This window comes from Apteryx rowi, unplaced genomic scaffold (assembly GCF_003343035.1).
Source record: "Apteryx rowi isolate R43461 unplaced genomic scaffold, aptRow1 scaffold_7, whole genome shotgun sequence".
NCBI classification, from domain to species: Eukaryota; Metazoa; Chordata; class Aves; order Apterygiformes; family Apterygidae; genus Apteryx; species Apteryx rowi.
Genome location: NW_020450982.1, coordinates 577,123 through 711,401, shown reverse-complemented (window position 1 = coordinate 711,401; position 134,279 = coordinate 577,123). Strand labels below are relative to the sequence as shown.

The window sequence follows — 134,279 nt, the reverse complement described above, 5'->3', positions numbered from 1 at the left end:
ATCTCTTGTTTATAGGGCTCATGCCTCACCACTTTGGGGTGGAGCTCATATTCAATTGACCTCAAAATGGCTAAGGTATTTGAGATTTGGCCTTTCCTGCAAAGATGACCAGTGCTCATAAACAACAGTCTGTTGAGGCATCTCTAATGTTTGAGAGTTGGTCAGTACAGACATTATCAGAATAAGTTCTGAAAGGTAGACATAGCAGAAGAAGGTTGCATTTCTTCAGATGAAACATCAAGCTGTTTTCTGTCCGTGCTTCCTCCTCCACACCTGGCAAATCTCCTGGGTTCCTTAAGTGTCATTCCTCAAGAAGTTGGCAGCCTCTATGATCTCTTATGCATGGTGTCCATTTCTGTGTTTGTCCCTGTGACCATCAGACCTGTAGAGGGAAATGTTAGGTGCTGTCAAAGAGTTTTCATGTTTTTCTCAGACTGTAACCTGTGGGATGGGAAGTGTCAGCTGAGAATTCCACAGATAACAAACTAGCTTTGCTCTCACTGAGAGGTTAGATATCTTTCAATATTCTTAGTCTCTAAATCAGAGATAAGAATATAAGAGCCCCAATCAGACTGTCCATTTTAACCTGCAAGGTTAACCAGCATGGCTTCAACTATGGTATTTGTTGACTGCAGGTGCCTAAAACAAAGTTTCAKCTGGGTTGGTGAGAGCCCCACTTGAACCATTTGTGGTCCATTTTGTAATTTCTTACATTAAATTTACAGGAATTCTCAGCAAATCATTATCTAGGTCTGTTTATAAAATGTTTAACAAAGCTGCAAAAGAGATTAACTGGGCTTAGAAAAAGTAGTGYCTCTTAGTATTTAAATTTGTATTTWAGTTAGCTCCTCAGGARTSTTTGATAATGGCATCCTTACTGAAACTTCAGGTCTAAGTGTTGGTACTATTCTTATTTGGTTGTTACGGATTGTGGATATAAAGTGATTTGTGCTCATGRATTCCCCCCGCCTTTCATTTAAGCTACCATGTGTACCCTGCCTGTAGAAATAATTCTGGGATCATTGGATTCTCCATTACTGTAACAACACAAGCAACCAAAAATAAGTAAGTCTTATTAATTTAAGAATGGTTTGGCTTCTAGTGTTTCCAGCTGGGGACTTTGAGGTTCAGAGCTGGCATGTGCAGACCTGCACATACCTGGACTGGATATTTGTTACAGGAATTCTCAGAATGTRTTTAATCAATTAGCTGAACTATTTAAGATTCCTTGTTCTTACAGTGCTTGTGTTTACAACTACAGCTATTTATTATACAACTCTTGGAAACTTGTGTTTATCTGTCAGTCTTAGAAGAGAAAATAATTTTACACAGTTCTTTAAAATCTCTGCTGCATATACTCTGTCATGTTTTGTAATGTTAATRTTACACAGACTGTTAGCATCTTTCCTTTTTATTCCTTTTTGTAAACAGGTGCTCTTTTTTTCCCCAAGTCCATTACCCTTAAAAATTTTTTTGTTTCTCTTTGTTTGTTAAGAGTCTGATATTGACAATAAAGAACAGGTCTGTGAGAACAACACAACTTCCCAAAATATCTATTTTGAAATTATTAAACTATTGATTTTTTTTTTTTCAAACTGTTTTTTTTAGCACTGTTAGTGACTTTGCATGATGCTTTTTGGGTGRTGATACTTCTGTCTGGTTTGAAGACTGCTACTGTTTCATAGAAGAGGTTTGCARTTTCACACAACCGTCTTTAAAGGAAGAGCAGAAGTTAAACATGCCAGCTTCAATATCTTTCTCATTCAGCTCACAGTGATATGATTAAAAATACCGTGTGGACAAAGTGGCTTTATTGGATATTGCCTTTAAGCAAGGGAGTATGTATTTATCAGAGAAAGATGCTCCAAAAGAACTACAGAAGACAACTGAGAGGGGTAGGAAAGCCAGGCACAGGCATAGAAGTGGTAGTACAGTAATTGCAATCTAGAGATAAAGGTTTTTGGTCAGGTGTTGCCTGAAAGAGGCTTAGAACTGTGAGAATTTTCCCTCTGCTAACTGAAAGAACACAGAAGACCCCAGGTTTGATATAGGAGARTTTTGAATCTGAAAGGTAAATGCATTGTCTCTAGTTTCCTTTCTTCTTTTCTTCTTTTGTCATCTTTCAGTTCTGAATTTGTTGACAAGAAAATAGAAGAATTTCTTTTGCACTTTGAGGAAAAAATGAAGCTTTTAACTGAAGATACATTCCATGCTCAGGTAATCAGAAAGAAGCAACCTAGAACACCTCCAAGGAATGACGGTGTTCCTYTTTGATTTATTGAAAAACAAAGCAGGCAGCCTGCTTGGAGAGGAAGAAAGAAAAGTGATACTGTTTCTGTTCCTACTTTTGTTTTGGGACTTCAGCTGGAGAACRGAAGAACATTTTTTGAGACTTGCCCCATAACTGAGCAGAGGATACTTAGATTTTTCTCTTRTGGATTTTAATGCTGTTTTTCCTACAGTGCAGGGCAGTACTGGATTCAGGGGGTATGTTCAGCTTGTTCAGGTGTCTCAATAGATGTCAGTGAATCAGAACTTAAGACAGTTGCCCCAGCTACAGATACCATTCATTGCAGTAAACATTACTACTGATTGATTTTAATACATTTGACCAGCAGCCTAAGTTAAYTGAACTCTAATCATACTTCTTTTCTAGGGTTCTTGGCTTTCCTGTAAGAGTATTAATAAAAGTGTATTTTTACAGGTCAATTCTCTGATCAATATTAAAGAATGTGAAGATTCTTCTCTTGGTGAAGAAGTGGATAGAAATTGGAATGAAGTGATGAGTCAGCAGTATCTTTTTGACAGGCTTGCCTGCGAGGTAGAGTTTAATTTGAAATTAACTCACTCGCATTCTTGTATTTTACTAGCCCTTTAGATTTAAAATACACAATGAAATCCTGATCCATTAAARTTGGAGATAACTTCCTACTGGCTTCAGAGGGGCCATTATGTTATCTGAATAAATATGCTTTTTGAATAGAAACCATAATATTATTTCAACAAATGGCTGAAACAAACCAAAATGATTACCCACGTGTTATAAAGAATAAGCATCTAAACTAATCTTTYGAGTGAGTCTTTCAGGTTTTGAAGGCATTGTCCAGTATTTTTCAAAGTGAATAGTGGCTATAATTCAGATCTATTTCACAGAATTTGGGGAAACTCAATTTAGTTYCACTTGCTAAGCACTGGCTAGTAGTTCTGTCAGAGACTGCTGCTGTCAGAGCTTACCATTTAGCTATTAGGCTCATATTTGGTGCTGGAGTTCATAAATTTGAAAACATAAGGCTTGTAAAGATGTTTAAAGTGGTCCTTAATGCTAGCAATCAGATTGCTTTTAAAATACCAGTGCAGTATTTGGGAACTCATAAAATGTGCTTTTGTGGTTTTAGATTGAAGCATTAAAATCATTTACCAAAGCAGACCTGGTTGAATGGTTCCAAACTCTCAGAGGAAGTTACAGAAAGATACTCAGTATACATGTAAGTAAATCTGTAGTCAGTACTATGTTAGAATATTTTCCTTTACATCTTTCCTRAAATGAATTAATAATGTGACTTTCATAATTAAATTCCAAGACCTCACCTTTTCTTCTTACCCATGTCCTGGGACTTAAGCATTTTTAAAATGGACTCCTATGAAAAAAAGTTCAAAATTTTAAATTCTGAAACGTAACAGTTGAATGCTGCAATTAAAAATATCACTTGCACTGGATGTCAGTCTCTGAACTCCCACTGCTACTTAAAACCATAACTTAAGAACTCTGAAAGTTGCAGAAAATGTATGAAATTCTGTAGCAGTTTTTATCCCTGTAGTTTTCAAGAGTGGGAATAGTCTCATCAGCTTGAGCCATCTAAATGTTAGACGTGAATTAAGCTGCTTCTGTCATAAGTGGGGAGAGACYCATCCAGAGGCAACTACTTCCATTTTCAGACAGGGAAGATGAAGCACTACCTGAAAGTATTGTCTATTGACTAGAAAGGGAGCCTAGACTACTAATTTAGAATTCTGAGTCCTAATGAATTCAACTCATAATGTTTTGCTAAACTGACTTATAAAATATGTTTAAAGCTTAGTTTGGATTTTTTACCATCCACTTCTTACTGTTTTTCTGGCCTTTGAATTTCCAGGTGGTTGGATATGGTGAGCAAGAACAGGACTCGGAGTTTGCAGCTGTCTTAGATGTTCAGCGTTCACTGCTTGGTGAACTCCCTCAGCTTACTTTCTTACCCCCTTCTTCTTATATGAAAAATACTGCTTTCATCAGGCACATCAGCGATTTCACATTAAGCCTGAACCTTCTCCCTTACCATAAGATATTAAAATGAGTTTTAGCTCCTCTTCTGCACGCTGAAGTCTTGTTTAAGTAATTTGCAATTTGAGAACATTCCAAATTATTTAGATTCAATAATGGAATTTGTATTATCAGTGAATTTGGGTAAGTTCATTCTTCATTATTATAAAGATTAAGGAACAGAGGCATGAAAGGTGTGTAATTGTCCAGTATGGCTCCACATGGAACCAGAACTGCTTTTGAGATGCATGAACTGTTTGTTCATATAGACAATATGTCTGATTAACTTCAGTTATTGTAAAGTATTTTTAACACAGTTTCTATGTGTTCTGTAGCAAAATAAGACAGAATGATTAAGGAAAAAAAAAAGCAAATATGAGAAATTATTCATCTGATCATCAGAACTGTCATACTAGATCAGACTAACTTCATCTACCCCATCTCATTTCTGAGAGCCAGTAATGGGTGCTTAGGAAAGAGTTCAAGAACRGTGAATATATGGAGTAATCCTTGCCTGCTATGTGCCTAGCTTTCAGCTTTTTAGTTTAGATGCTTTGTGAGCCAGAAGGTGCATCTGAAACACTGTGCTTCATAACCRCAGACAGACCTGTACTTTTTGAATTTGAGTTACTGACTAAAAATTAATTTACAGTTAACCCTCACAAGATATTGTTGCAGTGGGCTCCACAGTTTGTTTATTCATTCTGTGAAAAGTGTTTTCTCTAACRTATTTTGAACCTGCTACCTGAATAAATATTACTGCATGCCTCCAAGTTCTTGTATTGTGAGGAATGGCAAATAATTATTCTCTAGTGCTTTCTTTGCACATTAATGATTTTAAGTGTATGTCCTGTATAGCCTCTCAGTTGTCTTTTTCTGAGTTGAAGCCTGGAAAAATGTAAAAAGTCTCTAGATCATCCTTGTTGCCTTTCTCAGTATCTTTTCTAGTTGCATTAGGCTTTTTATGAGATGGGAAGATCAAAGTTGCATGCAAAATTAAAAAACTTGTTCACCATCGGTTTCCTATACAGGAACATCATAATAGATGCTGTTGACCTCACCTACTCTTTATTGGGCTTTCAGCTTCTGATGTGTTTGAAAAAAATTTTATTATTAACTTTTCTCACCACTTTTATTACCTTTGATGCTTTTATTAACAAAGTAATACAAAGTCAGTTCATGAGGGTCAGGCTTTTAAATGTGTACAAATTTCAGACCTTGCTAATGCATAAGAAGCTATAAAAGATAATTGAATGTAAATTTCCAATATATTCTGTCAGTTTTTCATTACTTCTGGAAGTCTAAAACTTGACTTAGCCTTTGTAAGAAAATTGCTGTCATCAAAACTCRTATCTATACATTACTTTCCAAGTATTGCTTATCTTCTAAGCATTATTGCAAGGTTATCTTTGTTTAGATCTTATTTATGCCTGTGCCTTATTAGCAAACTATCTAGATTCAGGGATTTTTCTTAAATGTTTGGTCATAAGGCTTTCCATTGTTCTTTAGGTGTAATGGCTTAAATTAAATGAATGTATATGCTTTCAGCTTAGTCCCAGTGTGTGAATATATGCATAAAAGTAAATTGCTACAGTTGGAACTAATTAATTTCTTGACTGGCAGACTCAGCAGATWAAAACCCTGAACTGGGTCATTTAAAATATCTTTGTTATTTGGCCTCAGTTACTTGGCCAAGCACTGCAACTGTAACCTCTACTCTTCCACCTAAATTTGCAGCCTTTAGACTAGGGCTACAGAAATGAACCCAGGTGTAGACAAGGAAAATATTTACCAAGTTGGCCTTCTATATTTGCTGTAATCCCGTATAATCCATCCATTTAACTAGGTTAGGATCTGTCAAAATATCTGGGAGGCTTGCTTCTTACATTATCAGAACTTCTAGCCCATTTATGAATATGGCTGCCTTGTCACGATTGAAAAGATCACAATGGTTTCCTTAATAGTGAGAAAACCCTACCAAGTAGCAGCATGTAGTCCCTTAAAATGGTCTCCTAGTGATGTACACAGTGAAATTTGAATGTGAATGAGTGCTGCAAATAATTTGAAAAAGGTTTATTTTATTTTTTTAAATCATTTTCATGCTCATTTGTTTCTGTGAGGCATAGTTAGAGATCAGTTGCAGTTACAGGTTAGCTGTACTAAGCTGTAAGATCTAAGAACATAGCCTTAACTATTGCTTAGGGTGTGGGTTTTTTATTTATTTATTTATTTTTCCTGGGGGATGCTACCACCAGCTGTCTTTAAAAAAAAAAAAAAAAAAATCTAATTTCATCACGCTGCAGTATATGGCCTCACTTCTGGGGAAGTCGTTGTGAGGTAATGAGGTAATATCTGTTGTAGTCCTGAAGCTAACTGAGGACTGTGTTTGACTGTGGCTGCTACTGTGAAATCAAAGCCACAAGTTCATGTTTAGCTGTGTAACGCCTGGTTCAGTACAACCCGCATCTTGACTGGGGAGCCTGTGTCTGTAGCTCTACAAGTAAAATGAAATGCTGTAGCTCAGTGGTCTGTTCATCTCCTACTGACCAAGGAGCAACAAGCCTGGTAAACTATTTGCTAGGTAGCTCTCTGTCACTCCTGTGTTGAAGAATGTCAAATCCCATTTTCTGTTACAGGGACTTGAAAATATTTACTTAAAGACACAGGTCTGCATATTTTTGTCCTGTAACTAGGAAGGCCAATGTATGCCTACCCTCCAGCTCCTCCCCCACTGTAGCAAATTAGGGCTTATGCTCTTTCTTTATGTGCAAGAGCTCAGTCCTGCCTCTAGCCCTGGACAGGCTGGCACAGAATTTGAGAGCTCTGGTTCACCCCAGATTTACCATATTTCACTTCATTGTGTGATGGCAGTCTTTGCTAGGACATGCTTGCTACCAGCCTGCAGACGATTCTCAGCGGCAGGGAATGCTCTGAGGTCCATTTCTCCTGCAGTGTGGACCAGGTGCATCTCCACAGCTTGAGTCTGATTAATATTGGCTTACTGTGTTGACTGTTGCCTTTTCCTCAACTAGGTCCCCTGGTAAACAGCTTACCAGTCTGCAGCAGGAATGGCTGGTGCTTTCCTCAAGCTGACCGAGAAGTTCCTTGGTAAATGACCCAAGTTCCATGGTGAGGCTTAGATGTTGTGTGAAGGACCCTCTTAAYGCCATCTTTAGAAACTTGGCACCCTGTATATTGCAATGCTTCTCTAGTAGTGATCACCTCCACCAGCAGCTTCTTTTCAGTATATTTGGGATGGGTCCTTTTTTCTTCACAAACTTGATTCAGCGTTACACCTTAASCAGCCAGCAATGTGCTTGTTTCCCCCACTCCCTCCTGCCCAAACGCCTTGTAGTCTTTCTGTAAAAGTCTTGATGTCAAAAGAACTGTCTTTTTCTGTTAACGAGCCCTGTCCTTTCAGAAAGAAAACCTCAGACTTAGTAGACTGGCTAGCTGATAGAACYATGGAAATATGATCATTTGCAAGTTATTTCAGGAACACACAGCTGCAAAGCTGGAGCCCCAATTTTGTCATCCGGATAATCCACAACAAACTCAAGCACTGCTGAAAGCAACTCTGTTAAGCTGTCACCTGGTACTTTATCCATGCCTTCATCAACCAGTATGCGGTTCCCAGGGCATCCAAGGTCAGTGCAAACTCTTAGAGTGCTCCTGCAATACTGCTAGAGCTGGTTTTGAATAAAGGCCAGCAGGACTTGCAAAGTGCATGTGCGTGCGTGCGTGTGTGTGTGTGTGTGTGTGTGTGTGTGTGTGTGTTTTGAGCTGGCCACAGGCCACCCAGTATGGTAATGTGCAAATGGATTATGATGAATCTAAAAGGTGCATCTACTTAAGAGTTGAAGGAGTTATGCATTCTACATATAAATTCACTTTCTCTGTTGCCATGTTTTTCCCTTTGAATTGCTCTAAGACTGAGACCCTCCCATTAGGAGACAACTGAAATTGGTGCTGGGTATGCTCCACTGTAACATACCAGCCATGAAAGAGTATGCTGTCTATATATTTTTGCACATGTACACACACACACACCCACACACCCCCCCCTGCAAAGACAAAAGGTAGCTGGTGTCATGACCATATTATATGTGCACCAACAGTCTAAAGGTATATATGAATTATCAGCCTTACTAGATTATTTAGTGSTATTGCTTCTGCTTCCCTTCACCTTTTTTTCTTTCTGGAGCCTTTGTAAGATGGAGCATTGTTGAGCAGAATCTTGGAGTGAGTCAACTTGCAGTGAAAAAAACCTGCAATAATCCATGCTTGTAGCCACCTTCTCGAAGGGAAGGAAGTAAAATAGGAAGCCAAATTTAAAGCTATTTCAAAAGTTAAAGTAAAGGACTGATTTGACAGAGAGCAAACCTAGTGTGAGGAAATGAGCACATATGGCAGAAATCTAATGTAAACAATTTACACACATTATATAAACACTAAGGAAATTTATATGCATAAGTATAGTTGTACTGCATCTTAATGAAGGTAGTCAGCACAGTATTACTCTGGATTATCTCATAAAGTACAGTTACTATGTGTAAAAGTGTTTTTTTTTTTTTTTCTTTTTTAAGTTGATATATAATTCTATTGCTAATACACTGTAAGGTTGAAAAAAGAAACCTGAAAAAAATACCTGCTGTTATAGCAGATATATCTCAAAGGCTCAGATAGGTTTGGGATTCTTTTCTGAGCCTCTGCCATTCCCCAGCCCCCTGTCCCCCCAGTCAGTGTTTTTGTGCCACGATATTACTTTGCTATGATATTTAACCAAAATGGAGAAATATTTTAAAATAAGACAAACTTAGTTAAACAGAAAAAAACAAACCACTAGCAGTACATAAATTCTTATTAGTTTCATAATAACTATTTTCATCTGAAAGGTCTTCACTACTTGCCTGTGTTCGTTTGGGGAGGAAAAAAATGACTGAAAGTTAATAAATACACCACTTCAAAAGGCATCATAACACAAACCATTTAAAGGTTGTATAGTCTGTTGTCTTCAGTGCTCCAATTCATCATGCTGCTGTGACTATATTCTGCAAAATTCCTGGGGTAGGAAAAAAGAATGCCCTTTTGAGGCACATTTTGGTGTTCTTGGTTTTCAAGAGGTACGTAATCAATGGATATTAGTGTTTAAGGCCAATTTATTGCACTGGCTAATGACTGAATTTAAGTTATGCAGTAGACTTCCCACAAAGACAGACCAAAGAGGACGTACAGCAATAACTAAAAGTAAGTCTTGTAAACATTTGACTGCATGCTCAAGCTTCTCACCRCTCTGGGAAAGGCAGTTCTGGGGAAGAAGTTCATATAAGATCCACCCCTACTGTCCATTTCAGGAGATGCTGCCAGTTATCCATCCTCTGTTCATAATATCCTTGTTTCTCATCTATGATTTTATTTTTACAAGAGACAGGGAAGAGGGAGTTAGCTAACTGCACTGTTATTACTTGACTTGCTAAAGATTACRTTGCTCATGGTCTCCAACTTAAGCTACCATTGTACTGTCTAGTAAATTAGATCACTTTTTGGCTTAATTTCCATAGAAGAGCTGGCTTGTTAGTCTGTAAGAAAAGTTAAGACTACCTGCTGTGATTCCAGGAATAGCAGTGCACCTGTTCTTTTTGTGGGTGACAAAAGGGGGCATATTTGGTTGAAACATGTTTTTCAGCATCAGTAAATGTGGTTTACCAAAAGCTGTTTAAAAGAAATTGAGTAGTTTGCAACTAGTGCTCAAATAAAATAATATGTCATAGTTAGGGTTAAAAGTGGCACCATTTTGTAGTATGTGCCATGTCATTTTGAGACAAAAATGTTCTCACAGTGGGTAAGGACCAATGTAATTACACCGCTGGAGTTTTTACTTGCTTATTCCTTTTAGTTACATCACAGCTATAATTGTTTAGCACAGATAAATATAATGAAACAGGCACTATTGCTCATAGGTTTTTATCATCTTCAAAACACAAGTGGCAGAGGAAGATGATTCAGAACAAATTGGTCTGTCCATGTGCATGTAGAATAGGAAGTATTTCAGTGTTGCCATTGTGAAGCTGCAGATGCTGAATACAGATTGAAACTGTAAAGAGAGCAGCAAACTTACTTATACAGTAACGCTCCCAAGTCCTGCTTTGGCTTTGGACAACTAAGAGCTAAGGAAACCCAAAATATGATACAGTACTAGCTCTAGGACAGCATTTAAGTACTATAAAGTAATTAGTTCAGGAGGCCCAGATAAAAAAATTTAATCTTTCTATAGAAACAGTGCACTGTTTTACAAATGTATTCATTTGGTTTTCAGTAATTCTTATTTATGTAAGTAAGTACAGCAAATGTTACATAGAGCAGATCCCTCCCTCGCCCCTCCCTGGTCCTTTTATCCATAACATAAAAACTGAAACACAAAAGGCACCAAGCAAGAACGTACTCTAACAGAACTTCAATATGACAAGACAGAGATCAGAAATGATTACAGTGTTAAATATCATCCTAACAATCTGAACCATTATTTAAAATAATTAATTTCTTAAAAAACAAATTTGGTGTTTGACTTTTCAGTAGTTATAAATCTGTAAAGTTTGAAATCAACACTGCACATTGAATTCATTTACAATGGTTTGAAAAAAACTGCAACCTTTTATACATGATTTTTTTTACAGGGGTGTGTGTGTGTGCGTGCGTGTATCTTTAAAAAAGTATCAAAACTGTAGAACTTTCAAATATATTTACATTCTTCTGTTAGTTACAGTGTTATCACATACAGCCTTTTCTCAGTTTTTTTCTTCATGCACACAGTGCATGGATTTGTAGAAACAGAGCTTCATACCTTAAAACAATAATTGGTATCTCAATAATTTTTTCACTGCCTTAAAATCTAAAATTTGAATAGAAGGATGCTTGATTACTTATCTATTGCCTATATAGGCCATGGAGTGAATATTTTGAGGGTATGTATTATTACCATAATGCATACTATATAGCTCTTTAGACACTTTGTTCCTTTTCTTAGTCAAGAATCATTACAGTGTGAATTTTTCCTTTAAAAAAAGATCATCTCCAGGCTGAATTGCTTGTATTTACTTGAATATGAAAGCTTAGACTGATGTAAGCTTTCCCTAGCTTTTTGTAAAGGTCTAGGACCCCACATGAAGGAGGTGCTGGTCCTTCATGCAGTGGTAAGTGTATATACTTCCCATAGACTTTACTTTGATTCTAATGGTCCCTGAATCCAAGCTTTATTTCCTTTATCAGTGATTTTGGATTGGGATCTTTGACATGCAGATGTGCAATACCACAGAACTGGGATCTTCAGTACACTAGCAGAGGTGCCTGGGAATTTTATCTCATAGAATGAAATAAGAACAAACAGTGGGTTTTCCACAATGTGCAGAGGCAGCTTGCCCAGCCACATAGTCACTCYGTGCTCACAGCAGCTAGCCAGGACACAGAGAGTGACAGAAAGCAGTGCTGGAAATCGGTGAGCCTCTGCTGGATGGACTAGGTGAAAAAACACTAATTTGGAGATGGCCTCACTTTTGTGACTAGCTGTCTGGAAAAAAAGTAGGAGAGCATGAAGCTGGCCTTCAAGGAGAAGGAATTGCACCTGCTGATAAAGAGATGCAATGGTTTTAATAGTGAAAAACAGGGAGCTTGTTGAACCTGAACACAAARCTTAACTAGTGTCCTCTATTCCAGTGCACAGTCCTTGAACACTCTCTGGAGGACTGAAAGGAACCAGGCAGTAGTTGTGTAGAAAAGGAAAACCTGTATGGCAAAAGAGATGTCATTCTGTATTTTTCCCTCCTAAATCAGTATCTCTGAATCACAAAAATAGCACAAACATTACATTCCTTAACAGAAGGAGACCGTAACAAGCTCTGCCAATAAATGAGTACATGTAAGAATTCCCTGACTCCCTGCTGCTGCAGAAACAGATAGGATTATGTAAACTATTTTGATCTTTATTATGTTTTGTTCCCTCTAATTATATCTGGAGAAATAATGCATAGTTTGGACACCTTTGTTACCTTGGGAGAGAATGGTTTAACAGCAYTGTGTTGCTGAGGACTGGCAGGAGAAACAGTTTGGGAACAATAGGGAAAAGGCATTTATCATGCATGTATCAAATGCGTTCACCTTTGTTCTTCCTGTGGATTTTTTTCAGATAGCCTTATCAACACCCTTTGAATTCCAGGAATCAGCTATGAATTGGTCCGTTAACCTCCTTGCCTAGTGCTCTGTTGTATGTCAGATCTGCTATGAGGCAAGTTTCTCCATTYGTATTCATTTGTAAGATACTTGCTGAGCTTCAATGAATTTCATGTATGGTGAATTGAGACACTCAATAGCATCTCCTAAATYTGGACTCTTCAGTAAGAATAGGGGGAAAAGGGCCAGTAGGAAAGGAATCAACTTTTGTTACTGTGTCATTCCGCCCCCCCCCGATGAGCCATATGAGAATGCTCACTTTGGGTGTATGAAAGTATATGACTGAATCTTTGTTTCTACTAACTCTAAGCTAATTTAAGAGAGGTGTGAGATTCCCACTGGGGAAAAGCATTTAGATTTACATCTAAAAAACAAGCAAACAAAATACCCTAAACCAAATTTGTGCCAAGCTGTAAAAAGCAACAAAACAAAAAATGGGCACTGTAGGAGTTTCTCCTCACTGAAATGCTGTAAGCAATAGCTCTTCAACTATAAAAGCATTGCGGAGGAATGTGGAAGACTGGAAAATGTAAAAGCAACCCCTAGAAGACAGCTTTGAAAACCAGAGTTCTGTTTGTTACRGGAGTGCTTCATTCACCAGCTATCCCACAGTACAGCTGTTCCTTACTTAGTGTCTTTAGATTTCAAAGCAAATTATTCAAACATCCTGTAGAAATTCAATTATCCCTAATTTCAATAAACTTAGGCTAGTAGTTTTAAAATATATGTATATATTTATATATATGTATATATTTATATGCCTATATATCTATCCAGCCTAGATAGATATAGACACAGATAATCTATGCACAGCAAGCCAAACATACAAAAAATAAATACTCTCACCCCTCTACTATATTTACAGAACAGATCTTATAATCCAGATTTTGTTAATAAATATTTCTAAACTGCCTGTACAGAATTTCTTTTACTTATGTTGATGGATAGCCACAAAGCATATTCAACATATTTACAAACTATCTATAAATATAGTCTTAAAATAAAGCAATAGCTACTGAACCTTCAGCCTGGCTGGTTATGTACATTGAGTTAGTAGCCCAGCAGTTGCTTATTCACTATCACAAATGGGTAGTGCAACAAGTTAAAATGTGTATAAAAGATTATACATACAAAACTCTCACATCCTTTGGATGTTTGCAGTTCATTATAACTTTGTGGTTACCCTTCAGCAACATAAATAATGATTAAAAAGAAAAAGTGGGTTCTGTGATCCAAAGCAAATTTGTTCAGTGCATTCTGTGCGGAGCAGCAACTTCATCCTCATGGCAACCCGTCATCTTCTAGGCTTAATGCTACACGCTGTGGAGGAAGAAAAACATATTTGAGAATAAATTTTAAAACTTGTGAATTTTGATGGCATTACAACCAACTTATGATGCTGTTGCTAAATTTATTTTCTGTTTAAAAAAACCCAACTCATTGCTGTCTCTAGTGTAATGGGGACAGAAATYCATTTTAAGCACTGATTTTTTTCCCCCAAACGGGGCAACTAACTCAAACTTTCCAACACGTCTTTAGTAACACTTCACTTGTCTGTTACACAGATAAAGTTTCTTATCAGGTATGACACCTTCTCCAGGATGATCTTTAGTAGGGTTTTCACATAATACAGGACATTATCTAAAGTGCTTGCCCTCCTATAGAAACTCTGTTGCCTTCATTCACTCCGGGATCTATGTGCTCTCTTCTAAAAATACACAGCAGTTACTATTGCCAAATGCTTCATCTCACCAGGGCTACTTCTTAGAGGGAGGCTTCCTTAGAGACAGGCCGCTGCATCATAGAACAGGTTCTCCTTCTTGTGGCAGGCTCTGGTGCATACATGGGACTTGCTATCAAAATGAGTGTTTACTTTTTATAATGCTTCATCTTGTCAACCTTAACTCCTTACAGAATCTCACTCACTCCTCCCTGTGGGGGATATGGCTCTTACTTGCACTGTTATATTATAATGGAAACATGATTTCTCCCTGGATTGTAGAGAAATCCAAGTTATCCTTAAAATAGTCTAGGAACGTGGTAGCAATCTAAGCACAGTAACATGGAATCCAGTAGAGGATAAGAAACCAGCTGTCACATATTGAGCTCTTGAGATAGCTAGCTTTACACTTGCTAGCGTACTAGGTATATTGATTAGGACAATTATTCKTCATTTACACATGATACCATACTATATAGACCACTATATTCTAAGACAACAACATGAGCTGCATACAAGTTAGGCTTCTGCCTACTCAAAGATTGTAAAGTGCTATTTTTTTTGTAATTATATTGCAAATAACCAATGATGTAATCAGCTGAAAATAATTATCTGTCTTAACTCTCAACAAAATTATTCTTCTCCTTCAGCTGTTTCCTCAGGTACTTACTGCTGGATAGACGTGTCCAATTTGGGCAGTCCGCCCAATATGGATTTCATCTTCATCTTCCTCTTCTGTTGTCTTCCTATACACTGGATTATCAAAGTTCATGCTTTTAGTGTTCTTCCGTTTCCAGTTTCTCCAGATGAGGTATCCCCCCATGCACAGCAAGCCAATGACCACTGAGGAAAGGGGAGAGAGAAAATGCTATTAGGCAGCTATGGCAGGGGCGGGCAGGAATCCGAGTGTATATTCCCCTGTAGATGTCTGTGCTTGTACAATTTTCTCAAAGCCAGACTACTGTGCCCCATTTCAGCAGTTTCTGTACTCTTCCCCACCCCCAACCTAGAAAATCAGAAGAGTATATTTACAGTAACATTGCRGTATAATTTTCCTTCAAAGTTTAAATCAAATCAACTTACCAACAGGAATGACAATTCCAATAACAGCTGCTGTCACAGTTGAATCAAAGCCTTGACCGTTATTTGCATCTGTAATTACAGAAGTAATTCTGATCATAGAAATCATTTCCTGTGTTTATAACCATGGGTAAAGAATGCTTAATGTTAGTAACTACGTTGTTCTGCCCATCAGGAAGTTTTGTAAAAAAAATAATCAGGAAGAAGGATAAAAAACAAAGTATGTACACACAAGTCTGGAATAAACTGAACTGTCTCTGCCTAGGAAGCAAAACCAGCCAAAGATTCAGTGTGTGGAAGCTTCAGTTACAGACTGGCCATAAAGTGCTATTACACAAGCAGGATTACAAACTAGACACTGGGAGATTGTGGTCAGTTAAGGGAAGTGCTCAGTACAGTATTATCAGATAGAGAAGCTCTAGCCAAAAATGAATAAATGACTATATTTGTGCCTGCAATTTTCAAGCACAAAAAAGGAGGTAAGTTTTAAAAAACTTCATATTTCCATGCAAGTACTGGGGGGACTATAGATAGCGCTCTTAAAAGTCCACAGTAGAAAACCTTCTAGTACTGACACAACCAGTGATTTATTGAGTTGGCAGAAGAAGAACATAGTTCAAAGCTGTCTGCACAGCTTTTTGTTTAATTTTTATTTTTTATTTACAGGTAAGGAGTTAGTCAACACATATATCACTGGTTGCTGCAATCTGCCTCAGCCTGCAAGAACCACCTTAAAACTCAACTTGGTATTGTACTTACCAGAGAAAACTAATAATAATAACAATAACAATAATAATAATAAACTATTTATGTTTAAAGTTATATACTTCAAAGTGTTTTTTCTGTGCTCTTATGAGCACAGACACTATTTGTTTGTGCCAAAATATCAGGAATTCAGAGAAGGAGAACTAACTGTAGTTTGTCTTACAAGACACCAATTCATGGAACTTAAAAGGTAATTTATCCTTTTAAATAATTCCTGGTGGCAGGTAGGTGTACTGTATAGTTATTTACCTAATAATAAGCCAGACTATTTYAAACATGGACAACTATAGCATCTGGCTTCCATGACTTATTAAAAAGTTAATTATTGCATTTGAAAGGAAATTTGCACAAAGAAAACTTATGAGAATAAAGTTTAGAAACCAAAATATGCTACAGAGTGCACTACATCCCTATTACCTCAAATAGGCACCCTGCTCAAAAATGAGATTATAGATGGTTTATTTTTGCTTTCTAGATGCAATGGAAACTGCCTACTCTGCTCAGTGAAATGTTAGGAAAAACTAATGTTTTATTCTATTATTGTATTTAGAGCAATCTAAATCTGTTTGAGGTCTTGACTGACAGTCTTGAAGAAGAAACTCTTCTCTCTGGACTAAAATTGGTTTTGGAAAAGCAGTTCAGCTTTTCTGCTTTGCCTTGACAGCAGGAGGATTACCTATTAGCACTGAGATGGTAGGTTGCTATTTCATTACTTACTCATTATTTAGGGAGAACATTAGAAGAGCCTATTAGTGCTCTCTGTTGAGATACTTTTGTGATAGATTTGTAGTGCAAAACTTCATCAAACATATGTCATGGATGACACCACATTAACTTGCAGAGCACAACCAAGTAAAGCAGATGCAGCTTCACTTGGGCTGCAGGAACGCCAAATGTCCAGCAGGGCTAAAGCTGAACCGGAGGCATCTTTCATCCAGGACTGGCACTGGATCAGAATGATATTTAGTTAAACAAATGATTAAAATAGGTGAAGCAGCTGTAGAATCTTCCATATTAGGGTATGCAGTGCTAAAATCGGCACTAAAGCTGGACTGAACTGGTAGTATCAGGCATATGGGAAGATTAGTATGAATTCTCAGGGCCTCGTCAATAGAGTCAGCTTTTCATGTGTAGGATAAGAGCCTGATAGGAGTTCCTCAACATCCACAGCAACTGGAATCACATCAGCCATTGCAACAGAGGCGCTTGCATAAAGAACATCTGATTTTTCCCTCTACATGACAGGATGTCCATACATCTAACCTGTCTACAGCTCAGTTAGGTGAGATCTCTCATCAGTGCATAGATTTTTGTGATAATGTAAATCTAGAAAAAGAAAAGAGGAACCTGATTCTCTTACAGTGCTGTGATAAATTGCTGTTTCCAGTGGTCATCTCAGAGTCTATTAGGATGGATGTGGTTGGAGGTAAATGAAAACTTGGGATAGTAATAGCAGCTTCTGATACGGTTTTGGGGGCGACTTCAGTGGTGTTGCTGGCCCTGCCAATTACAGTTGCAATAGCCGTGGTAGAAGTAGTGGCAGTACGAGATGCTGTGGTTGTAGAAACCAGTAGAGTAGTTGAAGTAGCTGGAAGATCTGAAAAGCAAGAACAACCATGAAATCTGGTAAAAGTAAGTACACAAAGCAAATCGCAAATGGTAATATAAATCTGGAGAGGACTGTGATGTTTAGTGGTCAGAAACAGAAACCGAATTCCAATTCTATTTGCCAGGTAGTCAGACTACCTATAGTTCTCTACCTACATCTACAGAAATTATTTCCTGAACTCAGGCTTAATTTATTAATAGTTATAAAGGACTCTGAATGGAAGGTAGTTAAGACAGTTCAAAACCTTACTATTTTTGAGCAGGTACTGAATTTGCACCTGAGACCTATTTGCATGTTAGGGAAAAATTACATTGTAAACACTATTCCCTTCAAGGTGGTATCAGCAATGATTGTGGCCTCTAAAGATCCAGTATCTATACAGCACTAATGTGGCAAATTTTAATGATTTACTCAGCATTCACATTTTCAGTACTGGGCCTCATCTCTTTTTTCCTCTTCATGCTGTATCTTTTTCTGGTTAGGCTTTCCAGAATACTTAAGTTTTCAATAAAGAAGACCACAATGCTGTGTTCAGAAGCCAGGAAGTATGTGGTTTACAAAAGCTATTTACAAAATGTGCTGTAAATACGGTTTTGTTTGAATGGTGCAACACTGAGTGGTTATATTTACCTTTGTAGCATTTTTTCATGTCAGGACCCAGCCACATGTTGTCAGGACAGGCACATGTATACTTGGGAGAATGAGGAGAGATCTGAGGTGCAGGCAGACACAAATACTCACAGCCTCCGTTTGGTTGGGGGCTGAGCTCACAGGAATCTGGAGCTGTTCAAGGATGGGAGAAAAGATAAGTTATTTTTCTAATTATTTATTTGTTGTTTTTGGCAAAGAAACATCAGCTTCTTTAACAAGCCTTTCTTCCACTCCCTACCTCAATTAATCTGTCTGCTTAATCATCTTTACAGTTTGGAGTACAGTGAAACCTAACACACCTACTTTAAAAACTGTAAAGAGAGATTAGCAGATAAAAGTTTAAAAGGCCTTGCGGGGCTCCATTTGCCTTTTTGATCAAAGGTACTCATTTAGAAGCTAATGGTCCAAATACAACACAGTAAAGATGGTATTTGAATGACTTGTTGATGACTATTAATAATAATTTAGAACATTCACAGACTGTTTGCTGATGCTGCTGAAGCAGGAGAGCATCCTTCATCCAGCTGTACGTTCCCTCACAAGTAACAGCAGCTAGAGACAGGCCTTTTTTTTTTTCTTTGAACTTTTCTCATGCTGAATTTCACATARGGAGCCAATTTCTGCCCCAAGATATCTATTGTTTTTAGGCATTTTCTTCAGGCAATCTCGCCAGATTCTCTCTGCTGCATCAGGAGGTATAACTACGGTATGTGTTGCCTGATGTATACAGTCTTTATTTTAAGAAGTTCAGGTAACAAATGCCGTGAAAATGTGATGGCCAGGGCTTCAGGGCTGGCGGTAGGATCCCAGAGGGAACCAGGTAACTTTCCCAGGTTGCTAGGCTACGCTGAAGTCAGTGCCTCTTCATCGTCACTGCTATTGTTGCTGAAGCTAGGAGGTGAATGCCATTACGCATATGCTTACCTTGCTGCAATTATAGTTGCAGTACAGCCAAAATATATAATGAATGGCAAGCATCAGAGAGATGAGAGTAACTCCCTGTTATCAAAGATGCTAATTAAACAGCTATTAACAAGTTGGATACTTTTCAATAAATGCTGCTGCTGAATTAATTATGCAGGAACTTCAAACATCAGGCACTGATTTCACATTATTACTTGTGCTTTCTCTCTCATCAAGAACCATCAGGAGGCACTTCATTTACTAGCTCAAATAACTGTGATTTAGGGACATGAGATCCCAAGGACATGTCTTACCTTTGGGCTGCTTTAATTCATGAAATACCACAATATCATGAGGATTATTGAGATTTTCTGCTAAGACAGAGATGTCCAAGCCATTCAGCCTATTTGCACTGAAGATTGCTTCATTCTCCAGGTCAGTCCAAAACACTCTGTCCTGTAAGGAAATGCATAGGATTTCTGATCTGACTGTGCTCAAATCCGGTTCAAGTTGTATTAAACTCCAGTGTTCAGGAAGTCAATGCATTGCTGTTCCTATCTAGGGACACCTATTGGTTTATGCTGCTTCTGTCTGGAGCTTCCTTTTTTTTTTTTTTTGTTCTTTTGAACACTGTAATTTCTAATGTTTAGAAGTACAGCAGTCCTAGCTCAGTAATTCTGAGTAGTTATGGGACTGAGAAGAGGAAGCAGAGATTTGCTTAAATGTAGAAGAGTTACATCCATTCTGTTTCTGAATGTTTTTTTTAAAACAAACAGGGTGGATCATGAACAGAACCAAAGGGGTTTGCTAGAAACTTTGGTTATCTTTGCTGATTTTCTCCTTTCCAAAGATATGACCTGGATTAGACAGATATCTGTGAAGAGGCCAGCACTGAGAGCTCAGCTGGAAGATTGTTATGTTTTCTCTTTTTTTCTCTTTTGTATTAATATCTTTTGTGGAGAGTCCTATGATTGGCGATACAAAAAAAATGGTCAAGGAGGTATACAGGAACTGCAGTTGTCAAAGAGTGTTTAGTTGCTCAGTCAGGATTTAGCTATGTATGCTGCTTTCGGTAAGGAAAGCCACACTGCTGGAGCACATTATCAAGAGCTTATGCAAAAGGATTGTCTGTTATTCTAGCTGGCCATTCTGACAAGGAAGATAAATAACACAAGAGATCCTTCCAAACACTACTGATGCAGGATAAAACTAAAAAGCAGCAGTGTCTTGTGCAAATCTGTGCCCCAAATCAGATGCCTAGATATATACATTGTGTGGGAGGAGTCAGGATTTTAAGGAAGAAGTTTTGCCGAGTCAAAAGCCAACCTAGTTAAGTGAAGTAAAGAGAAAGGAAAGGAGGCTTTGACATACACCTTGAAAGTGAGCTAACCAGATCGCACTCTCTGCTACAGTTTACCTAGAAAGAGGTGCCAAAGGTCAAACTTTTGTTTCCATGATCATTTAGATATTCACAGAAAGGGGCTTAGCTACAGGAGAGATCAGGCTGCACTGCTCCAAGCAATCCACTGTAGGCAATCCTTTACCAGGATGGGGAAGGGCTGGATGTCTCTCTGCTTCCACCCAGGTAAAGCTGGGATTTGAACTAGGTCTCCTGCACACCTGGAGAACTCCAGAGATAGGAGGGGGAATGCACAGTTTTGAACATATGCTTTAGATCTTAAGTATGAGATACAAATTGCAAGAAGGCCACTAGCCTTGAGCCCTGCCACTCCATAGCTTTGTATAAACCTAACACAGAAATGTGGATGCCTACTTATGTGGTGATTTCTGTAGATGTCAGCAGGTTCTGGTTTTTCACTGCTGACTTTGAGGATCTGAACTGTACTATTTAATTAATTACTGCATTGCTCTTAGTCAGGCTATAGTGTGACACTGAATGTTACACCATACAGAGTATACCGAATCTACAAGCGTAACTGAGTTTTCAGTGGGATGTACTCAAGTAGGAGTTAGAAGCCTAAAGCCTTTGTGAAAACAGGCTTATGTGTTTGTAGGATCAGAGCTGTAATTTTTGGAAAGAGAAGTTTCTCTGAGGTGTAGCAGGGTATACATGGCATAACTGGAGCAGTTCAGCCTGAAAGAGAATTATCTGATGTTGTTTAAACTAGGTGAACCAATAACACCTTTTTTAATACCAAGTCCCCAACCTCAGCACTGCACTGGTGCACAGTGACTGCAGAGGGAGCCCTGTGAGTGCTTTACTGGTAGAGATACGCTCAACTGAAGCCTGCAGACTCCTAAGAGACTGGTGAAAATGTTTCTAAGGATACTTCTGCAGGTGCTGCAGTGGCCACAGGGACAATGGGAACAATCAGCCTGCAAGGCCAACAAATGAAGATTTAACGGGCCTCCCCTGAGGATTCTCCTGGCACCAGAAAATGCAACAGATATGCAAACATGGTGTGAAACATAAAGCTGCTGAGAGCAGCAAAAGGCTTGACTGCAGGCTGAGAGGCTGCTCTGGGCCCATGCATCTCCCCTCAAAGTCTGACTTCTCAAAAGACATGGGATTTTGCAGAGTCAGTCAGTGAATAGCTGTCCCACCTGCTTATCACAGTAAGTGGCTTCTCCTTTCCCTTGCCAACAGTTTTGGCCTTTGCATGGACAGTTGACTCAATTGAAATCAAGGGAAGCCCATCAGAGTTTTTCAGTTATGCGGGAGGTGTTACTATGGGCACCACCTGCCCTCACTGATTCACTGGCACTGCATTAAGAGCATGAGATGCGGCACTGCTCCTGATGAGGGCTCTGGAAAACAATTTTTCCTGCTGAACCCAACCAGGTTAATCGGTTTCTATAGCAGCGACCGCCCTCACTGAGCTTTCTGTGCTATGCAAAAGGCAGAGCTTTCAATCAAGAAGAGCTTTGAGACCTCTTGCAGTCTCCAGTCTGTTCTGCATCCGTTCTTGACTCTTACCTCAAACACCGCTAAGCCGAAAGGATGGCTCAGATCATCAACAGAAGAGATGAGAACTTTTCTGTTGCTGCCATTGAAATCAATGCAGGACAGTGAATGCAATTTGGAGTCTACCCAGTAGAGACGCTGATTCAGCAAATCTGAGAAGTGAAACACAATGAAGCAAAATTACACACAGCTACGGCTACTCTTTTCTCTTGCCCAGCATGTTTTTCCTGCTGGCAGCATGACTAATCTCTTTATTATTGGGCCTTCTTTTCTTTTTTTTTTTTTTAAAAAAAACTAGTTCTGATTTTGATTCTGTGCCCAGATATGCTGGGATAAAACCCTGTAAATAAGATTAAAAAGGAGGAACATTCTGTTGTGTGTGTGGGGAATGCCTGACTGACAGCCCTGTACAATGAGGTTCTTTTGTTACCAGGAGGAGCAGGCCAGCAGCAGTGTGGGCTTCCCAGATCACTCTATCAATGCCCCTCACTGAGTGAGAAGCCTCGTCACTCTGGGGGCTATTCAGTCCTTGGCCTCTTGCTGGAGAACAACTGTGATTTAAATGAAACACCTCTCTGAAGGAGCTGTGAGATTTACACATTTTCAGTGATGAAGACTCCTGGGTTCCAGAAATCCTTCCTGCGCTGCTGGCCAGGGGGACACAGGTGATGGGAACACTCCTCCAACAAAGCCAGATTTTGGGGAGGGTATAGGTAAAAGGAGGAAGGTGGGATTCAAGGTTATTTAGAATATTATGAACAGAGTTTCTCTTGCTGGAGCAAATTCACTCATTTTGGATGAGATTCATTAAACTGAATGCAAGTGGATGAGTGCCAAAATACCACAAATTCTATAATTAAACAAGCCATTAATTAATTTCTTAATTACTGAAGGATAACATTATTAGTTTACAACAGTAGCCGTTTGACACTGCGCTATGGTAGCAGCATTTCTTCTACATCCTTGTTATGGCCAGAATTTTGTAATATAAAGCTAAGCAGAGAACCTTGCATCTGAATGGCAGCAAGCACACACGTGGCTGTAACTCCAGACCAGGCAGTCCCCTACTGTCCTGTGGGTGCAAGGAAACCTCCTTTCCACTCCTGCCACTCAGTACTGCAGTTGGGAACGACCGCAGCCCTCTGTGTGCCAGCAGGAAGCGGGATATGGGCTGAGATAGCTTCCATCTCCGCTGCCCCCATCCAGAGCGGCTGGGCGAGCTGGCCCATGGGGAATGGGATCCACATGATGTGTCTTTCTGCTTGATGTACCATAAATTAGTCCAAAGTAGTACCCTGATATTGCCTCCTAGACAGGTCCAGAGATGCTAGTACCAAGGACCTTGTGATACCTCCCAGACTTCCAAAGGTTGTTGCAGCTCTGCATCCTCCTCAAAGCCATCACTCTCCCTTAAGGCCCACCTAAAAGCAACTCCATCCTTGCTTCTGCAACTAAATCACTCATGTCACTGAGCAGTGAGTGACAGAATATTTCCTGGATTTTTGAGTGCAGATGCCTTTGCACCATTTACAGTTTTTCTGTGCAACAATAAAATTAAACTGACAACAGCCACAAATGGATTCTGTAGCTCTAACCCTGGTACTTACCAAGTGTGATGCCATTAGGCCACTCAATGTTGTCAGTCACCAGCACTTGCCGCCCCACACCATTCAGGCCTGCTTTCTCAATCTTAGCTTTGTCTCCCCAATCAGACCAATACATGAACCTGAAAGAGCCAGACACAAGAAATCAGGAAATCAGACCCAAGGGTAAGAAATCTGTGTTACTAATCTGATTAGGAGGTGCAGTGCACTCTGCTCAATACTGTAAAGCCCCTCAGCCACTTCAGTTTGCTCTGAAGTGTGCCTAGCGAAGTCACCATGCTCCTGATGCATATACTGCCCACTGGTTGCTCTGCCACAAACCCTGCACCAGAGTGCAAAATCTCACCTTAGGATTCTTATCCAAACTATCTCCTGATATCTCCGCTAGATCTCTGGACTTCACTTATCCACCCAAGCAGAACATATTCCTGTCAGACTACTTGAGTCCCCAGCATAACTTGTGTGCCTGGAGCAGCTGACATGTGACCTACATTATTTTCAGGATTTTTTTCACTGCAGAGGCCTTGCAAAGAAACACTTGAAATATCTCAGCAGTCCCGCTTTAATGGATCTAATCATCTAATTAAGATAAGGGCATCTGTAAGCCTTGATGAGATGAGAACCATCTTCGAATCTGTAAGAGGCAGAAGAGGACTGGAAAGTCTCTGCTGGACAAGGGACTGTTTGGGGTTTTCACACCTACCTCCGCGTGGGATCAACAGCAATGGCTCTTGGCTCACTGAGGTCACTGCTGAAAAGTGTCCTCCTCCTGCTTCCATCTGCAGTGGCRACCGAGATAGTCTTGTTTCCTGAATCCGTCCAGTAGATATTCTTATGAACCCAGTCTATTGCGAGTCCCTCAGGAGAGTTCAGCTGGCTGTCTATCAAAATCACCTGCTCAGCTGTGTCGCTCGCTTTGTCTATGTAGGCACTGCAAAGACAAGACTTGTCACTGGACTGACACAGGCCCAGAGAGGGCCATGAAGAGGCGCACAGAGACGGACCTTGGAGACAGCTGAACGCTGGGCAGAACCATTCCAGCCCCATGGAGAGAAAGTGCACACATGGCAGCATGATGAACACAGAAACCTGTACGGCTGCATGTTGTATTCTTCCACTGCTTTCTCCTACAATTTGTTCATATTTCCCTCTGTTTGGATGGCAGGGATTTGCAGGACAAGGAACTGTCATTTTAATTTTCTGTCTGCTTCCTGCTGTAACTGCATAATTCAGCAAAACTTTTAACTTAGGGCACCTAACTTCAATAGTGTCAATTTAGGGAATTTATGGACATTAGAAGTATAATCTCCTGTGCTCTGCTGAACAGAGTTGAACTTAACATGCAGATAAATGTGTTTAAATGTGTTGCAGAATTAGGACCTGTGTAATTAATTCTGATTTAGCAAAGGAACTCGTGGAACTGTAATGATTTGGCATGTGCTCTCTTGTTAGATACAAAGAAAGTATACACTAAAATCAGTAGCAGGCTCAAAAATCTTTCAAAATGCTAATGAAAGGCAGCAAACTCCACATGCATGTTCTATAAATAACTCTGTATTGCTCCTACAAGCAAACAGGCTGATTCTACTCTATTGCACCTGCACCAATATCAATTACTTTCAGTGAACTGGAGTTATTCTGAGTCTGCATCCGTGTTTCTAAGAGCTTAGTCTGGCTCTTAGAATAATTTAGTACATCTTTAAAAAGTTAGAAAATAACAGAAAGATCTTTTTCTCCCTGAACGATTGAAACTCCAAGCTGACTTACATCTCCCGTTCCCTGGCTAGCCTGCCTTTGGTCAGGGAATGAGAAGCTAAGTTTTTTTGGAGCTGAGCTCTCAAGCATCAGTTGAGAGACTTGGAAATAAATGTCTCCAAGCAAAAAGCATTGGTGTTGTGGCACGGTTTGCAGCTCAGGCTGGAACAGCTAAGCAGATTAACAGTAGGATGCCACATCTTCAGAGGATGCAGGTGTTACAAGGAGTGGTTTTGGTGAGCTAGAAGGTGCTACGTTTCTCTCTGCCCCAACACCAAATGAACGGTATCATCAGAGGCTTCTGCAGGGTGTCCAGTGATGTTCTCAAGCCTTTGCTATTTCAGTATGACGAGCACCACATGTTCTGCGTACACAATTCCAGCTCAGCTGAATCTTCCCCAGTGAAATAGCCATTTTTCACACTTCCTGTGCAACACTGCAGTGAGCTGCTGCATCGCACCCTGACCACGACTTGTTACACTGGTGGGGAAGCTGAGAGGGGCTCATGGGGCTTTCAGAACAAGAATGCGGAAATACAGAGGTGACATCTCACTTCTCCCAGTAACTAAATATTGTAAAATATCTTCTGACACCCCTGGGGACACCTCCTCAATGGGAGAGGGACTGGAATGAGAAGTGAGATAAATATTAAGAAAGATGGAATCTCTTCTCAGCAATTATTTCCTGTACCACAGTTTGTGCCTTGCAATAGCCTCTCATAATTATGGACTGCTGTTGCCTGCAGGTGGAGTCCTGTTCTCTGCTGGAGGGACATGATGGCCTTTCATTTAGAAATGTTTCATATTAGTGATATCTTAAACAGGAATATTAGTTAAGAAATGATCCAGAGTCCCAGAAAAGCTGGGACTTAAAACAAAGCTAACAAAAGCAGGAGGGAGAAAGATGAAAATCCTGCTGTTTGGGGAAAAAAAAAAAGGTTTGGTATAGCCAAGCTCAGGGTATGAACAGTGTTCTGGGTGCCCCAGCCCCAGGACATTTGCAGAGAGCTGCAGAAGGAGCAGTGTGTCTTGAATAATTCTTTGCATATGAATACGTAGCTCCTACCTGCCCTAGCTGTCCCTACAGTATCAGACACAGTGAAAACAGCCACCTTTCTTCTGAACCATCTCCCCATTTTTATTGCTCCCCAGGGCTGCTCAGCGTACCTGGCTAGCTACTTGAGTGCTTAATACTCAGCACAGATCGGGCAGGTTTCCCTGCCAACAGCATGGGAGCTGCTACAGCCTGCAGAAAGCCTGACTTGGCTCCTATGCACTGAAACCAATCAGCCTTTCCCTGATCATTAGCTAAAATCCACAACACATCGCTGTAGAAGCTGCAATAGGGTGCCATAGCTATGCAAATCAGAATATACATAGAGGATTTTCAGCACATAAATTAAATGCATTTTTTGATAGACAATACTGTGGTGGATGCCATGAAAAAAGGCTGAAGAAGGAGGGAGAAAGAGAAATCCAGAATATGGAAAGTGGTCAAGTGCTGTGAATTTAAACCCAGGTCTACCAGAGACTGCAGTGGTCAACTAGTGCCTGTGTTGCAACTTCCTTTCTCGCACTGTTTGCCTCCTTTGTGCTTTCAGATGCTAAGTCCTGTGTGGCTTCTTGTCCAGCAAGCCCACATCACAGCGTGGCTGCAGTCTCCCATAGCATCACTTAGCAATATTATGATACAGTAAATGAAAGCCTACATGTAGTTGTACAAATGCAGCAGGATCTACGACTGATGAAAGGTCTTCCTGTATTATCAAGTCAGTAACTGCACAAGCCCAATTTCTGTATCAATTTCTGAAAAGCTGACGAAGTCTGGGCCACAATAGGCAGTCAAGTAAGGGAAGAAAAGCCCTCAGGTTCCCTGTGTTCACTGCACTCTGCAATGTTCGCTGCAGATTGTCCTTGTGGGGCAGGGACTGAACCACATCTTTGGAAAGGTACCAAAATACATGCCCTCCCTTGGCCCTTACCTGTAGATTTTTCGGTAAAACAAATCACACCAATATATTCTGTTTGTTGCCACCTCCACGTCCAGTGCCACTACGTTTTTCAGCATGGGAATGATGCGAGAGTAGTCCCTTTTCACCAGGTCTATCTTACGGACTTCATGGCGATTGGTGAAGATCAGGTACGGACTCTTGCCTATCACAGAAAATAAGTGCATTTGTCATTTTAGCAGCTGATCTAAGGGCTTGATTGAGCTTGCATTCCCCAAACAAAACCAAAGTGACCAACAGTCAGTCACTGACGGTTCTGCTTTGTGAGGAAGCTTTGCACCGCACCAGAAGCAACTGTCAATGGCTTCCAGAAGCAGAGCTGTTACACAGGGACACAGGGGGCTGCAGCACCTCTGTCACTCACTGGACACACATCAGCTCTCAGTCTGCCTGTTCTGCTACTAACCACAAGCAAAACTCTGGGAAATATCCTCACCTTCAATTCTATGTTTCAGATACAAAATAAAGGAGCCATTTTTGGTGACTCGTAACCAGACAGGGAAGACGCAGTCCTTTGGGCTGCCTGGAGGTGAGATAGTGCCACACTGAATCCAACAACGCAAGACAGGTTGCCGGAGGCATTTTTGACCATCATGTATACGCAGACTTCACACTGTCCACCTGCGCCTTGGGCTCACCCAGTTCATGTCTCTTCTCTGTGGGGCCGGAGCCTCCAGCCTGGGTGCCGGCGATACTGCTATTGCAGCTGTGACCTCAGGTTAGCCCAGGCCAGAGTCTCTCAAGAAGCATAAAATTGACTTGAATTTGCCAAAAGACAGGAGAGCAGGAAGCACAACAACCCAATGGTTAGTTTGCTCAGAAGACCACGACCAGCACCTCAGCTTCCTCAGTTATTCACAATGGGCCCCATGGAGACCAGTTGCCCACTCTAGGAGACACGCACCCATGTCTCTGGGCTCAGACCAAGAGGTGCACATCCTGCGAGCAGCACAGCATGCAGTGATTCTCTATGTTCTTAAGCATCACTAAAATAAGCTGCGAGTCAAACAGCTAAAGATTTTGTTGGCTGGTTATGCACCACCCCACTGGAAGTATGGACAAGATGGGAGACTCAAGATGACCTTATTGGGTTAGACTAGTTTGTCTCCAACGAGTAGAAGATCCTAAGGAAGAGAATGCTTTCACTAGGAAGGACAAAAGGGGACTGAGGAACCTGATTTTGGAAGGGAAGAGCTGGGACAAGGTTCTAGCTCTGAAATAGGTGGCTCTCAGGCACAACAGAGTTTTCCAATCAACGAGCTGACGAGTGTCTCTGGATTTGGGTCAGTCCCAGCTCACTGCAGACTGTGACTAATGGACTTTAAGAGGACAGCAGGACATTGTACGTACCATACAGAACCTGGGAAAAGAGAGGACATCTGGATGCGCAGGATAACGCGAGGGGCAATTCTACACTGCAGGTAATTCACCCCTCCCCAAGAGATCCACAGTTCCCTTGAAACAAACCTTCATCATGGCTAATGCTTAATCTTGCACAGTTCAATTTTCCAACCCTCTGATGCAAACATAAATTTTTGCAATAAGCTAAGCAAAAGTCTGGTGTTCATGTTGGTATTTATGTAGGTGGCTGGGGTGGGGAAGAGGTGACTAACCCGCCACATTTTAATTGGGTTGTTTTCTTCTTTTTAATACTACTACTGCTAAATGTTTTTGCTGCACTGTTTTTAATAACACCTGTCAAGAGACCTTCTTTTCTAGTTTCAGCTTCAAACACCCAGCTAGTGACTGCAATCTTGCTCTGCACACTGTTAAAATATTCTGATCTGCGTGATCAGTAGTTCTTGCCTAGAGACGCATCTGCTATCACTGCAGCAGTTCAGCGCAGCTTGAAATGAATGTCTTCACTTGCTAGTTTCCTTTCGTCTCCACTCCCCCAGCCTCAGCCCTGCAAGCACATCTTCTTATCAGAGTTGTGATGTTGAGCAGGCAGCGCTTAAGGGCCTGTGGAGTTGTCTTACCTACAGCTTTGCAGTTCTTGGACAGGGTGTCCATCTCGTATCCCTCGTAGCACTCGCATTTGTAGTCCCCCTTGTAATTAATGCAGATCTGGCTACAAGCGTCTGGATTCTCACATTCATCTATGTCTGAAAGGAGTGTTTGAAACCCATCAATAACTTGAAATCAAACCATCTGTGATGGAGCAATGCTGGAGTGACTATAATCAGTCTCTGTATGGTAAAACACAGGGAACTGCTGTTTGCATGTAAATTACCTCCACACGTTTTTTTATCCAGAAGCTTGTATCCGGGAGGGCATTCACATTCATAACCAATCTTCAAGTCTTTACATATGTGTGAGCAACCACCGTTGTTCATAGAGCATTCATTCATACCTGGAAGAGGTATACAGATTAAAATGAGGGGTTTTAATCATAAGACTGAATAAAATTAAGAGAGGTCGAGGTCCTCAGAAATTTCCCCACAGCTACCAGCTTTTGGTGGCCAGGAGCTGGCCACATAGAGCATATGAGTGACTTTGCAGGTRGGAAGCCACCACCATATCTTTCTTGCTTCTTTTTTTCCCTCAAACCGACACTGTAGGATCATCTGTATTAAAAGCTAGTGGCTAAGTGAGCAGGGAGCCCTGGGGATATCACATATGTAAATCTCCACATCTCAGCCCATCTGAGGGCTGCTGCTTTGAGTACGTTCTGCCAGATGTGAGGGACTTTCAAGGGACTGAAGGACTCTCTCCAGGAAGCTCCTCCTTCCCCGTGCACTCGTTCATGTTGACTTTTCTGAACAGTCTCCTTGAGCTTTAATAATGCATGCTTGGGGAGTCCCGTTTCCCAGGGGCCCCTATTTTGAAACACTGCACTACTTTCCTAGCTAGCTCCAAGGAATGATACGTGTGCCAGTTCCTGAAACCCCCAAAGTACAGTCCATCAGAGACACTCCATTAACACTGAGATATACAGTCCTCCCACAAACACTGCCCACACTGCAGTCTCTGCTGGCAGCCTGCATCAGCCCAAGCATGCAAGTTATGGAGTTACAGCCCCCACCCTGTCCCAGGTCCCTGCCTAATCCAAGGCTGCCTCTCTGATCCCACTGAAACGAAGAACAGACTAAATGGGTCCCTGTAACTACAACTGAATGAGAAGCTGAGGAAGGCTGGCATGAAAGGTTGTTATTTCTGTCAGAAACAACATTTCTTGTTGTTGTAATTAATCTACCCAGGGTGAGGAGAAGGTCCTCCCCCTAAGTAGGGCTGCAGAATAGAAGCTGTGGGATTTCAGGGATAGAGGCTCACTGGAACAAGCAAAACTGATTTGCTTCAATCCTTAATGCAATTTAAAGCCAAATTTTTCATTTGTCTTTTACTTCTTGCCTCCTTGCACACTGCAGGTGAGCAGTACGGCAGAGCCCTTAAACTGGTATTCTTGGAAGAAAATGAAAACAACCACAAGCCAATTAAAGTCAGTAAGACCAGGAAAATATTGTGCCAGAAGGAACCCCATCTCATCTGTGGGATGCTTTCACCTTCCTATCAAAGACACAGACATAGATAGCAATACATTATTAATAGAGCAAGTTCACTAGGCTCCAAGAAGCTGTCCACAGAGTCACATTGTGTGGTGTCACTCCTCAGTGATGTTTATTAATGGATATCACCTATTACTGCACTTGCACAGGCCTCTAGCAAATTGGGTCATAAACATGCACACCCACACACTGCAAAATACTACCAAAGGCTGTTTCAACTAACAAGCAAACCCTCATTTGGATGATTCCCCTGGTTTCAGAGGTGCTTTGCGGAATGGATTTAGAGACAGTGAATCAAGTGCTGCAGTTCTCAGCACGCACTGAGCAGAAGGCCAGGCGGAGAGCAGCCTGCCGGGCAGCTGCAGCCCATCTCCCAGGCTTCAGCAACATGCTCACTGCACACCTAAGATAAGTCAAGCGATGGCCTGCTTTCTGCAGGGCCTTTCCGGGGAATCTTGGAGGGCACTACAGGGTCTAGCACGCAGCCAGCCAGATACACCGAGATGAGGAGCGTGTCCTGCATCTCCTGGCCGCTGCGTGGCTGTGCTTTACATTCACGGCAACGCGCATCATTTCGGCAGCCTTAAAGCAACATTTCTTTTGGGGGCTGTTCTCCTTTCAGCTTCCTAATTCAAATGACACTTCACTGCCAGCCTGGGATCGCAGCGAGTCAGCCACGGCACCAAGCCCAAGCGTGCTGCTCCGTCTCCTGAGACCTGCTGGGCCGCCAGCTCCACTGGGGGACCTCCACAGACAGACAAGCTGCAGCACCCACTCAGAAAGACAGGGAGATGCGGATTAGTGCGGAAGAAAGCAAGGGCGTACTGAAAGCACAAGGCAAGCGCATCCTCCCTGGCATGCACACGCACCACTTGGATACAGAGGACAGCCTGACAGTTCCTCCTGAACGTGAGGAATTATATGTATGTACGGGCACTGCGCTCTACGCTACTGGTACTCCATGGAGGCACGGGAYGGGAGAAGCCTGCGTGAGGCTGGGCTACCCTCAGTGCCCAGTGAGGGGTGAACAGGGGTGAAGTGCCTGTCACTGGCTGCCCCAGGCAGGGCGGCCCAGCACTTTGGGGGCTGCTGACTCTGCCAGGCAGATGCAGACCAGGCGGGTGCCCACGGCTTGGTCACTCGTGGTAGCCCAGAGTCCGGCAGGACACTGCAGAGCGACCTGCTCTCATTCCTAAGGAAGTGGCAACCATGTGTAAAACCTAGAAACAGCCCAAGTCCTCTCTCAGTGGTCACTGCCGCTCACTGGGTTTTCACCTTCAAAGCATGTTCCCAGTGCCAAGTCACCTTTATGATGTTATCCTCATCTTCAATTCAGGGACAATTTAGGCAGTGAGGCTAAACGAACTGGTCCATGCTGTAGGGGACACCAGTGCCCGTGGGGAGGGGGGATTCCTGGCTCCTGTGCTGCGCTCAGCTCAAACACCCCTCCAAGAGTAAAAGCTAAGCTGAGAAGGGCACGGTTCAAGCTTGCAGATGGATCAGACTCGGCCACTAATTATATTCATGTAAAGGGTGGTGGACTATGCGGAGAGAGCACAGGCAAGGGAGGAGGAGCAGAGTGAGAAATAGCATTAGCAGCTACATGTGGTTACACTCAAAGCTGTGAGTGCCAGATGGAGGAGAGGGGAAGCGGTTACAACAGGAGCAACACGTAGAAGGCAAGTACTGTACCACATTCTTTCAGAGGCTCGTCAGACCAGTCCCTGCAGTCTCTATGGGAATCGCACACTTTGCCTCCGTCAATGCACTCTCCACTCTTACACTGAAACTTGCTGGGACTTTCACATGCTGACTCTGTCGTGTCGGGCAAGAGAGGAAAGCAACTAAGTTAGACGAGGCTCGTGACAACAAAAAGCCTGACATTAAGCTTCAAGAGGGTGTCATTAGCAGAAATGGGATGGGATTAAGCAAATGAACATTAAGCCTGAGTATCATGCAAGGAAATTTCGAGACGTGCAATGTGCCTGGTCAGCGCAACCATCTCTCCCAAGCAGCCCCGCAGCCAGAACGGCTTAAAACTCTCCACGGGAAGCAGCTTGCCTCGGCTAGGAGGGGCAGAGCAGGCCTGTCCCCCTCCCCGTGGCTGGGCAGCTCTTGTGGGCTTGCATGCGCCGCCCATATGTACCTTGGACGCAGCCTGCCTCGTCGCTGTTGTCGGGACAGTCGTGCACCTTGTCGCACTGCTTCGCTCCGTGGATGCAGGTCCCGTCCCCGCACTGGAACTCGTCCGGCCGGCAGGTCACCAGAGCTTTAGAGAGACACCGTTCGAGCGTTAGCCACGTGTGACACCTTTTAGCCATGTGCAACTGGCACAACAGGTACAGGCACGCTCTACCCAGCGAAAGGCTGCAGCCTGTGTGCTAGCAAACAGGCTCCTCATTCCTGGGACATGTTACACGGCTTATTTCTGAGGGGACTGTCTTCCCGATGTTTTCTTAAAATCCCATTAAAGCCGCACACCCCGGAGAGATCTCAGTTCTAGCCTATCCATCTTGCTGAGGGCAGCCTGGGACCACATGATAGAAAATCACCRCCTCTGCATCGCTAGAGGAGGTCAGCACGGATGTTACTACATGGGAGGCAAGAGCTACATGGCAGAATTTCCTTGAAAAATTGACAGACTAGTTCTAATACAGAAATTACTACTTTYAGATAACCCAAGAAGAGCCACAGACATGAAGTGAGCTAACATCAATACTCTAAAATACTGGTATGTACAAAAGCTCAGCATTATCTGTGATAGTATCCCACAGGATGCAGGATCCGGCCTGGGGACTGCTTCACYGGACTGAGTTCTAGTGCATCTACAACCACGGGAGGCCACAGGAGACAGCGAGAGCAGCAACTGGTCCTGGTGGGAGGGGGGAAATCCCGCCTTTAGAAAAATACAGTATTCACAAGAGAAAGGTTTGGAAATAGCACTGCTCCTTGGAGARGAAAGCCATAAACACACTACTCATAAAAAGCTGCAAAGCAAGAAAAAGTCCTAAGCAACAAGCACAGTTAGGGGATCAGTTGTGCCACCACATTTCAGCTAATAATCCCAAACACACATGGGAAACCTCAGTGGGACATCTGGGACAGCAGCTCCAAACTAACCATCTGGGAATTGGGAAAAATGAAGGGAGCGGAGGAAACGAAGCGGCGGTCTAGGAGAACTGTGGCCCACAGACCGGGCAGCGGCTCTGAGAGGCCACGCAGGGAGGCAGAGGCACTTCTCCTCGAACTGCTGCCGCCGTGGCTGGCCTGCTCGGATGAATCGCTGAGGACAGGGCACCCGACTTCCGCCAGGCAATCCTGACCTCCGCCAAGCTAAACCAGGGCCACTCCAAAGCTTCTCCTACCTTTTCCAGCCTAAAATTCCTTTGCTGCGGTTATTTCTTAGCCACCAGGTGACCACCCTCTGGAATGAAAAACAGTTTATTTCACCCTTTCTGTAGCAGCTCCTAAGCGTGGAGACAGCACGGCATCCTCCTCCATTTCTGGCCATAGGGATTAACTTCTCCACCAGTTCCACAYGTGACCAAAGCCCATGGGAGTCCTGTCTTTCCTGGCAAGGGAACAGGTCTGCAGCTTGTCATGTAAATCTGCAGGACACTGGCTACAGATTTGGAAGCAGCTGTTACAAATCCCACTAACTGTGATCAATTGCAGCCTCCAAAGCTCTTCTAGGAAGCAGTTTTAGCTAAATGTTAGAAATAGAAAGATTTCCAAGTCTAAAGCTAACAAAAAGGAAGGAGAACTTTGTAGCAACTGCAAAGACAACATTGCAGGGTGGTATCAGTGAAATCTCAGCAGCTTTATAGCTATCTCCACAGCTCCACAAAGCAAATATGAGACAATTTACTAAAACTCTGCTAAACTAAGAGGCACGCTAAAACAGACGCGCTTTCCATTTGCAAATATTGGGCATAAAGGTGAATCGCTCAAATCTAGCCAATATATTCCAAATTTGAAGTCTGCACCTGTGTTTCTTCTGTCTCTGCATGTTCAAAATGACAGAGGGAGATTCGTACCACACRTTTCATTTGAAATAACTCACTTGGCAGTTTTATGGCAATTTTTTTTTTTGGAAATTGTAAAGGAATCTTAAAGTGCTTTTCAGGTACTAACTTAATATCAAGAAAAGTCCAGTGTTTGCAAGATGCAACAGTCCCATTTTACAGATGCAGAGGCACAGAAGTGTGAGGCCAGGCCTCAGGAGATCTGTTTTCTAGTTGCAACCACTGTTTAATTTCCCTCCTGGATGCCCCAACCTGAATTTTTGAAGGACATTTTTAAAAATGGAATGTCCTTAAAATGTTCTTAAAAAGGACATTTAGAAAAAACAGCCAGTGTTCTCACACAGCTTCCCTGAAATGACTCATTCCCTCCTATTTATCTGCTGTCTTACTGCCTGTTTACCAATTGACACCCTTCATTTCCGCTCTACTCATTCATCTCCCCAAAGCGACTGTAACAAATGACTGATGATGGCCTCATGACACTTTTAAAGCGTTAGCGCCCATCCCTCTATTTTACACAACGCAAAAACCATACGAGCCCCATTTGCAAGAGAAGATGTACTGCTGTTATCTTCAGGTTTAATCAAGCCAAGCCCTGTGGTATTTGTGCCATTCCTGTTGCTAMGGGGATGGAGCAGTGTTGCACATCTGGAGCTCGCTGCACGTCACGCCAATACAGATCTCAAAAAGAGAATTTCCGGGCCAGGAAAAAAAATAATAAAGGTCAATCCCTAAATGCTGCAAGTCCAGCAGGGCTTCCAGGGCTCTCAGATGTCGCTATTTTATTGCAGGTGTGTGCATCCAAGCAACGACGAAGCAACAGCAGTTTTGGTTCCCACACCGGCGACCCGCTGGCTACRTGAGCACGCGGCGCCCCAAGTCCTCTCCTGGCCGGTGCTTCAGAGATCCCTCCCCACCGTTTAAGCAGCAGCAGGGTGACGCTCTGAAACGGCACCAGGCTGAACCGTGGTGTGCAGGGACGCGAAGGAGAGAGCCAGGCACCCTGTGCCCCACGGGCAGCGGCGAGCTGGCCTCACCGTGGGCAAGTTCAGCGACACTTCGCTGACGAGGGAGCCCGAGTCCCCTGCCCTCCGCTGCCCCTTGCTTCTGCTACCCTGCAGCAGGTCGGCCTGCGGCATCTTTCTCACCGTCGCTTCACCCTGACACGGACGCCAGGAACCAGCCTTGTCTCCTGGCTCCTGTGCCCCGACGCTGCCCGGGGCTGTGCTGAGCGCACCGGCCCTGAAAGCGCTGCCTGCAGCCCCGCCGGCCACGAGCTCGGTGCCGGCTCCGGCGGCACCTCCTTGGAGCTGCGGCAAGAGGCTTCCGGCTTGTCCGTCCCTGCTCCGGGAAGGCAGCAAGAAGCTCCTGGCACCCAGCAGCCAAACGCGCTCCCTAACCAAACCCAGTGGCCTGCTCTGCTCTCGTGCCTCTTCCTACGATCCTCAGCTGCTCCTTCCCTCGCTTGCAGAGCCGTAGCGGCTCCGGGGTTATCTGCAGCTCATCCTCCTGCCCTCCCGCAGTGCAAGCTGGTGTCCAGGACTCGCTGTTTTCTTCCTCCTCTTGCTAAAAAAACCTCCAAATTTGCACCTGGCACTCTCTGCCCCCGAGAGCCTGACTGCACCTCCTCTTGGGGGGCTCTCCCGCACAGCGGCTCTGAGCTCGCCAGCCTGGATGCAGTGTCATCACGGGTACAAAAAGGCACTGCTGGCCAAAGTTGGATATTTTCTTATGTACTGTTGTAAAAATATCTGGTTTCTGCAGCTGGGTGCTGCCTTCATTCCTTCCCAGAGGTGGTCCAATGTCAGGACTGCTAAATATATACAGCTATGTAAATATTTTATTTTATTTCAATCTTGTGATTATGAATATTTTAACAAAACATTTTGCTCTTTTTTTCTTGTCTCTCCTTCCCCAGATAAGTGACCAGCTCGAACAGTTAAGTGGCTAAAAATGGATGAAACATTCAAAAATACCATGCACACAAGCAACACCATGTTAAATGCATAAAGCCAGCTGAAAAGAAATCCATTATTTATGAGCTCGGTGCCTTTAACAAGCCAAACTCAAAGTGCATTTCAGACTGGATTCTTCAGAGGTGCTGTTCTTGACTGTCTCATTCAGTATGCTCTAACTGCACAGGCAGAAAATTAATTGTTTTTTTTCCTACTGATCATACATTCCCTCTAGCACTGTGGCTTCTAACCTCCAGGCTGCAACCCCACCAAGCAGCCCGAGGGCTTTGAAAACGTTTCCCATTTTCTGTTGCTTTCCTTTCTAGTGAAACGCATCTCCTCAGAAGCACGCTACCACCCAGCAGCTCTTGCAGCCCCCGCCAAATTATCAGGGAAAAGCAGAAAAGGAGCTTGGCATCTATCTGACCCTGCCGGCTGGGCACCCAGCTGGGCCACGCGGGACACAAACTCCTTGCRGGGCCCACAGCTGCTGCACAGACACCTCGCATCGAAGATCTGCCTTAAAACAAAACCCGCGGTGGCCTTCTGGCCGCCCTCCCTGCCGAGGAGACCCCTCGGCCCTGCCGACACTCACGGCAATCCTGCTCATCGGACTTGTCCTTGCAGTCCTCGTCCCCATCGCACTTCCAGTTCAGGTGGATGCACTCGCCGTTGCCGCACTGGAACTCGTGGGCCGCGCAGGTATTGAGGGCCTTGGCGTCGTAGCCGCACTTCTCCACGGACTCGTCCGACTGGTCCTCGCAGTCCGGCTGGTTGTCGCACACCCACAGCTCCGGGATGCACACGCTGTTGTTGCACTGGAACTCGTTGGGGTTGCAGGTCAGAGGGGAGCACTTGCGCTCATCGCTGCCGTCCCCGCAGTCGTTGTCCCCGTCGCACACGAAGATGATGGAGATGCACGTCCTGTTGCTGCACTGGAACTCGTTGGGGGAACACGCTGGGGAACGAAAGCAAACAGGTGAGCTGCGAGGTCTCCAGCCACCCCCGCCACTGCGCCAGCGTTAGCACCTGAGCAATGTCCGAGGCAGCATAAAAGCATCTCTGAGCCCAAAATGCTTTGCACAGCGGCCAACAGCCCCGCAAGGAGCGGGTGAAGATGCAACAGTCACCTCCTGGCCAGGGCAGCAGGAGGCAACGGAGCCGGTAAACCAGCCGTTGGCACTGGCGAAGCTTGGAGGCCAGGACGGGCTTCCCCTCCGCCCGCGGTGCGGGGCAGCCCGGGACGGGACGGGGCAGCAGGACCGCGAGAGCTGCGGGCGGGGAAGCAGGGGCTGGTGGTGGCAGCGTGGCGGCAGCGGCCCCACAGCGTCCAGGGCGGCAGGCGCTCGCTCCGCGCTGACATTACCAGCTCCTGCCTCTCACGAGCGCAGAATCAGGTTTCAGGATTTCACAGTGTGCCTGGGTTTGGACATATTAAGTGGGATGTGTAGGGTAAATATTTAGTGAGCTGAGCATCAGTTTAGCTGCAATCTGCCAGGAAGGCCCTTTGCAACACACTGAGTGCCTTCCCTGGAAACCGCTACTCGACATTAACATACAAACGAGACGCTTCCCAGATAGGAGGCCGAGCGGGAGGCTCCTTCCTCGGCAAACCTGCGGACRGCTCCGCCAGGGAAGCCTGCTCCAAGCGAGCTGCCGGGCACCCCGACGGCGTGCAGGGAGTAGCCGCTCTATCTCACCGAGCGAGGGGCAACCTAAACCCTGGAAGAAATTCACTGTGAATATTTTTAATCATCAAGTGATTTTTTTTTAAATATTCTGCTTCAGCAGTCTCAGGCATCTACAGGAAAATTATGGCTTTTATAAATTACATCAAATTAAATAATTGGTCTCGAAGAAAGCTTTTTCTTTTAATTGCACCTGGGAGGGTTTTTTTTTGTCTTCAGCGGCAGAACTACTTGCTGTGGCTTCTGCAGAGCTCCTATGATAAACCACAGATCAGACGACACCATTAGCTGCAACGGGAAGYGCATCTGGAGAGCAGCAGCATCCCTGCGAAGGAGCAGTTATATCCCAGCTTCACAGACAGCAGCAGGAAGCCCGCGGTACCCTCCTGAAATGTTATGCCTGCTCTATACCTGGGAAGGAAACTGTTTATCTCGCAATTAAGAACGTGTTCGCCAGCTCATTAATTCCCTGAGTTACTGCTAGGCTGATGCTTACTTATGTTTTGGCTTCTGAACTCGCTGTGCTCTGTCTGTCAAATCAAGCAGTCTGGAGTTTTGCCACCTACCTTCGGATAAGAACTGTCCCTTGGAGGGGCTAATCTTTCTCCTCTCTGAACAGAGGAGAACTTAGATCAGACAACTAACACCAGGAGGTTAATCCCTCTCATAAGGACCTGGAGTAGGAGCACAGTCAAGCAGAGAAGTGTATAGAAAAAATTTTGCGTGGCAGAACTGAGACCACGAAAATGAAAAGGGCCCCAGTTTGCACCCACTTTCTCCTCCTTTTCTTAAGTGTACATGCTTTTCTATCTGGATCCCGTAACTAGAAGTAAAATGATCTGTTAATCCTACAGATCAGTACACACCTGTATGAACTAATGATTTCTGCAGGTGAGGAATGCTAAGGAACTGCCGAGTGGAAATTTAAGTTAACACCTATAATCTTACCAATCAATTCAAAAAATAAAATGAGAAACAGCAATTTTGCAAGGGATATGTATGGTTTCTGTAACAGATTAAGGCTCAGAGGAAGAAATTGCTTTTCTGGCATTATTCTGATGAATCTCAGAAACAGATCAGTGAGCAAAATTTTGCATAGACTTTTGATCCCTAATTTTTGGGCAAGGCTGTAGTGATTTGCAAGCTCCAAATGTGCATTAATTTCCTTCCCCAGAACCATAATGAGCCCATTCTTCTTTCCTCGTTGTTGTCCTGGTCCCCCCTCCACCGCTCCTTCTGCTTGCACGCGTTTCCCTTTCGCAATCTGCTGCACAGGCAAATTAGCAGTGGATAAACATACGTGTGGGATAGAGACAACGGAAGTCTGCACAAAAGCTCCTCCTCTGTCCTTACAAATCCTAACGCAGGCACAAAAATAGCGAGAATCTCAGTAGAAGACAGAAAATAGAGGTAACTCGGCTTTTGTGACCTCTCAYGAGGACTTTCTCAAGTGAAGCTTGTGAGACAGTAGCTAGAAAATTGCATGGTAATGATCATTTCTTTATAAGAAGTGAATTTAGTGAGATGACAGCACTGGGAACTAGGTGGTCTCCCTCCGCTGAACAAGTGCAGGGGACTCGCTGTTGCTCACTGTCCCATCCCAACACTGCTGTCCTCAGGTGGGGACCAAAAATGGGGCAGCGGCACCAGTGCCRACAGGCGGTCGCCCACGCTGGGACAGGGCTCGAGCAGCCAGGGCAGCTCTTTGCACTCTGGTCTCCCTGCCTGCAGCCGCTGGACACTGCTGGGGTCGACCAGTCCGAAGGGACCGGGCTGCCGCCACTGCGCTGTACCAGCCGCCGGGGTGTCACCGTGGGCACCGCAGCGATCGCGCTGGCAGCCAGGGCCACCGGCAGCCTCCACGCTGCCGAGATCCCTCCTCCTGGTGCCGTCCCCAGCGGGAGCGCACGGTCCCTCTCTGCACAACGCTGCTCCAGGCGCCTCCGGATGAACTCAAGAGATAAAAACGCCCTTTTCCTCGCTTGCAGACCTAATGACCATCTTCAGGCCAGCCATCTACAGCTCCTCCTGGGTCGCACGTGCCTCCAGCAGAGACCTCTGCCTCCGCGTGCGGCTGGCTCTCCTGCTGCCCAGGGGAAGGCAGATACCGCACCGATCCCTCACCCTTCCTTCATCTCCTCTTGCCAGCCAGCGTCCACAGGGCACGCCGGGATAAAGCAGGGTCCGCAGCTCCCAGCCACGCGGGGACTCGCTCGGCACGCAGAGAAGCTGCTTATGCTGCGTCTGCACCTAGGCAGGAGCCAACGTGCTCATGGTCTTTATGTCTCTGCTGCCTGGCCTGGCGCTGGTTTGAAGAACAGTAATAAAGAGCAGCGTTACCAGTTATCTTAGGTAGCAACTGGAGAGATGGGGACRGAGAACTAAAGTCCCAGGGACAGTTTACCTTGCATCTCCGTGCATAAATCTGTCAGGGTTCCTAGGCAGTCCCATCACGACAGCATTTCACTGCCTCCCAAGCACTGAAATAGAAATGCCTTGAACAGTAATTAAATGATCACTGGGGTATTTTGTCTTTGACTTGAGCAATTTGTTTGCATTCTCAGATTTTACTGCCTGCCCTATTATAAGCTTCTTTGCACAAAACAAAGGAAACAAATATTAGTTTGCTTTTCTCAGTGCCAAGAAATTATAAGTGTCATGCTCAGGTGCAAAAAGTACTTCAAATATGAAGTGATCCCAATGGAAATMTTCGGAACGTTTTGTCAAGAAGTGTTTAACCAACAGGCTTCAAAGCAGTAAATAAGCATAATTACAAAAGCAGTTCCGTAGAGTACTGTAAGCCATTAAGATTTTTCACATTTTTAGGGAGCAAAGTATCAAAGCTAAATGACAATGTACATATGCTTTGGCCTATAGACAACATATGCCAGAGGTGCTTTGCATTAATTTCTGCCTTGTACTATACACCGATACCTAACGTAGCACAACGGTCACAATTTTTGCCTCGCAGCCTCCGACTGCAATCTCGTCACATCTCTTACGGAGAGAGGAGTGGAAGCCGCCTTCGGAGAGAGGAAGTAAAGAAAAGGAGAGATATTGTAGATGTGGACTTAGTGTCTAAGTGACGGTGCATTTTTGTCCTGAGCCAGGATTCAACCAGAGGCTTTACTGAGTAGTCTGGTGCAGCGGGGACAATCTCAGCTCAAGCACTGCACCCAAAAATAAAGGTAATTCCATCACATACTTCTCAGGCACGTACTTATAAAGCAAAGCAGACTGCCATAAAGACACAGCACGCTCCAAGAACTGGAAATCCTCCCCCTCCACGACACCTGCATGCAACATTCTTACAAGGGGCATCTCTACAAAGCGTGGGTCTTCAAATCTGGGTAAAAACCTGAAATGGGAAGCAAACAGGACATCCGTCATTAAGAAAAGCTGGGAACGATGTACAATGGACTATAACACTGCTTCCACTGCCAACCTTAATTAAGACCTTCTGGCTTTTCAGTAATAGTCAGGTAGTTAATTTGTCTTTTTCCTCCAAAAAAGTCAGTTCCCCTGGAGATTACATGAGTGGCTTACAGAAAGATAATTATTTGGTAAAATATGTGGTAAAGTGGGTAACGGCAATTACTGATGCTGAAGAGAAGAAAATAAGATAAATTATTACATTGTATGGTTTTCTGACCCCCCCACCCAAAGCAACTCAAAGAAATAGGGCTCAAAATTTCTTGTTTCCTTAACTCCGACAGCGGATTTTTTAAGGAAGGCCAGGGATGACTTGTACCTACTAACATCTGCGCTGGGGAAAGAGGGGTCTGCTGATGATTTACCACCACTTGAACCCCGGCAGGAGAGGCAGGTTGGCTGCAGAAACGCCCCTGAACCACGAGGTTTGGGATCTGAGCCGCAGGAGGCTGCAGCGGCAGACGCCTGAGCTCCACCTGCCCCGGTAGCCTGCCCTGAGAGCGGAGCCAGCCAACGCAGCCACGTGATGAACCTCGGAGCTGGACCGGAATTACGGAGAGGTCGCAGAGTCTGGAGACGCTGAATCAACCTGCAGCTCCCGGGCCAGTTACCAGTGCTGTTATCGCCTTAGATGTATTTAACTAGTATCGACAAGCTATTTGTTTGGCCTGCAGGCAACAGTGTGCTTACCAAATATTTGATATAGCTCTTCGGCCAAACGCCAGCCTTCAAAGCCCAGGCTCGTGCCCAGAAGGACCAGCTTCGCAGGGCAAGCTGCCCTCCAGCAGAGGCAGCGGCAGAGGTGGAGGCAAACCAAGCTGACCTTGAAGCGCCTTGCTCCGAAAAAGCGACAGGTCCCCCACGGAGGGAATAACGCCACCGGATCGCAGGCTCGCTACTAGCAGCGCACGTTGCTATGGTGATTGATACCGAAAAGCCCATACAGGCGACGACTGCAGAAGGCACAGTAATTCCTGACATTGTGCAAATCACTAATGTCGCTGAGGAGCCGTCGCACGCGCTCCGGCAAATTAATATTTGCGTGTGCCGGCTGCCTTTGCCACCCTGCTCCCCTCAAACGCAAACGAGTTATTTTTCCATTCTCTGGAGCAGTATTTGCATAGTATTTGTTAATTATAATGGAGCAACCAGATGCCAAAGCCCCTGCTGATAAATAATAGTTTGTGCGAAAATGTATTTACCGATTTAGAATACGTTTTCCAAGAATCATCTATTCATTCAAAGTGGTTTAATTTTCTGAAAATACAATTAATTATAACCCCACAATTTATGGAGAGAAGCGGCTTACGCATTAAAAGATACGTAAACTCTGAATTTCCTCCTTGTCTTTTCTATTTACGGGCAATAAGGCTGCTCTCTCGCATTTGCAGTCTGCCCTGGTGTATTCCACACTGGGAAAACGTCAAGAAGTTTATCAAAGGGTTCTCCTCATTAAATGACAGCAAATGACATCAAAATGAGAACAAGTGAGACCAGCGTAGAGGGTTTACGGATAAGAAAAAACCAGCTTGGGTGGTAAAAAGGTGGCCATCAGAGCACCGAAGGTTGATACTGTGCAGCTTTCTGCTCAAATCCGAGACACCCCACGGGGATCTTCCGAGATAAAGACCCATCATTGCTCTTTTATATTCTGATTAGAATATAATCAGCTGAATCAAATTGGTGATGCTTTGCATTAGACAAAATTTAAATAGAAAAATAATATATGCCGGGACGCGTTTAACGGGCTTCTTTACTGACTTTGAAAGTCAGAGCCTGTATGGGACATGTTCACTCCTACTCCCTCAGACATGACTTGCTTACTAAAATGGCAATTTTACACATGACACCGATGGGGCAAACCCCCCAGAACCCCCTGAGAACATCCACGAAGCCAACAGCTGCTCTGATATTATCGCGCAGAGGCAGCGGTGGTGAGGAAGCCACGGCCGCAGCGCTCCCAGCGACCAGACCGCAGCAGCACCRAAGAGCGCCCGGGTCCCCGAGGAGCCTTCTCAGAAAGCACATCTGACCGCGCACGCAGACCTCCTGGATGCAGCAGGATTCCCTGCGGCTATGAGGATGGCCTGCACAGACCTTTCTGCATGATCAGAAGTTAATTTTGGCAGCGCAGGGTCTAAATCGTAGCTGCTTTGCCAGGACGAGCCCCGTGCATGGAGCTCACCTACCTGCCATTCGCTCTGGGCTTATCTGCTAATACAGAGACAAGAGTCGTCTCACTGTATTTGTCCATTTTTTCCACTGGTTTCTCATTTCTTTCGCCCAGCTCAGGAAAGGCCTGCATCATAAACTTAAAAGCTATACTTTAGTCACATTAAAACTAGCAAAAGATGGCACAATTTGCTTTTTCTTGGTAAATTTGCAAGCTCCGTTTCTCTCCTAACGTGGAAAGGCAAAATCTTCATATCCAAGCCCATGGTACAGGGTCATGGCATGGACCGGTCAGCTCCTCCTTGCCCACACATTCCCAAGCACTTGTAGGGAAAAAAAAATTCAAATTCTTAGGTAAAAGGCACAGAATCTAAGGCGCAAAGAGACAAACCCAGGGAAAATGGGATTTTCACAAACCCTTCTGCAAAATCTCATCCCCCAGCTTACCCAAGGGTGTSTCTCAGTTCTCTAGAGAGAGGGATCTAAAATGGGTTTGAACAAAGCTGCAACAACACTTAGAAAGACCCTTTTGAAATAAAACAGTTTGCAAGGCAACTAATGTGAAGGGAAAAGTACTTCAAAAAAGGAGTATCCAAGATACAAAAAAATCGGGAAAATCGGCAGAATTCAGTGTAGCCAGATTCGAGGCTCTGAATATAACCACATATGATAGACCAAGTTGACAAATACAAGACCGTGGAGGTAGTTTTGGGAGGGGAAGAGATCAACGGCCTCTTACRGCAACAACTGGTCCTTAATTCTTTTTACTTAGGTGGCTCTAGGGGCACATCCATTTTTTTTGATGTCAACAACGTACCCACGCAACATACCCCCGATACCGCAAAAGAACGGCAATCATTTTTAGATGTCTTCAATTTTCTGCTCAAATGGAAAATCTGAGCACTGAGTGACACTGCAATTAAAAGTGTAAGGGTTATGTGCTAACTGCGCTCAGCTTAATAGTTGGGCGATTGCCATGGCATAAGGATTTGCTTTTTAAGATTTCACTGCTTTGAAACAGAAGGCAGTACTTTGCTGAATTTGGGCAGAGATGATGTATCATTCGCATAATACTTACATGCAATTATTTAAAACTTTCTGGAAAAAAGTGTATTGTATTGTGAGCTAAACCCTCCCAGTTATATTTTATAGAAGAAACAAATCTCTTTGCAAAACATAAGCAAAATTAACCCAAYCATTATATTTTCCTCTGTATGAAAACAGTGTATTTCAGCCATGAAGTTAATTTTTAGATATCATCTTATCATTTATATGTCTTGCAAACAGCTTGCTTTCTTTGCATCGAACGTTACGTGCTCCTCTCTTGTGTAGGGATGCACCGAGTTGGAGCTATCTGATTTTGTCTTCAAACCACACGCTCAGCAAGCCTGTTTAGCCCTGGTTAATGAGTGTAAAGCACGTGCACCCACAGCCACTGGAACTTGTCCTCACACATCTGCCATCGTCACCCGACCGTTGTCACTGACATTCAGCGGGGATTAATATTACTAAACAGATTCCTGCTCTTGGGATGAAGAGGCTCAGAATTATAGCTGCACTCTCATGAAGAAGGCATTTCAGGGACACACAATACAGGCATATCTGGCTCTAAGAGAGACAATTTCTGGGCTGTTTCAACTCCAAGAGCTCTAATTCTTGACAGAGCGACTGCCCAGAGGAGAAACCTTAACTACAGGCCAAATTTTGCCCCTTTGACAGTACGACACGTAAGATGGGAAAGAAGAATCAGAGACAGCTTCCCTGGCTAGAGTCCAGAAAGAGCAGCAGGACACAGCTTTCGTGGGTACGCACATGCGGTCCTGCAAGAGTAGGCTCTGGTTTTGATTAGCTGCAAACGTTTGTAGGAAAATAGTTATTTCATACCATTYTTCCATGATTCTGTGAAAAATCAGCATTTTGGGATGTGCGTGGGTGTGCGTGTGTACATGTTTGCAGCGTGTTCCCCTTGCCTCCACTCCTTTTTCCACCACGTACCTTTAAGAAAACACTGCAAAATACTAAATTCTGAATTGTCTTGTTTTCATTTTGTGCCTTCTTCTCTGTTTTAAAGCATAAATTATTCATGGAACGTACCGGTACAGACAGAAGATCTGAAATGCGGGGATCAGCGCCGTGCGAACGTGCACAGGCTATCGTCAGCCAGGGYTGCTGCTGCGCTGGGCCAGGCACCGGGCGCTCCGGAGAAACGCCATCCGCAGAACGCTGCCTGTGTCTACGCTTTGCTAAACCTGAACTAAAGGGTCAGGATTAGGGAAAATAAAGTCATTTTGCACTGACCTTCTCCAGGTGCAGAGCCCTGACGCAGCTTAGCCCACAGCTTTACGGCTTAATTCCTGACTTAGGCAATGTGTATCTTACCCCTAGCCTTAAATTAATGCAGTATTTTACATTTAATTACAACAAGCATCCAATAGATGAAAAATGAAACTACCTTTATTTTTACTGTAAGAGTGCAATTAAAGATAGCTACCAAGCTTCTTGCTGTTTTGTTTTGATGGAACTTAGGACGAATATGATTATATGGGCTGCAATTTTTCCTAAATAACAATGGGGATTTTTCTGCAATTTCTAGTGCTTTTGAAGGAGCTCTAATACTTTAAGCAGTGATAAAGTGGCAGCTGTACATGATGTTTAATTTCTGAGAGCCAGGGCATAATGCACAAGCATTAATCCCTCCAGCTGTCCAGTAATTAAACCTCACGTAAAACCCAGAGGATATCAGWGCTGKGCTACCTTATCTTATTTGTGAAGGACTTTCATTTGTTAAATCTATAGTCATTTTCTTTCCATTCGAGGGGATAATTGTAGATTCCTCCAGCACAGCAACTGTACTCAAGTTATAGCTATTTTCTTTAAAATGACAGGAATTTGAGGCTAGCCATGCTTCTTTTCACCATGTGCTGAAATAATCATGAATGACGATATTAGATTGAATATTCCCTCTATTTTCRCAAATGCAATACTATGGGCTTTATAGGCTTTAACCCTATTAAAATTGGCTGGGTTCCTCAGGGGAAATATATGGCAAAATCCGATCCTTTGTGCGCGATTTCCCTCTGAAGTGACTGAGGAACAGCACGCCACTGCGCACCTAGCCTGMTAATGAAGGCAAAGAACAGAATTCATTGCTCTGATGAAAGAGCATGTATTAATCAGGCCGCAAAGGAAGATGAAGTTAGTGCTACATTAGCACCAAGCAAAAAGCTCTCRGCCCATTCTGCAGAGACTTGGCACGAGCAGAACTGGTATGGGCAAATCCCCGCAGGTATCTCCTACTGCATCCGGAAGAAAGCGATGCTGAGATGACCTGATGCTCCTCACCGCTACTGGACGATGATTAAAAATGTGGTAAAATTCTTTAGCTGTCAATAAAAAGGTCGGATTTTCCAGCTTGTGTGCGTGCAGGTGGAGGGGCAGTGCAGGGGAAGGTGGCTTTAAACCAGCTTYGTAACTCCCCCGGCGTTAGCTGCCTCATCACCAGGTGGATCTGCTGGCAGGGATCAGACCAGCTTTAAGTCTGCTTTAAGTCATCCCTTGTGCCAGTGGCTCTCAGGTGACATGAGGGCTGTTGTGGATCAGCAGCGCTTTGGAAAGAGCTGGCTCTGAAAGTTTTCTGCTCTTGGACCCGCCAGAAGAGGAACCCTTCACCTGTGAGCACTGCTGCYTATTCAAACACTGCACTAAACCCCTATCTGTATATACAGATCTTTAACTTGCTTAAAGCTCAGTGGGAATGGGAGTCAAGAGAGCAAAGCAAGCCGGCACTCAGCACAAATAGGTGAGAGATGCAAGCACACAAGGGAGAGATGTAAAGCTGCGGGACCCGCGCGGCTCTGAGTCACCGAAGCATGCTCAGGTTCAGAGAGCAGGATGCAAGTGCCAACAGCTTAGTGCCACATAAGCACGGAGTATTTATGGATTTCATAAAATGATGCATATGTTTACACAAATGCCTTTTTGAGAAGGTAAAGCATTGTGTCTGAGGAGAGTAAAAGACAAAACACGCGGAGAGGGGGGAAAAAAAGGCAAAAGAATGCACAAGAACAAACTGGAGACGACCTTGCTGTCACACACAACACTGCTGCAGTTCTCTGCAGGCACAGCAGAAGATGCTCTCCGTAACACGGGTGTTATCTGCAGGGATTCTGGCATCCCTTGGACAACTTGCCGAGATAAGCGTAAGTACGTCCGTTAGCTGCACAGGTTCCCTCGGACAGCTCTGTCTCTGTGCTGGGGTTAAATGGAGTAAAATCACAGCATGGGAGCATACCCTGTTATTCTATCAATGTATTAATAAATACACCATTTCATTGTATCTGACTGTCCAAGGAGGGAAAATTGTACACTTCTGGCTCCTCATCCGCAAGACACAGTTCCCATACTGGGTGCAAAACTGGTCCAGATGAGGACCAGTAACACAACCAGAAGAGATGGGGCCAGAGCCTTGCTCTCTCTCCTGGCGATCCCACGGAGCCCTACCAGGAGGAGCAGCAGCAGCGCGGGTCACGGGGATGCAACGCACCTCTCTGCTGTTAAAGGATGGTAGCGCTTCTGTTCCAAAGCCGTCCGGAAACGCTCCCTGCTCTCCTGAGCAGCTGATGAGACGCTGGTCAGCATCTCCCTTAATGGAGATTTAACAACCTCTGCAGTACCCTCAGTTGTGACGCTTTAATTACAGTCTCTCACATTTAATTTCGCTCTTTTTAATCTCAGTAAATGTGTTCCTAAGCTGGTTCAATCAATTGTGAGAAAGGTTAGGGACACCAGGAGCAGAAAACCTGAACCAGAGAAATCAAAAAAAGGAAGCCAGCACCCCCAGGCCAGCAAGTTCAGCACTGCTTCTTACGTTATTAACTGCTGATATCTGTTTTAGAGAAGCAAACCTGACTTATGACCACAACACACTGAGTAGTGTAAAGACACAGACTACTTCTGCTCCAAAGAACTGAAAATTAACAGGTCTTTTTCTTTTCTTTTTTTTTTTTTTTAATACTCATTTATGTTAAGCAGGCAGATTATCTTCACCTTCAAAAATTGTTTGTGCACTGAAAGGTAGCAGTGGGCTTAAAGTCTACTGCTCAACCTGTTGGAAGTAAATTATTTAGGCAGACAGGTACTTAGCTACATACATGCAAGGACTAATATCTGCAATTAATCCCTGGTGCAATTACAGCCTGTGTGTGGGCACAAATCTGGATCCCTAATCACTAGTGCTTTATCCACGGTAGGCTGAAAAATTCACAGCACAAGGGCTTCCACCGCTTCCTTGGAAGTTTTCCCATAGAGTGAAAATCTCATCATTTTTGCTCCTTTTTCATAAAATCTTTTGTTATGGAAAAAAAGTGCATTACTGTCCATTTATGATGACTGCCAAGTGGTATGATGGGGTGAGCAGCTGGACTCCTTACAAGAATAACTGCTTTCCTAATACTGGCACCAGGTCAGGCCTAACATGCCAGCACAGGCCATCTTACACATCTCTGAGGAAGTTCTTATTTTACTGGATTTCATCTATCAAACTGCTGTTTCTCACTCCAGACATGGCAAACAGGACCCTTATTTCCAATTAATACATGCTTGCTTTCTTACACTCAAGGCTAGCTCTTTATAGGGCTGGATTGGACAGGGGGAGATGAGGAGCTCAAAGGAAATATTTGACATGTCATGCATGGTTTGGGATCATGTATTTCTTTTCAGCTTACCTGCACTCAAAGTTCAGAGTTTGCTAGCTGTGCAGCTGAACCCTTTGTCTAAAGGAAGATGCACAAAGAGATCACGCAAGACTCTGCAAATTCTCCCCCTTCATGAAGGAAAAATGCCCTGGTGTGATGAACCCTATCTCAGATCATGCAGGGTGCCCATCAAGGCAACCAGCAGGTCTCCAAGATGACCAAGAGCAAAGGAGAGGGGGGTAGTACACCAGTCCGTCTTCCATTCGTGCACGATAATGTACCAAGGATGTGGCTGACACAAAGCTCAAAAGAACAACACGCAATTTCTGAACAGCAGCTTTCGCCCTTCCAGCTGACCTTGCCAGTGCCTGCACTGATTATACTGGATACACTTCACAYTGATTCAAAGAGCAATTAGACAATTCGGGGGGGAAAAAAAATCCATCAAGAGTTATTAAACCCAGAGCAGTAACTAAAAAGCAAGTTGCTGGAGCCCAGAAGCATTCACAGGAGGACAGACCATAATACACTTGCCCTATTCTTACATTTTTTTGAATGATATTGATATCGTATCCCTTGTTTTCCTACCGTGCCCCTTCACGCTGCAGCATCCTCCCTTAACTTGGACTGTGAACATTTTGACACAGGGATGGGTTGTTTGCAGAGCCTCAGCCCAACCAGCGCCTTATCGCTAGTGCTGCACATTACAAATGCAGAAATGCAGGCTGAAGCAATGTTTATAAACTTCACATTTAGCCTAAGTTCTTTTGAAGGATTCTTATACTAAGAGGCAGTTATTCCTATCAAGAAATAGGAATAGCTGTCATTAAAACGCGTTTAGAGTATCACATTAGCTCAAAGTAATAGTTTTATTAACACGGATTTAGAAAGGGCTTTGGTTTTTCTCCTGGATGCCTTCACTTGCAATATCTTCAAGTCATCTTCCACTTGTTTATTGCACATGCAAGCTCTCAACTGGAAATTACCCTGAGCACAAATAAAATCCCTTCCAAACATTTATCCAGAAAGATTTGTTACTTACACACACATTTGTTGGCTACGTGAGAGGTGCAGCCTTAGCTATGAAAGGGTGCTCTGCTCCAAGGGGCTGCAGTTGAGTCGATGATGGAGCTACAGTTAAAATGAGAACCGAAAAGCGAGTGTAGGCATAAAGGAAAAAAAAAAAGTTTTGAACCTAGGAACAGACATCTCTTGTTTTGAATCAGCTGCTGAGATAAGAGAAAAGGGATGAAGAAGGATTCTAAATACTGAAGAAATAGGAATGGTAACAGAGTATCAGTGGAGCGGCTTASTGGGGTTTATCAGATTTGGATAAAAGAGAGGATAGTTATCAATCCTCCATGAGCTCTCAGAGTTTGTTTGTCCCCATCCATGAGGAAGACGCCTCAATTTAACAAAACCTTACTGAAAAAGCTCCCACTACAGCCACTCAGCAGTGCCTCCTCCGTTCCCTTCTCCAAGGGAATTTAATGCTGCTGAAAGGTGCCGAGTTGACGGACATCAAAGACCAAAAGCCTCTGACGTTTGCACCTACCCAGTCAAAACAGCACAGTGGAAGCTGAGATCGTGCCCATCGGTGTCTTTCCACCTGGTCTTGGCCAGAGGACTTCCCAGCCCAGGCTCGGACAGAGCGGCGACCCTCAGCAGCCGTGGCCAATTCGTACCCACCRAGGTGGCAGCCTGTGTGCGAACAGCACCTGATCGTCAGGAACTAAATGAAAGCCACTAATTCACTTCACAAGAGCTTCCCAGCAAGCATCAGCAGATGATAATTCATCCTTGGATTAAATTTCCATTTGAAGAACCTGCATGTGCTCTAAAGAAGTGGAAGATAAGCAACGCAAGAGACACTGAAACATCCAGAAGAGAAACACTCAGCTGTTTTAAACCCATTAATAGCATCATTATACTGAAATTATGTTGCATACGGAACATCAATTAATTTTTGGGGCTACCTCAGAGCCTTGGGGAAAAAAAAGTTCAAAGTAAGCAATTTCAAATTTTTATTATAAGTAACAGACTCTGCGAGACAACAACTACTGACACAAGCAGCGACACTGAATTAGCGGAGGCAGCCACCTATGTAAAATTTGTTTTAACTTCACTAACTCATACTGCAAAAAGAACTATTTTTTCACTAGCAATTACAATTCTCTTCTGAACTTACCTCTAATCCAAAGGTGCCTCCTATTCAGTGGAAAAAAAATACATATACTATAGAGAGAACACTAAGATTTTCATACAGATAACAAATAAAACACTTGAAAACTGCCAAAATAACTTGATTAGCTTAAGGGACACAGGACCAGTGGCATAAGAACATCACCAAGTTACCACAACTTAATAATTTATTACTTAGGAGCTGTATGCGCCCACGTGAAGCAGGAGGTACCGCACGGCCTTTGCTTTGCTGCGAACCCAACGGGAACTACCTGGTGCAAGCACAGAGCTCAGCAGGCCCGCAGCAACCTCTGACCGATACCCTGGACTTCTAAGTCATTTCAAGCATGGAAAGGAGATGCTTTGGAAAACGTGTCTAATCCGCAGTTAAGCGAATTAGACCAAGCCCTTCAGAGGTGCAAAGCAGAAGGACAAGAGTCAATGGGCATGAGTTGCAACAAGGAGGATTTCAACCGGGCACAGGAGGAAATGCTTTATAAGGAGTGGCCAAACACTGGAACAGGTTGCTCAGACAGTAAAATCTTTGGTAAGATTATACTTGCTGCGATAAAGCTGACTGCACAGAAATAAATTTATCCACAGTGTTTTACTCAGAACCACCAAATTTTCTCATGAAACCATTTTCATTGCACAGCTTCAGTAAAGCACACATAATGTCGATTAAGTACTAGGTTGTTATCAGAGCTCAAAATGCAGTTGCCAAATGAAGAAACACCAGAGCGTTTCTGTGTTATTATTCAACGATATCCCTAACAATCTAGAAGTAAAAAGAAAACCGCTGATTTCATCTGCAATGACAGTCACACAGAGCAAGAGACAGCTTCTTAAGAGCCTGGAATCACTTGCACAAGAAGAATTTAATAAAGACAAACATAAAGATATAYGAGAACGGGATTAGAAAGATGATTTTACTTCTGCCCAATCCTGTTAAGACTGATACTCCCTAAGTTCTGCTGTTCTGTATAAAGACAAAGCCGGAAAATCAGTTGGGATATCAAAGGGAGCCACAAAAATGAGTCAAGCACTCACTGAAAAGAAAATACTTGACAATAAGAAGCACAAAGAACTAAATATGTTTTAGTTTTATCCACGGAGACAGTCTGAGAAATGACTTGATTGCACAGAGTTGGAGTTTTCAGAGGAAAAACACTATTAGAGAGCTCTCTTATTCAGCAGAGAAGGGCCTGATAAAAGGCAACGACCATTTAGGGACCGAATTTAAAACCGTTACAGTAAATAGCATATCATTGTCTCTTCGGCCAGTCAAGTCAACAAGCTATTTATAAAGAAACGTCCAGGCCTATTTATTACGTCCTCGCAGAAGCTAACCTTAGCCTATAGGGCTATACTCTGCCGGAGGAGGGAGGGGACAGTAAACTGCCGGGCTGTCACAGGGGAGGGTCTGAACATGTTACCTAAGCTCTTATAAAGTCATCTGGGTGCTAACCCTGATACTCGTGCTTCAAACTGACTAGCTATAGTCTACTACAGTAGTAAAAGACTGCTCAGTTCTCCATGCAGTTCACTTTATATTCTCCAGCCAGCTCCAACTGGAGAAGTCTTTTTTTCCCTCTCTTTTGCTAAAATCCACTACTTAGCATTGCAAATGTGGAGTGAATGAATTTTGTTGGCAGGAAAAGTCATCCCTTTACATGCAATTTGTAAAAGTCACTTTAGGACTTTTACAGTGCTCAATGGAGATGTTGCATATGTATTAAAGCATCACTCTAACTCACCAGGAGTGCAACCAGCTTCATCAATACCGCTCTCACAGTCCTTCTGCCCATCACATCTCCAGGACGACGGGATACATTTGTTGCTCAAGTCTCCACAGCTAATTTTTTCAGCTGGACATACTTGCTTGGCTAGAAGAATAAAATAAAAAAAAAAAATGTTTAACATAATTCTAGACATTGCTAACATAGTTTGCACATTTAAAGTTRTTTTAATTTTGCACGGCTCAATCTGCTGACATATTGTGAGGAGACCCCAAGCGAACGATAGTTTTGAGGTGTGACTGCTTAAATCTTCTCCTGTATGAGTGTCCCCAAAAGAGATCACAACACTTTAAAATGTCAGGGTTTCTTTCAACAAAACCCCAGAAACTTAGCTTTTAAAACTCAAAGGAATTCAGTGAAGCAGAGCAGAACTCGGATGGGTGCACGACTTCTCCTGGCCACCACTGCCTGGCAGGCAGGCTCTCGCTTGTGGCCACCTCGGTGACTCTGAGCAGCAGTGAACCCTGCACCGGCCCCGCTGTTCTCAAGCGCTCCGGTGGCCTCCTTGCCCATTCCCACCTTCTCCTCGCCGTCTTCGTGCTGTGAGTCCCCCTGCTTACGCTGACCTGCTGCTGTTACAGCACTAGCACCCTGCRCAGCAGCAGGTTACGCTGGACAAACTGCTCTGCAAATACGACCTCCAAAAAAGTCAGAAAATCGAGTTGCCTGATTTTAGTATGAGGGTTTATTTTGTGTGTTTGGTCTTGTAGGGCAATTTCTAAACTTCTTGCTTTAGGCAGATTATGGTCAGTAAACCCGGGAAAATAAGTGGGAAGCATAAGCATGAACTCACATGTGCTACACAAGCCTAACTGTAACTACCTAGGTTAGAGGTGACTGTAATTTAAGCAAAAATCCTGGTACATGCAAGAATGCAGCTATGAAAAAAAACCTGCCAAATTTATCCGGAAACAAGCAAGCTGTGAAGCTTAATCTCTTCGTACACCTATTTTGCATTGCTAAAATTCCTTTCTTTTTCCTGCAATGAAGTTACTTACTATTCATACTAGTCTGAAGAGCAACATATCTACATTTATTGTGACAAGGCTGCTTGAATGCAGAATGTTCCACAGTTTAAACAATATATTCTTTTGAATGTATAATGTTGCACAGCTTAAACAATATATTCTCCAGTATTCTGGAATCATTATCCAATTGGGTAGATTCGCTTATTAAAAACGCCAATTACTCTTTCTGCAAAAAGTAAACATTGTTTGCAAATAGATTTTTCCTTTGGCGCTAATGATGGTAACATTATATATGGCTGCAGGTCTACTGAAAAGGCAGGAACCTAAATTCTGAATTAAAAATACCTTTTGCACTGCAAAGATTTTTACGCGCAACCAGCCAGCTTCCCAGATGCTGAGCAAGGGAGGACAGAAACGGCGCCTCTCCTTTCCCACCCGCACCCCAAGGCCCTCGAGGGGCCTCTTACAGCCCCAAAGCATCAATTGGCCACTTAGAAAGATGTGTCATCTAATCCCAGGATTTCTCTGGCTTCTCCCCACCTGGAATTGCTATATAAAGCTTTGTTTCTAGAAGCTGTGGGCAACCAATGCATCAAGAGAAATTAGCTCCCGCCACAGACGGACAGTTAATAACATATGTAATGAAGTTTTATAACCCTGGGGCAAGACAGCGCCTTTGCTGAAATTTGCTCGCTGCATGCCTAAATAATATTTATGAATGCTGCACGATCCACAGAGGGGGGAAGAAGCATTCTGCGTAGGCTTTTTAAACATTATTATTAGCAGTAATAAAAATCACCTGGCACCGGGAAGGTGCACGGGAGCTAACACCAGCCCACACAGCAGGGCGCAGCCTCCCCGGGCTGCTGAGATGAAAATAAGGCTTTTTCCCCACAAACACGGCACAGCGGAGCAACGTTGCTGGCTCCGGTTCTCCAGGAGCCGTGGGGGCTTTTGCAACGTGAGCGGCTGTGCCGTCGCAGAGCCCCTCTCCTCCTGCTCGGCCCCGGCCAGGTCGGCATCGAGGTTTGCTCCCCCCTGCTCCAGGACTTCGGTTTTTACCATGACCAAACTTAATGCTCAGAAACGTAAGATAAAAATATCTTTCCTCTTTAGGATTTCTTACTCCCAATGATTTGCCACGCTTCTGCACTTTGAAAGTTCTCCTCCTGTCCGCATTTGCGTGGTGCATTCAAGGGCGAGGTTTGCACCTGACCGCATACTGGGAAAAATGGGAAACTAAAAATAAAAATCAAGGAGACGCTTCTTAATCAGGTTGCCAGTCCACATCCCCAAAACGCGTTCTAGTTCTTCTTGTTCGGACTATTTTGATGGAAAGAAATTCCCTTTCGGTGCCAAGTCGGACCTGCTTTTTCACGCTCATGGTAACTCTCCCTGGAGAACGAAGTGGGTCAAGACACGTGGGAATACTTTCCACACACCTGACTTTGCAGAAGGTGACGTATAATTATATAACGCTGTCATAACCCGGCGTGATCACCGACCGGCAAAAAGGTAATTTACTGCTCACAACTCAAGTGCGGGCATTACTTTTGTTTGGCTGCTGTGGGCAGACGCGTAATAGCTTTGGGAAGATGAAAAGCTTGGCAAGGTATGGACAAAAGGTTCCTATTTATGGCAAGCAATCTCCGCGTTAATCATCTTGCTGACGGAGCAATTACAGACGTTTAGAAAATGTAAATCAAAGCTCGGAGTTGCAGGGAGGCAGCAACGCAAGCTGCTGTTGGCCAAGGTTCACCGGCTCTCCGCGTCCCAGCGGTTTCTGCACCCAAGCGACCACCGCATGGAGGCTGTGAGCTTGGGGAGCACCAACAGGGAACAGGCGGGATCTTGCATAAAACTCAGAGCAAGATTTTGATGAAAATCCTTCTGCATTATTTCAGTAAGCTGCTTTTTCCCCAGAGATGCTGGGGCAGCGCGAGTGGACTCAATGTGGTCACCCATGTCACGAAACCAGCTTTTCGCAAGCGCAACCCAGGCTGATGTTTCTGCACGCTGCTTACACAAACCCAGGCCTTTGGGGCTTACGTGACCAAAATGTTTACTTTCTCCCTTCCTCTTCGCCCACCCAGAAAGGAAAGGGTTAGGGCCGTACGTGACAGTGAGAGCTCCTACCCTGGGTATACTCTGGACCAGTGTAAGCCACAGCAAGGTCTGCCTTTTCAGAACAAATGCCATTAAACAACTCGGTTGAAATGTCAGACACATCAAGACCAATTTATCACAATGAACTGCAAATGCCAGGGATGGACAACAATGGTTTATTTATGAGGAGACAAGAGCAAAGAAGACAAGAAGGTTCCATTTACTCACTACCGCCAATGGCACATTCTTCTTTTTCTTTACACGAGGCTACAAAGTCTTTCACAGAGCCATAGAGCCTAACTGGCGCCCCACTGTTTGCTTCCTCTTGTGCCACTGCTGTGCTTTTCAGGCTCCGGACATCATGTATATTCAAGAAAGCCCAAGAAAACAGAATTGATTTACTTTCAGAAGACCATTTGTCAGGTTCTCACCAAACAGGTACTCCACGAGCATACACAAAATGCAACTAAGCAACTTCTGCTGGTGGGAAACCCACACGGCTTTTCGTCAACAGACTGCACCCATGCAAAGAACGGCCTTTGTGGGAACACATCATCTCACAGGTCTGAGCAGTTTCTCTATCTCTTGAAATATCCCCCCATCTCCTCCCAACCACCCTCCCCTCCCTTTTCCCAGGTTCTCCAGGAAAAAAACCCAAACCGATAACTGAATTTTGCAACAGAGAAAATACTACACTAAAATGGTTTTATTCATTTCTGACATGCCAATAACTTTCTCCTGCAAAACTTCCTATGCTACTTTTTTAATGGACTTTAAAAAGCCTACCTCTCCCCCTCAGTAACAGTTTAGGAGTGTTTTTTGGTTTTTAACAAGGCCCTCTCCTCCTCAGACACTGCCCTTAAATCTTCTTTCGTCATAGTTGGCAGTTCCTGTCCCAGAGCCATACCACGTTCATACAGACCCACGTGCACCTCTGTGCTTCCACCCGAGACGAGGACAGCTGCCAACCGAGCACCTGCTCGGGAAGAGGGAGGGCACCGAAGGGGAGATTGCTTAGAGAAAGTCAGGACTCAGAGTTCCCAACTCCAGAAGATTTATGGTTCAAAACCGCATTTCACTCACAAGTTTGTATATATATGGTAAAAAATATATGCATGTGTATTCCGGACTACACTCTCCACCAACTGACCCCCCGGTGCCCCCAGGCCACGAGCGACATGGGCTTCCACCCCACTCGCCCGCAGGTTTGCGCTGTGGCTCACGGCAGGTTGCTGCTCCCTTAGCTTACTTCACTGAACCCTGCAAGATGCTTCCAGATCTTCTGCTAAGGGTGCTATGTGACCACCTTGTTATACCCGGCTCATCTCCCTTATCCTCTCCCTGTGCCAAGGGAATCCAAACCAAACAGGATCAGATAAGATCCTCATTTACAGCGAGAAGTGCTTGCACGGGGGCAGCAGCACCCGTGATGGATGTGGCCCAGGGRTTCCTCCCGTGCTGATGTACCCGGCCTGCCACGGCTGCACAGGAATGTCCCCGAACCCGCAGCTCGACGGGCTGCCTGCGTCCGCATCGGCATCTTCCCAACGCACAACCAACCTTAAGAACCCATTCCTGGCAATGGTAACCAGAGGATTATTTCCGCAAAGATCAGGATGCTGCAGTCGGCTTTCCCTTCGGTCAGGTCAAGCAAYGCACCCGAGCGTGCGCCTGCGCGATGGCAAGCTTCGCATGGACTTGTACCTTCTACTGAAGTCCGTGCAGCTCTACCCATTAGCAGTATTCGGTTTGCTCACYGTGTTTATACTGCGCCTACGCTTGAAATCACTAAGAAAATAAAGGAGACTTTACATTTCCAGTTGAAAGCAGTCCAGGCCAAAATGAAYGCCATGATTAGTGGCTTATGTGAATTAAGATCACGGCACTGGGAGACTTGGAACGAGACCAAATCAACACCACAACTGACCCCGTTTTTGGCAGGCTCAGCCAGCGAGGCTGATCCAGGCACCCGCTTGCACGGGACGGGACGATCTGAACTGGGACATGCTACAACACCGATTCCCAGAACCGGGAACTTGGACTGCTCCTACCTGACTCTACATTTTGGAGTGCAGAAGTATGCACTTACGTACAATAACCTTTGTGGGAGCATGCAAAGGCAAAGCAGTAGTGAAAATCTATTCTTTCAGCAGAAAAATATAATTAATTTATGGTCATTACCTTTAAACTTTGAACATAAATTACTACAAACGACCCAAAAGACAAAGTAGGAAAGCTACTAAGAAAATATAACCATAAAGATCAAGAAATCATAAGATCGTTAACAGGATTAACAGTTCAAACACCTGATAAAAAGCTAGATTCTGCAGCATGATTTGTTTGATAGCGACTCATGTTCAGAGGTTCCCAGGGGAATGGAAAAGGATTTATACAGACTTAACTCCACTGCACTGAGTAGTACAGCCCCTACTAAGTGCATTCCTGCGTGCTTGTGAGAAAGGCTTCTGTACACAGCACGGGTCAGGAGCCTGCAACGATCATCCAGCTCCCTCCCCACCCGGAGATCGGAGAGATTGGTAAAATAGGCTTAGGGTGCCAAGGCTTCCGCACGTCCGGAACAGATAGCACGTACCTTGCTCTCGCACAGATCATCACATTTGCAATCATCACCTCTGAGATCAGAGCAAAATAAGCAGGAATTCAAAATCTCAAGATTAATCCTGATTATTGAAATACAGACTCACTGTACAGATTAAAAGCAAAATACAGGAAAGGTTTTTACAGGAAAGGCGTGTTTCAAACAAACAGGCACTACAAACAACCTCAGTGAAGGAAGCGATTCGCAGGGTAGGGCCAGTAGCTTTAATAAATGTATTTGTGCACAGCGTAAAGAGCTAAGATATTTCTATATTGGGCTAGGGAAAAAAAAAAAAAGCATCAGGTTTTAGAGTGACAGAAAACCAAGCTTCAGTCAATCATCTCCATGGGTCAGGAAGGGATCCTTTACCAAAGCTCAGAGCTATCCCYGCATATTCGGGGCTGGTTTGTTCCCGAGCCTTTCCCAGAAGTGGGGGATATTGGCACAGCTGAAGGCAACGCGCAGGACAGAGAGGACTAGTGCTCTGGGGCTGCCAGCTCATCATTTTCCTTAGATTCATGATTGCTATGTCTTATTCACCCATTTTAAAATCAAACCCATCAAACTGGGATAAAGAAAGCCGGGAATCAGCCATAGACCATGCTGAGGGTTACCAGAACGGATCCAGCCACTGGTCCACCCCAGCCAGCATCCTGGAGGCCAGTACTAAATCAACCAGCGCATACCCTKGCCGATTGCTCCATTTACTCCCTCACATTAAGTTGCATAAGGATATTACTCCCACCGTGATTTTTAAGAGGAGACTCACCATACAAAAGGTTTTGTTCTGTTTGGGCCTGCAGCCAAGCAGGAGGCAGGGGCGCAGGGGGCAGAAGGGCTGGGTAGCTGCCCCGTCCCGGTGRACCCCAGCACGGTCCCCGTGGAGCCACCGAGTCCTCCTGCCCTTCCCTGCCGCCACGCACCCAGGGCAGACCCGCTCTTCGAGAGGAGCTATCACCTGACTCCCCTTATTGAAGCACTCCAATTTATTTCTCACTATTTAAAATTTTATTTTGGCCTCTCCAATCTCAGGGATCGACTGCTCATGCCCGTAGCTTGGGTGAGGATAGGTGCAGAGGAAAGGGGAGAAGATATTAGTAATAAATACGGTGAAAAAATTAGCCTTCCAAGTAAGAAATGAGAACAGCTGCAGAAGAACCTGTTATGGATGTACCTAAGGCAGCAATGTGCYCTGCTGATCTGGAAAAGTTTACTTACAGTCAACTTTATCAGTTCGCAAATAAATAGACCTGTTAGCAAAAGCCAGCTCTCACCCAGTTTTCTTTAGATACATTCCTAATAGCAAAGCTATTAAACACTCCCTTTTGTGAGAGGCATTCCTCATGTTCAATTTCAGCTAAAAAAATTAAAAAGATTAAAGAAATCCCATAATGAAATGGCTTTGAAATGGTTAGTTAAAATACTTCCCTTTTTCTACCCTGAACATAAAATCTCCTTTAAACTCTACTGTTTTTAAAGCTGGTTTGAAGAGGAACAATTCAGAACATTGTCCTGCACAAAGCTCCTGTCCATTGCTGTCTAGATCAAAAGCCACCCTGTTCATCTATGCACGCRGCGCCAGTTGTAACGCAGGAGGGTCACTTCGGTCTCCTCTCCTCTACACATGAACAGCAATGGGGGTGTTCAGGGGAAAAAAAAAAGGAGAAAAGGAAAAAGAAATTTGCCTTTCCTCTATCCCCGAGGTGGAACTGAGCCCCAGCCTCCTGCACGGCTGAGAGCCGAGCTCCATCCCTCAGCACGGATCCTCCACCTCTGCTCACGTCGCGGGATCCCCCCTGGGGAACCCCAAATCTGGCTGCAGATGGCCTTTAAAATTTATCGGGATCCACCGCATCGCCCCGTGACAATTGATGCACGACGCTTTCGGGGCCGTTGCGATTCAGGCCAGCCTTCGGAGAACAAAATACTCGGAGGCGAGAGCTGACCCAGCGCAGCGGGGGATCGGGGCAGGTCGACGTCCACCGTGCAGGCAGGAGAGAGGAGCGGCAAGGGAGGAGCAGGAGGTGGAAGGTAAAGGTGGCACAAGCTCGGCACGAAGGCACGTTAGCTCATTAACCCCGAGAAACGCAGCTTTTGAAAGGAAAACCTGTCCTCTGCCCTAGATCACCGATTCTGAAACCTTGCGGGCAAACAGGTTTCTGAACCGCTTTCAAACCTTCTCCCACAGCTGACAACCTGATGCAGGGAGCTGCTGAGCGCGGTCCTCGGGGCGAGCGGGGYGCAGAGCAAAGGCGCACAGCTGCCCAGCCACTGCCCTCGCCGCCCTCCACGGACACGTGACTTGCCGCGAGTCTTGCGTCGCCTGTTCGGACACCAGCCTGGCGCTGCCAGCCGCGTGCTAAGGTAGCACCACCTGATTCCCGTTAACTGGGCATCCTATGGGCATGCCAGACCCAGCTCCGAAGCCTTAACTTCAACGTCCCGCAAGGCCTGACCTAGCGGCGGCTGCTGAAAGAGCTGTACAGAAAGGCAAGCAATCAACTACATGCTCCCGATCAACAGTAATGCAGTAATGCTCCTTTCGTTATTCATAGGCTTAAAGACATTGCAGCTTTATTAACATCAACCTTCTTTGCTAAAGGTTTGGTGATAAAATGCTTTAGAGTACAGTACRCAGTAACTCAATCCTAATTCCCTCCGGTGATTTGTCACTCAGCAGTGTGAAAGCATCCTGGAGCAGAATTTTTGCACATATTACCAGACAAGAGACTCATTCACATTTTACTGGATAAAAYGTGCTTCATTATTCTTATTTTACAGATACAAGTGACAGGCTGTTTTCTAGCCTTCTTTCAACTCTGCGGCACTGTGACCCTGAACTGGTAAAAGCTGGTTTCTAGAAATAATTCCTTTCCTTTTTGCTGGCTGTAATCTGGTTTAGCACGAGCCTCCAGCCACGGCACCTTGGTCACTAGTCACCTTCTCAGACAAGGGGCTGAGCACAGGACCAGGAGCTAGGACGACCAATTTCTGGTCTCACCACTGGCTCTTGGTCCCTTCTGTGGTTTTAGGCAAATCGCAAACTCTCAACTTCTCATCCTGTGAGATAAATATGTGAAGATGGTTACTTCCCTGTGTTACCGAGATTATCCTTCTAGYTAAAGTTTCTGCATTTCTTTGGAGTAAAAAGATAGAGAAACACCTCTGCAAGGGTGGCTCTGTTTTCCAGGGTCAGCATGCAGACTGTGGATTTGAAAGCACTGAAGAGATCAAAGTCAGCATCGCTCAGAAGGATGCTGGAAGGAAGCTGTCAGCCAGCTGACTTGGTAAATAAGGCTGGTGGGAACAAGTGGTATGAAAAAAGTTCTAACGATCCTTGCAGTAAGTGGCTGTGCACTGTCCATACCACTGAGCAACCGCATAAGCCAAGAACTATGTGGGGCCAACTTCCATTTCCACTGTTTTCCAGCAAAACCCACCGACTTACACCGAGGTAGCAGGAGAGTACTTAGTCCATAAATTAAGATGTAAAATAATATATATAAACTGGCAGATAACTGATACGTAAACTATACTACCTACATTTTCCTGTGGYAGTTCCTGTCTCTTGCTCTTATCGCTTAAGCAGTAACTAGCAAATTGTCAGATATTCTAGTACTATCCTAAAGATAAGGACAGTTTGATATCTGATGAACTCCTAATGAACATACCGCTAATTGCATAACCTTCCATCAGTACAATAACGCTTCGATTCATCAAGGACATTAAACAGCTTCCCTACTTTAGAGCTTCCTTATAATTAATAATATATTCTTCCCACTTCTAAATATAAACTCTAATGAGCTGCTTTAAAGAATCCAAGCTGTACCTTTCACCATGCACTTTTGATCAAAAGAAAATGAGCCGGAGTTTGCTCAAGCAACGGAAGCTGTCTTTAACCACAAATTGTCTGTCGGCTTCCCAGCGGGCCTAATCTTGAAGGCAAGGTGCCTACCTCGAGCAGGTCTGCCAGCCCCAGAAAGCCCCCGCTTCTATCTAAAACATAGTGTCCTTTTATCGTTGGGGATAGATCGTGCAGATTAGACGTGTATGGAGGTATTCTTCTGCATTAGATAACTGCCGTCGAATTAAGAATAATCAAGTACGGGAACTGTGCCACCAATCCCCCTGCCACTCAGCAAGCTAATACTGTGCCAAAAATCACACCAGTGGCCTCTCTCCTCCACGTGACATGTCCCCTCTCAGAGTTTTCCCTCTGTTTGCCATTCCCTTTTGTTCTCCTGAGGAAAGAAAGATCTCCAAGAATCACAGAGCAGAAGGAGGCTTTCTTGACCCCTGTGATAGACAGCGTCTGTTCTGCTTGTCCTTAATTTGTATGTTGTGTTTCTTAAGGCATTTTTGGACATCTTTAGGTGCTAACTACAAGGAAAAGATTGAGGCAGTCCCACCTGCAGGCTCTGGCTGATGGAGGTCCTGGCACAGTATTTTTTTGATCATCTTTTTACCATCTCTGTGTCACCTGTTCTTCATGTAACCTTTATGCTAGGTCAAATCACGTCACAATAAATGCATAATATCTTATCAATACATATAGTATCTTATTAAAAAGGTAGTGATTCAACCAAGAAACAGCGACAAGTGAGACAACGCCTGTTCTTCCTAATAACATGTTGACATAGATTTCTTTTTTTATTCTTGATGGATGTGTTCCATTATCAGCCTTTCCACGGCTTCATCTAAAACTAAAAACAGCCTGATCAGCACATACTGTTCTTGGAGCTGAACTGTGTATTGCTGTAGCAATTAGGAACTCAAGTCATGGACCACAGACCTATTACAGCAGGTGCTGTACAGTGCTCCATTTAATGTTTTAAATTACCATGAAAATACTAGCTTTTTATTAATTCTCAGAAACTCATGAATGTTCCAAAATCTGTTAAAAAAAAAAAAAAAATCAAACCACAAATCAGCAAACTTACTGGCTGTATCTTTTAACACCTTTCAATGAGAGTTTGCCAGTACTGCTGATTTAAAACCATGCAACTTTAATAGCTGCAGTTTAGTAGTAGGGAAGTTGCTAAATGTGCAAATGTATCTTCCTCCTCCTCTTTCTGAGCAGAAGTTAGAACAAGTCTAAGCATTTCTGCATTTTCTATTACTGAATGCTTACTGTTTTACTCTCTTTGCTTGATATCACACTATACCATTGTCAGAAATGTATTTGTTTTTCATACACTTAAAGAATTCCTTACAATCCTTAACATACCTGGTCATAAATCATGTGTACTTCTCACTTTCCTTATTCAGTGCCCTTATTTTCTAACTATCCTCTTATAGCTAGATTCTAATCATTTAAGCTTTCAATATTTTCTTACGGAAACAAGGTTTATATGAGAAACAAGAATCTATCTCTCCATCCTCTTAATTTTTAAGTGCACTGGCCAAATCAAAGAAAAATAACCAGAAGATAAGAGCTCTCAAAGAGAATTAAGTTCCCGTAAGTTCAGTGAAAATACCTGACTGGGTAGAACACTCTGCCAGAAGAGGAGGCTGCCACATGAGCCCAGCCCACATTAGACAACAAAGAATCCACACGCAGGAGGAAACTTAGAACTTCTCAGCCAGGACAACTTTTCCCRGGGGTCCTTACCTTCTTCGCCCCCAAAAGACAACCAGCCCCAGGACACAAATGAACAGGAAAYCCAGCTTCATTCGTTCTGGTGCTCACAAAGCTGTTTGCTAATCCAGTGACCGAATTATACTTATAGGCAAGAATCAGACCCACACGGCAAGGGGGAAAAGGCCCAGAGAAATGGAGTATAACGCACTGGTTCTCAAGGGCTGGTACRCGATGTCTTAAGGTTTTCAGCAAGAAGATTTCTTTCTAACTTGAGTTAGCTAAAAGAGGTAGAGGTAGAGACAAGGGTCTGATCTTCCCTATATTAGGTAGGGTTGCATTTGGTCTAAATCAAGTAGTTTTTACGACTTTCAAGTTGAAAGTACACCTCATTTCCCATGCAGGTCAGATATAATTTCCTTTCCAGCCACTTAGGGGATTCTGATTTCAGAACTTTAAATAACTTGCTGCCCTCTCAGCGTCCGACCTTTCCCAAACCTGCTCTGACGACGAGACTAAGTTGTCTTTATTTAGGCTTTTCCACCTGACAGCTGCAGGAGAGAAGACAAGGGGCGAGCAAGGAGAAAGCTTCCAGCAGACCGGAGTCTGCAGGAGCTTCACTGAGAGACTCAAAAGAGCTGCTCAGCCCTGCTCAGCACCATGCCAAAGATGAGAGCAGCAAGAAGACACCATCCCCATCTGCTTGTGCCAGGGGCACGGGGTGACGGACACGTGCGCGCACCCCTCCCGGGTGTGCATCTGTGCCACCTTCCCCAACAGAGACAYGTGCAGTCTGCTAATCCGCTCTTACAAGAGGGAAGGATATTCTCYTCTGCCTCACAGTTACCGCCTAGGCCGGGAACTGCCTACACTTCYGATGATGCTGGGCTGGGGTTAACAACGCAGGCTGAGCTGAACCACTGTGCTCCTCAAAATGTAAAGGACATAATCCCTTATGGGCTCCCCAAACAGCAGCTGGAAGTCTGAAAACTGTCTGACTACCTAAAGAACTCTTCTTTCTGTAGCCATATGAGATCGGCAAAATCAAATACCCATTTCTGACCGCTTGAAATAACCCAAACATCCCGACTGACTACGTCCGCAGAAGTGTGCTCATATCGATGTTTAAATGTATGAGTTGATTACACCAGCTTCCTTAAATCAGAATTACTTCCATGTAGGTAACACTGTGAGGCCATGAGAAAGTGTAAGACCAGCCTACGAGTCCCCCCACCACCCAGATTGCAAGCACTATTTTGAAGTAGTGCCTATTTTTACAGAACCAGAGTATACGGAAAATCAAATGCAAGTCAGGCGAGCGTGCTCAGGAACGGGTAGGACGTGCTTCTGTTGACTTCCAGTTTACAGAACAGACYGACTCGGTCTGTCTAGTCTCCGCAGTGTCCAGGCCCAGTTCATCGCACAGTTTTACCTAACACCACACACGCATGACCCAGTGCGCAGGGCTTCCAGGCCTGGTCAATGGCTTTTAAAAGACAGATTTGCACGCCAGTATATCGCATGGGTTGGCATTTGTCACCCACGGCTTCACCACTGTGCACCCAACCATCAGGCTGAAGGACTGCACGCCACCACTCGTCCCTTCTCTCTYGCCCCCAAAGCCCCTCCGCTCTCTACATCCGCCAGGTGGGTTTTGATCTCAGCTCGGAGGCCTCTCATTTAGCGCTCTAAGGATCTCTGGGTCTGGGGAAAGAGGGCGAGCAATTGCAGTACGGAGAAAGTAAGTTAGCGTATTTGCAGGTTTGAACGACCAAAATTTTTCCTTTGGCTCGGTGGGAGCAAAAACGTGTCTTGAAAGGCAGATGCAGCAGCCCCAGTTCTCATAATATTTGATGAGCAGATAGGGATATATTCACTCCTTCTGGGACATGTGTTACACAACAGCTTCCAGGGGAAGCTGTTTTACACTCCCGTGGAAAAAACACTTCTTCTAAGCCAGAAACATAGAAGCGAAATGACAAAATCCAAGTTAAGGGGAAGAATATGTAGAACTGCTGCCAGCCTATGAAAAAGCAAGGACCGTTCCAAGAAACATGAAGTTCCTGGTGTTGCATGACCATTGAACATACCTTTCTCAAGAACGTCACTCCCAGATTCCTATCTTTTACTTCTTTTACATAATTTTGGAGATCTTTCCTCCTTTTAATACGTATTACAGGGATGACTGTTTTATCAAATTATTTAGTTTAAATTGGCCTTTGCTAAGCATCATTCTCTAGCTTCTAGCCATCTCCCTTTGAAACGTTTGCACAGTGGCCGTCTCCCTGGTATTTAGGGATCACCATAACTAGCTCCTTAAATATGTGCAAAGAGAAAAGCACTTTGAGTCACATCTAAACAGAGTCACATCACAGACTGCCTCTTGAAGCCAACCTTAAAAAAAAATGATACGTATTTTATACCGTATTATGAAAATATCATGAGCTCCCATCTCATAAAGAAAGCAAAGTCACAACAGAAAAACTCCTCGCTCATTATTCTGTGGAAGAAAATTGTAATGCAGAGCTAAGACACACACATATAGATATATATATAGAAGCTGGCATGCATGCACAACCACACTACAGTAGCTACTACCAGATAAAACAGAAAATTTTGCACTTTAGGACTCAGAACTATGCCCAAAATTAAGGCCACCACAGGTCTGAGACCACCAATACAGTTTAGCTCTGTTACTTTTTCTGGTTATCCTTTAAAACAATATTTCTGCATTTCAAATAAAACAAAGCATACTCTTTAAACCTGCATAATCTGAAGATGAAAGAAAGGATAGGAAGAACGAACAAAATCCTGCTTTTTCCCCATAATCCTGATGCATAATACTGCTCAATCATTTCTCCTTAAAACTTCACAACCAAGATTACTGGCTCATGGAAAGTAACAAGAAATAGTTCAAAACACACTAACAAGATCCAAATCTGAGAGCACACATGGAACAGATGACACATCCACATGCCCCCCTCCCCACTAGCACCGCAGAACTGAAGCCTGCGGAAGAAACTGCTGTCCAGAAGCCATTAGTTTAGGACACTGAGCTTAGAAGAACCTGCCTACACTTAGGCAGCCAAAAAGGTGCATTTAAAAATCAGCAATTTTTTTCAAAAGTCTTGGTCCAGAGCCTTTAAAGATATTTGCTGTGCATTTCTGAAAGTCTAGGCTTTACTCCTTTCCACCACTTCCTTTTAAATAGTAAATTTAAAAAACCACCTCATTAAGGAGATGTGAAGGAATTGTGAAAGAACAGCTTGAACTTAAAAATTCCCCWTATCCTTAACTTTTACTCAGTTAATAAATAAACTGGCAAGAAATTAGGCCAAGAAGGGCACCAAAGTTAAGAGCTTTTAACCACACAGTAAAATCCAGCCACAATTCATAACCCTGTTATTACCTAGCATCTGTCAAAGAGGAATATTATCTACAGACTGACYCCAGCCACCCAGGATGATATAGTGGCACCAGTGTGAGCAGTTTTGACCACTCTGTTCTGCGGATGGTGGCACYTAGAAACCACTTCACTCAACTACCGTCCCACTGCAAGGCAGCGGCAGAGCCAAAAATCAAGCCCAGGTTTCTGGACTGCCGGTCCTGTGTCTCAACAACTTTCTGGGGCAAGCTCATGCAAGGGCCTGGAGACACACTTACCCATCTCTTCCTTTCCTACCACCACCTTGGTCTGCAACGCAGAAGCAGCKGTGCTCCGCCACTGACCCCAGACTCGCGTTTCTCCCACCTCCTTCTTTCGCCCTCCTACCTCGGCTTCATTCTCCCTCCAAGCAGAGCATCCTCTCTGTAGTTTTTGCTCATGGTCTTTTTCTTCCTCAAATCCACCCTCAATGGCCAATTTTGCCAAATCTATAATAACCTTAATAGAATTATATATCTATGCATATAAATGTAATAATCAAGCCATGCTTGGCCTTAGCTGAGAGACCCTTTGACCCTGTTACTATAATCTTTATTCTACTCTTTCTGTGCTTTCTCTCTTTCATCAGTCTTCTTGCTTCACTTGTGTCAGCTCTGATACAAAACCCACTCAGCCAACCCACACGTAACCACACCAAGGCACTAACCAGTGCTAGAAGGCAGCTGCACMGGCCGGTGCAGACCCCACTGGCTTCAGAAATGCCCTGCTGCAAATGCAATGACTTAACCAGGCACGAAACCGGGAGCACTGCTGCAGGACCCTGGTTTGGTTTATTTTTCTGAAGCACCTCACGCACTTCTTGGTGCTGAAAACAGCACGCAGTTTAACTAGGGTTTGCAAAGTGCTCGGTGGTTTTTGGATACAAGTACAACACAGGGGGGCTGGTAACAGAAAAGCTAAGTGCAAACAGGATTTAAAAACGTGATTTTAAGGCTGACAACATTTCTTTAATCCCTTTAATGCAGCTTAGTTTGCTTGTTTGGCTTGAATATAATGGATCAGGAACTGCTTCTCAGAGTTTCTCATCAGATAAGCAGTTAGGTAATTATGGGACTTTAATTACGCAAAAAGAAAGGAGATTCTGCTATTGTGATCTTCCACAGCATTGCTGTTGCTTATAAACGAACATATTGTGCAAGCCAGGAAGAAGGCATTGACTAAAATAACGAAAAGCCCTGCTAGAACTTAGATGTGTTTTTCCTTTGTGAAAAACAAAATACTGTACCTGACGGGTTGTGGGGTTTGAATTACCTCTACCAAAGCCCACTTTAGTATTTCCTCACAGGTTAATTTAATTAAATCTATTATTACAGGGAGTTATCTTTGCATTTTTACCTGTACTGTATGGAAGCTTAGGGTACTCTGATAAATCCGGAAGATCAGAAAATTTTACCAATGGCATTTTGCCTTCCTCGCCCGCTGCCGCTTCCAGCCGGAGCAACGTGCCGGCCGAGACRCCGCGCACGAGCCGGCAGCACCCAGCCGGTCCTTGCGGCGAGATGCCACTAGTCGCGCTCGCAGGCAGCTCGCAGGCAGAGCGGCTTCTCGGTGCCTGCTTGGAAAAGCGGGAATAGAGTATCRTTAAAAGCCAGGCTCCTGCCTGGCTGGTCATCGCCTCATCTCCAAGCACCTCTGGCACATCAGCGGAGCAGATGTGCTCCGGGGCCACCTCTCCAGACGCTCGATGGGACCACCGAGATGAGGAAGCTCATGCACAAGCCCACGTGGGCACGCTGGCTCCGCTTCTGCTTTCCCGGGCTCACYGTGAAGAGATCGGGCTGCGCACCAGGCTACGCCAAGAGCCCCCGGGCGCGGACGGGAATGAAAACCCGATGTCTTCAGAAGCCTCTCAGCTGTGGCTGGGTCCAGGACGCCCCCGCGGAGTGTTTGAACCTCCGCCGCAGCAGCTGCTCTTTCGTTTTCCCTCTGTCCAGGCTCGTTTTCTTTCTCTCGTTCACAGCGATCGCTACGAGTCTAAGCAAAACCGGAGGAAAAGGCCCCGCAGAACGCTAAGGGGACAGAATCATCCAACGGATAAAGGAGGCGAGCGGCACCGAAACGATGTCCATCTGTCACAGGGATTATGGCTGCAGAAGCGCTTCTGATCGATAGGGAAACTAAAGCCACAAACGTCCCCAGATGAGCAAACGTAATTAAACCTGCCAAGATGAGTGATAGAAATTATAGAAAGAGGAATTACACAGGTCTGCAGGAGATTGCCAGAAATCACTGTAAAACATTTGTTCTTCTTTTTCCTGCTACCTGAAGTCTCCCTTTTTTATTTAAATTAAAAACTTCCCTAAGTATGCTGCGATATTTGTATTTCACCTTGTATTTGCCATTACAGTATGTTCCTCTCTGTTCTGTTAAAGGACTGGACGTACAAAACAGTTTGCAGGACTTCTAAACAATTTCATAGTAAGGGGAAAATCGAGTGCAGTGTTCCACGCCATGTTATGTACCTCCAGTGTCCCCAGCAGCTGAAAGGAAGTCACCCCGCGCCGGGGCTGCTAACGGCCGCATGGCTACGCGGAGGCAGTTGCTGCAGGAAGATGCATGAGCTCATACCTAAAGAAGATGCTGCTTTTTCACAGTGGAGGTGACAACTCTGCTGAGGTGTTAGARGTATCAACAGCTGAATTCCTGCTCAAAGGGACCAAGGGGATATGAAGAACTTAAGGCCAACAAAAAAGRAGGACTCAGTAGACAAACAAAGCCTTAAGGATTTATAAAATGTCCTCATTCTCAAGTGCATTTGTATGTGCAAATGGAAAGAAGTTCTGAAGAGGCTCTGCTGCTATTAAAATAATTGTGTTTCTTATCTCAGAGCCAATATTTCATCTTTTATATGCATACAAAAATCCCCAYCAGTTTGCTTTTTCAGAGGATGGAACAGGCACCTTTTAAGTCTGGCAGCTTAGGTGGCATTTTAATTAAATGTGTTCAGGCCGTTGCACAAGAATAGCGGTGCGTAGACCTGTGGCTGAGAAGAAAAGACTCTCCCCTACCATCTCTGCCTTCACTTCATTACAAATAGCCCCGCTGATTGCAGCAACTCGGCTCCAACTTTGACTCTTGCAACATGTCTAGAGGCAGGAAACGAACCATGAAAGTCTTCACAGAATGTGTGTGTTAATTGCTATTTCTCCATTTTATCTTCCTTAGGGTGCCAATATACCTGATGAAATGCTTGAATGGTGCACCGTTATTTTTTTGTGTATGTGTGTGCGCACGTGTAATTTTACATACATAAATGTGCAYGCAACAGCTAGAAATGAAATCACCGACTTTCAAACATGCTAGACGTGCCTCTCCCTGCACAAAAGCAGCGCGGTTACGTTCACGCTGGATGACCAGTGCTTACCACCTCTACGCCAAAACACAGAACTCAGTCTTCATACAGTAACATGAGTCTTGTACAACAGTAGACTTTGAGCGCTCAAGTGACGTGGGCAAGAGGACTACTCGAGCAACGCAGGCCGGAAAAATGGTGCAATAGCTGGCACGAGCCTATCGTTAGGAGAATGTGCATGCATGTGTGGTCCAAAGTTCATGAGCCAAGTCCCCTGTATTTTAATATAGGGGATCGTTAGCATGTTTTAACACGTCAAAATACAAGACAGAGAGAGGGTGAGCTGAAACCTCTCACTCTGGACACAGTCACTAAAGGCAGTGTCCCTAGAAAGCAGACAAGCAGCGACTGCTCAATTAAACCCCGATTTACGYTGGCAGCAGCTATGCAAGCCCCTAAACGCGCCGGGTGAAGACCCGCACTGCTCTCACGTGGGCAGACGGCCCAGCAGCCACCACGCCGGCGCCCAGAGCTGAATTCRAGTGAAAGCGTTTCGGAGAACTGCAGATCTCCAGGGCCAGGTTTAAGTTACATAAATTATCTACCAAGGCGTGCAGAGCCTGCGGATCAGACCAGTCCTAATCACGAGGAAGCAGGCTGGAGTATCACAAGACCATTATTAAAACTGCAGATAGTTTCAGTGGGAGTTTGTCCTGAACGGGAACATGATCCTAGAACTGTGTAAATGGAGAAAGAGAGGAAAAATGGGGAAAAGAGAAGAAAAAATAACTATTAAGTAAAAGATGGTGGAACTAGGAGTCACAGTTTCTACTGTGGTATATTAAAACCAAACAAACAATAAATCCATTACGGTACTAAAACACAGACACTATTTAAATATGAAAAATGTTAAACAATGCCACTTCCTTTTCACCTCTTCAAATATTTTCCTCACACTGCAATTCACCCATGTAAGAAAGGAAAAACCAGGCAAGGTTCACTTGCTGTGCTCTTAGAGCCTGACACTGCTTCATTCAATTACCAAAATATTTCAATTCTTAAATTATGTTTTGTTTCTGATTCCCAGAAACTATTTCCTCTTCACATCAGCCATGGTAAGTCCACCAACCATGAATTTTTCCACTCGATAAATGAACATGAAATAGATATAAAAAATTAGGTAAATTTGAATTTCAGAAAGCAAGCAGGAAGAGAATGGAAAAAATGAAAGCATTAAGTGAAAACCTGCCTGAATATTTCTGAAAATCTCTTCAGTTTTTACTAGTTCAGTATTTATAGGCTGTTAAATAATTACACATACAAGAGCCTCATATGCTCAACTTTCATTTTCCTGCTCTTCTTTCCTATTGAAATAAATGCAAGATTAATTACAGCCATAAAAAGGCAGCATCAAAACCTTTTATGATCATTCCTGTTTATGAACTGCATGAATGCATTAGACCAATAGGAAAAATATTTAAACGCCAGCATTTAAATCTTTGCAGCAGTCAACTAACAAAAGCTCAGAGTAGATCTGAGGCGTGGGAACACTGCAAATGTCACAGTTGGCAACGTGACRTGAAAAAGTCACTTTCTTGCAAGGTAACATCGCTTAAGGAGAGAACAGCAAAAACGTTAGAAAAGACCCAACGGGTACTTTCTGTTGGTTTCCCTATTGGACTAGAACCTCTAAAAACATGACTTATGGGGTTATAAACACCAACCACCTTCCCTTAAAGGAAAAAATGCTTTGTCAAAGCTTCTTGTGTTCGTCCCCTGTGGCCTTCCGTCCCTTGGGATACCGAGGTCAATTCTGGGTTACTCGCCACGGCTACACTTGGAGGCATTCAGAGAAATTACAGTGATTAAGGAACAAGAAGCACTTGTGAAGAAAGTATATACTAGCTGAGATAAGATGATTAAATCAGGAGTAAAGGTATCTTTACAAGCATTTGAAGAGTTACACATGCTTAGGATGAAAAGGACTTTTAAAAATCTATTACAAGTTACTGCCAGGAGCAATGTGATGAAAATAAAAGGAAATATTTAGGATGGATATACAAAAGCATTTAGGAGTAATACCTGCACACACTGAATGAAATCCCAGAGTCAGTGAGAAAACATCACTCGGGAAATACAGACTGAAGAGCACAAGAGCAAATACAGAGCAGGCAATAAGCCAGAACCCGTAGGGAGCTCCCGGTCTCCCGCCAGGCCACAGCAGGTCTTCTCCATCTCCAAGTCCAGCCTCACCATGAAGCATTTCATGATGCACCCTTTCGGTCTCTTAAAAAAAACCCTTTATTGTGCTACTTAGCTAGCAGACCTAAAGACATAAACCAAATTATTTTCTAAATTGTATTTTTGATGTGGTAGAGCACTGGCAGAGGCTGGTGAATGACGCAAAAACTTTATCCTCATTACAAAATTACATCGTTTCCAATTATTTGACAAAATAATCTGAACTGAGAGATGATGTACGAGGCGAGGTTGAAAGAACTGGGTTTGTTCAGTCTTCGGAGGAGAAGGCTAAAGGAAGATTTTATTACTGCCTTCAACTACAAAATGGGGAAGGACTGAAGAAGATGGAGCCAGACATAGGGACAGGATGCAAGGTGACAGACACACGCTCCAACAAAAGAAGATCTGGCTAGATGTAAGGCATTTTTTCCTCACTAATGAGGGTGGTCAAACACCAGGACAGGGGCCAAGAGAGGTTGTGGGACCTCCACCCTTGGAGTTATTCAAAGCTTGGCTCGATAAGGCCTTCAGCAACCTAAYCTAGGCGGACCCATTCTGAGCACCCGTGTAACCAGATAACCTCCAGCGGTCACTTCTACGACTCCAGGAAAAAATGCCACGTGAGATGTCTCAAGAGATTTGATCACCAGGACAAACCAAAGCTCTTACCGCTAGCACTGCAACCCTGGCGTGGGCATCCGGCAAACCAGGCTGCCGTCTTCCTGCCCGCTTGCAGGGAGGAGCCCTGAACTCCAGAACTGTTCCCAGGCTCTGTGCCTCGTGCTGGATCTGTTCTACGGACGTGGAGGAAATCTGGGCTCTTGGCCTCGGCTGCCGTAATCCAGCAGYGCTCCATATGGGCCACGGCTCTGCTGGGGGACGGCAACGGGGCTGCCGGAGCCGCRGCAGTTGAGCTTGGCAATAGACTGTTAGCACAGCGGGAGCCTTGTAAAACCCGCTGTAAAAATGAACACCTGCGCACCCGACGTTAACATCATCGTATGCAATTCCCTGAACGAGCTGTAACAAATTCATCCAGCAGTGGTGATGAAGCCGGAGGGTCTTTATTTATGTATTCCACTGCACTGACAGTCCTCGTCCCCTGGATCACAATATACACAAACAGACCTGCTTTTAATCATGACTCTTGTTATTAAAAAAAATAAAAATAAAAAAATCTGTTACTGCCTGAGGTCCTAAAACCTGATATCTGACTCTGCCTGGCTGATTTGGCCTAGTTTTCTTTCTTTTTTTCCCCCCTGCTACTTGAAGTTCAATGGCCCGGTGTGCGTGTGTGACACCCCGAATGAGACGTTCCATCATTCTCCTCCAGGAGAAATTCTCCCTGCGCGGGGAACAGTCTATTAAGTCGCCTTGCACAGAAGTGCAATAATGTCACCAAGCTCCGTCAGCCGTGCAGCAGATCRGGATCAAAGACGAGCAATACAGACGCAATTTCCTTTGGGGCGAATGGGGAGCTAGGGGGGAAGGGTACTTTTGGGGATGAGCAGTACCAACAATTACAGAATTTTTGCTTTTGTGCAACTTAATAGAAAGCCAGAACAGAATAACCATTATAAGAGATCAGCATACATAAGAGAAGCACCCAAAGTGCCTAGGACCACAGATAATACACATTAAAAATAAAACTGTCAAGACTAGATACATCTCCCTGAATGACTAGTGACATGTATTTAGAAATAAAAGTATTGCATGAACTGGTACTATATTTCAAACCAGCATTCAGAGTTTTATTTTATATTCCATTTCAATTTAAAAACCTATTTCCAGGACTGCTGCTTATTAAACCTGCCCTATTAAATCATTCCTCTATTACAAGCAGTATGAATTCAGGTCTCCCCTTCTCTTTTTCTTCCTCATAACACCTGACGATACTTTTCTGTATAATAATTTCTGCTCTTAACTAGGAGAGTGTCACATATCTGGTAAGAAATAAGAAGCGGTGAGTTTATGCTGCCTGCACTCCTCTATCTCATTATATATACAATGTCCTAAGGCAAGAGTTTGCCAGCTTAGATTTTCACTTGCTCTATCCCCTTTAATTTGTGTTCCCAACAGTGCTGTTACTGTTTGTTAGTATTTGTTTTTATTTTTCTCTAGAGGATTTTTTTTTAAAGTCACTGATTAAATAATCAAAATAGTTCAGAGGGAAATTTAAAATATCTTTCTTGTAAAAAAGCAGAATGATTCGGTGTCCGCACTGAAACAGCGCTAGGTGGGTCRCATTCATGTTGATAGAGGTCTCGGCAAGCTCAATGAGAAAAATGATTTCCCTTCCCCCTCTCGGCTTCAGGAAGCCAGATTGGAAAATAGCGAGGAATCTTTCCCTATGCATAAGCAAAGCCCCTGCCCAACGGCGATGGCTGCAGCACTGCTCGTGGGTGAGCACTGAGCCAGCCCGGAGTAACGAGAAGCAACTCCGGGGCTCCAGCTCTCCGGTGGGAGAGCCCACGCAGGTCACCAAAGCCCCGTGCTGCTGGCGGAGGTCTGCTGCCATGTCACGCAGCAGCAATTACAAGATTCGCGGGTGTCTGAGCCCGCTCCGAGGTCGAAAATGTTTTCTGCATCTCAGAACGGCTGCTGGCGAGGTACACGGGAGTCGCGGGTGCCTGCCTGATGGAGGCACTGACCGCGCTCCCACTGCCTCCAGATACTCTGCTGTCCTTCCTAATGATTCGTGGGAGCTCCGTGCATACTAACACGCTGGCACGGCGGCGGCGAAATCCGTTCTCGTTCCAGAGCATCCTCCAGCGACGGCTTTTTGCACCTGCTGTAGGCTCGGAGGACGCCCCAGCGGCAGGTGGGCAACAGCAGCGACGGCTCACGCACAACGGGAGGACAAACCTGCAGCTCCCCCCGGTTATTTTCTTGGTGAGACAAACCAGTAAAGTTGCTTTACGTACACGCGGCCAAGCTGTCCAGAGCAGAGCCCTGGCCCAGGCAAGCGCTGAGTCCCAGAGGCTTAGCGGAGGCAAGCGAGGCTGGAATTGGCACAGCCAAGCACCGCATCTTCCCCTTCCCCACCAGGAGCAACAGCTCACCATGGCTAAATGTTATTTCTTTGTTCCACCTCACCCACCATCCGTTTCCTCTCCTTTGTTAAATATGTTCCTCAAAATAACCTTCCTTCTTTAATACTACGTTCCTTCTCCTCCTTCTCCCTCCGCCAGCCTCAATCCACACAGCTTCTTACACTGGGAATTCTGCCCCTTCCGTCCTTTGCTTGGCTGTACCAATTTCTGAGTTAGCGTGGTTTGGCTTCTCCTGATTTAGGTGGCCTTCTGCTTCGATACAAAAGCAAAAAGCAAAACAAACCACCCCCATAACTCACAACAGTCCTAATAATGGCTTCAGAGAGAAGAGATCCAGCCCACAAGATGCCCCCTGAATAGAGCAGCTCATAGAAAAGGGGCAGACACTTCTGTGAAACCTTAATRTAAATTGAGACAAAATAAATTCAGCAGCCAGATAATAGCACTGAAAAACTGACAGATGGCAGAACACTGAGATTTAGTGGTGATGCTTGCACKTTACATGAATAATTCACTTGGACAAACCTATGGATGTGAGAGTATGTTTAGGTTAAGGATCTAGCTTCAAGAAAGATGAAGAAATAAAAGCAGTTTCTTATCTGTAATAATCCCTTTCAAAGCAAAAGTCTGAAAGAACATCTTCACAATCAGCCTGTGCTAGAAATTAATAAACCTTTGACTAGCAACAAAAAGCCGCTACAGGGAGAAGCCCCCATCATCCATGAGTTCAGTGGGACTCATAAAGGATATCCTTACAGCTGCCACCCCCGGAGCCAATATTCAGTGGCTTAAGGAAAATGAAGTTAAAAAAAAAAAAGAAAAAAATGCACAGACAGCAGAAAAGGCCTGGACATCACAGGTCCAACAGAGTCAGGCCAGTCGTGATGCCATCTCCTCTATCCAACATGAGACAGGTCACACTGTCCTAAAGCCTGGGGGTGGGTAACATCCTTAGTGGGGACACTATTAGGTACAAAACCGAGCAATTTCAGAGATCTGGGAAACAGAAAAAGCCAGTAGCAAAGTACTATTTTGGTTTTGGAGGGTTTTACACAAAAATAAGGAACACAAACTATTATCTTTAACCAAGCATTAGAAAGAGGGACATAACATCCCCAACAACCAATCAGAAAGCACAAAATATATTAAAAAAAGCATTACAAAAAGCATTCAGAGAATAAAAAGCCACTTAGCAGTCGGCTAGATGTTGAGAGGAGATGCATTGCTTTGATCACATTCGGAGCTGGAATTGCTCCTAAAATGCAGTCAGCACTATCAGCGCTTTTAACCTCCCCGGCTCGCGTGGGCTATGGACAATGTCCCAACATTGCATTAATCGAGGAATAACCCCGGAACCTGGCAAGGGTGCTGGTAATTACGTGGCCTGTCRGCAAGCAAGTGATTTTATAAAGCAGTTTGATCTTGCCGGAGGTGAGAAATCTCCATTTCCCAACCGGTCCCTTCCCTAGAGAAACGCCGCAGTGCAGACTCCTCCGACGGGCCGTGCTGCATTTCTAAACAGGGAATGAGACAGTTGTAGGGGCCCRCAGGCATTTCTCAACCACAGGGAGAAAGTTCAGCCTTGCTTTCATCAAGGAGAAGGAAAATCGGACTGGAGGGAGGGACCATACAGGAATAAACTCTTCCAGACTGTCCAAGGACACGTTTTGCCTCTCACTAGGTTTTCTGTTTGTCATTACAGCCTTTTCCTTGCCCTTGAATGGCATTTACACATGCAAAGGACTAGACCTTGTAAGTTAAGGGTACAAATGAAAAGCAAAGCAAAACACTCCAGGTTTTTGTTTAATAGCCCACCAGGATTATAACCGCACTTCTGTCTTGAGCAATGGCGGCAGAAAGATCTGCAAACGTGCATGAATTAATCCCACCAGTGGCACGGCGCTTCTGCATGATCAGGTTGATTCTGTTCGATTACAAAGCAGATCTGATCAGCCTTTGAGATGATACACACTTTCACTGGGATATAAAACATCGGGAAAGAAAGTCCTTCCCACGCAAATAAAAAGCCTTATAGCTATTAGCAGTCATAAGATTAAAACTACTTGATCTTCATCTGATTAAGTGTGACCCTCAGATCTGAATAATCCTATAAAGCAAGTATGGCTCCAAAATTCTACTTTTAGATGTTTTGAAGGTTTGAAGGCAAGTTTTTAACTGGTACATACAGGAACATTGGCTTCTCTTGCGAGCTAGCCACAAGTCAGGCATAAGCTTGTATCAAGTCTCCTTTGAACTTCGAGACACAGGTTCTTGCTACTTAAGCATAAAGGCCGATTTCCCTAGAGCAAGAACACAAGCAGGGGAAAAATCAAGGTGAAATGGCTAGAAAAGGAAAGGCAGATGATCAAGGGAAATCGTCAGGGATCTTAGAGCTGCATGCTCTAAACACAGGCTGTCCTGTAGCCTCTGACAAGAGATTCACAGACAGACAGAGACCGCGGCAAATGGAACTGCTTAGTTATTCAGCCCCATCCAGAGACAAACAGAGACTGGAAGCAGCATTAATAAGATGCTTTTTGACTAAGGAGGATGGAGGGTGAAAGACCAACACGTATAGTACATAAATATGCTAATGTAGCTGCTGAAATAATTTTTTCTATAGTCTGTATATGGCTGCACAAACTATTCTATTCATTCCCTGCAAGAGAGAAATGCATTTACCCTTCTTAATTAGGGAGCAAGRTAGAATGGGCTACTAAGCTTAAAAAGAAAAGAAAAGTCCCTTATGTGCCACATTCTGGTGAAATCTGATAAAATACTTCCTCCAGCACTGCTGCTGACCCGTAGGAATATATCTGTGAAGTACATGACCAGAAATTCAATAGAATRGCTTGTATTAGTTCTTGATTTATTCAAGAACAAATCTGCACACTTAAGGAAGTGCACGTACAGAAGTCAGTGTGTTAGCTAGTGTTTTAATTAAAAYATTCCTGGGATTCCCTTGAACTCCACATCAGACACACCTTCACCGTTCCAGAACAACGGGAAGTGGATGCACTTCCTCAAAGAGTGGGGGGGGGGGAGATAAAATGCACTGAATAAACACCAAGCATGTCCTTTTACTTCCTCAATCAATGCGTTTTAAAAAGGTGTTACTTGCAGTGAACATCTGTTATGTTCGCTCTCTGCTTTAGCTGTTTTACGTTGCTGATCTTGCAACTTTTCCTTTTTCTTCATTTGTTCCGCAAGGCAAATAAATAAATAAACAAAATCATTGAGCAATCTCTAACATTGCAAAGTTCCACCATAATGACAGAAATGCTCCGAGCAGCAATGASGACTTTCAAGATGCTACCATGCAAAACGCTGCAAATCTAGCTTTCCAAAAGGCCTGATCCCAGGTGTGCAGATTTCATGGTGCTTGATTCAGACCTTAAATGATTCACAGTGCAGCCCTGTAGACTAGTAAACGTATATTCCAGCAAGCAATGGTGCACCTTGTGGGTAAGGGACTACATAATAGCTTCTGACCCATACACCTGCTTTGGCACTCCTGGCTCTTATGAGTGCTCTCCTTAGTGAGAACCAAGAACCGCGAACCTCTGTGCACCACTGCTGAGCACAACCGACCCCTACAACCAGATAAGCACCCATCTGTAACAGAGCTAGAGGTGGTTTTAATTCTGTTACAGACTGGATAGTGCTGCCTATATCATAGTCTGAAAAAGGGATACCTTTGAAAGTCTGGAAACCATTTGATTTGAATGRCATAAACCTTTTCTGTCTTTAATTTCTATTATAATACAAGCAAAAGCGGAAGGATCATCCTGCACGTGTGGGAAAAACACCTCTGATTTCCTAACAGCCTAGGCTTTGATAAGGCAACCCATCTGAGACACACGTTCTGTACTCACTGCATGCTGCTTCTGATTCATCCGACCCATCAGGACATTCTTCTTCACCATCACATTTCCACCTGGCRGGGATGCAGTGGCCGTTGTCACAAGTGAAATCGGTCTCAGCACAAGTTTTCTTTGCTGCAAGAAGAAGGAAAAAAAAAAGGATATGAATACAAACAGGGCAGAAGACCTTCACTGCATCCAACTCCACTAACAAAAGGACAATCCCAATTGCCCATATCAAGAGAATTCACTTCACATTCGACATCATGACAGAGTCAAACAGGTATTGAAGATGGTTGTTTCTTCTCTCTAAAACATTTATTCTCCCCCCACCCTCCCCCATTATTTAAAACAAATCCACTCTTTTATGTCTTATTCTGGACAGTCAAAAAAAGAGGGAAGTTCTGCATCAAAATAAATATCTAGGGCTTGTACTACAAAAAGTTGCTAYGTATATGAAGCTGAAAGCATGCTGCATGATTTACAGGCACATAAGATAAACTAGTCTCTGCCTTGGAGTACTATAATCTAAGTGATAATGTTTTTATCTATGTAATATATTCATGGCTTCTCGGGTAAATCTGTCACTACAGTAGAYGGTCACAAAGCACTCCTCCAAACACTAAAAATCACTTAATTAAATTTCAACCACTCCAAGCTCTTTGCTTTGCTGGCATTAATCTAGGGCTTGAAAAAGATGCAAGACTGATGAACTCAAGCAACTAACTGGTCTGTTCCTCTGTGCTGGTGGTACGGCACAACCAGTGCCCACAAATCAGCATGTTTCTACTACAGCAGAGAGATACTAACTCCACAGGCAGCCCAGTCAGTCCCGAGCCTCAGTTTCCATGGGGTTAACGACCACTGCTATTTGCAATGGTGTCTTTAGTCATCTTCAAAGTGCAAGACTCTATAACTAACCAGTCGCTACCTGTGCTGGTAATTGATTTATATAGGAAGTTGTAGCATGGAGAAGATTTGTTTCTTCCCCGCAAAGCTGCTCACAACCTAATAGGATCACAGGAAAACTCAGGTTGGAAAGGACCTCAGGAAGCCATCTAGTCCAGCCRCCTGCTCAAAGCAGGTCAGCAATGAGGTCAGACCAGATTACTCAGAGCTTCATCCAGCCTGGTCTTAAAAACCTCCAAGGATGGAGACTGTACAGCCTCCCTGGGCAAGCTGCTCCAGTGCTGTCCCCATGGCGAGCTTAGAGCTTGGTAACTGTTCTCCACCCTAAGCMATGTGCACCCATCATGGCCACCTCAACAGTCCTTCCAGCAAACGTTTTCAAAGACTAAGCACAACAAATCAGCCTCCCTGCTTTGATATTCCTTTTCTTACATGAGCTCCTGACTGTCAGAGGGAGCTGCGCAAAATGTAGGTCACGTGCAGAAAACAAGGGCATGATTGTGTGAGGTTCTGGAGAGATTTACATGTCAGAAATCAAGTATTCATTTTCTAATGCACAAAACATGCAGCTTCCCTTAACAGGCATCCAAAAAGAAAATGCTGCAAAACGTCACTAAGCACAGGTGCAATCTCTCAGGACATACCGCAAGAAGCAAACACACATTTACTCCCCTTCCTTTGTTAAGTGAGCCGGCTTCTGAATAAAATGGATGATTGCCCTTCAGTATTACAGAACCAGAGAGTACAAATTAATACAGAAAGAAAATGTACAGACCATGAGCTTTACAGAAGACCAGTCATATTAAGAATCCAGTCTGATCATCCAAAAACACTGCACACTGTTTACTGGGCAGAGCGGAYCTGCTTCAGCCCCTCTCAGGTGAGAAAGCCCACCCTTGAGGAACCAGCTCTCATGAGTCACTTCCGCAAACGGAGACCAGACTGTCACCTGCAGCAGTTAAGTTAGCAGTGCTGGAGAAATGGCAAAGCATGGCCTAGGGACCAACCGTGGCCAGCAGAGGTCTGCAGGACACAGCCCAGAAATGTCCCTGATGGAGCTGCAATGCTATGGGTCAGCAGCAGAAGACTACCAAAGCAAGGCGAAACACAGCACGCAGGGACTTGTAATCCTAGCGGGCTGCATCTCTCTATCCAAGACGCAGCAGATTTAATCCGATGGATCGAACGCAAGTTGAAGTACAGAACTCTGGTGGGACCTGATGAGGCGTGCCTAGATGAGCAAAACCGGGRCGCTCCTCCACTTGCTGTGGAGCTGGCTAGACAAAATGTCCATAACTGCTATTAGGGGAAGGCGGGGAAGTCCGCAAAAGAAACAAGCGTGTCTTTATCCCAAAAGCAGAGGCCAATACAATACTAGAGACATATATAACTTACTTTTTAAGAACGTATTTAGTTTCACACTAGCTCTCTCAATGTCGTTATGTCTTGTTTTGCATAAGAAAAGTCCTCTCCTTCRACCCATTCCCAAGAGATCCGGACAGCAACACGACTCTTTCCCCACCTCGAATTAAACCGCCCTTATTCCCGTCAACCCAGCGCCGCGATCGCTGTTATTTCCGGGCCGCGGGGAGCGGGCGCACGCGCGCACGGGGTCGCCGCCAGAAGGGAGGGCGGCCGGGCTCCCGCCTGCAGCAGATGGTGCCGCCGATTGCTTTGTTCCCCTGACGCCGCGCAATTAATAGGTTGCTGGGACTCACAAAAAGGGGGCGAAACACAGCGCCGGGTGTCAGTTGAAGGTGTTAACGCGCTCCTCCGGCGCGGCCTTCCTCTTCGCGAGGCGTGGGGGCAACAGCGGCCCACCGGCAGCGGCCCAGGCGCCCTCCCCGCCAGCTCCCACCCAAAGGCCTGAGCTCGGCGCCGGGTAGAGCAGCCAGATAAAAGCGCGTTTGGTCCTTTGTCTGAATCTAAACTGTCGATAATCTCTCAAAGGAGCAGGACTGGGGAGAGRGGAGCCAAACCTTTCCGTGATTGTGATATTCACTTTTACTATTTCTTATTTTTTACTGTTTCTGCTTTTTGCTATTGTTTTATATATTTTATTTGTTATTATTCATTTATTATTATTATTACTCTCCAAAAAAACTAGGGTCAGAGCTCTACAGATTGCCTTAATTAAAATAAACTCTGCTCTGTGTTGCAAACAGCAGCCCAGGTTATTAAAACCAAGAGAAGACTGAAACACTAGCTCATTTCTCACCTATAATACCAGGCTGGTATCACTTTGTTTTCAAGCAGATTCACCTTCTGGCACTCAATTGCTGTGCCTCCRAGCTCACAACACAGGCAGGGAGCAGTTAATTAAAATATCTGCGCTCTATTTTTTTTTCTTCCTTTCTCTTTTTCAAGTCAGATAACCCTTTTCTATTAATCTCCCATGTTACACACCTTTCTTCTATCAATCCTGCATTAAAAATTCATTGAGGTTCACGCCATAAACTGTCAGCGGTGCGTTAAAATGCAAAATAAACACACCCCCACATCCCTTTTGGGCAAGGGGGAGCATGCAGGTTCACGTTATGGTTTCACCGGGCTCTCTCGGAACAGCCGAGCAAATCCAGTCGCTCCCTCGAGATGGGTGTCCTTGGCCGCGGGCAGCTCTGCCGGCCCGTCCCTTGCGAGCAAGCGCAGCGGCCCCGCTGCTTGGGGGCATGCCGCTCCGCCGCCGGGAACGGCGGGCTTCGTCTCCCCCTGCTCCAGAGAGCGGCACCAAAAGAGCCAGGATTTCTTTCGGCCCTTGCTTGGCTTGCCCTTGGTACCTGCTTTTCCTTTCCCGCACCTGCGGCTGGGCAGCTGCACCGGGAAGCCCAGGGAAGGGGCTAAGACGGGCGCTGCTGGGGGCTCAGCCCCGAGGGTAAGTCCTGGTTTGGGCATCTTTCCAAAGGAAAGCTCGGTTTAAGGAAGTCGTTTCCCTTTCTCTGCTCCCGTGAAGAAAGTCAAGAGGCGAAATGAAGGTCTCAGTTGAAAGTAACCAACTATGAACAAAAAATACCCCAATACATACAACATACAACAACTTTGCTTGCTTCACTTGACTTCATTTTACTTCTTGCTGCAGCTCTAGAGGTTTTATGGGACAGGAGCATCTTTACACCTACCCTGTACAAGACACCAGCCCCCCTGTGATTTAATCTCCAATTCATGCCTCTTGCTTTTTCCTGCTGTGCACGTCTGTAATACTATGCAATAGGTCACACTACAGTATTTTAATTTTTTGCTCCTCTTAATTTTCCCAAACCAGCACCAGCTGAAGAACAGTGAACATATTTCTTCTCTGTCATCGACAGTTTGCGAGCAAAATTCTAGCTGTTTAATAGCCATGGTGATGTAAAGGCACATAAAGGTTATTTTTCTGATCACAACTTGCCCATAAGAGGACAGTTAATAAATCTTTTTTTTCCTAACAGAATGAAGTCTTACCTAGTAATAACTCAAAACACAGAATTTTTAGATTAAGGGTTTTGTTCAGACCCTGGGTGGTACGTTCAAACAGAAAAGCAGGCTAATAAGAGCACTCTTGGATGCTAAGGCAAGGAAAGGCAGGTTTCATCTCACGGTGGGAAACTTCAGTGGCAACTTTGATCAGTGACTTATCCGAGTAGCTGACGCAACTCCATGCGAAAAGGAGAAAAGAGACATCGCACGGGTCCGGGAGCTCAGCACCCCCTGCCGCCACCGCTCAGCCCCGAGAGGCGCCAGCGGCAGCTCCAGGCGCACGATTACAGGCCACGCTGTAGTTCTTACGGATCTCAATTAATTCCGTCCAGCAGGGAGCAGGATTCACCCGAGCTGAGTCACGTCCTTGGCCCAACAAGCTGCTACGTGTCCCAAGAGACTGGAGGGTGCTGGGGTCCTTATTCAGCGCCTGGGAGATAGCCCGGACTGACAGCAAACAGGCGGCTCCAGAAAATAATGTGTTTTTTTTTAAATTATTTTTTAATTCCAAAGTTAGGACCACTGCAAGCTTTATAGACAATCCCAAGCGCAGAAAACTCCCAGAGCAGGAGAGTCAGATGTCACCCACTGGTCTGTTGGGGTCGCAGCCCTCCACAACCCCGCGGTCTTGATCCCAAATACTTTGGCCAGGTTATGCACCCAAAGGACGGCTCACTGCTTTCAAGGAGACTTGGAAATCCTAACCTCCATCTCGCTGCCTGACTATTCTTAAGCCCTGCTGCAGAGTAATGTCACATTGACTTTGCAGAAGAGGAAGGCTCTGGCGAGGGTAGGACAACCAGCCCCGGGTGTCCAAATCCTCGGCGCCGGCAAGCCCCGAACCCGGCATTTCGTGGCTGAGAGATGGCCCCAGATACGAGCCGAGGGCTGAACCATCAGGAAATCCTAGCGGCCGCTGACTGTCGGGCCCTTTTCATCTTCAGACAACCAAAGACACCTTGAAGTAACGAAAGGGAATACTTAACCAGTCTGAATCCGGCCACTTTTGCGCCGCCGCCATCTCAGCAGGCAGCTGCGCCGACGGAGCGAGATGAATCAGATCACCTCAAACAGGCGGTTCCCCGACGCGGACCGCGGTCCCTTTGATACGCCACATGAAACGCGTTCAAAAGCGACTTCTCCCCTCGACTGCCTGAGCCAGGCTCCTGAAACAAGGCCCGAGTGACGGCGCTCCGACAGGAGGATTCGGCAATCGGGAAGGTCCTCAAAGACCTTGCGACAGCAGCCCAAACATCAGAGGGCAGCTGCTGACACYGAACTAGCCTCTTGGATCAATTAAATCAAATCAGTTAAAAGGAGAAAAAGAGACGTCACCTGGGATTTTCACTAGTATCAAAGGCATCCAACTTTGTGCCTTTTCAATGGGAATACATATAAGCCCCCGATTTAGAACTATTTAAATAAATTCTCACATTTAACAGTGAGTTTATCTGGGAGGAAAACGGCAGCACCTAATTAACAAGTTAGGGAAAACAAAGAACGCTAAGGCAGTGCTTTGTTCTCATGTATGAAATTAAAGTGACGTTATCAACTAACAAATACCTGGCTGCATCGCTTAACTGACTAAAGTAATCAAGTTAAAACTCTGYGCCTTCTTCTCCCAACCTGTCCTGAGGTTGCTGCTTCCGTTCCAGACTTGAAGAAGGGACTGCATGCTCAAAAGTTTCTCTTTTTCCAAATATACAAGTTGGTCTAACGAATGCATCATTTGCACCTACAAACTGTGCTTCACCAGCAATAAAAGCGGAAATTAAAATGTTCGTTAGCAATCCCAGAAGAGAATCCAAAGGCAAGATGACCACGTGGCCTGGCTTGTCCCTGTGAAGGCATCAGAGGTCTGTATAAAACATGTAACTTGTGCGTGCCAGAACAACCCTCCCGGGAGCTCAAGGGCTGCAGGGGGGGTTCGCAGCTGGGAACAGCCCTGGCAGAGAGCCCGAGCGCTGCCTCGTCTCGGAGGAACGAGCTCCGCACTCCTCCGGGCAAGAGTCCCCTCCAACATCTGCTCCCTCAATTCTTCCTTTAGCTTTAAGATCCACTTGCAAAGCATAAGTGATCTTTTAAACTGTACAAACATAGATTTTTGCAACAATTTTCTTTTGTGACAACTTCAACTGCATTATTTCTCCTCTGTTACAGGTGTATAGAGATATCAAGCGTCCAAAGCCATGGAGGAAATCTGTGGCATAGCCAAGGACCTGACCCACATCTTTCAGCGACATCTACCCRTGCGGTATCTCATGGCCGAGGCAAAATTTCCTCCTTACAGAAGGGAGCAAGCTTTGCTTTGCCATGGAAGCCGAGCGCCTTTCCAGAGCTCCATATTGCTGCAGTCGTGATCTCTTCAAGGGATCTGGTATGCTCTGAATTACCAGTTTGTGTCCAAACATTTCTTTGACTAAAGCTCATCTGCACTGACTTTTACTCACAGAATTGTCAGCTTTGTCTGCCTGGTTTGGGTTTTGGTTTGCTTTGTTTTAACAAGCAGCAAGACGCTCTTGCGAGACACAAGACCTTGGGTGGTGCCTACATATATGTCATTTCACAATGAAGGTCCTTTGCACGTTCCCCAAAAGGCACTTGACGCCATTCTGTCTCGCTGTTTCTGGGAATTAAACCCCAGGGGCCATGTTCCACCCCGACGAAACGTCGCTGAAGTCCATGAATAATTTTGGCCTTAGAGCTCTCCGCGCAAAATTGGACGCAGACGTCGTTATGACATCCTATGGCGTCTTCTTTGTTTTTAATGTAGGTTTTACAATCCTCACCCTAAGTCAGAGTTATGTGCCTCAAGCAGGCGCTAATAAATGTGGTCACAGACCAAGCTAGGAAAATGTTCCCCAACAGAAACATGAAAACTGGGAAAAATTTCCCAGGCTCTGAAACTCTGGAGTGATCACAAGTGTCGGACTTTCTTCAGCGAGGCTGGTACTGTCCTGCAATCCCTGGTGCTTGAAAACTCTTGATACGCTCAAATTATTAATGGCTCTTGTTCTGAATGAGGTTCAACAATTAATGCCCTGATGGAAAAAGTCAGGCTGCCGGAGGACAAAACATACTGAAGGCTATTTCTGCTAAGAACTAGATTAGGGCAGAAAAGCAGAAAAGTTCATTGAAGTTGACAGAACAATTTCAGCTCCCACCTACAAACCTGCATAGACCTTTGTCATATGGGTACCAGTGCAATGGGCTCCCTATATAAATAGCCATTATTTAAGGTTTCTGTCCAATTCGTTTTTTTAATGGATCATTCATTTTTCAACAGGGTGCTGACATAATCTGCAAGATTAGTTGACGGGATGGCAAAGAATACCCCCAAAGCCTGAAGTGCCTATATCTCTTACCAGGTTTTGCTGTCGCATTGCAAGCTTATAATACTGCCGTTTGCAGGGGAGACACTATGTCACACCAGTAGCCTTGCACAGCTTGGACACACCACTGCCTTCTCAGTGCCTGAACTTATCGCCCGTCCTGCAAGGTGACAGTACAGCAAAGCAAATTTCAGCTGAATTTCATGCTGAGTTTGCTGAAACTCCAGGTTGTGAGAGGAAGGAGAATCCAGAGTCCCAAACGCTGTGCAGACTCGCACTTGCTGCGGACCCCCAGCCATGCTCCCACGGTGCAGGCCAGCTGCCGCCCCCAAAATTACCATTTGCCGGTCGGATGGTTTGCAAGAGTCAAGGAGTTGGCCCGGTGCCCTTACTGTCTGCCTTGTCCCACATTGCCATGATACGCTGTCTTAAAATCTGCGCAAGGCATTTTCTGGCAATCTTCAACCCGTGCATTTGCCACATCCATGCTAGCGTTTGCCCTCCCAGAGCTGCTTGTGTGTTTTGCAACCCCAGTCATTCGGGTGACCTGGGCTGGGGCAGCTGGGAAGGAGCAGCAATTTCGCTACCTACCTTTGCCACGGAAAGCAGAGCAGCGGGAGATTATGCACTGGGGTTCCCAAAGATTACAGGCAAAGTCACTTGCGCTGCAACTCAGCTTTAAAACAGATGTAAGAAAAATATATACTGCCTAAGGGCTGTTCTTCAGAACTTGGCCCAGGCCCAAGTTGCATACTGTTACTACAACAGCCTGGAAAAACAGTAATCTGATATTTGCACCTGCAAGCTCTGCATTTGTAAGTGCAATACAACACACGTCTATAACATCTCTACGAGCACGATACATTGCCCAAAACACGTGTTCATTTTTAATAGCTCAGACCCGTAACATAAATAATCCAGATCAAATGACACATTGAAAACCCAGCAGGATTCAAATCTCACAATCCGTAACAGTCCAAGAAAAAATAAGCAAAGGCTCTTCAAGAGTCAGGATCAACAACCTGACAAATCCACTCAAAGACTCAATCCTCTCAGTAGCAAAATGATCCCTCTGTTTGCAGGAAACAAGGAGAGATGACAAGAGAAGAGTAACAGGCTTGCAATAACTGAGAAAATATTACTGGTCTTGTGCCCAACTTTGTGTGGGTGGCCAGTGGGGAAATGCAATGCTGCTCCATGCTCCTGACCAGGGAATTACGGGCGTAGTAACACACCTGATCGTTCTGCTTTGCAGCCAACTGCAGGGGAAATAAAGCAGTTACTTTGGTGCTGCCGCATTTGTTTTCTTTATTAGAAGCTGGCCACATTTTATGACACTTCTATACATGATCCAGTTACTTAAAACTGAATCAATGTTTGCGCCTTCTCTCCTCTCCCTACTCTAATCAATAAGTTGCAAAGTGGAAAATATAAGAAATATTCTGTACTTTTAAAACAAACACTGAAGTCTACTTTCCTGGAAGGCTACAAATGCGAGAATTAAAATTCATAGTGCCTTCCAGGTATCTCGGAAGAATAAAGTGTCAATAGCAATGAACAGAGTAGGGATCATTCAGGATTTTTCTAAAGGCTTCATCCAGCATTTCTGGCTGCTTGCTTAGTTTTATTGTTTGTTTCGTTTTTAGCAAAGTCGTGGTATATTTTGGAGTAAAAACTGTTTTCTAGGATTATATCAAAATGTTCCTCTTTCTGACCTTGCGTTCATTGTCCTGAATTCTTTAACCACTTCAGACACCAGAAATAGAAATGGAAAACCAAAAGTAATAATCGGTATGTCACGGCAGAAAAATTACATGTGACAAAAGTAGCTATATCACAACATACATTACTGGAGGGCATTCTTATGCCATGCCAATAGGAATGGTACAGGAACCCAAATCGAGTTAAGTGGGCAGCAACACAGTAGGAACATCCAAGATGGCAAAAACTTTAGGCCCTGATTCTTAACGATGCTTAGACATTTCAGTGCACTGATGTCTGTGGGCGTTCCTGGTCCACGGACCTGTGAAGGTACCTTTCTCCACAGCTCTGCGCTACCTGCTCTCTGAAGAAGACATGAATTGCATCTGCGACTCCGGATGACTCATTTGCCAGGAATCTTGCTTTTTCAGACCACTGAATCAGAGCTCTGGGAATTGTAAGGGATCGCACACAAAAGCATTTTGAAAACCGTCTCCAAAGCCAGCATCGTTTCAGACTGAACAGCAGGTTCATCCTCGGATCCAAGTCTGTTGCGGCGGAACGGTGCCAAACAACCGTCTATTAGCGTGCTGCCAGGAATCACGAGCGGACGGGCTCCGGCGTTACGTTAAGTGAAGTGGTCAGGTTAAGAGCGAGGCATCGGTCATGCGGCTCCTCCGCTCGAGCACAACCCTCTTCACCAATCATCGTGCGCTGTCAAATCCTTTTGTACGCTGCAATATTAAATACTAGTACCCTGGGGATGTGAAATGAATAGGCACAACATGGAAATTATGATGTATGCCACAATATTCTTTAACCTATTAACAACTATGACCAAGTTCACTTATTCTGGGCTCTCTAATCATCAAGGCAAGAAGACATCAACAGCTACTGTGTCACACTGACACGGCCTTGAAAGGCAAGCGTGGTTCAAAGGTCCACGGCAAACACAAAAAGGCTTTGTCTTCTGATGTGAAGAACAAAGCTACCATGTGGTACAGCATCACACATGCAATTAGTCATGAAAGTTAATACAGGAGAAGCAGATGGTGGAACCAGTGTCAACATTTCTAGTGGGCATGTTTCCCCTTACTCTGGGGGTCCTGCGAAGCAAGGTCGCGGGCGAGCAGTCGGCAGATTGCCGATAATCTGGGCCACACCACGGACCAGCAGTGCCCTTTTAGCCACCCCTCCGAGGTACCTACGTGCTCCCGTCTTCACTGCGACACTTCCCATYGTTCAGACACCTTCTCTCCTCTGCGTCCCCCTCAGGGTGCCACCATCATCCTCATCGCACACAGAGGGAAACTGAGGCAGAGACACACAAAGAGTCTTGACCCTGCTTGCACAGGGAGATGCTGGCACAGAAATGAATTTAAAACACATCTCCTCTGTCCCTGACACTGAGCAGTCTCTTTTTGCTACTGATTTCCTCAGCCAAATGAGTTATTAGATGCTGTACCAATCACTACTACAGCACGCAGCCCTCCAAAATATTTTAAGCATTTACAAAGAGCAAGCGCTCCTCGCTCTCCTCCTCACCCGCCAGCCCTAAGGCTCAGCCAACCCACGGCAGGAACCAAAGACCACGTACTCGCTACCGGCTGCAGCGAACGCACAGAAAACGCAAAGCCCAAACCAGAAGGATCACACAAAGAAATCCACGACCGGCAGCTCCATGATTATTATGGCTTCGAGGCAACAGCATTGCAAAATTCCTCTGCCAGCCTTTAGACAGAGCCTCCTCTGCTGTTATTCTCAAGCACTTCTGCCCAACTCCCTTGCTCAGGACTTCCTGGGCTTCCATGGGTGCTGAGGTGAGGATGGCAGGAGATCTCAGCTCTGTAAATCACTTGATTAAAATCAAATGGACAACCAGTTAGTCTAACTGCACGTACGTTCCAGTCTCTACAGCTGCTCAATCTGATCTTTTTTTTTAAAGCTCCTGGCAACCCATTAATTAAAATGCATTATTTAGAGCTTGCAAGGGGTTGAAACCATGGGATGCAGCTGATGGAATTTATGCAATTACATATAGCCAACCCTAGCGACAACCTCCATTCTTGCTCCTGCACTCCTCTGCTCCCAAATTCTATAGCTTCCTTCCCCACGGCTGGTCCACGCAATGCCATTCAACCTGTTTCTGCGGCGGCCTAATCTGCTGCCATGGAAATGAACGGGAGGCAACAAAGCGACCTTGATTCTCTCGCTGGATATGGAGGAGCAGCAAGGGGATAGCGCAGAAAGGCCACGACAAAAGAAAAACCAGTTTGCCTGCTGCCTCTGAACACAAACAACCCTCCCCCTTTATGCAAGGAGATGTTGATGAATACAGTTTTCCCCTCATTTAGAAAACCAAGACCTTTTAAGCCAAGTATAAGGGGGCTAGGTGGATGGGCCATCTCGTTCGCTCCTACGCAGCAGCCAGTTGCTAGTGGCTCACAGTGAAACATCAGTAACGGGGTGATCCACAGCCAAAAGCAAACCCAAAGGGAGGAACTGACAGTTTAACTTATTTAATAAGCTATTCCCATGCCACTGCTACGGCAGCATCAGCTGCAGACAGATCTTCTCTATATTCAGAAGTGTTTTTTTTGTTTTTTTTTTTAAACTCCATTAATGAGTAGTCACGCTCATCAGCAATTCCCTTGACTTTGTAGGAAGAAAGCATTTTAAAACATATATTAGAAGGTATGACTGACAAGCATAAAAAAGTCTGCTGGGTCTTTGAACTGATTTCCAAAGGTGTTTTATGGGAATAAAGGGAAAATAAAGTTGTATGGAACCGTGAACTTTTTACTGCTTAAGGAGTCCCACATGAACACTGCTGAAAGATCAAGTACCATAAGCCCAAGACATCCACACATATAATCCTCCCAGTGATTACTGCTCCATTTTTTTTTCCCCCACATGCATTTCTCACCTTTTTTTCTTTTTGAGGCCACTGACTTTCCTATGTAAAACCTACAGAAAACATCATTAGTGAGACATAAAAAGGAGAAACCTCTGTGAAAGTAAGCCTCTATCAAAGCCTAACAGCTTTCCTCCAGCTATACAAAAGTGGATTTGGGGCATATTCTCCCAAGGTTCATTCACAAAAGGAAAGAACAGCAAAAGCAGAGTGAGCATTTCTTGCACGACGCAGAAGCAGCTCCGCAGATTTTAGTCCATAATTCCCAAACGCCCAACCTGTCTGCACCATGCCCTCGGCCCGTGTGAAATGGCTCATCTGCTCCGAGGTCGGTGTAGCTACTCCAATTCACGTTAGCTCCAAAAGCCTCCTTCACCATGAGGTATTGCTATAGTGCATTGGCATTATTTTAGTCCAGCTTTAAATGCGCAATAAAATATTTTTTCACCGTAAGCCCAGCAACACAGCAGTTTGTATCAATATCTAGCTCCTGATTAAGTCTTTGTCACTGCAATTTTCCTAAGAACAGTCATGAATGGAGCTATAGGAGATCAATGACCATGAAAATGCCTCCAAGATGACGGTATTGTTATGTTTTCTTGCTTTTCCAGCAGTGCCCATTCTGTATTGGTCCTCCCAGGTGATAAAGCACCAATGCTTTCTATCCTGGGCAGCCAGAATGAGATGCCAGGCACCTTTTAGCAAATAACTCAGTAATACCTTCTCGTTCTGTTCAAAAGGTGAGTTAGTAAAAGCTAGCTTACAGCCTCCATCAGGCTTCAGTAACTTGCTGGGTCCCCCCACACCAAGACCATTAACCCATGTTGCAATTTTAACTCTTCAATGGGAATTTTTTTTTGTAAGTCATCTTTAAGTCTGTTACCACACAAGGTAAAATTAAAAGGTCTCATAACTACCAAGCACCATACAGCCTGCCACCGTCAGCATCGGGACCACTGAGCAATACTGGGATTAAACCTCCCCTCCCCAAATGGTTTCCAGTCACCTAAGGGTTACCAAGACGACTCTAGCCATTAGAATACAAATTACCTTTAGGGTACCACGGTACACCCTGGCGCCTACCAACCTTGCATGCAAATTTCAATCACCGCAATTTAAATGACAACTGTGTAAACAGCAGAAACTATTAAACTATCACAGGAGTCAATGGTACCATAGTCGGGGAAAAATGTTACTGGAGGCAGCAACAAACCAGAGCAAAAGGAGGAGGAGACACACACATAAAAAAAGTTCAGCCCTGTAATTCATGCGTGCCAGGCGCAGAGTTCTCATTCCCTAGGAAACATCACTTTTTTCTTTGACTTCTTCTTGCCCTGGGTATTGACTGTAAACAAGACCTGATGTTGGGGCAAAACTTTACCCCTAAGAAAACTGGGCAGCTTCGGGTGCTGACAGATGCCTGGTAATAAGCAGCACTGGAGCTGTGCCTTTCAATGATTTTATTTCTGCCATCTTCAAAAGAAAAAAAAGAAGAAATATATATTCTTCTGCCTTTGGCGTTGATGCGTAAGGCAATCTTAAAACTCAGAGTATTAAAGAAATGCTTTGGATGCACAGACTGTTCTGCAAAAAAGCTGATAAACCAAGCACAGAGGTAGCTATGTTACTGGCCTGAAAAAAATTAAGTTAGTAAATAGCTTCAGCAAATACAATCACAAGGTTTTAGGCAACGTAACTAGGAATTTTAAAAGCTATGACAGCTCAGAGATTAAAATCCGAGAGCGAGAGGAGGAAAAACAAACCAAAATTGTATTCTGCAGTAAAGCTGAGTAATAAACAGTAATTTTTTTGTCCATGGCACAACATTTTTCACTGAGAAATCCCAAATGCTTTACAGCCACTTTACAAACAACAGTTAGAGCCAGATTTTCAGAAGGAGCCTGGAGGTGCCCTCAAATTCAGGCATCTACTGGGGGTAACCTCACCTAAAGCTCCTCATGACCAGCAAGAGCCGGGACAGCTCTGGATATTGGAAACACAGGCCAAACTTTAGCGCCATCCTCGCACTGCTATCCCATCTCCAAGCAGACGGTCATGAGCTGCATTTTTTGGAAGTGTGCTGAACTGGATCCTTCTTGAGAAGAAACAGTGGGGCAACAGGATGAGAACAACAGAAAGAAGATAAATGAAATTAACTGCTCAGCTACCAGGGCATCAACAGCCAAATAAATTCCTACTTGTTAAGGTAGATATATGGAATAAATAAAATTTATTACTAGGCTTCATATCCTCCAGCAAGACTCTTTAAACAAGACAAGAGGTCTGGACCCTGGGGCACCGCTCTGCAGATCCCATAGACAAACGATACCTAGCTCAGAAGTCCTGCTGTCTGCAGCCCACATAGCTGCTTGGGTACTGCTTAAGTGTTCACACCCCTTTAGTTTTTCTCTTATACTGACACTATCAAGTGCTTGGCTACACAAGACTTCACTGATTAAAATATCAAGTGCAAGCTGCTCAACTGCTGTAGAGAACCAAAAGCAAGGCAACGAGAGTCTGATATCTCAGTTCCACCTTTCCTTTTGATAAAGGGATGTCTACCAAATTAATAGAGTGCAGCTTTTAAGTAAAAATTCTCATTCTCCTGCCAGCTTAAGTTACTGTCCGATAGCCCATATGACCAGGAAAGGGCCTCAGTTAGGGTATGACAATTTGCCCCGTGGGATCCTCGGTGCAGTTACAGTCACTTGAGATGTTGATCATTCATTCCACAGAAGACCTCAGATATGACCTCCCTGTATTAGGCCTCTCCTTGCCCAGCTGGGAGCCATCACTTAAATCGCAGAAGAGATTATTTCAAGATCGAAAGAACTCTCCTCATGGCTGTGCATTTAACAAAAACCTTTTTATGGTATATGAATATTCATAAAAACACTCCAATGCTTTGTTGAGTATACCAAATATGTTGCTGGCTGGCCCCAAGATGCCACAGTCTGCTAATCAGAGAAGGCTCCAAGAGGCCATGACATGTCATCTTCAGAAAATCTTGGATCTTTGTGTCACAGTCATGTCAAAGTCTCCYTACTTCACAGAGACTGAACATCAGTTTTCAGTGAAAATCCAACTTTATGGATGCTCAAGTTGGCAGTAAAAGGAACAGGCTATACTTCCCCAAATTCTGTAAACGCTGGAGCCTTTGCCAGTCACACAAGGAGTCAGAAGAGCAGACAAGCCAGCATGCACGGGCTCACCATGGTGGTAAGGGTGGCTCTGAAAGAAACCTGGGTTTGAATGAGATCTTGGGACAACTTAAGAGGAATATAAAAGAGGGATCTTAACTGCCATCCTGGGCACTAGGAGCATCATCTGGAGGGCAAGTTAGGGCCAGGACAGGGAAGAGACGTACAATGGAGTCTCTCTCTCCCAACACCCCTAATTCTAACGGTAGGTGAGCCGAATAGGCTGCCTCAGGAGGGCCTTTCTTCTGCAAATCCAGCACTAACTCCAGTCTCTGGCTTATCTCATATGAAGCACAGAGGCTAGGAGAGATGCATGAAGGTTTCAGAACAAATTTGCTGAGCAATCCCCCTTTCCTTGATGGCAGTGTTATGATTAAAAAATAATAAAGAACTTCATTTTTTAAAGTGAGATAGAGAACTCCAAATTCCCAAGAGATTACTCCCAACTGTTCATCACAACTGTCAGAAGCTGCCCATCAAGTTGGCAAGCTCTAGCAGAGGCAGGTGCAATTACCATGCAGGGCTTTCAAGGGGCTGAACAATATCTCSATCAGCAGGATATTCTAAACCTGCCAACAGCTCACCATTTTTTCATCTTTTATCAATCTAGCAGCCAACTGGGAGGCTTATAAGCCTCAGAACTTCACTCAGCCTTTCAATCTCATAAGCAACTTGACTGTTCCTTCTCCCCCCCCTCCCCACTTCAAACCTAGTTTTAAGTTTAGCCCCAGCAGCACAGTCTGACCATGTCTCATGCTTTGACTGATCTTCTCACACATGCCCGGTTTCACGACACAGCACACTTCCCAGCACGGCGCAGGCTAAACGGGGAGCTCAGAGCAAGTCAGAGCTCCCGGCCAGACGCAGCCGAGCGCCTGGTCATGCTCTTCRGCGGTTCCTGGGTAGCAGGGTGAAGCGAAATCCCCAAAACTTCCCTGCTACCTAGGGAAACAGGTCCGGGTATCACCCCTGCCTTCAGAAATCAGAAATGCTTTACTGCTGGAGTGACCACCATGGGCTGCTGAGAGCTGGGAGCTCAGCGGCTTTGAGCAGTGACCGATTCTGAAAAGAGGGAAGAGTGTGATGAACAGTAATTCACACTGCGCTCCTTAAGCCTGATGCAACTCCAATGCCAGTAAAACCGTGGCAGGACTTAAACATAGCCATACTTATGCCACCTCTTCAGCAATCATATATGCAGAAACAGCTGCTGAAGACTGGTAGTTCATGACTGAATTCCCAACCTGTAGCTTCTGTAGAGCTTTTTGTAGCTCCTTCTCCCTGAATTACAGGCATTTACAGTTTAAGATTCTGCACATTTTCTCCCTTGCGTGTTCAACAGCCCCAGACCATAAATCAGAAGCCTCTGTAGTTCTGAGCAGAAAACATGCTGTCCTTCAGTAATTAGTGACAGTCCTTCATAAAGTTACTGAAGCACTAAAACCAAAATAAAAAAATAATGGTTTCAGCATTGCCTTGAATAMAATAAAATCTGCTTTAAGAGCATGTCTCATATTCCGGGCAGCCTAGGGTGTGCTGGCAGCTGACACCGAAGTCAAAGCAACCCAGCAACTAAATGTTCAGTGGAAGTTGATGTTGGGACGTAGAAGAAGCCTAACCAGGAGAATCACCTCCTCCCTCCACTAGCGACTCCGCTGCTCCCTGCACAGCCGACTGGCGGCATGACGGAGGCACAACAGAGGCAGGAGGAACCTCAGTTCACGTTCCCTCTGCAAGTCTATACAGGACAACAACACGATGTCCATCACCTCTGCATCAGGGCTTAAGAATGACAATAATTAAATAATTAAAGTGGGAAGATGAAGGAGCACAACGCCCAGCCGGGCTTCCCTGCTCACCAGGCCTTTCCCTGACGGCTGCTGCCTCCTCTGAATGTTTTGGGAGGCAAGAGGGAAGGATTTTTCCTAGAAATCCTGCTTCACACCGTGGGAGGAAGCTGCTGGCACTGCACATGCTCAAGTCAAAGCAACTTCTAACGCGCCAGGAGTCCGACAGGGCCAGTGACATGGTGTTATAAATAAACCCGGCCCTGCTCATACGCCAGCGGCGTGAACGTGACCGACTGCAGTACGAATGGGAACTGATGCACAAAAGCACCAAGGGTTTCTTGCAAACTCGCAAATAAAGGCGAGACTCAGCAGAATCAATTAAAATCCTCATTCTGAAAAATTAAAAGGGCATGAAAAGATCTTCATGCTCCCCCACTATGCAGCAACCACAAGGCGCAGCTGTTCAGGAGGAGAAGCTGTGTGACGTGGTCTATCCCATCCCTTCCTTCACTTCCAAGTGTGCCGTTTCCCAAAAGCAGAAGATGGAAATAAAAGAAAAACAAATCCCTCAGAAAGCCTAAAGCCGTCAAGGCCTGCAGATTCCTACGGTGCTCTAACACAGTTAGAAATAATATTGTTCAAACGACTCAGTCCTGTGGTACTCGGCATTGGGAGGTTCAATCCCAACATCATTAATCAGTAGGTGACTTTGGCAGTTTCAGTCCATATGCACATTTCTCCAACGCCTTCCTCTGGCAAAGGAAAGGGTGGTGGTGCTAGAGGAGCATGGAAAGGRAAGGAGTACATATGCACGCGGGAGGTAACTGCACACTGGCTTTGACGCTCTTCACTTTTCATCCATTTCTCCAGCTGTTATGGACAGCAAAAATCAGAAGATGCTGTTAGTAATCACTGAACAAATATCCCTGGACATTCGTGTTGCAATTTATCATGAAGCGAATTATTAATGGAGGACAGACGTCCAAAAATTAACTGACATCAAACAAGGAGTAGGTGCCATTAGAAAATTTAGAAGACAAAAGTCTCTCCAGCTGGCTGCGCGTTTAAGAGCGCTTGCTCCATCCTTCCCCTCACCCTCCTCTTTTTTTGGCTCAGGCCAAACTGGCTCTGGCAGTTTATTATGAAGYTGTGAACGTTTCACTTTGCTCCTGGGGTCAGCCAGGTCCTGTCGTGCAGTTCAGTTAGCAGGTGAATTTTAAATGGGTCAAAACTGCTAGGAAGACGTTAAAATGAGAATAAGCTGATTGTCCCTGGGAACAGAAAAGAACAGAGGGGACTTGCACAGTATCGGCGTCTCCAGATAACCTCCGTTATGCAACAGAGCTGCCTTGCACTGAATTTTTTCTCTTTCTCCATGGAAGGAACTAAGTCAAGGTTTGTTAACAGAGCAATAGCTGTTTTGCCTTTTGCGTGAAACAGCTGGAAACACCGTGGGACCTGCAGGCTGCACAAAGCACCGCCTGTGGGTCCTCCGCACAAGTCAGACCCCGGCAGGGCTCGCGGCCCCGGCAGCCCCAGGGCACGGTCCCTGCGCGGCTGCTGAGCAGCGAGCAAGGACGAGCTGCAGATCCATGGCTATGGCACATGAGAGCACCAAAGACCAAATCAAGGGCTGCCAACACAGTGGCTCTGTGCTGCACAGCAAAGATTTGTCGGTTTGCCGGCAGTCTCCTGCAGACTAAATTTGACTCTTCCCAACACCCAGGTGCAGTGTGAACCTTGCACAAAGTTATTTTGGGGAGAAAGGGATTTATAAGCCGCCCCTTAGAAGCTCATGCCAATTTTCTTGGAAAACCCTAAGTCCCTTGCTCTCTTGCATTAGCTTGATTCCAACTCAGGTTAAGCACAGGCACAAGCTTTAGATCAAACCTCATCTTCCTCCCCCTAAATCATCCAAGGCCAAATGGAGACGGGTAACTAATCTTCAAAACATAACTGATGATGGCTACTGCCTGCTTAGTGGCTACTGCTCAAGATTATACCATCTTGAGAAGTCCTCACTGACCTAAATCCAGTTCAGAAGACAAAAACTCCCCATTTCCCCAAGTTGTGTTGTGTTTCCAAACATAGCCTGGAAGAGCTCTACCAACAGGTCAGCCTAAATTCATGTAAGCATCAATTGAGATCAAAATGTGGCGCAGCAAGGAGCAGAGCGTTCCTGATGCACGACCCAAACGGTTACCACATTTTTAAGTAGCAGAGCAATGCAAAGTCTGCAATTAGTTCAGCTTCAGGCCTGTCCTTAGAGATTCACCACTACCTAAAAACTAATAATAACATTCAGATCATAAACACACACAAAGTTACAAATCAAAATATTTTTCCCACAGTCAGCAAAAAGCAACTACTCCAATTTGATTCCTTTAGACACAAAATTGTGGAAAATCTGCAGCCTAAGAAATGGTATTTCCATCCCCTCCCCAGTCACCTTCAAAAGTACGTATTGTTCTCCGCTTTGTACAAATTCATTCTTAAACAGGATGCTTATGCCAGTTTTTATTAGTTGTTTGCATTGCTGTTTCTCACAGTGYGGTTTCATAGTACTGTTTGCACACTGCAGCATCCTTCTTCACGCAGGCAGCTAAGGGGCCGTTGGGGCAGTTATAAAAGCTGCTTCCCGCAGGGACCATCCTCCTGCGGAGCAGCCACGCGCCCGGTGCCTCGGCGCTCGYGGACGTCCCCATCGGCTGCTCCGCAGCGCTGGATGACGGCCGACAGGGTGAGGTGCCGTTGCTGCCCCGTTGTGCTTCTATGTGCCATCTACGTTTTGACAACATAATAAATCAAGAGCATCATGTTTAAACGGCGACAGCGCTCTCAACGCCCCCAGGMACCTATATATCACGGACCCTTTTCCAGAATGCGCCCGCTGGTAATTTTACAGATTCAGAAGGTCATAACTTGAACTGCATTTATTTTAATGCTATTCGTATGTTATTAAAGCCTTTTAGGAATCACTCTCTTGCTCCCAGCCCTCCCACAGGGCTGGGCAGCAAGGGCACGCTAAGGACGTATTACATATTCCATGTCAAGGACAACACTTCAAAGTCAAGCACAGAAGAGAGAGATGCTAAATAAAGTAATGCCCGTTATTTCTAATTTTGCTTTAAAATAACCCTTTTTGTTTAAAATTTGTGTGCAACACTGTTCAACACTGGAATCTCTGTCACTTGAGCACATAGAGCCCCTTTATCCAAAAGTTTTAAGATGCTCTCAAAACCTTCCCACACGAATTGTAAGCAGCAGGCAAGAAACCACTCTGCCACCAGCTTCTCATTCAGCTGCTTCTCATCTATTTGTCAGTGGCCGAAGCACTAAACCATCTATGGAGATGGAATAAATCTGCACTCACCTGAAATTTAGAGGGAAAAAAAAAAAAAAAAAAAAAATCGATCCCCAAATAGCCAGTCCTCTTTCCTCTTCCAGCTTTATGTACCAGAGAGCCGACACCTGCCATAGCTTCACACCGCCATGTGAAGGAATATTGATTTTAGCACAAGGAAAAGGGTGAGGAAGACAGAGACACGTAAACAAGCACTTCCTAAACCACTAAATTTTCTTTTTTCCTTTTTTTCTTTTTTTTTTGAAGGCTCCCTTTGAGGACTACTACTAGTTCATTCCTATTAGTCTGTACGATCTAATTCAAAACACAGCAGAAGGCAGCATGGTGAACCAGGTAAGAGTTTAACCAAACTAAAGGTGCTGCCTTTTCAGGCCCTAGGTGGTTTTATCTAAACCCAGCAGTACATAGCTGTTAATGGGCACAAAATGCAGCAAGCTGCAGAAAAGGGCATGGTGACTTTTTGTGTGCAACAGCACTGCATACACCTAAAAAGGGGAACAACCAAGCAGGAGAAGTGATAATACTTACAGAAAAGTTTGAACCTGCCTGCTGGAAATCAGTCTTCTAACACGTGTGTGCTTGCGCACACATACATATGCACGCACACACTCATACACACTTGTTATAACCTTAACTATCCACCCCGAGTTATTTGGAAACTATGCAACTCTTCAGCTGCTACAGCCAGGCATCCAACAGCAATACGCCTTTCTAAGCATCCTCCAGCTCAGACACATTTCCTACCGACATGCTTTTATCTCCCTGTGTTCCAGGATATACGATCTACTGAGGAGCCAATAAACACATATGTGGTTGCTATTTATGATGCTCAAATACTTGTTTCTGCTTACAGATTCAGTGTTATTCAGTACTCCCACCTAGAGTTGAGGTTGAATGGACCAGAAGAACAACATTATGACCAAAGGATGCACCTCTACGATAACAGAGATATCCTCCACCACTCTGCAGTAGGTGTGCACTACTTTGCCTTTTTGCTCAAAATTCACTGAAATGGCTGCGCATAAAACCAGTCAGGACTGAGCACATTGGCATATTCAGTTTTTGTGACACTCTATTTAAAAACTTTGTTGAGGTTTCACTAGTCACACTAGCAGGTCATCCTCTGCAGCATGGAAGGCATGGCCTGATTTTGATCAGTACGAAGGAACAGAGGTGACACATTTACATTTAAAACCTACTTTTTAACAGAGAGAGAACTGCAAGAAGTCTCAGTCTACTGAGCACCAAAGAAATCAGATTTCATTGGAAAACTGGGACAACCCAGGGATGCCGGAGGCTAACGCTTCCTCTAAGAGAAGTTCCTGTTGTGATAATGTCACTTCTTTTCTGAGCATTTTCTCCCCGCTCCTTTAGGTTTGGCACGCACCGAATTTTCCAAAGATTTTTCTACCACACTGTGCTCTTTCCAAAGGAATAGGACTTCACCCTGACCTCATGACAGCACTGGTAATTCACAGATGCACCAGCCCCCTGAGATTTGTATTTGCTGGGACAAGTTAGCTGCCAGCCTCATCTGCAGAGACGCAGCCTATGGAGAGGTTCATACGTTGCTGCCTCTTGCAGAAAGCCATGCTGGCAGATTGTCATCCCCAGGAGCTGCAGCTTGCTGTAAACGATTTTGGATCCAAGTTCCTTTACTTCGTTGTCAACGGCCTAACACGGGTAAGGCCCTGAGGGGAAAGGACAGCCAAGCCCAGTTGTGGCTGTGGGCAGCACTCATGAAAGCAAACAAACAAGCAAGATCTGAAGTTGATTTCAGACCACGTGCTGCATTTTGACCAACCTCTCATCCATTTGAAATTGTGAAAGGGAATTCTGCTTTTCAGAAAGAAAATCTTTCTGACAACAGTGAAGAATTGGGAAGCATCTGGTATGCCTTCCCCTGCCCCAATCTCACGGGAACAGTAGCTACCACTCAGTATCCTGACCTTTTGACTGGATTTTGCTTGAATTATTCTGGTAGGCTCACCCTTTCAACCCATCTTTTGCATTCAGTTCATCTTAATTTATTGCCTATTTCAATAATGTGCTCCTTGGTGACAACAGTCACTTACACAAATCAACATAGCAGCATTTTTTTCATTTGGTTCAGATGCTTTCATATTTACCTGCCATCTGCACAGTATTTTGGAGTAAAATCTCTCACTTCAGATACTCCAGCTCTTACATAATGTTATGTTTCCTTCACATTTGCCTTGTAACATTTGGAAAGTGAAGAAAATAAAACCCTTATGACACCGCTTATTTTACTGTGCTTGGAATAAATAGACCTTATCATCACAGCATGCTGAGCCGCCCTAATGAGAGTCATCATAAACTCACTACGCCGCATGTTGCTGCTCTCTCACAGACCCCTTCCTAAGGGGACAGCTGAGATTTCTCCAAAGCCCAAAAGCTCCAAATCAACTTTATTTCTCGATCTCACTTGAGATGATGATTATCTGAAAAGATTTCCTGGGAACAGCCAACACCAATGGCAAAGTCAAACAATTTTAATTCCAGTCCTTAGAATACTCTCCATGTCTAAGATGTCCATTGAGACCGTTTATTGAAATGTTCCCTCTAACACATGGGATATTCTGAGTAAAAGGTTAATGGACACATTACCAGCAATGATTAGGGCTAGCAGAAATGAGAGATACTTACACTTCCATGTTCTGGTAAGTACTAATACCAGTTATGAATCTTTGCACACTTATAACATACCATGTTCACTGGTCTGTACTTGTAAGTCAGTAAAATTGATCATTAATGGTCTTGTAACATCAAGCCCACATTCATTTCTTTACTGTAGAGAAGGACAGCACAGGATCTAGTTCTAACACTGCAAAATCAATTCCCAACTAAATGAAGGAAATAACCATGTTTCATAGAGATGATCAGACCCCTTATCGATGCATATTGGCTCAAGTGTGGAGCCACTCACTTCCCTCTCCTATCCCCTTGCCACACAGCATATACACCACACACTCGTGCATGGAGTACTGAGTTTCACGATATCATACATGGCAATGAGCAGCTCAATTTCAAATACGACCACAAGAATTTATAATAAATGAAACACAATGAAATTCTGGGTCTGTTAGAGTGAATGTGCATATAGTCTCAGGTTGTACAGTGAAACACACAGAAAGCTAAGTGTCCGGATTTTATTTTATAACCTATCCTTGAACAGCTAAGACTACGTTTGCTCAACAGTGCAGCACCTCAGCACATGAAAATGGCTGAACAAATTTATTCCTAGTGAAACTCCATTGACTTCAGTGAATGTGGCTGTTATGTCTAGATCTCAGACTGGAAGAAGCATGAACAAGTATGAATCCCGTGTTCCAGGCCCAGGCAGCCCGAAGAGTCTCTGCTCCAATCTGGCTCTGATCCTGACAACTTTAACYGAATCACTTAACCTCTCTTCTTGGTTTCCCATCTTTCATGTGGAACGTGAATACTTACTTCACAGCCCTGCTAAAAAAAAAATCCATTATTTAAAGTTTGCACAGTGCTTTGAAGATGAAAAGGGCGATGTTTTGTCGCTAGCACAGCTTCAACAGAAAGTGGTGGTTTATTTTTGCTCAGGAAATCTCTGCCATTAGTTTTGTTTGAAGAGTGTATTTATCTGGAGAAAAATCTCCTTGATATGTATAAGTAGTATTGTATTTAACAACATGCCTGCAAAAAAGATAAAAGGAAACATGGCAYAACAGGAACAGATCCCAGACATTCAATGTTGGCATGACCAGAAAGCTGCATTGTCTCTCCTAAGCACCCTGGAGGTTGAGGAGATCCCTGGAGCGATCCTACGTGTCAGTGACACAGGTCGGAGCCGATAAATGCACTGAATCAAAACTCTGGTGTTCCTAAGCTTCAAGGAAAGCTTGATTTCTGCTTAGTTCCCCTCATTTCATACTGAAGGTAGTAATGTAGTACACCCTGCCCGCAAATTTAGGGCCTAACCTACTATCTAGGGAGAGTTCCCACCTAGATGAGCAGGTCTTACTCCTTAAGTGGGTTGCACTTCATCATCAAAGCTGTGTCATTTTGTATTGCCATACTAGATAAAATGCACTTAGCAGAACATGACTGGTAGGAACTGCTAAGGTTTGCTTTCTTGACTTCTTGCTGGTCCAAGCTCCTGAAGCCATATGCAAGCTGGGGCCTGGGGCAAGGAGGCTTCATCTAGGCTTCATTGCCGTTTCCACACCCTGCCCCACTCATGCTGCACAGACTGCCCAGTCTATGCCACTCTCACAAAATGCGGCTTCAGATGATTTCCTTTTTCTTTCTTTCTTTTTTAAGGGGGTTGTTTTTGTTTTGTTTAATTTTCTGTAGCTGCTGGCATGTGTGAGGACAACAGCATTCCAGTTACAAGTTTTGGAAGCTGGATTCATTCTGTTGCAACGGGTTGCTCAAGGCGCTCTCTACATTTATTCATTTCCTTGGCAGAGTTGCAAGCAGTACGATGTCAGAAGACAAATTACAGAGGCATTTACCCAGTTCTGTGGCTTGTCGTTTGCTATTCAGCCTTGACCGAATTGGCATGATGTACCGAGTGCGCTTCGCTGCTTATGGGACACTTTCCTTGGCACTGTAGAGAAACTCATCATCATATTTTTGGACAAATGCACTGTGCTAAACATCTCTAAATATATTAGACTACAACCCTAGTTGGTGTAAACTAGGGTAGCTTTACAGAAATCAATGGAGCTATTCACATCCACTGCTGCTGAGGATCCAGGCCTTTAATGTTCCGTCAGCTGGAGGATATGAAACCTAAGACAGCACTGCAATAACTCTTCCTTCTTTGCCCCCAAAGATTTTTTCCTCTGTCCCAATAGCCATTTCAGCTGCTGATTTCAACCGTGTTACCTTGAGAGCTTCTTTTAATGCACCAGTTCTTTGAAATGGGCACAGGTTACCTGAGGTATAGGTACATACTTGCATAGTTTGTGAATTAACAGCTAAGCAACATATCCATACAATTTCTGTAGTTAAGAGTGGCAATATTAACTAAAATAAAAAATAAGCAAGTTTCTGCCTTTGGTTGGAAGAATTCAAATACAGTTCAACGATACATGCTACTTGTTTCCGATTAGCAGCTCATTTATCCCGCCTGCATAACCAGCCTGGTCACCTTTACCAGCTGGTTCTCAGGACCTCTACTCTGTCTCGAGTTTGAGAGAGATTCACTGCTAGTAGCCAAAGTGCCTGAGCTTGTTTGTGGACTCACAGCTTTGTAGAAAGATCTTCAAAACGGAACAAAAACCTATTTCTCATGTGTTTAAATTACATATTTAAGAAATGAGACAGTGGAAACGTGTCTGCCCACAAAGGCTCCAATTCTCCTCCCTTGCACACATTTCTGCCCGTTTGTCCTTTCCTGCACAATCATGGCCATTCTGCAGCTATGGCTGGGACAAGCCAGCAAGCACCAGCACAAGGATTTAACTTTCCCTCTCACCAGCGCATCTTGTGCTATGGAGCACAATGACTCTCTAGACAGATCCTATAATTTTAGGATCCAGATCTTTCATCTCCCCRTGCCACACATGGGCATGGAGAACACAAGCCACAATTGTTCTGTCACTTCTGGGGATGGGAAGAGAGGTTTCCTCCTGTCATACTGCTATCGAGCATCTCATAATCCCCAAAGAGCTGTTTGGGCTGTCTAGGAAAGGAAAATCTCTAGCGAAATCCCATCATCTTTAAAAACAGAAGATCAAACACAAGCAAGTGAACTTTGGTCTAGATGCCAGGGTCCCTTCCAGCGCTACGGAGTACTTTTGAGAACCAGACATATGTTTAGGACTCCAACAAGGTACCTAAGTAGAGCCTCAAATGCCACTCGAGAGAAAGGTTTGGGTGAAAACCAAAATAAAAAGAACATTTATGGAGATGTAATAAATCAAATCCAGAAGAGATTGTGGCAGATGCAATTCTACTAATATGAGTTGAGCTATGCTCYGTTGTACCTGCCTTGTGTTCAAACCCAGGCAATGAAATCCTATCAGGCATGCAGTCCTGATGTAAGGAAAAAATATTTTCTCAGATATGCGGCGCACTATCTATTATTCACTTCAAAGCTTTGCCTAATACTCTATAACGTTCTGGAAATTATTCTTTGAACAGTTAAATTCATTAAATGGCTGGAATACTTTCCATTCTTTGCTTACACAAAGAGTTTATTCCGTGGTTTTGCTTTAATGAGTATTTGTATAAGGTATTAAGTTGACTTGTAATAGACAATTTAAAGAAAAAATATATTGACTAAATTATTTAAGTAAGCTAAAGTAGGTTTCTGCATCAAACATGGAAACATAACGCAATTCTGCTTCCCTTCACCACCACTTTGACGGATGATATTAAAATACAACAAGCCTATTATGGAGGAGGAAAAGCCTCACATTAGCACGACACAGTACTGTGGATAAAGGCTTCAAAAATGGCAACACTGCTGGTTCTGGAGGCAAAGATGAAGAGCCTCACCTGCTGATCTTAACGAAAAAAAACAAAAACAAAAACCCAAATCCCACTGCAGTTAGAAAAAGAAGTAATCTAGTCAGGGATTCACAGTGATGCTAATGACCACTGTGTCCTTCTCCTGAGCTGCCGCCCATGCGTGGAAAAGCTCGGAATTAATAATGCTCCCATTACTTTAAAGCCCTCCACAATACCAACCCAGAAACACCTTTAAGTCATACCTATCAGGCAGGGAGAAGACTGAGCTCAGTTTTAATGCTAACTTCTCCTTCCCTGTGGCCTCACCTTCTGTTTCCCCCCAGGGCCCTACTTGCCCGAGGCACTGTGTCCTGTCCCACGGCAGCTCCGTGCTGTCTCGGGGACAGAGATTACCCCCACGACACGTCTGCGCAGAGCCCTGCGCAACAGGGCCCTGTTTTTTCATGACTGTTCCCATGGGGGCCGCCTCCATAAAAATTAATGGTTATTAATAACCAAGAATCTCACAGATTTGTTAGATGCTGTGTGTACGTGTGCAGACAGGCATGTGTGTGCYCAAGAGAAAGAATCCAAGAAGAACATTTCCTGATTTTGTTCTTTGCCGAGACGTAGCCACTGGAGACATTTCTGTTTGGCTGGGCAGCACCAAGACAAAAGATCAAGTAGTGCAAACATGCCAACTCTTTTAAATCTTTTCCCCAATTCTTTTTTCTAATACATGGTGTCATTTTGCACTTAAATGAACCCTAGCAGTGTCATGGAGTCTTTCTGGCAGAAAATGTTTTAAACAAGTCTAAATCACATAATTTGGAAATACTAAAGATGAAGAGGTAGAGAACTGCGCTACTGACTCAGAGCCCAAAATGGTACCAGACTTAGCAAGCCCAAGGAGACCTTAGCAACATGGTGCCAACAGGGATGCTTTTCGACCTACCTAAAGGAAAACAGTTGGAAACCAGACGTATGGAGACACTGAGTCTCTGCCTGACCAAGTCTAACGTCTGGGATACCTTGTCCTCCCATGAAGGAAGCCGGAGAACTAATCCTACTTTCTCAGAAATGGCAGCTGGAAACTCTGCAATGGGAATTACCCTGTTTACTCTCTCATACGATTCATTTTCACACACAAAAATTTGCCTCTGCGCAAACTCCCTTTACGCCAGGGATCTCCCAGTCTTTCAAGGACCATCTACCTTGTCGCTGCCATGAGACAGGGACCAGCACTTCTGTGCCATGCATGTCTACAGGGAGTAACAGCTACAGCTGGCCAGGCTCCCCCCACCAGACTGCATGCATATATCTCAGGCTGCAAGTCTTATTTTCTCATCAGAGTCTATTTTCTTTCAGGCTAAATCCCTCACTATCTCTTCTCCGACTCCTGCCATATGCAAGTGTCAGAGGGTCAGATATAAAACAGCAAAATGGAAAGGAATAAGGACAGAAATATCTACCTCGCAGGCCCTCAGTACYGGACCAGAGGTGTTTTTCCCCTTGCTGTTGTTCAGCATAAAGGAATGAGCACTGGGCAAATGCACAGACAGCGGCCAAGGAGATGTGAAAGGATTTTAATGACTGGCTTTCACCGGGATTTGGATTACGCTTTGCTTGCGGTGCTTGTCTCCTTTGCAATAATTTTGCACCTTTCCCCCAAAAGAAAAGCAAGACTGGTGATCTTCTGGATTCACTGCACATCCTGAATCTGGGAAAACGTGGATTGTTCTTTCCAATGGAAAGAATAAGAAGTGCCAAATTTTCCAGCAACTGTTCAGGGATGTATATATATCAAATATATCCTTTTCCCTGAAAAGATCTTGAAGACCCTCTTACCATTTGTGGATTTGGAATGGATTTCTGTACTTCCAAAACTGAAACAGATGGAGACTAAGTGACATGCATAAAAGGCCCAGAAATTTTCAGTTAGCAGTCACAGAGGGAAGAGTTTTGAGGAATAGCCTGAAGCGCGCTGAAGAAGCCATGCAAATGCTGATGTCATTGCTGCCCACGCTGGCTCACCACCGCAATCACTGCAGATGTTCACACACCTGCTGTGAGACTGAACTCCCCCATTTCAAAACTCCGGATTGTTTTTCCTCCTGAAATTCCCCCTTCCCTTTCTGCTCCAAATGCTTACACGCAGGCATAAGCAAATAGGAGGGAGAACCTATAAAGCCACCTATGAAGTCGTGCCTTCTCCATGATGGAAATAAAGAGCAGTAACATCAGTACCTGCTTCGTGCTCAGATACTGCATTCTCATGGGCTGAGACATGGACCCTTTTCATTGCTTTTGATGCTGGAGCATTTCTGCACCCAGCTGGACAGGCTGAACTGGCACAGAGGTGCCAGCTCAGGTCATAGACCTGAGCCACGGCTTTGCAATACCACAGCGACACACTCATGTCCTTGACCTCAAAGTTTCCAAAGAGAGACCAACATGGCCAGGCTCTATTACTGGCACTCTTACGGAGCAGGAAGGAAACCCATAATCTCTCTGGTCCCTTACATGAATCCCAAGCATGAAGAGAGCAGCAGCACCCGCAAGCTGGGGGACACAGTGGTGGCACCTCTCGTGGCTGCCCAGGACAACTTCACCCGCCTGTGCACTTGCACTGAATAACGGGACTGGGCCTTTGAAGGAGGCTCCGCAAGTTGAAGAGCAAGTTCGGCTGACAGCAGCCATCAAGAAGAATAGAAAAAGCTCTATTTCTCAGGGAGCTCAACCTCCTGCACAGGAAGGACGGGGTCCCTGGAGTGCCAGGGACTTGTTCTTTGCCAGAAAGAAGCAATAGCAAGTTATAAATAACTGCCAGGTCCATTAGGGCAAACTGACTCCAAAGCTAGCACTGGATTACAAAGAATTACTTTTCTGTTTGTCTTAAGCAACTCTCTCCAGCAACACTGAAGAAAGTTTCCTACTTAAGCAGTGACTATTTAGACTACCTGACAATTATCAGCAGAGACAACAGAAGATAGAATAAAAAAGAAACCTAAWGAAGAAGGGAACAGCTCTTTGATTGCAGGTTCTCCATTTCCCTCCAGAAATAGTACATTTTTTTAATTAGAGAAACAAATGTTCTGATGATGGCATGCATTAAGCAACCAAGAAAAAAAAAAAAATCAGACCTTGGAAACCACAAAGCAAGTTAAACAAAAGAGAAGAATTTTCCACATCCTGATGCAAGAGGAAATATTTAGAAGTTTAATTAGCACTGACCACCAAATATGAGGCTTGCTATTTCCCAAGGGCCTTGACATTGTGGATGTTGCAAGAACACTGAGAAATATCAGCTCTTGCAGAAAGAACCATTGTCAAAATCTAAAATCCACTTTGAAATACAAAGAGGAAGCATATGAACCTGCAAAGTGGCAAACTGTGGTGGTTTTTCCCAAACATTGCCTTACGCTCTTGGCTGAGGCCCCAACAAGACCATGAAGGTGCCTCCTCCAGTGCCGGAACTGCTCACTGACCTGTGTTTCTCCATCCGCCTTCAGAAAGCCACCTCTGCAACACTGTTAGCCTCCCCTGGCTTTGAATTTAACCAACTGAACAAATAAAAGCTTAAAATCTCCTGGCAAACCCTATTCACAATGTTTCCTTCAAACCTTCTTTCACTCAGGTCTGCTGTAGAGTCATCTCTCCAGGTGAACCCATCACTGCACAAGCCATACCACAGTCACAACCGGTGCATGGGCAGGCAAGGCACAAAATTTCATCCTTTCGTCTATTAAACTACCTTCATTTAAATCTCCCCGAAAGCCTCAGCTCTATTAAAGCACTTGGGGAAGGCCTCCCCAAACAATAGTTTGTGTCAGCAACGGCAAAGCACTGACAACAAAACCAAATTTGGCACCAACGAAGTTTTGCTCTAGGCACTCACGGCAGCAAGTCATAGCACCTTCTGACATCAATATGGCATCAGACATGAAAAATGCTCTCAGTGACTGGTCTCGGTATTTTCACATAAATAAAAAGAGGTTTTGATCTGCTTAAGGTCAGTTCTCACCACATTAATTTATATTTGCGTCATTTTTATTTTCCTGTTCTCCAATTTCTCCATTTGCTTTTTGCATTCCTAGACTACAAGGTCTCCGCAGCAGACACCTTGATGTCTTCTTTGCTACAGAAACGAGTAATTGTGCCCCATCTGCCGGTGCAAGCCCAGAGCCCATCGGGGCTGGCACACCGTATGTGTAGAGCAACAAGAGAGCCAGTGAAGCCTTTCTAAACCTCATGGTTACATTTTCACATGGAAAAGGAAGGGAAATATGGAACAAACAAGAACAGAAAAGAGGGAGAGGGGAAGGGTGGGAAATCAGCATCATGTTACTGTATCGGTGAAGCATGTCCAAAGCAGGAGCCTCTGGTGCCAGGCCCATCCTGCTGGCCAGCCCGACCGCAGCAGGTCTGCCATAGCAGCCACCAGGACAGACAGACAGGACTTTCTCAAAGCCATACAGTGCCCACCAGCCYGGGGCAGTGGCTATTCCTGTCCTCCAGGATGACCCAGAGATGGAAATCAGCTTTCCACAGCAACTCCGCGAAGGTGCAGCCAGCTTGCCCTTCGACTCCAGCAACCAGCAGGACGTACAGTTTTCAGGAATGGCACCTATTGCTTTTATTTCTTTGATGTGTTTACAGAAGATAGAAAAAGTTTTACACCCTGCGCAAATGCTGCTGGGCGGTGGGTTTGGACCATGGCCTTTTCTGCATGTGCCACTGGAAACACCACCCGGGTTTGCCCGCGCTGGTCACTGCAGGGTTCCCTGTGCGAACCCGAGATCGCTGGCAAAGCGTCACTGGCTTCAGCGCAAACACGGGGTGAGAATCCGACCCTTCCTCTGCCTAAGCGGAGAGTGGAAACAGCCGAGCGCAGAGCTCCTGCTCCTGGGCCCGCGAGATGCGCAGATTCATGGGATGCCTCATGTCCGCTGATATTTCTACTTGGCTGAATGAGCCAGATTTGTGCTTAAAAACAACCACACCAAAAAAAGAAAAAACCCACCATACCAAAGACCAATATTTGCCACAATAATCACAGAAAAGATGAACATGTTATAGACGCACACATCTCTCTGGACAGTACCAGCGAGAGCCACCAAGCCACATCCATTTAGGTACCTTGTACTGACAAAAAGCATCAGGCAAATTCTGTACGTAGCCAGGGCCAAACTCAATCCCGAAATAGGGGAACAAAATCTGCAAGGAAAGTTACACTGCTTCGAAAGTTTTCCAGTTCATGTCAGTGTAAATCCATCCTGCAAGAGCAACTGGCATGAAGCCCTCTCAGACTTTGAGGAGACGTTATTTTTTTCCAGGTGGCATTTCAGCGGTCAGGATGTTCACTGGAACAAGCTGCCCCCTGTCCCTGCTGAGTTACGAGTAGGTCTGAAAGGGGAAATTTTAATCATCAAAACCACCAGCTACTTGAAGCTTTGCCAGATCCAAAGCTGGTAGCAGTTTGCTCTCAGTTTCCTCACGGATTAGTTATTAGACTAAGATAATGTGTGAAACATATTTAGTGCTTAGTATCATGGAGTATATACAATAGGAAAGTAAATTCCTTTATGTTTTCAATTAATTACCGCGTTCAAGCCAAGAAATGCCAAATCTTTCTGTTACTTTGTTAAAATAGGATATCCAAATACAGGATTTTTCCAAATACACTATCTGTATTTTAGTGGAAACCCCATTTAGGGGTTAAAATAGGATACTTAGCTTCTTTATGGAGATTACCATCATTTTTCATGCAGAGTTTATACTCTACAAAGGCGACAGATCCAGAAGTTTACCATAGCTAGAAAGAGGCAGTGCTTATTTATACTGCAGCATCCCAGGGATTCCCAGACTTCTCACGGAGCGCTAACATCACTGAAGTCTATCATCACGCAGTCCCTCTTGATCACGCATTCGTTAGAAGGGAGGGGAAAAATAAGGTTGCCATAAGCAACAGCAAGTAATTAAACACACACCATTTGGACGCGCAAAAGTACTTAAAAATACTGATTAGAAAGCTCTCTGTTTTTTAATCTGTCTGACTGCTAGCGAGTCTTCATAAGACGCTCTAAAGCCAAATAAAGCTCTTCTCTGTATCCCGGGCCACCCCGAGGAGGTCAGTCCCTCCAGTGTTACTCCTGAGTGAGTGCTTTTGATCCCCCAAATGTATGCCTGTACAAAGTCTCCCTCCACCACTCTCCCTTCAAGATCAAATAAAGTTATCCCTGCTACAAACAAAGTCAAATCTCTGTTTCAGCTTTTAAAACACTCGGACCCAAACTAAACTGCAGGGTGCRTTCATTAAAGGGTTACGGCGTAAGCCGGGAGCTTGGCACTCACTGTCCCTGGGAACTTACAATGCTGAAGTTTTGATTGGTTTTTAGAGTGCAWAGTTTTTATCCATTATGAAAACAGCTTAAAACAAAAGGTTATTGTTCTGACAGCTTTTTTACGATGCTTTTATAAGCATCATTTCTACCATTTTAGAATATCAGTGCCTTGTGATGAACCAATACGTTAACACCAAGAAACTTGAAAGGCAATAGCACCCTTGTGTCACAAGCTAATACAGACATCTGCACATACTCAGGGCCATTATATTTAAGTGGTCTTCACAACAAGAGCCAAATCTTCTTTATACACAGTGCAACCCTTGTTTACACGTCTGCTCAGAACAGCACGATTAATTCGACCGGGGCTTGGTAACAGAGCAGCACTCTTGCCCAAAGAGTGAGATACTATATAATTACTCTCTTAGGAGAAGGCCAAAGGCAAGCCTCYGAGCTGACCTTCTCAGACACGCACGTACAGTCACGTCTTGGCATTTAATTAGTCCGATCTGACCTGCAATCATTTGCTATCACACCAGCTCTGTGAAGGAAGGCACAGCACAAAGCCAAAGTGGCAGTGATTCAAAACAAACCCGCTTTACCACTGTAAATCATTCAGAATTAAAAATGTTTCAATCAGTTTTAAAATCACTGAGCATTGTCAGATATTCACCTCCGACAAGGACCTGCACTGAGCAGAAGACACTGAACTACCTCTGGGTCTCTCCAACTGTTGGAGGGCTCATTAAAAATGCATCCAAGAAACAATTTTCTCATGCTGCAAGTCAAGTTTTATTTGAACAAACTAAAGCCAGACATCTTAAGCAGCTACRGGGAACCAGGCAGCACATGCATCTCGCAGAAACTCCTAGGCTTTATGCACGGGAGCGTCACTCAGCCCTGAACGCCCGGGCTGGACCTGCGACGAGAATACCAAGAGCTCCCATTTCCCCCAAGCATCCTTCATTCCTCCATCTTCGAGRATGCTCTTGAGAGCTTAAATGATTGGTGTTTGAAGTCAAATGCAAGTTAAATACAAAGAAAACAAAGGTTTCTAGTACTTCATTTTCTAATTATATTTTACCTCCAAAGATATTAGCAGATATGGAAGATGGTTACCTTGCACTCAGAGTCCAATAACGGATCACGTGAATCTTTACTGCTACTTTTCATCCGTATTATTTCTTAAGGTTCCCCAGGACCTCCTATTTTCTCCATCTGCCTTCTGCACTCAGCTCCTAAGGTGTGCGCAGCCCCTTGAGCACTCGTCCTAGATGCTCAACAACCCCAATTTCAAACGCAGTTTATTTTGGAAGTAGCGAGGCAGCTGGACTGAAGTCCTTCCCATGCAGCCCTAGGAGCTACTCTGAATGCTGAAGAGTGAGTGAATTGGGTGRAAAACGGAGCAAGGAGATGTGTGTGTGTGTGTGGGAGGGAGGAATCAGAAAACTTCCTATGGGGAGAAAGAACTAGCGTGTTTCTCAGTTCCTCCCTGCAGATGTTCAGCCTTTCACCACAGGAAAGCAGCTGAAACAAAACTCTTCATCTTTACCCCCAAATCCCTGCGACCTCTTTTCTCAGGCACTGAGCTGCTACCACCATCATGTTCTACCACTTGTCTATAGTCTGTGCCTCATCTTTTGACTGATATTTTAGTTTATCCCATCCAAATGGCATCTAGCATGCCATGCTTCCTCTCTCTTCCTACAGGTACAGCTCTCATCTAGATTCTCATCAGCTCCAATCATTGCAGGATCCTTTTCTCTATCCTTGAAAAATGCAGCCTTCCCTTTTGGCTGTCCACCACCATCCAAGGACTGGTACAAACAGCAAGAAAAATCGACCAGCACTTTGGCACTTCACCCTTCTCTGACGAGCTCGCACTTCTCTCGCATTGCAGGAAGGGACCAATTTTCACTTCGTCTCCAGTCTATTTTCAAAGAAGTCTTTTTTGCTTTCTCTCATATTGTCACTAGTTCTCCAGAGGAGCAGTCCATAAGCCTAACCAAGGTACCACATTTCTGCCTTCAAATCCTTCCTTGAAAATACCATTTGCTACAATGCCAAAGAAAAACTGGATAGGGATAAGCTTGTAACGTGCTCTTTCCAGCAGTTATTACAATGACTGCAGCACAGCAGAATCCCCTTGTGCTCCCCCGTGCGCAGGCTGTAACCTCTCTGCAGCCTAAATGGTCTTTTTATTCTGCATTAATACTACAGCAATACAGCCTGGTCCGGGCACATGGTAATAAAAACCCAAGTGACGCAGGTTATGCTACTCRAGTCAGGCTAGGCCTTATGTCTCCCACCCAACTTGCCCGCCCACCTACCTATGCATTTCTAATACTACTCCCAAAGTTACAAGTAGTATCTTTCTGGCTGGCTAAAATAAATATGCTCGTCAGCCCTACTGTGTTTGCASCCGACACAAGGTTTGGACAACTTCCAGACGCTACAGATACACTGGACTGATTCAAATCACGCAAAGCGCAGCGTGAAGCCTCAGGTAAGTGGCTTTCTGCTTTTCCTTTCGCATCCTCCTTTTGGTAGGACGATCCCCTGAAGATGCCTATTCATATGCAATGTGAGGTCTCCTTTTCCTTCCTCCGTGCCAAAAATAATGCCTTGCCATCTGTTCGCAACTAGCCGACATGAACTGCTTCCACAATGATCCTGTGTGAGAGCTGGCGTCCTCATGCCAATCTCTGCCCAACACAAACACGCACCGCGACAAAACGATGAAAACACAACAATGCCGCCCCCCTTAATGATGCATGTCCATCCTCCTCCTCGTGTCGYGAGCCAAAGGAGAATTCACAAGGATGCTGCTTCCCAAGAGCTTTGTCGAACAAGGAACAGATCTCTCCATCTCATTGTTTTATTATTTACAGACCCCAAAACTCTCTCAAAACCAACCAATGCAGAGACACCGACAAGAAGCGAATATGAATGGAAAGCTGCATAAATGTGCAAGAAATAATGCCAAAAACCCATAACGGATTCCTCAGAAATGAGAACTCAGAACTTCAAAGTCGAGTGAGCCGAGCAGCAGCCTGTTGGGGCCGTTGCAAAGGAGATGACGCCATGTGCACCGCGGTTCCTCCTCTCTCCGCAGATCATGCTGAAGAGCAGGACTGACTACGACGAGAGCCAGATCCAGCCACGACGGCCCTCCCCACTAGTCGAATGGAGACAATAAGTCATTTCAAAGGCAGTAGAAGCAAATGAGGGGAGAGCGCTACGGGAACACAACAAAAGGGATGTTCCAAAAGATTTCTTACATTCCAGTTGGTGATTTTACACGTCTGACCAAGAGCTACCAGAGCTGCAGCGTCRTTGTTACTGCCTGGTCATCGTTAGCTTAAAATTAATCTTAGCTCAGAAAGAAGCAAAGGAGATCAAGGACTCATGCTATTGTGCTGCTGGCATCAGACGCAAACGCTGAAATGGAACTAGCGCACGATGAGAATTTCTCTTTGTATTCGCAACCCTGCCGCATGTGAAAATGGAAATAAAAGGAATTCTGCCTAGAGTTTGAATTACCTATTGATCTGAAGCTCTATGCCCAGCAGTGTCAAYTGTTTTGAACTGACTTGTGTAGAAGTGAATGCTCCAGTGGGGGGCCTAATCCTGTAGTAATAAGACAAAAAATACAAAAAAAATTTTTTTCTAGGACCTGCAAGTATACAGTGACTCCCACATACAGTCACAGGACTATCTCCAAAGAGTCTTGGTTCCAAGCAGTAATCTACCCCTCTCCCCCCCCCCTTAAAAAAGACAGAGCTAAAATGGGTTTGAGCAGTCATTGCTATTTACTAAATTTCTTCTCATTACATTTACCTCCATGTTCAAGAGAGTCTTATTCACGTGTCTAAAAACCGGGTGTCTGCCTTACGCCGGGATTTGAAAGTTTGCTTTATTGCTCCCCATCTTGGGGAATCACTGGCGAACGCCAASCAGCTTTGACAAAGTTCATGGGCACAAGAGACATATGATAGCGCTCGCTCTCTTTTTACACCAAATTATGCAGAATTTTTATAGGTAATTTGATAATTTTTATATAGCTAACGCGCAGGGAGTTGGAAGACCAACTGTACACTTCTCGGCGGTCATTACATCAAAGCTAAATAAAGCTCCTTTCCAAACTAAACTCTGATAAATTCATATTACTGATGATGCAAGTCCAATCACTCCTGTTTACTTCAGTGCTCTCAAGGTTTTGCACTAATATATTCACACCTCCATCACTGTTTTAGCATAACAAGTACAATGCCAATTAGGAAACGCACATCTTTTTGAGAAGGCAATGGAGGGGAAATTTCCACTTAATCCTGTGGATATTCAGATAGAAATTACTTCTTTTGCTCTATTAAAAATGGAGCCTCAAAATACTTAAATATATATTTCTCCTTTAATTACTCCCACTGTTGCAAAACTACCAACACGYATGTCACTGGAATAAAAAGATCAGTCTCAAAGGTAATGAGTTTTATTAAGAGTTCTCGGAACCATATCATCCGGCCACCAGACTTTTTAATTTCCCACATGGATGGTTCAGCGTAGCACCCGCTCGTGGCGGGTTCATGCTGAGCACATACCTGAGCCAAACACAAGTTGTCTCCAGCRAGTATACAGATTAGAGAGCGCTGTTTTTTTCACAGCAGTATTTAAATCGCTTTTTATCACCTTAAGAAGCAGGTGGCTAATTTATATATGGCTACGCGCTTGCAAAGTTTAGCTGCACCTTGTTTCACCCCGACGACACAAAAGAAAAACCTCTGGAGTTGACAATCCGCACCAGGAGAAAAATCTTCGATGTTGGTACCTGAGACCTATCAGCAGAGACTTCACAGYCTTGTAAAACCACCCAACCGGAATGGGGTGCTGAGGGCCAGACCTTGTACTCAGCGAAACCAAAACAGAAAGGTAACCTACCAAGGAGTTAAACTTGGCCAAAAGGAAAACAGAACGAGTCCCAGAACCCCCCCGAGTCCGACAGACTGGAACCTTCGCAAAAGCCTGCGGGTCTCTCAGCTTTTTCCTTTTTACCTGCTTGCATGAATCCAGCCTGYGCAATCAGGACAAATTCCTGCTCGGCGCTCCATGGGTTCCTGGGGCCAGAAGAGGTCCTGGGGTAAAACGCCTGAGCAGACACCGGGACAGGAGGACAATAATTAGCAGCAGCTCGGACAAGCTGCAACACCCTTGGAAGCAGCAAATCCAAAAATGACTTGCCCAGATTTCATATTATTAAGAGAAACCAAGCATCCTCCAACTCTGACGACRTCTGAGATCCTTTTCCACTCTCAGTGGCCATTACTTAGCTTTACTTTCCTATCACCCTCTTCCTCCCRTTATTTTACCCTAAAATATAATTAAGCACAAGCACTAAACGAATTAGGAAAAAGAAAAAAAAAAGGCACAGTCATCCTGTCCTTCACCATCACTAAAGTCATTCCACCGAAAACATCCTCAGCATCCAGATAGTACCTAGTATTCAAACGCCAGGTAGGGGCTTTCTTCGCATGAGTGGGAGCGTGATCTCATCCCTCCCTCCTCATCTTCATTGCTGAAGGCTCTCACCTATTTGCTATTTACTAGGCTTAGAAAGTTTAAATAAAGCCAGTATTAATATCTCAGTATAAAACTCGGGCAAAAACCACTGACTGGACATTCTTAATCTTAATTTTGCAGTATTTTAATTAGGTTCAGTGTGGAAATTATTTAAACTCCATCAATATAAGCCACATTTAACTCAAATTAAGGAGATGTACACAAAATTTTATAATAATTGGCTAGAGAAATTTAATTTAAATTGATGCAACTTCTGTATACCCATAAGCCTAGGTTAAGTAGAATACCTGTGTATGAAGTGGAATATTTATCTCAAAGAAATGGCTAGATGTAGTAGTATTAATCCTAAACAGATGACAGAATTGTAATTGGTTTTATGGAGAAAAGAAAAAGGCAATTAATTTCAACTTACGTAGAACAAAACACATCAGGGTAAAATATTGACAAAGCTGATGATTCTGTTCCCTACACAGAATGCCAACTGGCAGCTTGTTTCAGATGCTAGTTTAAAAAACAAAACAAAAATAATAATAGAGAAATCAACCATGTGAAAGACTGCTCTGCACATAGCTGGATCACAAGCAAATTACTTTTCTCCTTATATATCCCTATAGAAAAAAGAAAAACKCTACTGGAGTTAAGGGAAGCAACCAGCTGCTTTTGCAAAAACCCATGCGTATGTCCATGTATGCATCCGCACGTGCACCTACCGCCTTTGCGGTAACGAACCACRCCACAACGAGCCCCTCGCCAGCCAAGTTTGGAAGTCAGAAACCTGCACAATTCAYTAATCCCTTCTCCAAAAAAAAGATGCACTAGCACAATACTCGGGGGTGCAATGCTTTTTTGGTATAAGATGGGGACGGCATCACCCCTCGCTATCTTCCAGCCTGTTGGGTCAAGGAAACCCAGGAAAGGAGGCCAGGGCAGCCTTCAAACCAGCCACCGGCTCGCGACCATCGCGGACACGGCCCAACACAGCCGTCTCGCAGCACGCGCGTCAGCACTTCTCTAAAAAACGCATCCAGCTACTGCGCTAGGGGGACGTCAAGCTTCTAAAAGTCACACGTTCAAAGCAAACTGCCAGACAAGATTTCCTGAACAACCTTAACTGAGCCCCCTTGTGCGTTTACATTATAATTTAGACTTAACCAACATTCCTGGACTACACCTTTTCCTACCAAGCGGAGCCTCATTTGCAGAGTGGGGACTCGCTGAATATTTCTTTTCACCGTTTTAATTCTGTGCCCGGTGACTCCGTTTTTAGCGAACGTTATCCAGCCCCTCCAGCGATCGCAAGCCCACCGAGTCCCTTGAGACGTTCTGCCATGCTCTCTCAACAGGCTAGTTCAATTTAACCAAAAATTGATACACAGCAAATAAATAAATGAAAAGCTTGAAAAACACACCATCTACAGAAAAGGTCCCTCTGGGAGGTCACCGCTGGGCAAACACGGGAAAGCTCGTCCTAGGGGCGGCAGTGCCGGCCAGCCCGCACTGCGGCAGTGCCACCAACTAGGTGCAATCCTTCCTGAAGCCGGCAGCACGGCAAATCCTTGGAGAGTTACCAGGCTGTTCTGCAGGGAATAGTGGGGGGGGAAAAAAAGTGTTTTTTTTTTTTTAAACAATATTCTTGCAATAGATCTTGGAATAAATCAGAAAGTAGGTTTCTGTAAAAAAATTTGCAGGAAAGCTATACTGTTGTGAAAATATAGTCACATTAATGGCTATGAATTTGCAAGCATTTTTCATGCTTTCTGCTTTAAGACAAGCTGTAAAGGAAAGATTTTACTACTGTGCCCTTTTTCTGTTTCCATGAACTGCAAAGGATGTTTTCTCTCACAAAACCACTTTTTTCTGCCATTCTTCTTTTTAAAATTAAACATTCAAGTCTCATCTCCCTCAGACTGTGTTCAAACTAGCAAGCTGATGCTATCATGGGTAGCAAACAAAATCTGATTAACTGAGAGAGGAGATTTCTTTTTAATAGTATTTAAACCCATTAGACAGCAACAAGAAACTTCTGTTTCATTAAAACACTCGAAAGAAAAAACTCTTCTTGTTGCTACATATTCAGCAACGCTGCTCCAGCAGTTATGGGCTGAAAGCTCTTAATCCAAAATTATGAATCATGCAAAGAAAAATTCCCTCAAAGTCAGACACTGAACATCTTTCTGCAGAAAAAAAAGGGGGGGGATACAAAATATTCAAAAGTGGGAGGATTTTCTTCCATCACAAGGAGGACTAAACTAGTTTCTATGCCCTAATCAGCTTTTCTTTACAAAACATGTTCCAACTTTATCTGTTTTCAACAAATGTGCTAATAGGTTGCATATAGAGTGGAAGGGCACAAGTAATTTAGATATAATTGAGCAGCTAAATTATCTTTGTGGTAAAGGTCTGTTACTAAATCACTCCACTGGCAAATTAATAATAATGAAACGGTTATTAGCATCCCTTGGACGTTTATGCCACCCTCAGCATGTTTTTGATAATAAAGTGGTACTTAGCACAACACTAACTCACTAAGTGCGGGTTAACTTTCTTCATAATATATAGGGTATTCTGCTTAAAAACTATCCAGAAGAACTGAAATCTCTGCCTCACACTTAAGGGCTAGAATATTTTATCAGATGTTCATTCCACAGTCAATAAAAAGACGGACTTAACTTAAAAAACCCAACCTGCATAGAAAAGGGCAAAAATGAAGAGGAAAGCTGATAGCTATAAAGACAGGGCCAGGAACTGTTGAAAGCAACATTGAAACCAAGATGATACAGGAAGAAATTCTCCAGGCAACAAAATTAAAGATCAAAGACATTTTAAAATATGAGATAAGTGTTAGTAATAATGCAGAAAGTGCTCAAAAATGGTTTCCATTCCACAGCAGAAGATAACAAAATATTTCCATTTCAACACACAAGGATATTAAAAAGTCTACGTTCATTAACTGCTCTTTAAGGCAAGTAAGTTGCCCTCAAGAGTTAAAAAGAACTGGCGGAGAAGGGACAATAAAGAATTACTGCTTATTTTCATTAAATCTTAGAACGCTGGTGTCATTCCCAAAGACTCAAAGAGAGCTAATGTTGTGTCAAAATTTAAACAGAATAAATGAGTGCTTATGGACCTGTCAACCTAATATCAGTTCTAGCTCATATAAGAAAGTGAATTACATTTATCTTCTTTAATTTTAAGACAACATAGGTTTATGAAAATGAGATCCTGTCAAATTAACCAGTTGTTTTCCTTAATGGGCTACGAGACTTACAGAAATAATAAGTAGTTCAGTTTTTATAGCTAAGCAAAGCAGATGCACAGAGGCATTTGGTTCCTGACGGGGAGCACCTATGCGACAGGCAAAACGGGGCAGTGGAAGGTTCCCATAGCCCAGCAGGCAAGTCTAGCATGCTCCAGCGACTTCAGGTTGAAGGAAAGTTCAGACTAGAATTAAAACATCATTTTTAGGAGCTCATAAATCATGGACCCTTGCAGCAAGAGCTGTGATGGACTCTGCCACGCAATGCCGGTAAATGAAATTTGGATTTCTGAAGGGACAGAAGGGGGAAGAAGAGAAATAAAGTCTCGAGCAAACAGGATTTTTCTTTTAAGCAAAGTTTTGTGATCTGCTGTTTTTATGAGTTATGTTGGACAATTACAAGCTTCTCATCTACCATAAGAGAGGCACCTTCACCTTCTGCAACACTTAAGAAAGCAGTTGTCCCAGTAGCACAAACCCACTGGAGCAGCCAAGGGGAGCCTCAGGCTCAGCCTCTGCCCCCTCCTCTCCATCGAACTCTCTCCATATCGGCCTCATTTTTCTCACAGATGACGAATAGCAGAGAAAAGTTTACCTGTCCATGAACAAAAGAGCAACCACAGTGCAGTCCCCCAGATGACAGCTCTGTTCTCACCTGGGCCCAAATCCATCCCAAAGCATAAGAATAAATGTGCGAGAGCGACTTCTGCTTCCAAAYGTGCTCCTGCCACAGATTGCCGGTGCTCTGATTCAGGCCAAGGACAGGCTCACGCAGAAGGGTGCACAGTTCAATGAGAAACAGATGCTAAGGCACTGCCAGTGCTGCCAAACTACTGTTAGTAACCTTCCAGAACAATTATTAAAGCAATAAAATGAAAATTAAGACTTATCTAGCTATTGCAAATTGATATTATGAAAATGAGCCCTAAAGTTATTATAACATTCTGTGTGCTTCATAAACCATTAAATAGTGAGATGTAACGAGGTAGCCATCAAGGCATTCGGGAAACGACTGGAGAAGAAACCAACCAACTGTTTAGCACATGCTCTGAGTATGCTGAGCACTGCTACAGCTAGACTCCTCAAGCAAAATTCACCATCCATCATATCAGAGTGCCCAGGAAACACTTAAGAGCTGGAAAATAAATAGGTGAAAACACTTTTGGGGCATCGCACGTACTAAGCGTTCAGTGCAGTACTTTACATCAAACTCTACAGAGCCCGAGCGGCATCAGTTCACTGTCAGAAGTTCAGAAAGGCAGAAGCAACAGAGCTATTAAGAGTTACGCAAAACTGGGCAGAAGACAGAAATCCAACAGAGCAGATCATAAAGCATAAAACCAACAGTGCGAATCAGCCTTGAGGAGCGTTCTGAATTAAATGAAACCTTCTGAGATACTTAGGCCACATGGGGAGGGGACCAAGACCATTTTGAGAAAACAAATAGGGGGTGCTGTTAATAAGGAACATATTTGTTAACATCTGACAGTAATTCAAGAAATGATGCAATTAACTTAATTACAGTTTTTGGATTATCCTTAAATAGCAGAAGTTTCCAAAGGATTGGCCCATTTTTGCTTCTGTTGATGTCACCAGAGCTCGCACCATCGATTTTGGCAGGGAAAGGTTCGCAGTCACTATAGGCGAGTATCACGTCTCCTACCCAGTTACAAAGAAGGCAACAAGCTTGCCTTTGGGTCAGAGCTAACAAGAGAAATAATGCCAAAAAAAGAACAGGAAGAAATGAAGAGGGAACCAAAACAGGCTTTTGGTCACAAACCAACCAGATCTTCAAGCAAGGGGAAGAATACTTATTTAACACCAGTCCTGACCCTCCATTTGAGGGACTCTGCGGTCCCTGCTTTCAGCTTCAGACTAGTCAAGTCAAATCCTGTAGGATATGTGTCTGTGCACCAGGTATGCTGCCAAACATCCCGAGACACAGACCCCAACAGCATCCAGCTTCTGTTTTGCTGAACCAGGCCACGCTGGTAAACTACTGCCCAGGTAACATGGAAGAACTGCTGGGGAAAGACGAAATAAAACTACCTGCAGGTACCAACAGTGCCTGGCTACACAGCAATGAAGCCAAAGGCATGGCTGAAGCTTTGCTAGCTTTGGGCTACGTTTTGCCTTGCCTATTGATGTGTGTTTGGAACACAAAGGTAGTTTCTCTGCAACATGCATCAAAACTTCTGAAAACAAGTGGGTATCTCATAGTATAGACTTATTTTGAACAGAACTTGTTGGAAATGGCCTGCATAATTTATAGCTAATGTAATAACTACTGTAGCTTTCCCAAAGGCATGTTGATAAAACCTTAATGTGTCATCATGTATAGCATATTTCTTGTGAATTGGGCTTTCAATCATTTCACTTTGCCAAACTCATAATTTGAGCTGAAATTTTCCACATATGGCCTACAGCATAGGCTGCACCTTTTCTTTAATTCCCTGCCTTGAAGTCAGACCAAAAAAAAAAAAAAAAAGTAAGCTATTCCGGTCTACAAAGTCAGAGGAAATTGTGGTTCTCCCACATGAGAAAAAAAAAATGTTTTTAATTAACATTTAACAGTTGTTTCCTGTGGTTTTATATCTATATATGAACCACCAAAGGAGAAAAATCAGATCTTGCTTCCAGCCCTCTCCTTGCAATAGCGAGGAGTTGAATCAGGAGATGTTACAATATATATGATTAGGGTCACAAATATTTACATAATCTAAAAGGGCAGAGTTCAATGTGCAATAGTCACTCATGTTGCATTATTCATCAGCGCTCAGATAGCATTTCCACAAATGCCCAGTGCTTAATGAATCCTGAAAGCTTTTAGTTGAAGCAATTATTCCTCATGAAAACGTGTACCAAAGCATATTATTTGGTACTCCATTTGCTTCTCTCCAGTTAAGTTTCAACTGCCAAGCATGAAGCAGAAACAATATCTTGAGCGTTAAGTGACAGCCACGGTGTAATGAATTAGGAAGGTGAAGCAGATGATGAACGTACACTCTAAATAAAAATAAGTCCTTCAGAGTATGTCATCATGAACACACATTTGTACAAAATGAGGGTAAACTTATGAATTATTTACAAGCCAAAAATGGGAATAAAACTGATGATTATTTGCTATATACTGTTCAGAACAGCTCCAGTTTTCCCTGCCTTTACTGCTACCTGAACTGTTAATCTACAAAGCACTGACCCCAGAGATGAACGCGGTGATGCCCAACTCCGGTTGAGCACCACGGCAATTGCATTAGAAGAGTCGCTTCCAAGGCAGCCCCGGACTCCCATGCGAAAACGGTGTTTCTGGGAGCGCTGCAGTCACCGCACGGGCGGGCGGTAACCTTGCGGCCCTGTGTCGGCACTGGCCGGCAGGGAACCGAGGCAAGTAGCAAGGTTTTTGGGAGCACCAGCAGGCGACGTTGTCCATCCTCCCCCAGCATCTGTGTAGGGAGTGGGACAGGGCTCGGTAAGAAGCGGGTTACAAGAGCTTTTGTGCGCAGAAGCGATATTTGGAGATGCGAAGCCGAGTGGAGAGAGGCAAGTCGATCCCCATCGACTCGAGAAGCCGCTGCGAATCCCAGCCTGCCCACTGAAGCGGTTTGCGCCATGCAGGAGGATGCTCCGGCTTCCCCCGGGAGACAGGCCAATCTTCACGCGTCGCGAGGGAGAAAAATCTGGCCGCGGTGCTCGCAGCCCTCTTCTCGCCACGGGTGAAAGGTGCGGCAGGAGATGCGGCAATCTGTTCCCATCCAAATTCCTCCAACTGTGAAGCATTTTTCAARCGCCCAAGTTTCACCTCCCGGGGAGGCTGGAGCTGGGAACTGCCCCGTTTTGCCTGCCCGCTCCCGTGYGCACGGGCATCCTCCCTCCGCGCAGGAAACATTTGTTGTAAACATATGGAGAGGCCCTGCTGGAGGCCAGCATTTAATGCTCTAGTTAATAACATTTTCAAAAGGGAGGGAAAAAAAAGGAGAAAAAGAGAAAAAAAAACTAAAATCAGTAAGACGTGAACACAAATAGCAAATACAACGACTCTCAGGTGTAACAGGATTTGCCAAGGTTTGAGCAAGCACGCTATCGAGACGTCCTAGGGCTCTAATAAATAAGAGGCATGGCCCCCATACAACACCTACAACAACTGACTGCCCACATATGTATATGGATTCAGCCTGTTTGTGGTCATTTTGAGGCTTGCTCACAGCAATTTGCATTGGGCTGGGGTTTCGCAGCTTAACAGCATCCTCAAGTACAACAGAACAGTTGTTTTATAATGTCAGACAACATTTAGCTGACTTGTCTTGCATGGTCCCTTCTTCTGCATAGGGAGTAACAGCCGGCTGGCTGATGCTCTGGGTTGTTTTCCTCCTGGCTGGATTTCTCAATTTAGCTGCCAGCATTTTTCTTCGTTGATGACTGGGTTTTGAAGCTGGTACCCACTGCTAATGATAATGGCTAGCCTGGTCTGCTACAGCGCGGCGTAACACCAACAGCCGACATCCCAGAGCGGAAAAAAACAGTGGGATCAGAGCGCCAGAATGTGTGGGTATGGATTTCGCTCCAGGATCAGCTGCGTCTTCCTCCACTAATTAATCTGTGAGATCTGAACAGTCGGTAGAACGGAAGAAATGGGTCAAGTTGGCAGCATGGGACTTTAAATAAATAAATAAAAACGAGGCATTAGCTTAGACTGCCTGTGCTTTGTCCAGGTTTGAAAACAACACACTAAAACATAGCGTTAGAAAACATGATGAACCCATGACAAATGAGCCAAGGGCACACTCTGGGAGGCCCCTTGTCCCAGGCGCAGGAAAGGCAGCGTCACCACCCTTCCAGAAACTGGACCACAGCACCATGAGGATGCCGGGATGCGCAAGCACCTTGCAGGTCTGAAAACGTCACAGGCTTCCCGCAGGGAAGTCCACCACCTAAAAGAAAAAGGCAAATCTAATCTGCACAGCTACATCTTTACTTCAGTCTAAAATTATACGTATTGCGTGTTGCTTTTCCAAAATCTGGGAACGGCTCACACAGGCAGGCCCAAAGAAGGAAGCCCACAGTCTCTCCTGCCTCTTTTGTGATTTGTGGGAGCAGAGCTGAACAGCGACCACGGGGGTGAATCTCTTCATTCCTTACTGCAAATCGGGCCACAGAGCCAGGCTCAGGAGCWGCAACTTTGCCTTCAGCCGGGCAAAGTGAATTATTAGTTCCACACTGCCAGCACTTCTTGCAGCTAACTTTCCAATGGATTCAGTGCAAAGATGTGCAAGAGATGAATGCAGCTTTTCTTGAGATGGAAACAGGGCTCCTCTGTGCAGCTTCTGGGATGTCTCATCCAACCACTTTGGATCCTTTTTGGCCAACAGGACACTTGAGAGGCAGAAGACCTACCTCCTTACAGCTTGGAGACTTCCATCCCTCATCCAAAACCACTACACAAGAAAGCCAAACATCTATATGCCGAGAGTGACTATACACAAGCCTTGTTTTTACAGGGAAACAAGGCTAAGCAGCCAAACACACCTCGTGACACGTGGACCTAACCCACCATCCAATTCAGATTGATACTAGACAGACCATCTCCCCCAAGGAGGTAAGCTGTGGTGTATATCAAGTCGGGTGGAGGACGCCAGCCACGCTCACGTCTCTGCACTAAGCTCTCCTATGCCTCTCAAATACAGCACTGATGTAATCTAAGATTCACAGAAAATAACTTGTTCTCCCCTTCTTTCTTCACAGAGTGCCTCTTCTCCCACTTGTCTCTGCCCACTCCGTTCCCACCCTCGGAGCACAAGCAGACTTAACCAGATCTGTCACCAGTCCTCCTTGGGATAAATCCTGCCTCGTACGARGCACCAAAGAGCAGGGGCTCGAAGCTCCAGAAGGTTTTAAAAGGATCGCTGAGCGGGACGATGTTGCAGCGCTAATTCTGGCTCCCGATCCTGCACACAGACAACCGAGCCACCTACCAACATTTAAAGCAAATCACGCGAACAAATTTCTTTGGGAGTTTACTGAACAACCGCCCTCCTCCTCCACAAAGGGAATGCTGCGCTCCAGGCCTGCCCTCTTTGGGCAGCTCACTCCCATCCCCTGTCCAGCATTTTCTTGTGGTCGTGTAATTATTGTGTGCTACAGAAGTCACTTAAAGCTACAGAAGACAAATGGCAGGCAAAAGCAGCTAAGAACCACTGAATTTGTCCAAAAGCATTACATGGCATATATTTCACTCTGTAACTTAACCAGGCAGCCACAATAAAAGCCTCAGACTTCTCTCCTCGTCTAGAAGCAATTCAGGCCCTGGGGAATGATCGTGAATAGTGGCTAATGTGGATGATGCCATCTCTATGCAACAAGGTCAAAATATATAATTAGCAGTTTTCTCTGTGGGTTTCTTTCTCTCGCTGTAGTTTGAGCTTTACTTGCTTTCTCAGGCCCGGGGCCATCCGCACTTGCTGCAAGGTAAATCAAGCCCAAGCTCCAGTAAAGACAATGGCAACACCCCAGCGAAAGGAGAATCCGGCTCTAAGGGTACAATACCACGTTCTCAAGCACCAACTCAAATGTTGAATGAATACTGGGTATTATCAGGTCAAAATTTATAGCAGGAAAAATAGCTGCAACTCCAGCCACATTAAAGCAAAAGCTGACAGTAGAGCATGTGAACTGGAGGAAGGGGACATCATGGGAGCCGTCAGCATGCCAAGAACACAGCAATAAACTTTCACTGGGACCTTTGCACTTTCAGCAGAGTCTTAAAGACATTAAAAGGGTAAAGAGTTGCTATGACAGTGAAATAAAGAGAGGCATCTATGAGGTAGGGCTTTCCCAGCTTGGGCGTAGAGCACTTGCTCTTGGTTCTGCAGGACAACGACTGCATTCACTCCCCTGCTAAAAATCACTGCCCTCCTTTCTGCACGCAGCTTTGGCAATATCTAGTCATTTATGCATTTCATCGGCATCACTGCAGAACAGATCCCAAACGGAGGGCATTAGGCAGGCAACCAGTGCGTTACGGCACGGCCTAGAGCTATTCTTTCTATGGAGGCCAGCTATTATCTTTACCAGGCTCACATCCTCCTCTCCCAGCAACGCATTAACCCAGCATGTGCCTTACGGTGCTGCCCTTCCATCACACTCACCCACTCGTCTGCTGCATCCTTGTCAACCGAGTCAGTTTGCCAGGTGCATTTTGCTGTCACCACCCCGGCAGGAACGGGGCGGCTGGGAGGAGGAAGTGGTCCCTGCGCGTGGCACAAGCATTCGTAGTGTGTTAACAGAAAACCTGCGCATTGTCACCTGGAGCAAACAGCACATCTTGAACTCTGCCTCACAGTAGCCACCCACAACCTGCTCCCCAGTTCACATGTCCTTCCCTTGATTCAAATGTCCCCCCATCCCCTCCCCAGTAGTCTCCTGCTCCTTTTTTGTGCCTCAAACTCACAGTGCACTTGGAATTTGCCAAATGGCCTCCGTTTGTATCCAGAAACCTCAGTATGAATAATATATTTTTACCCTGTTATTCCAGCTTTCTGTGAAACTTCAGAGCAACCTGACAGCCTCTACCTTATAAATACCTCCAGGACATGACTTCATGAAATCTAGATGGCACCTACAGGAGCAACAGGATCTGCAATTCAGCCACACAACTCTCAGCTTTGAGGAGGGAGCTCCCATCCTTCTTTGTGGCACCTGGACTTTGCTGTCATCAAGCCATTTAGAACAGAGTGAAAGGTGCATGTGTCAAACCCCAGCTATGGGGGAAAGACAAGCCCGCTGTCCCCTCTTCTGAGAGGCTGGGAAAGGAGAGGGGAAATCACCTGCTTTGTTCTGTGTATAACAAGCAGAGGGCAGCAAAACAGGATTTCATATATGAAGCTGTAACAGGCTGCCTCATCTTTTGGGGCCAGGCAACCCTTTTCAGTAAGCTTTGCCCACTGCCCAAGAAGAAGGGCAAGAAAGAAGCACCCTAGACTGAAGCAAGCTGGATCTGTGCTGACCAGCTTCCAGAAAGGAGCTTGAAGTCTGAGCTGAATGAAATCGAGACCCGTTTAACAGAGTCTCATATGGGGCCAGGACCATAGCAGACCTGCCACTAAACCTGGGAGAGAGAAGCACAACAAGAGATGGGGTAGGAGACATCCTGCAGAAGCAACAAAAGAGAACAAAATAAGACCTGGCTTTTATTGATGGTTCCTAGACTGGAAGCCAGATGGATGGGTCTCAGGTACCTACCAGCTCCCAGCAGAGAGATCCCCTAAAATGAAAGGCTGAGTACTGATCTCAAGAGAAAAAAAGATTAGTAGACTGAACTGACGTTGATAATGAACACCACTGGCTAGGGAGCAGCTACTGAACCAGGGAAGAAGAAACTGAGGCACGCTCTTTGCAGCCAGCCAAGTAACAACAGCGAGCAGTAGCTGTCTTTGCAGTGGATAAACCACATAATAATGAAAAATAATTTCATCTGCTTCTCTGGCAGCAGTAACTGATTACAGTCTAACACTGAGCTCTGCTCTTCAAATCTCAGCACTTTATCTTCAGAGATAGTGCTGGCACCAAGGGCCAGGGAGAGGGTTGCACACAGACTGCTTTTTCCACAAGGACGAACAAAAGAAAAACACACTGTCCAAAGCACAGTCATGTTTGGAAAATTTTCTATGCGTCAATGGATTTCTCTGTATTAACAGGAGAGAAGCAAACTGTTTTCCCATTGAAAAGTCTACTGGCAGTGAATATGGGGGAAAATGATGTTGCCGAGGTTCCTCTGGCCGGTTGTAGTGGATTCTCCAGCCTCTAGATACCTGGTTACCTCTTGTGTATACATGAAGTGCAGATTTCTTCATCCACACAAGGGAATCATCTACTGTCAAGCAGGGTTTCAGCTGGATACAACCACCTTTGCTTCATTCAGTGACATCTGCATATATTGTTTTATAACAAACAACCATATTATGTGCTTTAGAGTTGTGGAGATGAAATTAAAAACATTTCCYGTTGCATTCCTGGGGCAAGAGAAACCAAGAAAAGTTTCAGTCCGGATGACTGACTCTCTTCCAAGAGACAAAGGAACACCTCCACAGATATTTTATTACAATGATTTCACTTCTGAATCTATACAGAAAGATGCATTTTTATTTTAAACAATTGTTCAGAATGATTTGAATAAAAGCTATCACAACACCTCCACAGCTTATTGCCATATTATATAATGAAGATATACACATATATATACGCACACATGCACAAACTTCGATCTATATTCACGTACTGTGGTCAAAACCCTACAAATAAGTACAACTGTGTGGAAGCTTATGTCTGTCCAGGTCAGAATTACAAAGGCAAAGATCCACATTTATAGGACCAAGGCTCCTATATCTGTACATACAAAGATTCAAGGCTCCATGAAATTGCAACTCCCTCACTAACTTGCACACCTAATGCACACAAATGGAAGGAAAAATGGGGTAACGCCAGAGGAATCTGAAYGACTTGGCAAGTACCTGGCACATGAGCGACCTTCTGCTCCCCAGGTCCTTCTGCACCAGCCTCTGCTCTCAAAGCAGAGACCAGCTGGTGCCCTGGTGCAGTAGGGAGCAAAACCAGCAGATGTAATGCCAAAGCAGAAGGAAAGTCAGCTGCATGTTGTGTGCTCCGTCAGCAAGAGATAAGGACAAGTTCACATGATAAATATGATCAGCCTCATAAGAAATCACCACCCTCGTACCTTGGGTTATCTCACAGGCACCAAGTTGTTTTTCTTTTTACTTCTCTGACCCCTGAATTAGGGATTCACTCTGAGGGACAGAGCTGTGAAGCACTTGTTAGAGTAGCAGCAATGAACTTCCCATGACACACCACAAAACTGGGTGCTTCCTCTGAGGAAGACGGGATTGATTATATTCAGCCTAAAGCCAAGAAATCACACAAAATGAACCACAGTCTGGAAGGCTGGTTTCAGATTAAACTCTGAAGATTATCGTTCCTTTTCAAGCTTTTTTCTTCCTGCTCTTGCACAAAGCCCATCACTCTCCACAACATACCCCTCTGCCTCTGCAAATCGCTCGGATCCAACTTCACCCCTTGTTCCCAGCTCTCTTCCTGCTCCATCCCAACTCTTTAGCCCGCTACAACCCTGTTCCATGATCACACACAAAAACCTTCACCCCTTCCCTCCCCATYGCCTTCCAGACCATTAGCTCTGATGATGCTAAGCTGGGGTTAGGCAATGTGAACTCCCCAGTTTCCTGCTCCTTCTGCAAACGGAGCTCACTGGCTGCTCCTGCACTGACACAGTTGTCCTCCTCCGCTCGCATACACCGCGTATGCTCCTTTCCCCGAGTTTATCCCTGTTCTTCGGATCCCACGCGCTTCCAGCAGCGTCGACACGTGATCCATGACTCACAGGTCATGTCAGCAGCTAAGCCGCTTTCCCAAACCCAAATCATCTGACCCAGCCCACTGCAGAGCACAAACAAAATGCACCTTAAAAAATTAACCAGCCGTTGTTTGCTGAAGTTAGTTTTCTCCCTTGCTACTTCACAACACAGCAGGATTTTTAGACATTTTGAGTGCTACAGAAATGCCTCCATAGTCAGATTCCACGCTACTGCTTCAGGTCTCCTGCCACAGAAACGCTTGCCTTGGCAAGATTAATTTCTTCTGGTATCCCACGTGAAAATTAAATGTTATGTGGAACAAACTAATAGTAATAATAATAGCAGGCAAAATATACGAATTATCTTGTTACTGACATTAGAACTAAAAACAGACAAAGCAATCTGTTGCTGGAAGTAAGACTTGATATTGAGCATGCATCACGCACAGCTGTATTACTCCATACGCGAGCACT

At 44.5% G+C, this 134,279-nt stretch overlaps 2 protein-coding genes across 2 annotated transcripts in view; one reads left to right on the top strand and one right to left on the bottom strand.

Annotated features, from left to right (window-relative positions):
- The window catches only part of LOC112975953 (nardilysin-like), a 37,700-nt gene extending 32,758 nt beyond the window's left edge, over positions 1-4,942 (top strand). Inside the window, exons 25-29 of the mRNA XM_026086665.1 lie at positions 982-1,065; positions 2,127-2,217; positions 2,705-2,821; positions 3,396-3,485; positions 4,134-4,942. Of these exons, the coding sequence (XP_025942450.1) occupies positions 982-1,065; positions 2,127-2,217; positions 2,705-2,821; positions 3,396-3,485; positions 4,134-4,331 (580 nt within the window). The 3' untranslated portion in view covers positions 4,332-4,942. The remainder of the gene's footprint in view (positions 1-981; positions 1,066-2,126; positions 2,218-2,704; positions 2,822-3,395; positions 3,486-4,133) is intronic.
- Positions 4,943-13,690: 8,748 nt separating this feature from the next.
- Positions 13,691-87,742, bottom strand: LRP8 (LDL receptor related protein 8). The gene is made up of 18 exons (XM_026086664.1): positions 87,658-87,742; positions 81,150-81,272; positions 53,951-54,079; positions 37,623-37,985; positions 33,194-33,316; positions 32,740-32,862; positions 29,775-29,894; positions 29,521-29,646; positions 27,515-27,686; positions 24,482-24,709; positions 23,782-23,900; positions 22,187-22,326; positions 19,563-19,704; positions 18,325-18,477; positions 17,446-17,682; positions 15,324-15,392; positions 14,911-15,083; positions 13,691-13,840 (listed from the first exon to the last, which is right to left on the bottom strand). The coding sequence occupies exons 1-18, from the start codon at positions 87,740-87,742 to the stop codon at positions 13,802-13,804; spliced, it is 2,664 nt and encodes an 887-aa protein (XP_025942449.1). The 3' UTR covers positions 13,691-13,801.
- Between the last annotated feature and the right edge of the window lie 46,537 nt (positions 87,743-134,279).